This window comes from Thermobia domestica, chromosome 7 (genome assembly GCF_964235325.1).
Source record: "Thermobia domestica chromosome 7, izTheDome1.hap1.1, whole genome shotgun sequence".
NCBI classification, from domain to species: domain Eukaryota; kingdom Metazoa; phylum Arthropoda; class Insecta; order Zygentoma; family Lepismatidae; genus Thermobia; species Thermobia domestica.
Genome location: NC_137460.1, coordinates 210,719,783 through 210,863,961, shown reverse-complemented (window position 1 = coordinate 210,863,961; position 144,179 = coordinate 210,719,783). Strand labels below are relative to the sequence as shown.

Here is a 144,179-nt window from a genome sequence, read left to right as displayed (position 1 = left end):
TTATTTTGGAACTTGTAGTAGTTGATGACCAGTTACTAGATTTGGAAACAGCACCTCAATATGTGGATCCATTTAAGAGTTATTGGGTTTTAAGTATGTTGACCTTTGACCTCGATGACCACTAATTTTGGAACTTGTAGTACCCGATGACCTATTGCTAAATGTGGAAATACCATCTCAATACGTTGCTTCGTTTTAGGTGTCATAGAAAGGGCGTATGCCACATAAACTATAGAACCCAGGTTGAAAAAGGAACGAGTTCACCCTTGAAATGGAGGTTTTTGTGTGTTACGTACTCTCAGTGTAATTTCTGCTATGTTCAATTAGGGGTGGAGAAAATGAATACCCCCCCTGTGCTATGTCCGCCATGTTTCGTAGTCTCTGTCATGTTGAAATAGGGTTGGAAAATATGCTCATAAAAGAGAACGAATACACCCTTGCTATGTTATGTGTTATCTGCTCTTCTATGTGTTCGTAATTTCTGTTATCTTAAAATAGGGGTTGGAAAATACGCCATGCTCTTTTATTAGCTGTGCTATGTATTATCTGTTGTGCTGTGTGTTACGTAGTGTTATGTGTTATCTTCTCTTCTATGTGTTCGTAATCTTATGTGTTATCTCCTATGTTAAAATAGGGGTTGAAAAATATGCTCATAAAAGAGAACGAGTTCACCCCTTACAATGGAGGTCATAAAAGGGAACGAGTCTTATGTGTTATCTGCTCTGCTGTGTGTTACGTAGTGTTATGTGTTATCTGTTCTTCTATGTGTTCGTAATAAGGGTTGGAAAATATGCTCATAAAAGAGAATGAATACACCCCTAAAATGGAGGATGTTGTGTTTGTTATCTGCTCTGCTATGTGTTCGTAATCTCAGTGTAATTTCTGCTATGTTAAAATAGGGGTTGAAACGAATACACCTCTTCTATGTTTCATATTCTTATCTGTTATCTGATCTGCTGTGTGTTACGTAGTGTTATGTGTTATCTTCTCTTCTTTGTGTTCGTAATCTTATGTGTTATCTCCTATGTTAAAATAGGGGTTGAAAAATATGCTCATAAAAGGGAACGAGTACACCCCTTCTATGTTTCATATTCTTATCTGATATCTGTTCTGCTGTGTGTTACGTAGTGTTATGTGTTATCTGTTCTTCTATGTGTTCGTAATTAACATATGGGTTGGAAAAGTGCTCATAAAAGGAAATGAGTTCACCCCCTAAAATGGAGGTCGTAAAAGAGAACGAGGTCACCCCCTTAAAAGTGCTCATAAAAGGGAACGAATTCACCCCTAAAATGGAGGTCGTAAAAGGCCGTGGTCTCACGGTGCAAGGTGGTCATTTTCTCAGTGGCTTGTGAGTTGTTAAACGCTGAGCCAGGTCTGGCCCAGATCGATCCATTTTCTACTACTACTCAACGTATAAGCAGTGTATACGTATACATACTGGTGTGGATGCAGAATCTGAAATTCCTTTTATTTAGCATAAAAAATCTGTAATGTATTATAAACAAAAACGTATGTATACAGTTAATCTTCTCAATTATATTTAATACAATTGACGTTCTTCATTGTTAAAGCGAGTGATTATATCTATTCACTTATACTAAACCTGAATTATATGAGTATAGGGGACGCGGTGGCTAAGTGGTAGAGCGCTCACTCCGGTTTCGTTTGTGTTAATGTCCTCCACTACCTCTGGCTTTGCCGTGTTCCTACGGTCTTACTGGCACACCATCTGCCCCTAACTCTCTATAATCTCTCTCTAGCATTTTATCTCTACTCTCTTTTTGTTTTAATCTTTCCCAATAGCTGGGTGTGTGGCTCATAATTCTTTTTGCCTGATACCTTATTATTAAATCAGGCCTTGTATAGGTTTTTGGTCCAGTATGCCGCTGGCGTTCACCTCATCACTCAGATATCTATTTACTACGACATTAGTCTGTTTCATCATCTAGTAGATGTGCTGCGACTTCCAATGTTCTCGTGAGGCCTGTGATGGGGTCCTTGATGCTTATGATTTTCCGGAGACCGGCTTTCAGCTTGTTGAGAAATGTTCCGATGTTGACGCCCTTTAGGTCTATGATTTCCTTGAGGGTTGTGGCGAGGGAGGTGTCGCTGCCGTATCTTCTTTGGTTCTCCTTTGGCTGCGCTGGCGTGGGGGCGAGATGGGGTGTTGTCTGCTGGCTTGGGTGGGGCTGCGTCCACAGCTCGCCTGGTTTCTGGAGCGGAAGTTGATGGAGTGGCTAAGTTTTGTTGCTGGTCGTCGTTTGACTGTTGGGTCCCTGGGTTTTGATTGTCATTAGATGCTGGTGTGGTCTCCGTTGCGTCTTGGAAGTAAGTTCTCTTGCGGTTTGTGGATTTGTTTGCTGGTTGGAGCTGTCTGTCCGTTTGTCCGTTTGTTTGTTGGTAGTTCTTTTCGGCCTTGGCTTGCTTCAACTACGGACATCATTTATAGTTGTTGGGGTAAGCTCCGTTGCAGTTTATGTATTTTCCTGTTGCTTCTTTTGTCTGGGGCACTCCGGTGTTGCGTATGCCCCTGTGCATTTGACACAACGAGCCGCAGTTCTGCATATTCGTTAAGAATGGCCGACCCGTTGAAGCTGTAGCATTGAAGCAGGTCTGCACCTTTGTATATCTCCACTACGACTCTGTAACTGTGCACGTAGCAGACGTCATATATTGTGGTGGCGTTGGCTGTATTCTCCAGTTGGACAAGATAAAGTGGGAACAGTGGACGGTTGTCTTTGCCGTATTTGGTCGATGCTTGCACTGAGAAGCCTTGGTCTTCGAGGTCAGCTTTGATGTCTGCAGGATCTGCGATCTTTTTTCGTCGTTTATCTTACATGTTCTGAGAAAGTGAGCTTTTTGTCCACCAGCACTCCCAAATATTTGGCCTTGGTCTGGAGTGGTAGGTTGGCTGTATGCAGGGTATTCCTAGGATTAAAATACATAGTCATGCCATTTAGATAACTTGATATAAACATTGGTTTCATCACATGTACTTAGGGAGTCTTTATAAGGATATATATTGTTGATATGCGTTATATAGTTCAGAAACTTTTATAACTTTAATTGAAATGCATTACTAGTTTCTGGTAAATAACAAATTCACACTTACACATGCAATTTGGTGTTGCTATAGTTGAGTTTTTACATTCTGCTTACCTCAGTTAATTCCCTCTCCTGGAGTACCCCTTCTATTGCTTTGGGAATAACATCAACACACGTTTTGACGTCGCGAAATGCCCATTGCAACGTATAAGCAGTGTATACGTATACATACTGGTGTGGATGCAGAATCTTAAATTGCTTTTATTTAGCATAAAAAATATGTAATGTATTATAAAGAAAAACATATGTATACAGTTAATCTTCTCATTTATATTTAATACAATTGACGTTCTTCATTCTTAAAGCGAGTGATTATATCTATTCACTTATAATAACCTGAATTATATGAGTGTAGGGGACGCGGTGGCTCAGTGGTAGAGCGCTCACTCGGGTTTTATTTGTGTTAATGTCCTCCAATACCTCTGCCTTTGCCGTGTTCGTACGGTCTTACTGGCACACCATCTGTCCCTAACTCTCTATAATCTCTCTCTAGCATTTTATCTCTATTCTCTTCTTATTTTAATCTTTCCCAAAAGCTGGGTGTGTGGCTCATTATTCTTTTTGCCTGATACCTTATTATTAAATCAGGCCTTGTATAGGTTTTTGGTCCTGTATGCCGTTGGCGTTCCAGCTCATCACTCAGATATCTATTTACTACGTGATTAGTCTGTTTCATCATCTAGTAGATGTGCTGCGACTTCCAATGTTCTCGTGAGGCCTGTTTTGGGGTCCTTGGTGCTTATGATTCTCCGGAGACCGGCTTTCAGCTTGTTGAGAAATGTTCCGATGTTGACGCCCTTTAGGTCTATGATTTCCTTGAGGGTTGTGGCGAGGGAGGTGTCACTGCCGTATCTTGTGTGGTTCCTATTTGGCTGCGCTGTCGTGGAGGCGGGATGAGGAGTTGTCTGATGGCTTGGGTGGGACTGCGTTCACAGCTCGCCTAGTTTCTGGAGCGGAAGTTGGTGGAGTGGCTGGGTTTTGTATCTGGTCGTTCTTTGACTGTTGGGTCCCTGGGTTCGGATTGTCAGTAGCTGCTGGTGTGGTCTCCGTTGCGTCTTGGAAGTAAGTTCTCTTGCGGTTTGTGGATTTGTTTGCTGGTTGGAGCTGCCTATCCGTTTGTCCCACTGATTGTTGGTTGTTCTTTTCGGCCTTGGCTTGCATCAATTACGGACATTATTTATAGTTGTTGGGGTAAGCTCCGTTGCAGTTTATGTATTTTCCTGCTGCTTCTTTTGTCTGGGGCACTCCGGTGTTCCGTATGCCCCTGTGCATTTGACACAACGAGCCGCCGTTCTGCATATTCGTTGAGAATGGCCGACCCGTTGAAGCTGTAGCATTGGAGCAGGTCTGCAACTTTGTAGATCTCCACTACGACTCTGTAACTGAGCACGTAGCAGACGTCATATATTGTGGTGGCGTTGGCTGTATTCTCGAGATGGACAACATACAATGGGAACAGTGGACGGTTGTCTTTGCCGTATTTGGTGGATGCTTCCAGAGAAGCCCTGGTCTTCGAGGTCAGCTTTGATGTCTGCAGAATCTACGATTCTTTTTGGTCGTATGTCTTACATGTTCTGAGAAAGTGAGGTTTTTGTCACGCAGCACTCCCAAATATTTGGCCTTGGTCTGCAGTGGTAGGTTGGCTCCGTGCAGGGTATTCCTAGGGTTAAAATACAAAGTCATGCCATTTAGATAACTTGATATAAACATTGGTTGCATCTCATGTACCTACGTAGTCTTTATAAGGGGTTTATATCGTTAATAAACGTTATATAGTTCAGAAACTTTTATAACTTCAATTGAAATGCATAACTAGTTTCTGGTAAATAACAAATTCACACTTACACATGCAATTTGGTGTTGGTATAGTTGAGTGCAATTTGGTGTTGCTATAGTTGAGTTGTTACACTCTGCTTACCTCAGTTAATTCCCTCTCCTGGAGTACCCCTTCTATTGCTTTGGGAATAAGATCAACACACGTTTCCACGTAACGAAATTCCCATTGCAACGTATAAGCAGTGTATACGTATACATACTGGTGTGGATGCAGAATCTAAAATTCCTTTTATTTAGCATAAAAAATCTGTAATGTATTATAAACAAAAAACGTATGTATACAGTTAATCTTCTCAATTATATTTAATACAATTGACGTTCTTCATTGTTAAAGCGAGTGATTATATCTATTCACTTATACTAAACCTGAATTATATGAGTGTAGGGGACGCGGTGGCTAAGTGGTAGAGCGCTCACTCCGGTTTCATTTGTGTTAATGTCCTCCAATACCTCTGACTTTGCCGTGTTCCTACGGTGTTACTGGCACACCATCTGCCCCTAACTCTCTATAATCTCTCTTTAGCATTTTATCTCTACTCTCTTTTTGTTTTAATCTTTCCCAATAGCTGGGTGTGTGGCTCATAATTCTTTTTGCCTGATACCTTATTATTAAATAAGGCCTTGTATAGGTTTTTGGTCCAGTATGCCGCTGGCGTTCAACTCATCACTCATATATCTATTTACTACGACATTAGTTTGTTTCATCATCTAGTAGATGTGCTGCGACTTCCAATGTTCTCGTGAGGCCTGTGATGGGGTCCTTGATGCTTATGATTTTCCGGAGACCGGCTTTCAGCTTGTTGAGAAATGTTCCGATGTTGACGCCCTTTAGGTCTATGATTTCCTTGAGGGTTGTGGGGAGGGAGGTGTCGCTGCCGTATCTTCTTTGGTTCTCCTTTGGCTGCGCTGGCGTGGGGGCGAGATGGGGTGTTGTCTGCTGGCTTGGGTGGGGCTGCGTCCACAGCTCGCCTGGTTTCTGGAGCGGAAGTTGATGGAGTGGCTAAGTTTTGTTGCTGGTCGTCGTTTGACTGTTGGGTCCCTGGGTTTTGATTGTCATTAGATGCTGGTGTGGTCTCCGTTGCGTCTTGGAAGTAAGTTCTCTTGCGGTTTGTGGATTTGTTTGCTGGTTGGAGCTGTCTGTCCGTTTGTCCGTTTGTTTGTTGGTAGTTCTTTTCGGCCTTGGCTTGCTTCAACTACGGACATCATTTATAGTTGTTGGGGTAAGCTCCGTTGCAGTTTATGTATTTTCCTGCTGCTTCTTTTGTCTGGGGCACTCCGGTGTTGCGTATGCCCCTGTGCATTTGACACAACGAGCCGCCGTTCTGCATTTTCGTTAAGAATGGCCGACCCGTTGAAGCTGTAGCATTGAAGCAGGTCTGCACCTTTGTATATCTCCTCTACGACTCTGTAACTGTGCACGTAGCAGGCGTCATATATTGTGGTGGCGTTGGCTGTATTCTCCAGTTGGACAAGATTCAGTGGGAACAGTGGGCGGTTGTCTTTGCCGTATTTGGTCGATGCTTGCACTGAGAAGCCTTGGTCTTCGAGGTCAGCTTTGATGTCTGCAGGATCTACGATCTTTTTTGGTCGTTTGTCTTACATGTTCTGAGAAAGTGAGCTTTTTGTCCATCAGCACTCCCAAATATTTGGCCTTGGTCTGGAGTGGTAGGTTGGCTCCATGCAAGGTATTCCTAGGGTTAAAATACAAGGTCATGCCATTTAGATAACTTGATATAAACATTGGTTCCTTCACATGTACCTAGGTAGACTTTATAAGGATTTATATTGTTAATAAGCGTTATATAGTTCGGAAACTTTTATAACTTCAATTGAAATGAATTACTAGTTTCTGGTAAATAACAAATTCACACTTACACATGCTATTTGGTGTTGCTAAAGTTGAGTTGTTACATCCTGCTTACCTTAGTTAATTCCCTCTCCTGGAGTACCCCTTCTATTGCTTTGGGAATAAGATCAACACACGTTTTGACGTCGCGAAATGCCCATTGCAACGTATAAGCAGTGTATACGTATACAGACTTGTGTGGATGCAGAATGTGAAATTGCGTTTATTTAGCATAAAAAAACGGTAATGTATTATAAACAAAAACATATGTATACATTTAATCTTCTCAATTATATTTAATACAATTGACGTTCTTCATTGTGAAACCGAGTGATTATATCTATTCGCTTATACTAAACCTGAATGATATGAGTGTAGGAGGCGCGGTGGCTCAGTGGTAGAGCGCTCACCTTTGATTTTTTTGTGTTAATGTTCTCCACTACCCCTGCCTTTGCGCTGTTCGTACGGTCTTACTGGCAGACCATCTGTGCCTAACTCACTATAATCTCTCTCTAGCATTTTATCTCTACTCTCTTTTTGTTTTAATCTTTCTTAAACCTGGGTGTGTGGCTCATTATTCTTTTCGCCTGATACCTTATTATTAAAACAGGCCTTGTATAGGTTGTTGGTCCAGTATGCCGCTCGCGTTCCAGCTCATCACTCAGATGTTTATTTACCTAGGTGATTAGTCGGTGCCATCATCTAGTAGTTCTGCTGCGACTTCCAAGGTTGTCGTGAGGCGTGTGATGGTGTCCTTGGTGGCTGATATTCCGGAGACCTGCTTTAAGATTGTTGAGAAATGTTCTGGTGTTGACGCCCTTTAGGTCTATGATTTCCTTGAGCGTTGTGGGGAGGGAGGTGTCACAGGCGTATCTTATGTAGTTCTCCTTTCGTTGCGCTGGCGTGGGGGCGAGATGGGGAGTTGTCTGATGGCTTGGGTGGGACTGCGTTCACAGCTCGCCTAGTTTCTGGAGCGGAAGTTGATGGAGTTGCTGGGTTTTCTTGCTGGTCGTCGTTTGACTGTTGGGTCCCTGGGTTCGGATTGTCAGTAGCTGCTGGTGTGGTCTCCGTTGCGTCTTGGAAGTAAGTTCTCTTGCGGTTTGTGGATTTTTTGCTGGTTGGAGCTGCCTATCCGTTTGTCCCACTGATTGTTGGTTGTTCTTTTGGGCCTTGGCTTGCATCAATTACGGACATTATTTATAGTTGTTGGGGTAACCTCCGTTGCAGTTTATGTATTTTCCTGCTGCTTCTTTTGTCTGGGGCACTCCGGTGTTGCGTATGCCCCTGTGCATTTGACACAACGAACCGCCGCTCTGCATATTCGTTGAGAATGGCCGACCCGTTGAAGCTGTAGCATTGAAGCAGGTCTGCACCTTTGTAGATCTCCACTACGACTCTGTAACTGAGCACGTAGCAGACGTCATATATTGTGGTGGCGTTGGCTGTATTCTCGAAATGGACAACATACAGTGGGAACAGTGGACGGTTGTCTTTGCCGTATTTGGTGGATGCTTCCAGAGAACCTTGGTCTTCGAGGTCAGCTTTGATGTCTGCAGGATCTACGATTCTTTTTGGTCGTTTGTCTTACATGTTCTGAGAAAGTGAGGTTTTTGTCACGGAGCACTCCTAAATATTTGGCCTTGGTCTGCAGTGGTAGGTTGGCTCCATGCAGGGTATTCCTAGGGTTAAAATACAAAGTCATGCCATTTAGATAACTTGATATAAACATTGGTTGCATCTCATGTACCTATGTAGTCTTTATAAGGGGTTTATATCGTTAATAAGCGTTATATAGTTCAGAAACTGTTATAACTTCAATTGAAATACATAACTAGTTTCTGGTAAATAACAAATTCACACTTACACATGCAATTTGGTGTTGCTATAGTTGAGTTGTTACACTCTGCTTACCTCAGTTAATTCCCTCTCCTGGAGTACCCCTTCTATTGCTTTGGGAATAACATCAACACACGTTTCCACCTAACGAAATTCCCATTGCAACGTATAAGCAGTGTATACGTATACATACTGGTGTGTATGCAGAATGTGAAATTGCTTTTATTTAGCATAAAAAAGCGGTAATGTATTATAAACAAAAACGTATGTATACAATTAATCTTCTCATTTATATTTAATACAATTGACGTTCTTCATTGTTAAAGCGAGTGATTATATCTATTCACTTATACTAAACCTGAATTATATGAGTGTAGGGGACGCGGTGGCTAAGTGGTAGAGCGCTCGCTCCGGTTTTATTTGTGTTAATGTCCTCCAATACCTCTGCCTTTGCCGTGTTCGTACGGTCTTACTGGCACACCATCTGCCCCTAACTCTCTATAATCTCTCTCTAGCATTTTATCTCTACTCCCTTTTTATTTTATTCTTTCCCAAAAGCTGGGTGTGTGGCTCATTATTCTTTTTGCCTGATACCTTATTATTAAATCAGGCCTTGTATAGGTTTTTGGTCCAGTATGCCGTTGGCGTTCTAGCTCATTACTCAGATATCTATTTATTACGTGATTAGTCTGTTTCATCATCTAGTAGATGTGCTGCGACTTCCAATGTTCTCGTGAGACCTGTGATGGGGTCCTTGGTGCTTATGATTTTCCGGAGACCTGCTCTCAGCTTGTGTAGAAATGTTCCGATTTTGACGCCCTTTAGGTCTATGATTTCCTTGAGGGTTCTGGCGAGGGAGGTGTCACTGCCGTATATTGTTTGGTTCTCCTTTGGCTGCGCTGTCGTGGGGGCGTGATGTTGTGTTGTCTGATGGCTTGGGTGGGGCTGCGTTCACAGCTCGCCTGGTTTCTCGAGCGGAAGTTGATGGAGTTGCTGGGTTCTTTTGCTGGTCGTCGTTTGATTGTTGGGTCCCTGGGTTTGGATTGTCACTAGCTGCTGGTGTGGTCTCCGTTGCGTCTTGGAAGTAAGTTCTCTTGCGGTTTGTGGATTTGTTTGCTGGTTGGAGCTGTCTGTCCGTTTGTCCGTTTGTTTGTTGGTAGTTCTTTTCGGCCTTGGCTTGCTTCAACTACAGATCTCATTTATAGTTGGCGGGGTAGGCTCCGTTGCAGTTTATGTATTTTCCAGCTGCTTCTTTTTTCTGGGGCACTCCGGTGTTGTGTATGCCCCTGTGCATTTGACACAACAAACCGCCGCTCTGCATATTCGTTGAGAATGGCCGACCCGTTGAAGCTGTAGCATTGAAGCAGGTCTGCACCTTTGTATATCTCCACTACGACTCTGTAACTGTGCACGTAGCAGACGTCATATATTGTGGTGGCGTTGGCTGTGTTCCCGAGTTGGACAAGATACAGTGGGAACAGTGGTTGTCTTTGCCGTATTTGGTGGATGCTTGCACTGAGAAGCCTTGGCCTTCAAGTTCAGATTTTATGTCTGCAGGATCTACGATCTTTTTTGGTCGTTTGTTTTAGATGTTCTGAGAAACTGAGCTTTTTGTCCACCAGCACTCCCAAATATTTGGCCTTGGTCTGGAGTGGTAGGTTGGCTCTGTGCAGGGTATTCCTAGGATTAAAATACAAAGTCATGTCATTTAGATAACTTGATATAAACATTGGTTGCATCACATGTACCTCGGTAGTCTTTACAAGGATTTATATTGTTAATAAGCGTTATATAGTTCGGAAACGCTTATAATTCAATTGAAATGCATAACTAGTTACCGGTAAATAACAAATTCACACTTACCCATGCTATTTGGTGTTTCTATATTTGAGTCGTTACACTCTGCTTACCTCAGTTAATTCCCTCTCCTGGAGTACCCCTTCTATTGCTTTGGGAATAAGATCAACACACGTTTCGACGTCACGAAATGCCCATTGCAACGTATAAGCAGTGTATACGTATACACACTTGTGTGGATGCAGAATGTGAAATTTCTTTTATTTAGCATAAAAAATCTGTAATGTATTATAAACAAAAACATATGTAAACATTTAATCTTCTCAATTATATTTAATACAATTGACGTTCTTCATTGTTAAAGCGAGTTATTATATCTATTCACTTATACTAAACTTGAATAATGAGTGTAGGAGGCGCGGTGGCTCAGTGGTAGAGCGCTCACCTTTGATTTTTTTTGTGTTAATGTTCTTCACTACCTCTGCCTTTGCCGTGTTCGTACGGTCTTACTGGCAGACCATCTGCCCGTAACTCCCTATAATCTCTCTCTAGCATTTTATCTCTACTCTCTTTTTGTTTTAATCTTTCCCAAAAGCTGGGTGTGTGGCTCATTATTCTTTTTGCCTGATACCTTATTATTAAATCAGGCCTTGTATAGGTTTTTGGTCCAGTATGCCGCTGGCGTTCCAGCTCATCACTCACAATCAGATGTCTATTTACCTAAGTGATTAGTCGGTGCCATCATCTAGTAGTTCTGCTGCGACTTCCAAGGTTGTCGTGAGGCGTGTGATGGTGTCCTTGGTGGCTATGATTTTCCGGAGACCTGCTTTCAGCTTCTGGGGAAATGTTTCGATGTTGACGCCGTTTAGAAGGTCTAGGATTTGCTTGAGCGTTGGTGCGACGGAGGTGTCACTGGCGTATCTTCTGTGGTTCTCCTTTGATTGCTCTCGCGTGGGGGGCGGGATGGGTTGTTGTCGGATGGCTTTGGTGGGATTGCGTTCACAGCTCGCCTGGTTTCTGGAGCGGAAGTTGATGGAGTGGCTGGGTTTTGTTGCTGGTCTTCGTTTGACTGTCGGGTCCCTGGGTTTTGATTTTCAGTAGCTGCTGGTGTGGTCTCCGTTGCGTCTTGGAAGTAAGTTCTGTTGCGGTTTGTGGATTTGGTTGCTGGTTGGAGCTTTCTGTCCGTTTGTCCCACTGTTTGTTTGTAGTTCTTTTAGGCCTTGGCTTGCTTCAACAACGGACGTCATTTATAGTTTTCGGGGTGGGCTCCGTTGCAGTTTATGTATTTTCCTGCTGCTTCTTTTGTCTGGTGCACCCCGGTGTTGCGTATGCCCCTGTGCATTCGACACAACGAGCCGCCGTTCTGCATATTCGTTGAGAATGGCCGACCCGTTGAAGCTGTAGCATTGGAGCAGGTCTGCAACTTTGTAGATCTCCACTACGACTCTGTAACTGAGCACGTAGCAGACGTCATATATTGTGGTGGCGTTGGCTGTATTCTCGAGATGGACAACATACAGTGGGAACAGTGGACGGTTGTCTTTGCCGTATTTGGTGGATTATTCCAGAGAAGCCTTGGTCTTCGAGGTCAGCTTTGATGTCTGCAGGATCTACTATTCTTTTTGGTCGTTTGTCATACATGTTCTGAGAAAGTGAGATTTTTGTCCATCAGCACTCCCAGATATTTGGCCTTGGTCTGCAGTGGTAGGTTAGCTCCGTGCAGGGTATTCCTAGGGTTAAAATACAAAGTCATGCCATTTAGATAACTTGATATAAACATTGGTTACATCTCATGTACCTACGTAGTCTTTATAAGGGGTTTATATCGTTAGTAAGCGTTATATAGTTCAGAAACTGTTATAACTTCAATTGAAATGCATAACTAGTTTCTGGTAAATAACAAACTCACACTTACACATGCAATTTGGTGTTGCTATAGTTGAGTTGTTACACTCTGCTTACCTCAGTTAATTCCCTCTCCTGGAGTACCCCTTCTATTGCTTTAGGAATAACATCAACACACGTTTCCACGTAACGAAATTCCCATTGCAACGTATAAGCAGTGTATACGTATACATACTGGTGTGGATGCAGAATCTGAAATTCCTTTTATTTAGCATAAAAAATCTGTAATATAAACAAAAACGTATGTATACAGTTAATCTTCTCAATTATATTTAATACAATTGACGTTCTTCATTCTTAAAGCGAGTGATTATATCTATTCACTTATACTATACCTGAATTATATGAGTGTAGGGGACGCGGTGGCTAAGTGGTAGAGCGCTCACTCCGGTTTTATTTGTGTTAATGTCCTCCAATACCTCTGCCTTTGCCGTGTTCGTACGGTCTTACTGGCACACCATCTGCCCGTAACTCTCTATAATCTCTCTCTAGCATTTTATCTCTACTCTCTTTTTGTTTTAATCTTTCCCAAAAGCTTGGTGTGTGGCTCATTATTCTTTTTGCCTGATACCTTATTATTAAATCAGGCCTTGTATAGGTTTTTGGTCCAGTATGCCGCTGGCGTTCCAGCACATCACTCAGATATCTATTTACTACGAGATTAGTCTGTTTCATCATCTAGTAGATGTGCTGCGACTTCCAATGTTCTCGTGAGGCCTGTGATGGAGTCCTTGGTGCTTATGATTTTCCGGAGACCGGCTTTCAACTTGTTGAGAAATGTTCCGATGTTGACGCCCTTTAGGTCTATGATTTCCTTGAGCGTTGTGGCGAGGGAGGTGTCACTGGCGTATTTCCTGTGGTTCTCCTTTGGTTGCGCTGGCGTGGGGTCGGGATGGGGAGTTGTCTGATGGCTTGGGTGGGGCTGCGTTCACAGCTCGCCTGGTTTCTGGAGCGGAAGTTGACGGAGTGTCTGGGTTCTGTTGCTGGTCGTCGTTTGACTGTTGAGTCCCTGTGTTTGCATTGTCATTAGCTGCTGGTGTGGTCTCCGTTGCGTCTTGGAAGTAAGTTCTCTTGCGGTTTGTGGATTTGTTTCCTGGTTGGAGCTGTCTGTCCGTTTGTCCCTTTGTTTGTTGGTAGTTCTTTTCGGCCTTGGCTTGCTTCAACTACGGACATCATTTATAGTTGGCGGGGTTGGCTCCGTTGCAGTTTATGTATTTTCCTGCTGCTTCTTTTGTCTGGGGCACTCCGGTGTTGCGTATGCCCCTTTGCATTTGACACAACGAGCCGCCGCTCTTCATATTCGTTGAGAATGGCCGACCCGTTGAAGCTGTAGCATTGAAGCAGGTCTGCACCTTTGTATATCCCAGTATGCCGTTGGCGTTCCAGCTCATCACTCAGATGTCTATTTACCTAGGTGACTAGTCGGTGCCATCATCTAGTAGTTCTGGTGCGACTTCCAAGGTTGTCGTGAGGCGTGTGATGGTGTCCTTGGTGGCTGATTTCCCGGAGACCTGCTTTAAGATTGTTGAGAAATGTTCCGATGTTGACGCCCTTTAGGTCTATGATTTCCTTGAGCGTTGTGGGGAGGGAGGTGTCACTGGCGTATCTTCTGTAGTTCTCCTTTGGTTGCGCTGGCGTGGGGGCGGGATGGGGAGTTGTCTGATGGCTTGGGTGGGACTGAGTTCACAGCTCGCCTAGTTTCTGGAGCTGAAGTTGATGGAGTGGCTGGGTTTTGTTGCTGGTCGTCGTTTGACTGTTGGGTCCCTGGGTTCGGATTGTCATTAGCTGCTGGTGTGGTCTCCGTTGCGTCTTGGAAGTAAGTTCTCTTGCGGTTTGTGGATTTGTTTGCTGGTTGGAGCTGCCTATCCGTTTGTCCCACTGATTGTTGGTTGTTCTTTTCGGCCTTGGCTTGCATCAATTACGGACATTATTTATAGTGGTTGGGGTAAGCTCCGTTGCAGTATATGTATTTTCCTGCTGCTTTTTTGTCTGGGGCACCCCGGTGTTGCGTATGCCCCTGTGCATTTGACACAACGAGCCGCCGTTCTGCATATTCGTTGAGAATGGCCGACCCGTTGAAGCTGTAGCATTGAAGCAGGTCTGCACCTTTGTATATCTCCACTACGACTCTGTAACTGTGCACGTAGCAGACGTCATATATTGTGGTGGCGTTGGCTGTGTTCCCGAGTTGGACAAGATACAGTGGGAACAGTGGGCGGTTGTCTTTGCCGTATTTGGTGGATGCTTGCACTGAGAAGCCTTGGCCTTCAAGCTCAGATTTTATGTCTGCAGGATCTACGATCTTTTTTGGTCGTTTGTTTTAGATGTTCTGAGAAAGTGAGCTTTTTGTCCACCAGCACTCCCAAATATTTGGCCTTGGTCTGGAGTGGTAGGTTGGCTGTATGCAGGGTATTCCTAGGATTAAAATACATAGTCATGCCATTTAGATAACTTGATATAAACATTGGTTGCATCACATGTACCTCGGTAGTCTTTACAAGGATTTATATTGTTAATAAGCGTTATATAGTTCGGAAACGCTTATAATTCAATTGAAATGCATAACTGGTTTCTGGTAAATAACAAATTCACACTTACACATGCAATTTGGTGTTGCTATAGTTGAGTTTTTACACTCTGCTTACCTCAGTTAATTCCCTCTCCTGGAGTACCCCTTCTATTGCTTTGGGAATAAGATCAACACACGTTTTGACGTCGCGAAATGCCCATTGCAACGTATAAGCAGTGTATACGTATACAGACTTGTGTGGATGCCGAATGTGAAATTGCTTTTATTTAGCATAAAAAACGGTAATGTATTATAAGCAAAAACATATGTATACATTTAATCTTCTCAATTATATTTAATACAATTGACGTTCTTCATTGTGAAACCGAGTGATTATTTCTATTCACTTATACTAAACCTGAATAATATGAGTGGAGGAGGAGCGGGGGCTCAGTGGTAGAGCGCTCACCTTTGATTTTTTTTGTGTTAATGTTCTCCACTACCCCTGCCTTTGCGGTGTTCGTACGGTCTTACTGGCAGACCATCTGTCCCTAACTCACTATAATTTCTCTCTAGCATTTTATATCTACTCTCTTTTTGTTTTTATCTTTCTTAAACCTGGGTGTGTGGCTCATTATTCTTTTCGCCTGATACCTTATTATTAAATTAGGTCTTGTATAGGTTTTTGGTCCAGTATGCCGCTGGCGTTCCATCTCATCACTCAGATGTCTATTTACCTAGGTGATTAGTCGGTGCCATCATCTAGTAGTTCTGCTGCGACTTCCAAGGTTGTCGTGAGGCGTGTGATGGTGTCCTTGGTGGCTATGATTTTCCGGAGACCTGCTTTCAGCTTCTGGGGAAATGATCCGATGTTGACGCCCTTTAGAAACTCTAGGATTTCCTTGAGCGTTGTGGGGAGGGAGGTGTCACTGGCGTATCTTCTGTGGTTCTCCTTTGATTGCTCTGGCGTGGGGGGCGGGATGAGGTGTTGTCGGATGGCTTGGGTGGGGTTGCGTTCACAGCTCGCCTGGTTTCTGGAGCGGAAGTTGATGGAGTGGCTGGGTTTTGTTCCTGGTCTTCGTTTCACTGTCGGGTCCCTGGGTTTTGATTGTCAGTAGCTGCTGGTGTGGTCTCCGTTGCGTCTTGGAAGTAAGTTCTGTTGCGGTTTGTGGATTTGGTTGCTTGGTGGAGCTTTCTGTCCGTTTGTCCCACTGTTTGTTGGTTGTTCTTTTCGGCCTTGGCTTGCTTCAACAACGGACGTCATTTATAGTTGGCGGGGTGGTCTCCGTTGCAGTTTATGTATTTTCCTGCTGCTTCTTTTGTCTGGGGCACTCCGGTGTTCCGTATGCCCCTGTGCATTTGACACAACGAGCCGCCGGTCTGAATATTCGTTTAGAATGGCCGACCCGTTGAAGCTGTAGCATTGGAGCAGGTCTGCACCTTTGTATATCTCCACTACGACTCTGTAACTATGCACGTAGCAGACGTCATATATTGTGGTGGCGTTGACTGTATTCTCGAGATGGACAACATACAGTGGGAACAGTGGACGGTTGTCTTTGCCGTATTTGGTGGATGCTTCCAGAGAAGCCTTGGTCTTCGAGGTCAGCTTTGATGTCTGCAGGATCTACGATTCTTTTTGGTCGTTTGTCTTACATGTTCTGAGAAAGTGAGGTTTTTGTCAAGCAGCACTCCCAAATATTTGGCCTTGGTCTGCAGTGGTAGGTTAGCTCCGTGCAGGGTATTCCTAGAGTTAAAATACAAATTCATGCCATTTAGATAACTTGATATAAACATTGGTTGAATCACATGTACCTAGGTAGTCTTTATAAGGATTTATATTGTTAATAAGCGTTATATAGTTCAGAAACTGTTATAACTTCAATTGAAATGCATAACTAGTTTCTGGTAAATAACAAATTCACACTTACACATGCAATTTGGTGTTGCTATAGTTGAGTTGTTACACTCTGCCTACCTCAATTAATTCCCTCTCCTGGAGTACCCCTTCTATTGCTTTAGGAATAACATCAACACACGTTTCCACGTAACGAAATTCCCATTGCAACGTATAAGCAGTGTATACGTATACAGACTTGTGTGGATGCAGAATCTGAAATTGCTTTTATTTAGCATAAAAAATCTGTAATGTATTATAAACAAAAACGTATGTATACAGTTAATCTTCTCATTTATGTTTAATACAATTGACGTTCTTCATTGTTAAAGCGAGTGATTATATCTATTCACTTATACTAAACCTGAATTATATGAGTGTAGGGGACGCGGTGGCTCAGTGGTAGAGCGCTCACTCCGGTTTTATTTGTTGTTATGTCCTCCAATACCTCTGCCTTTGCCGTCTTCGTACGGTCTTACTGGCACACCATCTGCCCCTAACTCTCTATAATCTCTCTCTAGCATTTTATCTCTACTCTCTTTTTGTTTTAATCTTTCCCAATAGCTGGGTGTGTGGCTCATAATTCTTTTTGCCTGATACCTTATTATTAAATCAGGCCTTGTATATGTTTTTGGTCCAGTATGCCGTTGGCGTTCCAGCTCATCACTCAGATATCTATTTACTACGTGATTAGTCTGTTTCATCATCTAGTAGATCTGCTGCTACTTCCAATGTTCTCGTGAGGCCTGTGATGGGGTCCTTGGTGCTTATGATTTTCCGGAGACCTGCTTTCAGCTTGTTGAGAAATGTTCCGATGTTGACGCCCTTTAGGTCTATGATTTCCTTGAGGGTTGTGGCGAGGGAGGTGTCACTGCCGTATATTGTTTGGTTCTCCTTTGGCTGCGCTGTCGTGGGGGCGGGATGGGGTGTTGTCTGATGGCTTGGGTGGGGCTGCGTTCACAGCTCGCCTGGTTTCTCGAGCGGAAGTTGATGGAGTTGCTAGGTTCTGTTGCTGGTCGTCGTTTGATTGTTGGGTCCCTGGGTTTGGATTGTCATTACTTCTGGTGTGGTTTCCGTTGCGTCTTGGAAGTAAGTTCTCTTGCGGTTTGTGGATTTGTTTGCTGGTTGGAGCTGTCTGTTCGTTTGTCCCTTTGTTTGTTGGTAGTTGTTTTCGGCCTTGGCTTGCTTCAACTACAGACATCATTTATAGTTGGCGGGGTAGGCTCCGTTGCAGTTTATGTATTTTCCTGCTGCTTCTTTTGTCTGGGGCACTCCGGTGTTGTGTATGCCCCTGTGCATTTGACACAACGAACCGCCGCTCTGCATATTAGTTGAGAATGGCCGACCCGTTCAAGCTGTAGCATTGGAGCAGGTCTGCACTTTTGTAGATCTCCACTACGACTCTGTAACTGTGCACGTAGCAGACGTCATATATTGTGGTGGCGTTGGCTGTATTCTCGAAATGGACAAGATACAGTTGGAAGGGTGGGCGGTTGTGTTTGCCGTATTTTGTGGATGCTTGCACTGAGAAGCTTTGGCCTTCAAGTTCAGCTTTGATGTCTACAGGATCTACGATCTTTTTTGGTCGTTTGTCTTATATGTCCTGAGAAGGTGAGCTTTTTGTCCACCAGCACTCCCAAATATTTGGCGTTGGTCTGGGGTGGTAGGTTTGCTCCATGCAGGGTATTTCTAGGGTTAAATTACAAAGTCATGTCAGTTAGATAACTTGATATAAACATCGATTGCATCACATGTACCTCGGTATTCTTTATAAGGATTTATATTGTTAATAAGCGTTATATAGTTCGGAAACGCTTATAATTCAATTGAAATGCATAACTAGTTACCGGTAAATAACAAATTCACACTTACACATGCTATTTGGTGTTTCTATATTTGAGTCGTTACACTCTGCTTACCTCAGTTAATTCCCTCTCCTGGAGTACCCCTTCTATTGCTTTGGGAATAACATCAACACACGTTTCCACCTAACGAAATTCCCATTGCAACGTATAAGCAGTGTATACGTATACACACTTGTGTGGATGCAGAATGTGAAATTGTTTTTATTTAGCATTAAAAAAAGGTAATGTATCATAAACAAAAACATATGTATACATTTAATCTTCTCATTTATATTTAATACAATTGACGTTCTTCATTCTTAAAGCGAGTGATTATATCTATTCACTTATACTAAACCTAAAGAATATGAGTGTAGGAGGCGCGGTGGCTCAGTGGTAGAGCGCTCACCTTTGATTTTTTTGTGTTAATGTTCTCACCTACCCCTGCCTTTGCGGTGTTCGTACGGTCTTACTGGCAGACCATCTGTCCCTAACTCACTATAATCTCTCTCTAGCATTTTATCTCTACTCTCTTTTTGTTTTAATCTTTCTTAAACCTGGGTGTGTGGCTCATTATTCTTTTTGCCTGATACCTTATTATTAAATCAGGCCTTGTATAGGTTTTTGGTTCAGTATGCCGCTGGAGTTCCAGCTCATCACTCAAATGTCTATTTACCTAGGTGATTAGTCGGTGCCATCATCTAGTAGTTCTGCTGCGACTTCCAAGTTTGTCGTGAGGCGTGTGATGGTGTCCTTGGTGGCTCTGATTTTCCGGAGTTCTGCTTTCAGCTTGTGGAGAAATGTTCCGATATTGACGCCCTTTAGAAGGTCTAGGGTTTCCTTGAGCGTTGTGGCGACGGAGGTGTCACTGGCGTATGTTCTGTGGTTCTCCTTTGATTGCGCTGGCGGGGGGGAGCTTGATGGGGTGTTGTCGGATGGCTTGGGTGGGGCTGCGTTGACAGCTCGCCTGGTTTCTGGAGCGGAAGTTGATGGATTGGCTGGGTTTTGTTGCTGGTCGTCGTTTGACTGTTGGCTCCCTGGGTTTTGATTGTCAGTAGCTGCTGGTGTGGTCTCCGCTGCGTCTTGGAAGTAAGTTCTGTTGCGGTTTGTGGATTTGTTTGCTGGTTGGAGCTTTCTGTCCGTTGTCCCACTGTTTGTTGGTTGTTGTTTTCGGCCTTGGCTTGCTTCAACAACGGACATCATTTATAGTTGGCGGGGTGGGCTCCGTTGCAGTTTATGTATTTTGCTGCTGCTTCTTTTGTCTGGGGCACTCCGGTGTTGCGTATGCCCCTGTGCATTTGACACAACGAGCCGCCGCTCTTCATATTCGTTAAGAATGGCCGACCCTTTGAAGCTGTAGCATTGGAGCAGGTCTGCACTTTTGTAGATCTCCTGTACGACTCGGTAACTGAGCACGTAGCAGACGTCATATATTGTGGTGGCGTTGGCTGTATTCTCGAGATGGACAAGATACAGTGGGAACAGTGGACGGTTGTCTTTGCCGTATTTGGTGGATGCTTCCACTGAGAAGCCTTGGTCTTCGAGGTCAGCTTTGATATCTGCAGGATCTAGGTCGACAGGCAGTTTTCATTGGGCGGTTGGCTTTGCTGTATTCCGTGGTGTATTGGCGACCTGTGTGCATACAGAAGGCTTCTATCTGAGCAAAGTCCTGGACTGTGGCACAGTGGATCTTGATGGCGTCTGGCATGTTATATTATTTGAGGGGGCTAAGCAGCTTGCTGACGTTTTTGTGAAGTGCCCCTTATTGACAATTCCGTGGATGAATATTCCGTGAATGTATGTGGCGGGCTGTTACGTTCGTCAGGGCTTTTGAGTATTACTTCTGGTCTCCTTGTAGGCAGTCTGTGGGGGGATCGGTGGGACCGGTGGCGACCGGTGACGGTTCTTGGTGGGGAAGATTGTGTCTACCAGGGGGCCTCCTGGTGTCGGGTTGGCGACAGTGGGGGCGGCAGGGGGTTGGTCGTTTTCCATTTCCACTGGTTATTCTGATGTGGCGTCAGCTGATTGGTTGAGAAAGTGGGGGGCAGGGAATTCATCTGGCCATGTGTCAGATCCTGGGTTTCCACTGGTGATGTGGGGTTTGGCTCTCTAGGGTCCCCTGACTGGGGGCCGCGAGCTTAACCGGGGTCAGAACTTGTTGGCGGCCTTGAGGCGCTATCCCTAAGGATGTGAAACGGACTTCTTTGAGACGTTTCTTCTCTTATTCTTCGGGGGGTTGTGACGCTTTCTCAGTTGTGGTGCCTGGGAGGGCATTGTCGCATGAGGGTAGGTCCTTTCTCTGAAGGTAACAAGTGAACTTAGTTCAGCAATGGTTATTTCTCTCTTGGGTTGGCTACACAAATGAGCGAATGTCACTATTGGTTGTGCAGGTACTAAGTCTCAGTAAGAACTCTTCTTCAAAGTTGTGAGCACTGGCGTGGCTCTTAAAAGAGCAACAGTTCGTGGGATTACTGTTCACTAGGCGGAGTTCACTGTTTAGAACACTAACCAATATTTCACTATCTTCTGGTGTCGGGAGCTTTTTAGGCGGGCTCCTGACAGGGCAATTTTTCTTTTTGCCTTTACTCTTTTCTTATGGGGAAGAATGTTTATTGTTTCTGGCGGGTGCTAGTTTATATTTTGTGGCTATGAGCTCTGATGCGCTCCCGCCTGCTCCGAGGGGTAGACTGAGCCTTCTCGCTGCTTGTCTCTTCTTTTACGTGTGGCAGAGGAGACGTGGTTAGCTTGGCCAATGGTGAACGAGGTCTGCAGGCGATCCAGCCAATAACGGGGGATTTCTACCCCGTCCGCGCTCTGCTACGACTACAATTTGGTTGCTATTTGTGAAGTAGGCGCGTGGACTGCTTTGTTTCTGTTAGCATGCATCATACACTTACTATTCTACAAAATTGCACTCCACAGCACAGAACTTCACTGAACTTTCACGGTTTATAGAATGATTGTTAATGTTTATTATGATAATGTTTATAATACGGTATTTGTTATTTCAACCTCGAAAATAACGTAAATAGCGGGAGCGGATTTCACAAACGTCCCCGTTTGTTTACATCAACATCCGGGTATATATTGCCTTAGTCTCAGTCTCAGTCTGTTTCTTGGCAGGTATTTATACCTTGATGCGAAGTTCCGGGCCGAAGCCCTTGCCTTCAATCTTCTAATTGGATTGGCGGTTGGTGCGGTGCTCAAATGTTGGGTTGCGGAGTCGCAGCTGTCGCGTTCTCCGGTGTTCAGTTACATATCATGATCAATCGAGCGGGTGAGGTATTGTAGATGTGTCTTCTTGGCTGTGAGGTTCCAATGGTTTGCACATGGGGGTATGGTGAGGTTCTAATGCTTCTTCAGAATGTTGCTGATCTTTTTCTTTGGGTTTCCTCCAGGAAGGGAAGGTCCAAATCTTCATGGATTTGTTGCACTCTGGTATCCATTGAATGACCCGTTATGGCCCTGGCTGCCCTATTCTGCAGGACTTGCAATTGTCGAAGTTTTGCTCTGGCTGCATGTTGCCACGCAGGGTGTGCGTACAGGAGGATAGGTTGGATACTCATCTCGTAGACGTGCTTCCTTGTCTTGTGAGTGAGGAATGGCGACAGGAGGGTGGGTAGGAGTGCCATGAACCTTTTCGTAGCCTTCTTCGTGACTGTTGACAAATGAACTCCGAAGGTGAATTTGCAGTCGAGCTGGACCCCGAAGTACTTCGTTTGTTCGACTTCTGTTAGGGGATGGCCTGCTAGGTGGAGTTGCACAGGTGTCCGTTTGCAATTTTTCGTAAAGTTGACAGTTGCTGTCTTCCTTGCATTCACTTGTATCTTCTATTTTTGGGTCCAGCTGTCGAGCAGTTGCAAGTGGCGCCTGAGATATGTTGAGGCATATCTCTCATTCCCGTGGCTTGCAAAGATGGCGGTGTCGTCAGCAAAAGTTGCAATGGTGGTGTTCGGGGTGGTAGGAATGTCGTTGTGTACAGTGTGTACAGGATGGGTGAAATACATGAGCCTTGTGGGACTCCTGCATGGATCGTGCGGGGGAGGTTGTTGCCCTACGTGGGAGACGTAGAATGTTCTGTTGTACAGGTAGGAGGCGATGACTCGGATTATATAGTGTGGAAGGGCTTGGAGATGGCGCTTGTGAATGAGCCCTTCGTGCCACACCTTGTCGAAGGCCTTTTCTATATCTAGGAAGACACCCAGCGTGTGGCTTCCGTCGTTGAACCTGGACGTGATGATTTCCACTACTCGGATCAGTTGTTGTTCGGCACTGTCCAGCTCTGAATCCAAACTGATGATCTGGAAGTAGCTGATGATCCTGTATGTGCTGCTGCAGTCTCCTTTGGAATATTCGTTCGAGTACCTTGCTGGTATGCGAAAGGAGACTGATCGGGCGATAGTTGCTTGGCTTGGACCGAGTAGTACCTGGTTTGGGGATCATATCTATTCTCGCCTGTTTCCAAGCCTTGGGAAAGTATCCTGTGGTCATGATTTCGTTAAAGATTCTGCAGAGCAGAACCAGGACCTTGCGGGATAGTTTCGGAGTGCTTCTGGTGTTATTTTGTCCGATCCGAAGGCACGGTACGGGTTCAGTCTTTTGATGACATTCTGAATTTCTCTAGAGGTGGTGAGAACGGTTGGAGGCGTTGGGTCGTCAAGGTCTGTTTCTTCCAGGGTGCGCCTGACTGCTTCTGTTGCCTTTGGGATTGGGGTGTTGTTCGTCTGCAGGATGCCTTCTAGCGTGTCTGCAGGATCAGTTGCTTCAGCTATCTTTCTCAACCCCGTCTTGATCTCCAGGTACGTCCTTAGATTGAGCCCTTGGAACAGGTGTTTGATCTCCCTGATCATGTCTGTTATGAAGGTTGTGTCTGCTGGCGGATTGGTGGCGTTTTCCTGGACTGCGGTTTGGTCATATGTTGTCTTCTTGTCGGCTTTGTTTGCTTTGTTTTCCGTCTTTCCTCGATTAGGCGTGGGTTGCTTGAGATCTCTGTTGAGTGCGCCAGCGTAGTTCTGTCGTCTTGGTAATCTCTGAGTTGGTGTTTCCTTGTCTACGGTATCGTTGGCAGGGTTGGGCGGTGTTGGCCCAGTTTTTGATTGTAGTTGTGTTCTTCGTGCTCGGGCTTCCTTTAGGACCGGCACCCTTGGTAGTTCGCTGGGTGATCTCCACCGCAGTTTGTGCACTTTGGTTTCCCTATTGGTCTTCGGGCACATTGTGCTGAGATGTCCTTCGCACTTAACGCATCTGGGTGCGGCGCAGCCCGTTCGTTGCGAATGTCCTACGCGCTGGCAACGATATCACTGGAGAACACTTTGGTCCCTGTATGCTTCCACCACTACCCGGTAGCTGAGGAGGTGTTTCAAGTTGTATATTTGTGATACTCCTGGGGTTTTAATGAGAGACTAGGAACAGTGGAAAAAGAGGTTTCTCACCGTCGGGGCCACTCCTCCCCCTGAGTTGTGTCACTGATTTGAGGGGTATTCAATGTCTATTAGATCTTGCTGCATGTCCTTTGGATCGATGTCGATCGGTAATTTTCTTATCACAACCTTGAAAGGGCGATCCCCCTTTGGGGTCTCGGTTGCATAAGAGCGACCGGTTTGCTGACAGAATGTTTCTATCTCCTCAAAATCACTAAGTGTCACAGCGGAATGTGATGTAGTCTTTGCCGTGATTGTCCACTTTGGGGGGGGCGGCACAGATGGCTGACACTGTTCTGGTGAAGTTGTACACTTTTTCCACACCATAGATGTAGAGAGGGGGTATATGCTTCTTTGAGAATGTGCTCGCTTGTTCATTTATCTCGTCTGTGACGTCTGCTATCTGGGGGTCATCGGGGCTTTCGTCCGCTAGGGGGAAGTTTCGGGCCATGCCTTCCATTTGTGTTGTATTCTGGTGGTGTGTTTGTGCTTGTATTGGTGATTTTTGGGCTGCTACTGTCGCTAGCCCTTTGCTTCCTCTAGTTGAAGTGGTTTTCTCTCTTTACTGTCTTGGCATGCATAATGCTCTCCGGGTTGGTTCAGCCGTGGCGATGGTGTTGATTGCTTCGTTGTGGTTCTGGACGGTGGCTCAAAATCGTGTTGTGAGTTTTTGTCGGACTTGTTCAAGGAGTGGAAGGTCTAGGTTCTCGTGCAGCTGGTCAATTCTCGTGTCTATTAGGTGGCCAGTGATTGCGCGAGCTGCTCGGTTTTAGACTCTTTGTAGTTGGCGGAGATGTGTCAGGGCTGCATGCTGCCACGCCGGGTGTGTATACAGCAAGATGGGTCTGATGCATTGTGTGTAGACTTGTCGTCTTGCTTCATGTTAGAAGTTGTTGCTGAGTAGGAGAGGCAGCAGGGCTCCGAATGTTCTTGTTGCTTCTTTGCTGTTTGCTTGATGTGTTGGGCGAACGTTAGTTTCTTATCTAGGATAACCCCTAGATATACTGCTTGGTCCGTAGGCTACAGCTGTATCCCATGGAACCTTACTTCGTATTCCTTCCTCTTGTACTTTTGGGCAAAGTCCACCAGGGCTGTTTTTGTGGCGTTGACTTTGATTTTCCACCGCCTTGTCCAACTCTCCAGATGTATATGTCGGTTTAGGGCTGCTTCCGCGTAGCGATGGTTGGTGTTGCTAGCGAAAACAGCCGTATCGTCTGCGAATGTGGCAGGCAACGTGCGAGGTGTAGTTGGCGTGTCCGCTGTGTAGTTGGCATGTCCGCTCTGTGAAGCCGTTCTTTTCATGGTTTTTCGAGGCGCTAGAAATCTTCTTCTTCCTCCTCTTCTTGCGGATTAGCTCTTGTTGGAGGGTTGGGTTGGGGGAAGGGGAGGCTGGGGACTGTCCTGTTTCCATTACATCTTATTCTGGGGTCTTGCGTTCACTTTCTTCAGACAGCTCTTCCTGCTGGGGAACTGGTCCGGGTATAGTTCTTGGAGGGGCTTGGTGGAATCTGTCACTTGGGTTGGGTTGGCTGCTGCTGACGACGTTGGGCATTTTCTTCTTGAGATTGGGGGGGCGCGGCGTTGTCTGTTAGGGATACCCAGGGTAGTGAAGTTTAAGCCTTTGAATTGGGTCGTGACAGAGTTCAGCGATGTCACGGGGGCTTCCTTGATCGGGCACGTTCAGTCTTCATTTTTGTTACACTTTTCGTACTTTTGTGTTTGCTTTTCTTAAGAAAGTCAGAAATGGCTCTTGAAAGGGCCGGATTGTCTTCTCCTTGCACAAGCTTTTGTTCAGTTTTTGTTTCAGATCGGGCTGTTTCTGTGTGTGGCTCTTGAAAGGGCCGGATCGGGTGCAGTTCCGTTGGCTGACAGGGCATCGGACTGGTGGGGTTGTCGATCCGTGGGGTGTGGTAGGGAGTTTTTTTAACAGTTCCTGGGAGATTGGTTTTTGCCAGGAGCATATTTAGCGTGCTCCTGGCTGACCAATTTTTCTTTTTGCCGTGTTCTATCGTATCGACCGTATTGCACTGGGGATATTGTTTATTGATATGGTGGATTTTTAGTTTTTGTTTTTCCGGGTCCTATCTTTATACTGGAGCTGGTATGGAGAATCCCTTCAGCTAATCAGCTTCAAGATTTTCGGTATGAATTGGCTAATCACGGAAGGGTGCTTTCGTGGTCGTCCGCGCTCTGAGACGACTATCTGTAGCTCTTTAGTGCTGTAGCGTGTGCCTGTGTGTGCGTTGTTGTAGCATGCACATGCACACACTAGCTACAAAATGCGCACTTTTGAGCACTTTCACAGCACTGAATAACACTAAACGAGCACAGCGGAAAGCGGAATTGTTCCGATGTGTTTCGATAATGTTTCTGGGGCAAGAAAGTTTATTTTTCTCACAGAAAAAATACAAATATTAGGAGCAAACTCGCTCGTGTTGGCACTGTTTACATCTAACATTTGGGTCGTACTGCCTTTGTACCGTTTCACTTATTTGAGGAAAAGTTATTTGTTTTTATTTGTGAGTGTTTTCAAATAGAGCATAAGATTGAATCCAAAGTTCCTACAGAAACTACCTAGGAAGAAGTATTGTAAATAAGGAATTATTTTCCAATAGTTTTTCTTTAGAATGAGTAAGTACCGGTAGTCTATTTTGAAAGAAAAAACTAGAACTTCGTTCGTCAGTGCTCCCATCTACTGAAAACTTGCTTATCACGAATAAATGCTCAAATGACGCTGCGAGAATACAAAAAATATTACATGTCTTCGCCGTTAAGGAAGAGAGGTACAAAAGAAATATTGTGGTCATGAGCCTCAAAGGCTCACCTTGTCATTTTGAGGGGTAACGGAAAGTGAAAAGCGTGGCAGAGCTTGGGGTGGATTTTTAGAATTAAGTTTTTGCCATACTCGTATAGAAGCAAAACTAATGTTAGATTGGGAACTATCGCTTGAATTCTCACTGAAATCAGTTACTGTTGTTTCACTACCACTAGCACTTAGATTACAATCCGATGCACTCGTGTCTACACTTATATCACTCATTTTTCTAAAATAATAATGAAAATCTTGCAACACAATCACAACAAGTTCTTTTTACAAGTAGTCGTATTCTAGAATAAAAACAGAAAGCCGTTCTTTTGTTTACGTTTCTGCGCGCAAAAGCAGAAGCAACACTAACGGCATGTTCATGTCATCTATTGACCGGACCTCCAACTACCACCACGTACCTAATTTACGATGAAAACTCCATTCGAGTTAATTAGAACTGGTAAAGAAATGACGTACAACTTCCTCGAATTTCCGAGTTAACTTGGGAGAATAATATAAAACGAATTTCTGAAATCCGAGTTAACTCGGGCTAGTAAGGGAAGTGGTTAAATAAGCAAAATTCTTTTAAAAAAATATTATATGTATTTTTATGAAATCCCTGCTTAAATATTATTCTTTTGACAAAAAAAAATAAAATTTTGTGATTAAATTTTGCGGTGCAACAGTGAATTTCTACATATTTCAAAATTTCTACTACTGACAAATGTATACAGAATGTCCAAGATATCTCGGACCAGATACATTATACCAAGGTATAATGTAACATCCTCTGGGAGCTTCGGGAAATAAATTTTTGGGGAACTTATAAGTTCTTTGTAAGCTGAAAAAATTCTCAACATATAAATACAAAAGAATATTATATCAAAGAAATTTGAAACAAAAGGAAAAAAGAACATTTAGTTTAACCTTAATAGTAAACAAATATATGAACACCTTATATTATAAAATTCTGTTCTCTTCACCTATCCTTAATCTAACACAATGCTTTTATTTTTTTATATTAAAGAACTTACTTCTATTTATTCTTTTAATAGTTTTATGCATTTTCTGTTCTGAGCATTCACCCGTTAGGTTCAGGTAGTCTCACCGTTGATGGGGTAAATGGTATGTAGTACATTGGCTGTCCCATAGTTGTGACCATGTTCACTGCTGGACAAGGATTCGTAGTAGGAGTTATTCCAATGCTCGGAGAAGAATTCACTGGGTGAGTTTGCGCTCCCGCTTGATCCGTCAGATTAGGCGCACACGACTGAGATACGCCGCGATGATATCCGAAGTTCCTCGGTTCCTGTTGAAATGGCTGGTTTGAATTATAAGAGGCATATCGATTTCCTCGGTCTTTTCCCCAGTTATGTGTAACATGATTTGGCCAAGATCTTTTAGGTAAAAAAATTTTTTTACGGTGTCTGTTCCTGAAGAATCGATCATTCTTTCTCCCTTTCCAGTTGTATCTCCACTATTTCTTTTTCTTTTGTCTTCCTCTGTTTGCAACAAAGTCTCTGGTCGGTTGTTTGGCAGTTTTCTCCGATTTCTTCAGTACCTTCGCCTGGTGCACATGCAGAAGTTTAAACTTTTTCTCCGTCACAGGTTCTACTTGTTCGGGGTGTCCTTCGATTTCCTCTATCTTGGCGATCAAATGTTGTGTTTTTAGGCTCAACAGCCCTCAGTAATTTAGTATTACCCGCTGGTAGGCACTCTAAAACAATTTCGATTAGTTCAGTTTCATCTGGATGCTGCGCCATCGCATAATACTCAGCAATGATTTTCTATTTTAAAAAATCTGTGAGTACTGTATTTTGTACGATCATACCTCATGCCTTGAATAAATTTCTTCTGTAGCCTTTCCATTCTAACGAACTAATGTTCCTTAAACAACCGTACGAAATCTGAATAACTTCTGATATCCTTACTAGTTGTTTCGTACCACGTCTTTGCCCCAGATGTTAGGCAGCAAGGTATTAAAAGTAACTTTTTATTTTCTGAAGCCGAAATTAACTTGAAACTTTGATCTAAATTTTCCAAGAAGAATCTCGTAAAATCATATTCTCCTGTAAATGTAGGTAAGTAGTTTAATTCTGATAGTCTTAAATTTTAGGCTTGACTACCTGTACATACCTCGTATTTGTTGGCATTCAGGGGAGTGTTGCAGTCATCCACGGATCTCTTCGCACCCGGAAAATTTTGTCCTAAACTTGGAAAGGTTTTTCATCGAAACCACCGTATGACTGCACATTCCCTCTTGAACTCCAGCATTCGAAGGAATCATGTCTACCAGATTACCTAAGAACACCGCATGATTCTACCTACACACACCTGTTGATGAAGCCGAAACCGGAGGTAAAGCAGACAAAGAATTCAACACTAAATGCGTGGACTGACAACCCATTCTTTCAACACAAGATAAGTTTAGATTACTCATTTCTTTAGGTTATGGGAGGAATTCAAATGGAATTACATTCGAACCGTGAATACTAGTTGGCTGACAGAAACCGTCACAGTGGGAACAGTACAAGTCTCTCCCACCGAAGTGACTGGTACCTCCACTTGGATGTCGGAATCTTGCATCAGATTCAACTATATCACAAGCACCAATGTCACGTGACCGCTTACGCCAATGTCTGCTCCTTCTTTGCTTTTGACTTATATAATTCACTTGAGGCCAAAATTCAAATCCTTTCTCAGTTTCCTTAGTGCTCAATTCTTATTAGCTAATTCATCACATCGTCGATTATGTTTATCTACCAATAACCTGAGATTTTCCTCGACATCATCCATTCGAGCATTTACCCTACTCTAATATTCCCCAACTGTGGTTTGTAAATCACGAACTTCAGTTCTGATCTCGTCCACGTCTTTGTTTACATTAGCAACCTTGTCATTTATTATTTGTAACATCTCTACTTTAACATGTTCGAATTTTTTATTCATAGTCTGGATATTTTTAGTACACATGTCATTCATATTTTGAAACTTGTCCAGAGTTAAAGTTAATGCCTGACTAAAACGTTCTAAAATCGCACCTAAGTCAGCCGGAGGTACACTCGAACCTACGGATACATTTTCAATTGTTTCTTAATACCGCTTTTCTTTATTTGAGTCACGAAGTGATCCGTTACTGCCTTCCCTATCGGTTTCATTTCCCGGTGACTCCGGAAGTGGTAATTTGGTAATTCGTTTGACCACGCAGGGCCTACAGAACCACACTTCATCACTTTTGTTTAAGTCTTGCACTTGCTCATCAGATAAATCGTAACATTGAGCATGCACCCATAGCTATCACAATACACACTGTAACCCGACAATTCACTGTTACAGCACAAGTACTATTCTGGGTTACGTGACTCATTACTAGATCTGCTACTAGCAGACATTTTTAACTTTTCATACGCTTGTTTCCCCGAAATTATTCATATACATAACTACAAGCGACCATGCATTACTCAATGAGTTGATAGTCGTAATAATTCCCATTACATCCTATGGTGTCATTGATTTCTTTTCTTAGCACTCGCGTGAAACAGAAACAACAGAAATTCTGGCTGTGGAAAGCCAATTTTACAAACACACACACACACATTATATATATATATGTATGTATGTATGTGTGTGTGTGTATGTATGTATGTATGTATGTATGTATGTGTTCGTGTGTGTGATTATGTTTCGATGTTCACTTTCCTTAGGACTATGGACTCTGTATTACTGACTGGTGGTCGCGACACCTACTAGACCCCGTGCGGGTATTCTACCAAAAGTCACTAATCCATTCGTTAGGCAAGTTGTCCCCGGAAAGTGGAACTTAAATTTTTCCCAAAGAATTTTTTTTTCAGAGCATCTTCCATCACATCTCGCAGCTCAGCTCGTCATCCAGGCCTGCAGTCTGTCATCCACAACTCGTCGTAAGAATGGTTGCAAACCACAAAATACCGACAGAGGATGTCAACCTACCAGTTGAGTTGGCAATGCTGACTACTGAAACTGAACTTTGTGTAATGGCCCTATGAAAAAAAAAAAAAAAATCACAATAACTTCCAAAACAGAACGGAATATAAAATTTAAAAAAAAAAATCCAAACTGAGAATTTTGAAGAAAGAACTAGAATGAATTTTACTTTAGGATTCGGTTGTTTCTGTTTCCGGTTGTGTTAAGAAACCCCTCTGGATCTTTCACAGCTGTAATCTTTCATTATAGAACTGAGAACATTTAATGTACCGCTCTGTGTAACTTCAGTATACCAAACACTTTGTAAAACTTACGGTATTCCTGACTGCATAAAACTACAGGGTTGGATGTCTCATTTCTGCTTAAAAGAAAACATTCAGTTCACGGCTTGTACGTTTTATTTATGTAATAACTTATAACTTGATATAAACTTTGCTGAAGAAAGTATAAAGAAAAGTAAGATTGTGGAATGGATAGCTCTATTATTAAGGGAGTGGTGATGTTTGGGTATGGATATTTTCTTATAAGTTTGGCTGTTGTGGACAAATATTGCTGTGCCTCCACTGGAATTATGCCGATCATTTCGAATGCATTTGTAGCCTGTGACGTAGAATCGGATTTTGTTGTTGAATTTGGTTTCGTTGACAACGGCGACATCGATGTTGTTTTGTAGGTGGGTGCTTATATCAGTAGCTTTAGTCTCTTATCCCCTGAATATTGATAAATAAGAGCTTTAACTGGTTTGCTCAATTTTTTTGTTTTTCCTTCCTTGGTGATTATTATCCATGGTATCCAGTTTCTTCCTGGATGTTTCCGTGAGGTTTTACTTCTTGTAGGTGTTTTTATTCTGGATTATGTCTGCGTATGTAAATGCGTCCGTCTGTGGAGGTTATGGCATTGATGCGTTCTTGTAGTATTTCTTTACTGGTCTTAACTTTGGCTGTTCTTAGTTTTGATTGAATTTCTTGGTACAATGTCATTTTAAGAAGAATGTGGTTCATGATAGAATTTTGTGAGTAGCATCTTTAATAGCTGATTCTATGCAGCTGTTATATTTGGCTTGTTTGTGGTTGCAATTTCGATGTTGTTTTCTGTGACTGGTTCTTCTGTCACTTCTCCTTGTGGTTGGGGTGAGTTTTCTGTTCTGTAAATCCTCGTGATTGGTCTGGTTTCGTTTTTCTGATGCTGGGGCCGCGGTGGCTCAGTGGTAGAGCGTTCACTTCTGGTGCTAGGGGTCCCGGGTTCGATCCCAGCCCCCGCCAAGTGAACTTTGTGGTGGACAAACACCGTGTGCGTGGGTTTTCTCGGGGTTCTCCCGTTTCCTCCCACTTTCTTCATTCCACCATTTCATTCATTACTCATCATCACCGTCTCCTTTAGCCTAACCGGCATAACCGTGGGACGTAAAACTCAAAGATTTCATTTCATTTTTTTTTTTTTCTGATGCCGTTGTGTGCAAGTGACCCTTTTAACAAGTTGCGCAGTAATTTCTGACGTTTCTGTCTTGGCATATGTGTGCGCCTGTTTTGTTGTGGCCACATTCATAGCATTTTCTTTCTGAATTACGTTATGCCCAAGCGTGTCCGTATGCAAAACATTAGGTGCATGGAAAGAGGGCGTGCTTGATTTTGTGAGGCCTCAACACGGTAACGCTCCCACTGTGTAGTAATCCCCATTGATCTAGTGAAACAATTCCATATGTTCACGATATAGCGCATAGCCAGAAACATAATGTACATATTTGTTCTGTGATTTATGCCTCTGTAAAATTAAGTCATCAATGCCACTTGCGCTTTATTAATTAAAAAATTAGAACTTGCGTATATAACGTAAACTTTCATACATTAAAGAATACATAGAGGTAGTCCCCTAAACACAAGTAAAACAATTGCAACACTTTGAATAACAACGATATCCACATTTCCATGAACAATACGTTCATGTTTCGTCACTCGATGTTGAATCGAAACTGTCACGCAATTAAGAAGTTATTTAAAACGATGATGAACGCAAGAAATAATGGCATTGGAACTCAAGCATGCATCACCTAGTTTAATACGCACTCTTTTTGAGCACCGAATCCTATATAGCAACGTAGAGATTGCTCACAAGAAATGGCCTCCCAGTGGGAGCTCATGTGGCTTGGATCCCACGTTAAGTTGTAGGTCCACGTGTCGTATAGCCTTAATATTAAACGGGACGATAAACTCCAACAGGTCACCCATTGCTCTTTTAAAGAAAGCATTCTTTAAATATGTCAATTTACAAAAAAAAAATCCATTTATAGGTAAGAATGCTTATTCTAGAGGTCTCGATGAGCCAAAGATTTACATTCAACTGGTATTGCATGGTTGACTTCCAATTCCATTTATTTATTACTTTGCAGACCAGAGGTCGCTATCGTTTCTGTGTTTCTACATATTCTCCCGAGCTCCGTTCTTTTTTCTTCCTGTCTTTAAATGAGGTTTCATCCAATGAAAACACAATATCAGCACAGCACTTAAATGTTGTTTATGCTGTTCACTTTAACTAACTTACTGGTTTGTTTTATCATATAATAATTGCGGAAAAATGGAAACTCCCAATTTCTTCACAGGCTCTTTTCTAAAACATCTTCCAGTAATAAAAATATACACAAATAGCTGGATATTTTTAGCAACAATTCAAATTTTTCTTACTTGTTCTTTCATAAATAAATAAATAAATAAAAACGAAAACCACTATTATGAAAGTTTTTTTGATATTACAACGTTCCTCTTGTGAACAGCGTTAACGTGATATATTCAGTATATTTTGTACTGGTTATTGACTTGTTTAAAGTATCTACAAACGTAATAATACTCCATTCCTGAATTTTTCTTACGATACAACCTTTTGTCATACGTTCAGTGGTTATTTTACACAAAGCATAATTGGAGTTCCTTCCGTACTGCTACCTATGTTCTGTAAAATAAAACTGACATTTGCTGGTAGATGAACGTTAAAAAAATTAATAAACTAATTAATTATACCTCTTTAAATTGTAGATTAAATTTTTAGTAAGTTGTTTGAGGTTTAGTTTTGGTAAGCTATTGCACTAAATTATACATATGTCCGCCAGAAATAAAGTTGTGTAAAACTAAACCTGTGTTGACCTGAAGAAATAATCAAACACGACCCTTAAAAAAAAAAAAAAAAAAAAAAAAAAGGAATTTATTGAATAGTAAAGGAAAAAGAAAATGTAATATTTCTGTAATGCAACACAAAGATGATTCATTAAATTTACCTCAAGAAATTGCAAATGGGTTCGCTAAGTATTTTGGCAGTGTTTATGATCCTAGCCCACCTACATATACTTTGAATGAAAATTATGAATCAGTTATAACCTATAGCTTAGCAATAACACACATTTCTAAAAATGAAATTCAGCAATCAATAAAGCAATTAAAATCTAGCAGAACTAGTGGTCCAGATGAACTTCCCACATATTTGTTTAAAGTTTATGCTGAACCTTTATTAGTTTCATTATATTTGATATTCAATTTAATTTTGAAAACTCAAACTTTTCCGGATAAATGGAAGCTGAGTAAAATAACACCGATATTAAAAACAGGAAACTCTAAGAATATTGGAAATCATAGACCTATTGCCCTAATTTCAGTTCCTTCAAAAATTTTCGAACAAATTTTATTTAATAGAATTTTCTCGCATGTCAAATCCTGTATTTCACCTTTTCAGCATGGTTTTTATCCAGGACGCTCAACCTTGACCAACTTAACTTCTTTTTGTCAATTTATTGCAAGTTCTATAAATGATGGATATTACGTTGATGTAATTTATACGGATTTTCAAAAAGCATTTGATAAATCACACGCTTTTAATAAATAAACTTCTGGCTATGGGATTTTCAACCTCTTTGATAAATATTATGATCTCTTATTTTCGAGGTGGAACATGTTTTGTCAATTAACATATTTACGTAGTTAATTCAGGTATACCACAAGGTTCAAATTTGGGCCCATTGCTATTTTCATTATTCATTAATGATTTACCGTGTTGTAAAATATAGTAATTGTTTATTATATGCCGACGACATGAATATATTTAAAGCTATAAAAGTGAATAATGATCTGTATGAACTACAAAGAGATATTAATAGTTGTCTGCAATGGTGTATCAGAAACAAATTATATTTTAACATAAAAAAATGTAATGTTATAAGGTTTTTAAATAGAATTAATTGTCCATCTTTTGAGTATAAGATTAATAGTGAAAAGTTAAAAAGAGTATATTCTGTTAATGACTTAGTTGTATTACTAAATCATAAGTTTACACTTAAATGTCACATAAATAAAATTATTGCAGAGTCGTATAGGGCACTAGGGTTTTTAATAAGGAGTACAAGAGACCTACATAATATCCCAGCTTTAAAACACCTCTTTATAGCGATGATTAGAAGTAAGTTGGAATACTGTTGTTTCTTTGGGATCCTATTCACAAATTACAAGCAAATAACATAGAACGAGTCCAATTTAAATTTTTGAAACATCTTTATTTCAAATTGTATCGTATATCAGCAACTAAAAATAAGATCTCTTACTCTTCTCTTTTACCTAAATTTGATATGCATTCTCTTTACAGTAGACGTTTCCTTATTCAACAAACATATTTGTACAAGACAGTAAACTCAGTGACAGATAATTGTAATTTGCTCCAATATATTAATTTTAATATACCAAAGCGATCATTGCGTAAGAATTTAGCATTTAACATAACGAGATCTCATATTACAATTCACCAGGAGTCATTCATAATTAGAGCTTGTAAGAATTTCAATCAGCTGGTTTCATCAGATCTGGATCTTGACTTCTGTTATCCTATCTCTGTATATTTGCGTATACTCAAAAATAATATTTTGAAAAGACATTATGTATGGAATAATTAAATAATTAAGAAGTGTTATCTCTATGATTGTTGAACCTATGCTGGAGACTTGATTTTTCATATTTTTCATTTTCTTTTAAATTTATACTACTAATATTTTAATTTGTTTTTACTATTTAACATGTACTTTTTCTTGTTTACATGTATTTTTTATTACTTAAAATATATAGATATATATATGTATTTCATATGTAATTATGTGTGTATACATATGTTCCTCTGTAAATGGAGTTTGGCTCTGTAGAGGACTATTATAAATAAATAAAGAAACAATATAAATATATAAATAAAAGCAAAGTTAACAAGATTGATAAGGTATGTTGTTTAATGATCGAAGGTAATTGATGCACTTTCAGTACTATTTAAAAAATGCTAGTATGAATCTACCTTGTGTATTATTTGAACGATATCAGTCACTGAATGATTATAAAAACATCTTGCTCCTTGGACTAAAAGATTTCAAGAAGTCATTGTTAAATTGCAATTTTACAAGCTTTGCTTTTAAGGAACAAGACATTATCGCATAATAATTCCACATTCATGTGAGTGAGTTCAAATGTAAGCAAGATCACAGTATACATGACTAAAAATGCATTTGATACAGTGCAATATGTAGGTCAATAATAAAATATTGTGTATTATTTACAAGATCCTATGTGTTATTTTGATCTCAACTATGCAAGTTTCTAAACTGTTTTTAGTGTTTAAGATTTTTTTTAAAAAAAGATGGTTTTACGTATTGTTTTATTTAGTTGATTCAGAGGCGACGCTTAAGGGAACCAAGGCCGTAGCTAGGGAGTGGGCAGGGTCATGCTCAGCCCTCTGAAACTTACATTTATATATACATATTAACCAACAATTGAAATATGAAGTGAAGTTAGCCTCCTCCCTATCTTAGTGTTTTGGCTACGGGCTTAAAGGGAAGTCACATAGTTAAAAGTTATTTTATCGCTATAAAACTTAGCATATATTAATTACGGCAAAAATGTTTGTAACACTAAAGGAGACAGGCACATTCCGTAATGGTTTGCGTCAATTCAATGCAATATTTGTTTTATTTATACACATTTCTGGGCATTATCGACATATATGGCCTTAAGTCCGTCACGCATGGGACATGATGTCCCTTGGAGAACACACTATCCGAGGAAAGGAAGGAAGCGGTCTGGGACATGTATGTTAGATACCATCCCAGAATATGCCTGGTGTGAGTGAGAGAAAACCTCAGTCAGGATGAGTGGCCTGAGAAATCTGTTACACCTTTTCTACCGAGTGTCCCACCGGGAATCGAACTTGGGACTGCTAAAATTTTCATTTTAGTTCGTGATAATCGCCTTAACAAATTCCCTTTTGCATGTCTTGCGTTCCATTACATTTCGCAATGTTTTCGAAGGCTTGTACGAAATGTGACCCAAAATATCTACTAACTCCTTTTGCTTGTACCAATGGAATGTTAAAGTTTACCAATGAGACTTCCCTTAAGAGCCGCCACTGAGTTAATAAATATCGTTTCGGCCAGATTTTTATATCATGGAAAGCAAGGTGCGGGTACTCTCCTTTCAGTATTATTCTACGCGCTCTGATTGGCTGCGAAGGCATGCGTCAGAATTTATACTAGTGAAAGAAATTATCAAGTGCTGCGATTTATTTACCAACTTTTAAAATGTATATAATATACTTTTCTTCCAGTTTTTAAGTTGATTTAAATTGAAAAATACAAGCATAAAAGTGACTAGAGAAACCTCAATTTAGATAAATAGAAATAAAAATGGCGTACAATGTACTGTTCAGTACGTCCACTAAACGCACTGCCTTTCAAAAGAATCAGAAAAACATAGTAGATGTAATAAATTTATTCAAATAATGAATACATCAGTCGTAAATGAATGGTAAAGTAAATCTTTCCAATGTTAGGTATGTATTCGATCATTATATATTCAAAGTATTGTGTCTTTTCGTGCTATTATTTATTTGCATTTAACATTGTGTAATTAATATCTGTTTAAAGCAAAATTTTTAACCACTCAAGCGGTTGTGACGTGTTGACACATGTGGGACAAAGCACAGTAGCTTTGACGTGTGTGAACGTCACGATAGCTCAATTCTCACTTGACGTTTGTATATTGTCTGTCTGCAATTTTTACTGGCGTGATTTAGTACTTTTTATAAAATTGTAATGGACTGGTCAAGGCAACATAGAAATTTAAATGCCCACTGTTAGTTCGCGAGCAGGAACAAAGCATCACCTGAATGGTTAATGTATCACAATGAATGTAAATCTAGCAATAATACACAATTGTACTCTTGTGGAAGACAATATTTTGAAGACAAAATGCCATGTAATTTACTTTTGAAAATAAACAGATTTTTACATAAAACTTCGTATATAATTTCCATAAGTAACACAGTACCTGAGCGATACTTGCGAGGAATGTAAGCTGAAGTGAGCAGAGTTCTAGTTTAGAAGACTATGTGCAAGATACCTTTGGGTAGGCTAAGAAGAAAGAAAAATATATTGTAACAATAAATAAATAAATAAATTCACACCCTTCGTCACTGTGACAGCCTTAATGACGCAGGACGTGATGACAAAAGATACTCCTCAGTAAGTTCGTTTACTGTGAATAGTGTATGCCAAAAAATAAATGTGGAATAATAATACCCGCGAAAAATAATTTAGAAAATGGCCTTTTTGTAGGATAAAGTGAAGAAACTAGAACTTAGAAACTTACCCGGGATGTACTTGAACCTGAACCTACAAAGTGGGGGTATGTTTCCTGAAAGCTTAGGTTAAGGTAAGATAAAAACCAGTTACCAAAATTGGGGATGTTTGATGCGTTCCGGTTGGGGGCATCACTTTACTTATTGTTATTAAAATCTTTAAGCGTGTCCATCAAGTCCGTTGCAAACCCGAAAAATCTGAAACTGTGAGAACGATATGAACAGAAAAACATATCTTTCATCATTTCAAAAGTACAACGTATCAAAATCAAATAAATACTTTTTTACTTTGATATATTCTAGGTTTTATTGTTTGTTTTTACACCTGTCTCACCATTTCAGATTAATAGGAGTGGCCATAGACTTTTCAGTGTCGCTTGTGTTGATATTTTGACCCACCACTATTTTGCACAGGCTTATCATAGAGAGTCGAGACTTGATTTATCTTTCATTTAACACCAACTTTCATATGATATGCAAGTTGACTCCCCTTTTGCATTTAAAAATTTTGAGTTGGACCCCGTCTGGGACCCTGGGACAATTTATTTTACTTTGATATGTTGTATTTTTGAAATGATGAAAGATATGTTTTTCTGTTTTCATATCGTTCTCACCGTTTCAGATTTTTCGGCATTGCAACGGACTTTATGGACACGCTTAAAGATTTTAATAACAATGAGTAAAGTGCTGTCCTCAAGCGGAATGCATGAGACCTCCCCAATTTTGGTAACCAGTTTTTATTTTACCTTGACCCAAACTTTGAGGAAACATATATCACCTTCACTTTGTGGGTTCAGGTTCAAGTATATTCCTAGTTAGATAACTTTTAGTCTTTCTTCATTTTATCGCTACAATAAATCTTATAATGAATATTATAAAAGCATTGTTCTAAAAAAAATTACTTATTAATCCTTACATTTTACTTTTTATTTAATATCCTGCAATCAATTCTTTAATCCTAATTTCTTTAGCTGGAAAATGCTATGTGTGAGCCTACATATTTTATTTTTTAGGAACATTTTACAAGACTTTGTTGTTGTTGTTGCAAAAACAGGTAAAAGATGTGAATGCCTGCTGTATATAGTCTCAATACGATCCTAGTTGTCAGAAACCAATTGCACTTCTATGAGCCCTTCCTGCTGGTCTAATAGTTAGCGTGTTTGACTTTAATGCACGTAGTCCGGAGTTCGATTCCCGGTAGAAAAGAACAAAAATGTAATTTCACAACCATTCACCTTCATTAATCATCCGTCTTTTTTACCTTAATGGAAATAAGCATAGGACATTAAAGTAAATAATAATAATTGCATACTTCTGTTGGTGTTTGGGTTGTGTAAGTAACAGGCACTTGGTGGTAATTCAAGTAAAACGATGACACAGCGAAAATTATGTGAAAATATTCTCTTGTCATCGATTTACGCATTTAAAAGATTTCAGAGCTGCTGTTAGTAATGAAAGTGTGTGTAATTAAAGTTGTGAGATATCACCCTAAGGAACAAATAAAAAAAAAAAGTAACGTAATAATAGCATTATTTTAAAAAGATCTATTCGTGTATGTTTGCTTTACAATTTCGAATTGGGTACGAGTGTAGCCGTATTAACTCTAAACATATAATTCGTTAGAGAGATATGCAATAAAGTGTGAGAACAGCCCTGAAATGCGTCGAGAAATTTTCTTCAGAGAAGGAATCTCTGAAAGACAGATCCTTTGCAGATCGAATATTGATCTTTACAGGGGTCCACGCATTTTCAGTTTTACTGCCCAGTGAATCCTACGTGTCGTCATAACTGAACGATAAACTGCGTCAAAACTTGTCTACACTTGCAGTTCGTACAGTTATTTCGATTGAACAACAAGACTGTCTTTGCAACAATAAACTGTGCAGTTAACTGAGGTAAACTTGGAAAATGGAAACTGTTCAATAACCTGAATTTACGCTACTCAGTGCCAATACAGTTCATCGTTCAGTTTTTTTCGTTTCTTTTTAACTGTACTTTTAGCATAGCTAATCTACGCAGCAAAACTGAAAGTGTATGCATCCCTTAACATTGACTGATTCAAACAGACCTAACTAAAACTTGCAAGTATGTTTCAGGTAAGCTAGGAAACTAAACTATCAGGTTACATACTGAATTGGTGAAGTGAAAAGGCTACCTAAATGGATTTTCAATGAATCATTAGTCTCATACAACAAACTCTAACATTTAAACATATGCTTTTCGCTGTTTCCCATAATAAAGTGAAACCTTTTCTCTACGCAATTTTATGATAACTGGGTGCTATGCGTAAGCCCAGACAACTATATTAGTTTTTTCATACCAGGGAACCGGCACCACACGAACACATTAAAATCACTACTATACCTAATGATTTGGTAAGTAGCTGGTGGATATGGGTGTACAAGCTACTGCCTGATGGACAAACGATTAACGCGAATTTGTATTGTATCCAGATAGAACGGGTTGTTGAAACTCTCTGCCAGAAGTAGTTTGATTAATACAAAAAGGATACTCTGTATTCAGGATATGGCGAAGTCCTCACACAGATCAGATGTCTCACGAAGAGATTCATGATTGGCAACTTCTACTTCCTCCAATCCTCCATATTTTACCTTCCCTGGATATCCAGATGAAGAACACAAGATGTCGAGAGAGAAGTGAACTGCGAAGCTAGATATGTGACTTCTCTGCCTCCAAAGATTTCATCTTGTACGAAAAGTCTTACCATATTTGTGTTTCATTGACAAATGTTGTAATCCAGAAAGATTGTGGCCAGATTGAATTGACTAGACACTGGCAAATCAGTTTCTTTTATAGATAAAATTACTAACGAAAACGTGGTGCTCATTTCTACCTTCAAAGAGCGTATGAACTTCTTTTGCTTATTGGGTGCGATGCAAATTCTGAGATGAGTGGGTTCAATCCTCTGTTGGCTTTTCAATGGAATGTTTGTTTAGGCAGCCATAAACATTCGCAATTCGTAAGCCATAAGGGACGTTATGTATAAGAAAGTAAAAAAAAAAAAAAAAAAAAAAAGTTCCTCAAAAAATATTCAGAAATTAAACTACAAAAATGAACACTAAAATACTGTGGTATATCATGGTGCCGTTGCTCATCCTATTTGTTTTGATTTGACCATTGAGACTTTTTTCACATTTTTAAGATTGAAGACGAAAGACGATAAGTTCAGTTGATAACTAGAATGATGTGAGGATTGTGGTGAACACATTTTTTAAGTAAAACAAGATTTGGATTTTTTTCACACCATTGTTCAGAGAAGGTATAAATGTGTAACCATTTAATTCAGCTGGCATACCTGGTCCAGTTTTCAGGTAAGTATTCTAATTATAAAAGAAAACTGTGTCTGTCTATGCGTCAAGCTATCCTAGAACGTTATACAACCTTGATTAAGAGATTTGTAATGTGGTTATAGAAGGAAAAGTGACATTATGATAATTCCTTGTAATAAATGACAAACGTCTCAATGCATCGCGCTAATAGGTCTCGCTTCGTGCGCTATCACTTGCCATGCGACTCCAATAGATGTAGCTATCTGTGGAATCGTTGGAGTGTCATGTATAATGAAATCCTTGAATAATTGCATAAAAAGCATAGTATGATGGTATGATGAGTTTGAGATGGTTGGTAGGTAAACAATAAATAAGGTGGTTAAATGTGAATAATTAGTCTTTAATTATGCACAATTTTAACATATAGTGTACAATACGCCAAAAGCTTGGGCACAACAACTAGTTTGTGTAGCTTTTTAAAGAATTATTCTAAGTTTGTGATTTACTACAGATAGTGATGTGAGGTGGAAAATTTTCCGGAAAATTTTCCGCTATATTTTTCCGGAAAATTTTCCGTTCTAAAAAATATCAGTAATCAAGTAACAATTCATCAGTAATCATAAAATTAGTTGAATTCATGTACAGAAATGTAAAAAAATGAAAGATCGTTTAAAGATTCTGAAAATTTTCATGGCTCACACAATTTTCAATACTATGTAAGAACAAGCTAAACAATTTTTAATGAATCGAAATATTTTCTGTCTTATATGGAAAATTTGAACTTTTCATGAGTCGAAAAATTTTCATCATTTTGAAGCAAAGAGTAAAACAACTTTTTGTGAATCAGAAAGGTTTATTGCTCTGTAGAAACAAGTGAAAGGAATTGTCATAGATCGGAAAATTTTCATCACAATGTAGAAACAAGTGGAGAAAACTTTTCATAAGCTGGACAATTTTGTATATTATGTATAGTGATGTTAGGTGGAACATTTTCCACTATATTTAACTGCACATTCAGCTACAAAATTGATTTTTTGTAGAGGCAAGTTAGTCAGCAACAAATTATAATTTTCCAATTAGCTTTCGGGAACCGGAAAATTTTCTAATATTTCAAGTTGGGAAGTAAAATTTTACACAGTGTTTCTCTCTCTTTTTTCATCTGCGAGCTCCTTCGTTGCTAAGCTGTTAGCAGACGCGCATTTGGCATGGAAGACCTGGCTTCGATTCCCAGCGGGAGCACATGTAGTTCGGATTTCACGTTAATCAGTTGGTCCCGTCTTATATAGTCTCGCTGCTGAAAGGGACGTTGACTCAAAATCAACTCAATTCAACTCCTCTCTCTCTCTCTCTTTCTCTCTCTCTCTCTCTCTCTCTCTCTCTCTCTCTCTGTGTGTGTGTGTGTGTGTGTGTATGCCAAATGCAGAGAACATGAGTTCGTAGAGTACAAATATCCATTCTATTATTTAAAATTTCAATTTACTAAAAGTCATGAATGTTTTCCGATTCATAAAAACATACTCCACTTATTCCTATATCTTTGTTTAGCTATAAAATTTATTGGTAGTAAATATTGTCTTAAAAAGGTTCATGAAGTGAAAATCTAACGATTCTTCATTTCAAGTATGTTTCAAAAACTTCAATGCGTTCTTCCCTCAGAATCCACCTTTCATCTTACAATATTAGATTTCGTCAGTTTAATACGCATAAGACGGTTTTCTCATAGATTTTATAGATTTACATTCTGCAACATTTATAAATAAGTAGATATAATAGAGAGAGAGAGAGAAACACTATGTAAATTTTTACTTCCCAACTTGAAATATTAGAAATTTTTCTAGTTCCCGAAATCTAATTGGAAAATTATGATTTGTCGTTGTCTAATTTTCCTCTACAGAAATTGTATATCTCAATATGCAGTTAAATATAGTGGAAAATTTTCCACCTAACATCACTATACACAATATCCAAAACTGTCCGGAATATGAAAAGTGTTTTCACTTGTTTCTACATCGTGATGAAAATTTTCCGATCTATGAAAATTCCTTACATTTGTTTCTATAGAGCAATAAAACTTTCCGATTCACAAAAAGTTGTTTTACTTTTTGCTTCAAAATGATGAAAATTTTCTGACTCATAAAAGGTTCTTCAATTTTTCCATACAAGACACAAAATCTTTCGATTTATGAAACTTTGTTTCACTTGTTCCTACATAGTACTGAAAATTGTGTGAGCCATGAAAATTTTCAGATTCTGTAAACGATCTTTCACTTTTTAACATTTTTATACATGATTTCAATCAATTTTATGAATACTGAGAACTGTTACTTGATCATTGATATTTGTTAAGAACGGAAAGTTTTCCGGAAAAATATAGAAGAAAATTTTCCACCTCACATCACGGCTAAACAATGATGTAGGAATAAGTGATGTTTTTATGAATCGGAAAATTTTCCGTTTGAAAATTTTTCGGAAAATTTTCATCGCTGTACAAGACAAACAATTCTTCGATTCATGAAAAATTGTTTCACTTGTTCCTACATAGTACTGAAAATAATCTGAGCCATGAAAATTTTCAATTCTTTAAACAATTTTCCAATTTTTAACATTTCTATACATAAATTCAATCAATTTTATGAATACTGAGGAATTGTTACTTGATCACCGATATTTGTTAAGAACGGTAAATTTTCCGGAAAATATAGAAGAAAATTTTCCACCTCATATCACCGCTAAACAACGGTGTAGGAATAAGTGATGTTTTTATGAATCGGAAAATTTTCATCACTGACTACAGATATCTGTAGTAGAAGCCCGTGGCCTTTAAGCTTGCAATACTGCACTTGCTTCAGTCTGATAGGCAATTGTTCCAGTGTTCACAATACTGTGCCGGTGCTGTGCCATCAGTTGTAGCTCAGAATAATCTCTAAAAATACTCATAGAATAATGTAACAATAGGGGATGGAACTGATGCACAACACAGTACTTAACAACGAAATTATGATTGAGTTTAAATGAAATTCAAATGATTCAATTTTGAAGGTGACTAGTAGGGAAAAGATGAGAGAGAGAAATAGGTTATGATTGAAAGATAAAGGATGAGCACTAGCCTGATAGATCCATCGAGACTGGCGTCGTCCTGGTCATCTGGAACGATGAAAGGTTTGCCGTGAAGGAACCTGGATGTTCTGGTAACAGCCAACAACTGAAACTCAATCCTGCTGGACTGCTAGGGGCGTCGAACTCTCTCCGTGATGCGTCTCTACAATAATGCGTCTTTAGGATGTCCTTTTACATTTTCATTCCACTAGTCTTAACTGACAAAAATATCTCCGGCGATGAACCGGCAGAATGGTATTCTTTAAACTTGGAGTCGGTGGTCCTCCAATGGTGGGATCTGCTTGTCTCTGATGATCCTGCACCTTCCTCAACTTCGTGACGAATACCCCTTGTTGCTGTGTTCCTCGTGGTTTTGTTTGGCTGCAGAATGATGAGTTAAGCGTCCAAAGAATCGGGAAGTATCAGGCTATGCTTGAAGGTATGCGGAAGGGCAAGAAGGAAGCTAGTCGAGTTTATTGACAAAAATGTGTTTACAACAGATGTCTAAAAATGTACAGTTCTAATCAAAGTTTTCTTTCAATGAGTTTTCAAAAGTTCATGTTTCTTTCGTTAATAATGTAATTTAATAAAATAATCGAATTTAGTGAATTAAATTAGAGTTTATACAATTATCTCATCGTCACTTCATATCCAATACACAGTTACTTCAAAATACTGCATTATAAGTTTACATCTTGTGTTTTTTAAGTTCAATTAAACAACCCACTATCTCGGTCTGTAATGCAATCAATGCTCTATATACTAATATAAATTCACTTACTTATATCTGTTGTATAGGGTGTCCGATAAGGAACGCAACTTTTGAAATGCCCGCCATTTCTTTTCTAGTTAGTTGGCCGCGATGTACGTTGCACGATTTTCATGTGTTGTCTTTGTGGTTACTAGTCACGGAGCACCGAATAACGCATGATAATTATATGTTTTCTATACGAGTAGGGATGGAATGCTTCACGAAGAAACAGCGTGTTGTCATAATCACCAACATAGTTGTCCGTCGTGAAGCATTTCATTCCTATCCGCACAGAAACGAATGACGATCATGCGCTATTCGGTACTTTGCAACTAGTAACCACAAAGACAACAGATGAAAATCTTGTAACGTTCAAGGTTGCCAATTACTAGAACAGAAATGGCGAGCATTTCAGAAGTTGCATTCTGTATGGGACACGTTTTTATAATACCGTGCATATATACCGGCTAAAATTACTTATTCATCAATACTTAGCCAAAATTGTATTTAAAAACTCGGAAACTTGAAATAGCACAGTATACTTCTTTTAGGACACACAGAAAGAATAACAAAGGGGTTTGGAAATGGGAACCCCAAGCAAGTTTAATACGAGGTCCTCGAAACATCAAAAAACTTTGGGAAATTAATCCTCACACAAAACTACAGTCTAATATGGATGAACAAATGGATGATTTTGGAGCTATAGCCCACCAAAAATTGGTCGGAATGGTGTATACTGTAAAGGGTCATGCTGTAACTCAAGAACGGAATGTGAGATGAATGTCGAGTAAAAGAACATAGTGCTTATTTTGTGTCTAGATTTCATTACTATACCAGTGAACATGGGATGTGCCACTGTACGGCTTCCGATCTATCGTTATTCGTTTCTACAAGAACTTATAAATTTTTTCCTATGCTTCAAGGCTCACTCTGTCGCCGGCCCTATTCACATCCATTGGTACTTTAATGGAATCTAGACTCGAAATAAGCATATGTTCCTTTACCCGATCTTGATCGGTCACTTTGTTCTCGAGTTATGACCATTAATTTTATCCTTCCGACGAATTTTTGCCGCGATATAGCTCCAAAATGACGCATTTGTGCACCAATATTGGACTATATATATATATATATATATATATATATATATTCATGATTTTTTGTGAGGATCCATTTCCCGAAGTTTTTGTGATGTTTCAGGCACTTTGTATGTAAGTTCCTTCATTGTATTTCCAAAAAAACCTTTATTATTCTTGTTTGGATACTGACGTTGGTTACTAATTTTCGTTTTTGTCTTAGAATTCATTTCCCAATGTTTTCTGTTGTTGTTTCCGAGCACTCTGCATATAAATCATATCAATTTTATAAGACACTGAAGTTGGAAATGTGAAATTCAGCCGATAAAATTTTCACTAAACATGAACAAGCACGTTCCTGACTGTTTAGCGAAATTCAACTTTCAAGGAGTGAACTTGAAATTGAATTCGCTGAAGTTGGAGAAGTGAGATTCAAATCCTGAGTTTTTTCTTTCTTTCTTTACGTTAGACAGTCGGTGTATTTAAGCACTCAAGATTATACTTTCCTTTCTCATTATTGTTGTTCATTTTTGATTCCAGTGTAACTCGTAGGCGTGTCTGAAAGTTTGATAAATAAATAAATGGGTTTTACTACATAGATAGAATTTCCGCTTACCGTCAACAAGTCAGAAACATGAAAATGTTTTATCCATATGACTGGCCTGCTATTTGGTTTTCAGCTCTCTCACTGAAAAGCTTGAACATATGGACTTCGTCGAGTAACTGCAAGTTAAATCAGATCACATATTCTGATTTTAGTGATGAACGCAATAACTTTTGCATTCAGGCATTACGCAAGCATTAGGCATGCTGACACCGAATATATCGCTACCTAACTGTCATTTGTTTTAGGTATAAAGGTTTCAAATGTTCACTTGGACTAATCTTGGTATACATCTATTATTAAGTAACTGTCGAAATTTTAGTGAAAACTGCCATCTTCCTCAGTGGTTGGTTCTTAAAGCATCTACAGCAAACTTGAGCAAAGTAGGAACTGAAGCTTAGCTGATGAATGAATGTAGGTGTTCTCGGGCAATCAGACAGGTGAATTCGTATGGCAGGAAGGGAGCGGAGTTTGATTGGTCAATGGCGACGTCAAATCAATGTCAGTGTGTGGCCTCAATTGTGATTGGCTGGTTGACTAGATTGGTTAGTAAGCCCTGGCTGATTGCCCGAGAACATCAATACTCATTGAGCAAAATAGGTAGTAAGAGTATGTCAACAAATTATAACATGTGAGAAAAAATGATTATAATATCGTCGTATGAGAACCAAACGAACATAATTCCATTTTGGTAGGTTTACACATGAGAGGGGGAAAAAAGTTTTTTTTTTTTTTTTATTTTATATAACATGGTAAACACATTATTGCATAGCAGACAAGTCAATGACAAAGGCAACTTGAATAACACTCAAATAACACTAAATGGGGCTTTCAGAATTATGTTTATAATCCAAGCGAACAAAAATTCCATTCTCGGAGTTACGTTCCTTTGGTTCTGATACGACGATATGTGGTAAATATGTTAACTATAGTATATTCACAAACAGTGTGATCGTAGTCTTAACAACGTAGCCTGGCTAAATGCTGAAGGTACTTCCCCGAGTGATGCAAATAAAATACAACGAAAACATCATAAGATTTACGAAAGGTAAGTTGACTGTGGCTATAATGAACAAAAGATGTAATCAACAACTGGAGTACAAATTAACGAAGTAATTTCCGAAAGCTTTCAATATTATAAGATGATATTCGTGAATATACATGAAAAATGCCTGGTATTCTAGTTAAATCAATGAAGCTTAGCAAATTGATAAATTTAGACAAAAAGGGAAAGAAAACGAACACGAAAAGAATAACATCGCGATCAAAATCGAACCGACGATTCTTAAAGTTAGCATCCTGTTTATTTACAGACGCCAAACATGGCAACACAACGTGTTAACGTAATCATTTTTTTTAAGCATTTGCATATTATTGTATAACAATAAAGCAAAATAAAATTCTCTGTACGTCTTATTTAATTTTTTTTTTCAATACGTCGGTAACTATTGATGATTACCTTTGACGAGAAACGAAAATTAAACCAAAAAAACAGCACTTGATTACATTCCTGTTATTTCCCGAAATTCCTAGTTCATTATGTTGTTTACATTCATTTGTTTGGTACACCACTGAGTCCCTTTTCAATTTTGTATAAGTTGCTAATATAATTCGTCTTATAAATAAGTTTTGTATGCTTTAAGATAATTCGGATAAGAAGAAATTATATATTTAAGCAAAAAGGAAGAAAAAATAAAAAAAAAAACATTTCCTATACACAGCTGCAATGGTAAATTTTTAAGCATTTGCTAACAAGAAAGCTCAAAAAGATGAAGAGTACTACAGCATATAATTACTTCGCTGAAATCTAATGTAGTATTAAATATATAGAACTTCTGGGAAGTAAATTCTTTGCATGACTAAGCAATACTTTTCTTTTTCTTTTTCTTTTTTTTTTTTAAACATGCTAACACTGGAATCATAAATTCGATATTCTGTATGTAGGCAGAATAATTGTCGGTATCACTGTACTAAAAAAAAGTTTGAGCCAAGGGCGCCGATCCTGGGGGCTCAAGGGGGCTCGGGCCCCCCTAAAACTCATGTGAGCCCCCTCATTGTATTTACAGATTTACAATATTTGGCATAATTTTAATGTAATTTGCCCTAAAATCCTCATATATGCTTTCTGCATTTGAATGCCCCCCCCCCCAAATTTACAGAGAAATGGCGCCCTTGGTTTGAGCTAGGTACATCCCCTTTGGATACGCCACTGACTTGTCTTATTTCAGGTCAAAGCCTATTTTGCCTTCACAGGCACTTAAGAGACATCAACTAACATCAATATTTCATTAGCAAATGTAACTGACAAGTTTTGTAGTGCCTAAAATCACTTCTAATAAAAATGTAATTTAGTGACAATTTATTTTCTTCCATAATGATTCACCTTGTGCAAAACAGTGAACAAGATGGACATATTTTTATACTGCTTTCTCTTCCAAATATACATTAGAGATGAGATGATATGGTTTATTCTACTGTATTACATAGCTGTAATGTACAGTTATTTATAATTTTCTTAGATATATATTCTTTACGATAGAAAGCAGTTTCTAGCTAAAAAGGATTTTCCGTAGACAGGTTTCGAACCCATGCTAAAATGAACGCTTATTTACAGATCCCTGACGCTAACCACAAAAGCACGAAGAGTAAACTTCCATGTATGTATCTTAGTATACTGAAATCCCATGTCCACTACTGGCCCCAATATGCCAGCTTTTTGAATTATTTCATCTTTTATTGTCATCATGTATTAGATATTTTCTGGCTGGCCATGTCCAGATGGTTTATGCCTATTTCTCTGCAGCAGAATGAAGAGAAAATAGATTCCTCTGTAATTAACAGGAGAATAGCGTAGTCTAATAGTTAGAGCGTTGGGCTCACGTCCACGTCTTCTTGGGTTCGACTCCTGGCCGGTGCTTCCCAATTACCGGCGTCTACCCAGCGTCGTGAGCCAAACTGGGGAGTCATGTGAATAAAAGACGTGACAGTCTCTAGGTCTAGAAAGCTCCTGATACGCTTGTTAGAGACAGGGTGACGCAGCACACTGATCACGTATTAGTCGCTAGGCTGAACGTAGTTTAGCCCGTCGCTAACAGATGGCATTGGAGCGGCTCAGGCCCACAAAAAGGGCTGTCACCAAGGATCTTATAAAATAGAGGATATGCCCTTACAACAAAATCTTGAAGCCATACGTCACAGTTTCGCCACCCCTACTCTACCCACTCCGTCCAATAGGATCGCAATGTTTTGAGCCAACAATCATGGCGGAAACGAAAGTAGCCAATCAGACGTGCCGATGCTCGGTTGTTTTTTGGCTTCATCGATTTAATCGGATGAAGATACATATGGGCAGATCCTCTATTTATAACATCCTTGGCTGCCACGCTCTGTAAGTTACAGATGTGAAGGACGTATGGATGGATTTAGGTTCAAAGATCAGTCTCTGGAATGCAGTCTAGGCTTTTGTGACCAGAAATGTAGAAACGTAGGTCTACTGATATTAAATTATTGGTTTTGGAAACTATTTACTAACAAAAAGACGAATGACTTGCACAAACTATGGAATAGATCCCAGAACTGGTTGCCACAGAACAGTTTGATATTACTACCCGATCTCCTCAAATATAATTCCCAAGTGTTCAGATTATACGTATTTTTTGGGTGAGTACCCTGAACGCCTCCTTTCTACCCAGAACACCTCAATTATAGATATGTAATTTAGAACGCTCATTGGAATAATTAAAAAAGCTTTATTAAATTGTATTACATAACATTACAATTCACATGTACTATATCACCATATTTATCTACCTCAAAAACTGCAACAACAAGTCACAATCCTCATAACAACAAAATGACAGCACTGTTACGATAATCACAGCATATAATTTGTAACATTTCCCTTACAAAATATATTACCTAACACATTGTTTGATATTATTGTCCTATACCAAGTTCTAAAGCCGAATAATATCACAGAACCTTACCATAATCATCACTGACATACGCATCAAATAAAATCACTTCCTTAAATGCTTCGATAAATATACTAGAAAATATAGTATAGATACTGTTTTCCACGTGTTATAGTTATAATTAAAAAAAAAAAAAAACTAGTTATTCATTTTATGTATCTATGTTCAATGTACAGGTAAACAAAAGAAATTAAAAAAAAAAAAAAACTCCCAGCAAACAATACATACAAAACATGTTTAAGCTGCCCAAAAAGCACTTGTATTTCTAAATGCATGGTTTACAATTTTTTTTTTTAACATTTATGATTATATTTAACATGCTTATAAATACGTTTTATTACTTTAACATGTTAATTAATGCGTTCTATTATTATTTTAATATATTAATAAATACATTATATTATTACAAGGTTTTTTACTGAAAAGAAATGCTGAAACTGCTGGGAGGAAATATGAGAGAAAAGTAGCGAGCATTTGCTGGAGTAACAACTTTGAAAGACTTTTAAAAGAACAGTAAAAATAATTCTGTCTTGTCAATAATAATAAACTGTGGCGCTGAAATACCTTTAGCTTTGGATATTCACGTAGCGTTCGTTTCAATGAGTAATACTTTGTTCACACGTCGATAGATATCCCATACCTTGCTTAGATAATTTAAGAATAGTAATGTTTATAACTTTTAAAATTTAAGTCGATTTTTCTCCCATTAAGCACTCATTATTTGTCCTCATCACACTGTGCACATGACCATGCACCTCAAATGTTAGCCAATATACTAGAAAAAAGCTCATATTATAATTTAAAAGATTTTTTTTTAATAGATCTCAAGGACGAAGAGAGAAATTTTACTTGAAAATATTTTTCAGCTTGAATTGTTTACAATACATTGAAGTAAAATGAATCTATACTTTATCTTTAAGAAGTATATTAATAATTTTTGTTGCTTTTCAATATTTATTGATTTTCAAATCCGTATATCGCCCCCCCCCCCCCTTATCTCCGGACTGGTAGTTTACACATAATGGCTATAAATTTCATTCTTATTAAAATTTATAGATCTTTAAGTTTTCTTCTTAACTATACTTTCCCAGTTTCTTAATAAACCTAACGTGGAACAAACAATAAAAGATTTCTATTGAATGACTTGGAATATATTACCCATCAAAATGACATCGGCACACTATCGACATATATACCTTTAGTACTCTTAAATTTTGGTATACCTAAAGCTATAATTACTAAGGGCCGTATTCATAGATGATGCTCACTCAAGATCGCGCCTTGAGTAAAAATCTAAAATTTTTAATGAATAAGAGTTGTCTCAGAAGACATTGTTCTATTGTTTGAATAATTAACAATTTTATCAAGGTTTGAGAATTTCTTAGTGAAAATGCATCTTGGTCAAGAATGCTTTTCCTGTTTTGTACGTATTAGCGAGATGGAAAGTTCGTTTTTTGGTCAAAATGTAATTTTCAACAAGACCTTCTTACTGCAAGCCTATATCTCAAACATCTTACCTGAATGGGATTATGAAGCAGCAATTCACTTCTCAAGATAGATCTTGAGAAAAGTTTCATTAAGATCCATTTATGAATACGACCCTTAATGCACTTTGTTTGAAATCTGCTGACAAATATCTACTATATCATTACATTCATTACATTACATTACATACGATTACATATAAGATGAGGCAATTAATTTGTCATGGTTCATTAACTTGTCTTGTATTGTATGGAATCTTCAAACAAAAAAACATTGCATTATCAATTGCACGCACTGAATTTAACGGTGGTAATTTTAATTTCCAAAGCAGATTGTAAATAGTCTATCTTTTTTTTTTTTTTTTTTTTTTGTTTGTTTGTTTGTTTGTTTTGTTTTTTAATGGAAAGTGGTGATTTAGTTTCGAAATGTCCAAGAAAGTAAGAAATTTGTTTAAAACTTTTTCTTTCTTTCTTTTTTTTTTTTTTCTTTAAACCGAAGTTGAAAATGCAATGCAAAAATACGATTCATAAAAAGGATTTTCCACTCCTTTTAAAGAAAATTTTATCAAGATCTTTAAATTGGCAAATTTTTAATTTCCGCAACAGATCGGAACTGGCAGTAAGTCAAGTATTAATACAAATGGTAATTTTGAATCATATTTTGGATTAAGTGCAAAAAACTTACGACCTTTTGTTTCAAACACGTTTTCCAGAAAAGCTCATTTGGCCTTAAAATAGCACTGAAAATGTGATTAGAACAGCTTTACTTAGTCATTGCATTAAAAAATAAATAAAGACTTCTTGTGTGTTTCGAAAATTTTAAATAATATTACATGAAGAACTGTAATCTGGTGTTTGAGTTTCAAGACTCTATATACAGTACGATTCACTTTATAAAGGCCTAGTACTAATTAACTGTCTCAATCTATATACATTTAACGTACGAAAATCACGAATTCAGCCAACCATTACAGTACTATCTACAAAAACAAAAACAACCCCTTTTACAACATTAACATTTAAATATTATGATATAAATGTATTTCAAAATAAACTTATTGCCTTTTTTCCATACGAATTTCGTTAGTATGTTATTAGCGATTATTCATTAAAAATGCTTCACAAAGATCACTTACAACAATAATAATAACATTTAATATCTTACAAAAATAAGTAAGTACTTGCACTACAGCATATACTACTTATTTTCCTACTATATTTATTTGCAAAATTAAATGTCTTACTTATTAAATGCCTTTTGGACCACTACTTTTACTTCGAAATGGTTTGCTCTTTTGTACACAAATTGAGCAATTACAACAAACAGAAATTTTAAAAATCCTAAACATGCTTTTATTTTAAAACAATTGAAGGGCTGGTAATCACACTAACATCTTTATGTATTAGGTATGACACCCTACTTTACAAAGCACTCATTTCAAACTTTTGCTGTGTGGTGTCTGCTTTTCCCAGACGCAATTACTTGTAGCTGACTTAGTATAAGAATGCCTCTTAACCGCTATCTTTTATCCAACTATACTGATTTTTATATGGTACGTAAACCCTATATTACAAAAGATGGACTCATTAAAAGTAGAGCTTTATCACCCTTTTCTTCCCTCTAGGCACTCTTGATATGTTAAATATACGTAGTAGCTAATACAAATTTAATTTTGCTTGTTAATCACACGATTTCCTTCGTATTTGAGACAGCACCTATTTTATTACATGTACGTAGTTGATCTACTTAATCTTTACTATAAAAATTTAGCTGAAGCTTTAGAACCGTTTACTATGAATGTACTTTTTAAAAACACCTTTACTATTGTAAAATTTTCTTTAGTGGCTCTATTTCTGTTTGCTGTAGATTTTATAACGAACTTTTATATCTACATGCTAACACATTAAAAAAAAAAAAAAAAGACAACAGAAATAAGTGCAAATTATCGAAGCCCTTCGCATTTGAGTGCAATTTAAAACCATCAACTGTTTTTAACAACAAATACTGTCTTACGATATTTGTAACCTCCTCTGCATATTTGTTTCAGTACCATCATAATTTTTGTATTTTCTCACTTATTACAATTATTTCAAATTTTGTACTATTCATATTTACACATTAGTGTATTAGTTAACTTTTTCTTCTTTTTTACATTTTGTTTGTACTACTACTTATCTTCAACCATATAATACTGATTTAATATTACATAATATCTACCACCACCTGTCAGAACTGTAAACAAAAATACAAAAGCTAAATTGTCAATTTACATAGCAGAACAAAAGATACGTATATTTGCTGATATGCAACTGAAAGTTATAGCAAAGTACAATTTTTACTTGACCTCTTACTGTACGAGGGACAGTCAAAAACTATTTAGTATCATTCATTTAATCGCTTTCAAAATAGGCTCCTTGAGAACACACACACACACACTTGTTCTACTGCTCCTGCCATTGCTGGAAACAACGCTGAAAAGTCCTGTTTTGGTATATTTCGAAGTTCAGCCGTTGCGTTGGTTTGGATGTCTTCTACGGTGGCAAAACGGTGGCAGCGGAATCACTGGACTTCTGGCTCTTCCCTAAGGGCCTCAAAGGTAACCATTTTGCCACAGTAGAAGACATCCAAACCAACGCGACGGCTGAACTTCGGAACATACCAAAACAGCACTTTCAGCGTTGTTTCCAGCAATGGCAGGAGCAACGAAACAAGTATATATTCTCAAAGAGCCTATTTTGAAGGCGATTACGTGAATGTATACCTATATTGTGGTTTAAAAGTTATAACGCAACTCCGGGAACATTTTGACCACCCCTCGCATATATGCCACTCTCTTAAACCCATTCTAACGGTACGGTACATGCCTTTTCTTCACTTGAGCTACTTTTTATAATTATTGCAGTATGTGCACCAACATCAATATATTTTTTTCTTCTATTCATTACCTACGAACTAGAATGTAACATATTCTTAACCCTTTCACTGTGGAAGGCGACGGAAAGAAAATTTCCCTAACCTGCGAATGTCGATTATAGTCGAAGTGTTAAAATTTGTCTGTATCTTGGTTTTGTTTTAGTTAACTATAGTCGCCAAAGGTTTTCTGTGTGATTTCTATTGTTTATCGAAAACAATAGAACACAAAAAATTGAACGGTACAACTTCTGCGACTATTCTCGACAAAGCCAAGATACGGACAAACAAATTTTAACCTGTCGACTATAGTCGACATTCGCATGTTAAGGAAATTTTCTTTCTGTCGACAAAAGTCGACTTCCTCTGTGAAAGGGTTAATACCGTAGAATGTAGTAGAATCCATTTATATATATTACGATTTGAGGTGATTTCTTAAGATATAATTAGAAGGTGTTAATATCGCAATATACACTTGAAATAGCATACGATTGCTTGTACCCTAGATTTTTTTTAATACAAGTAAATCATCTATATTCTCTCCCGCATTAAAATTAAAGTGCTAGAAAGAAAGGAAAAAACTAATTATCGTAGATATTTAATTAAAGCTGACATATTAAATATTTCATCACTATATCGCATGACTTTTTCATATAATTAGGAACTAAAAATACGCTCTACTAGTTTACACAACTAATTTCAACAGCGAAATCTTCCAGGTTTTCCTTTAAAAAATCAATATACAATTTGAACCCCGTTATTATAATTGTTTTACATGTTTTCCATTTCGATAATTCAGTCTTAATATAATTTATCAACACATCCTCTAGTAAATAGGATTTATCACAGAAGAGCAAGCAACAGTTTCATCTAAAAGTTCAAGAATCATTATGATTCCCAATAATTTTTTGCCAATACTCTATTACAGACTTCTTTTAAAGTGAGCAGAATTATAAATCAGTTTGATTAAGATTATTACTTTCCTTATATTTGTATGCGTATAATTACATAAAAATACACTGACGGAAAATGAAATTTTAACACCAACGCTACACGAGTGAAACATTTGGCATATTCTTCTACGACACTGAAACAAGATTGATTACAACACACAGGAATACAAGCTTCTTGTAAACACACATGAAGCTGCTTATTAATGTTCGTATTTCTGGGAAAGCATGGGCTTAAAGTGCTGGGAGATGCCTGCAAGGGGATAACAACGTGAATAGAACATTTAATCCAATTTGAGCAAGCTACGGTAGCTCTTTGAGAGGCTGAATATTCGTATCGAAAAATTGTGATAGGACGTCACTATACTGTACAAGTCGGCACCAATGCCCTGGCGGAAAATTTAGACTAAAATCGGAGGAAAATTATTCTACTGCTTGCATTCCGAGGACGACTGGCAAATCGGAGGAAGCCTGCAGCCAAGATTCGAGTGCCTATCAGATCCGCGGTACTGCAGTGAGTTATCTACTGAAGACAGTGGCGTGCAGTGACTTTTTTCACAGGGGACTAGGTTCGAAGAGAATGTGCGCTGTACAACGCTTCTTCTACCAAGCATCTTTCTTTCAAGAAATGGATAATTTCAGTCACAGTTTTATTTGAAAAATCTAAGAGTCTGTAAACCGATATTAATTCACTCTGCAAATTGTTAAAATTTTAAAAAAAAAGACCTTCTGTAACTCGATTTAAGGGTCAAAAACAAGTAATCAGGAAATCGAGATTTGAGGCACTGAAAATTCTTTGAATCTAACAGCTCAAGAAATTGTAACTCAATGACATCTTGAAATCTCACCTCCATTTGTCCAATCATAGTATCAAAAATGTCATTGTAAACATCAACATTTAATTTTTGTATCTGTTGAGTCATCTATTTTACGTCTTTTATTACAAGGTTCCCGTTGTCATCTAATTCTACTTTTCTATAAGTCTCTTCAAAATCGTTTCTTGCATTTCTAAGTTGAGATACCATCTCTTGTACTTTTTCGATGCAATATTTCAATCCAAGGTTTTACTTTAAAGAATGTTGAATAGTATATCCGTGCGGGGGAAAAAAAAATGGAAACTTTTAGTAGAAATCCAAAATCGAACTCCTTCAATGATAAAACACACATTTTTGTGTAGTCATGAACGCTTCGGTGTCCCAACTATCTGAATCTTCTACAATGTTCTCAGAACACCGTAAGAGCTATATTTGATTTTCATTTACTGCATCCACAATTCTGGAATTGTAATTCCATCTTATATTGGCAACTGTTGGAAATCGCTTACTTACTTCTGATTCAACAAGCGCGTTACAGCGTTTCGATGAATATGAAAAGAAATTTGGAATGCCACTTATTGTCCTAAGAATTTTTTTTACATTCCTTGATGTGATTAACAGACTGTGGAACAACGAGATTGAGTCTGTGAGCATAGCCGTGTATGGTGAGTGCACTCGAACACCTTTTCACAAAAGATTGTACACCACTCAAATGTCCAGAAAACGTGGCAGCTCCATCATAGCCTAGTGTTACAACCTTTTGCTTACCATTAAAGTGAGAGAGAACTTGGAAAGCATGCTCACTTAGAGCAGTAGCAGTGCAATCACTAGTAACATCTGCAAAACAAATAAATCATTTATGAATATTGCCGTCTTTTACTTACCGAAGACGATTGAAAGTTGAGAGAGCTTTGCAATGTCCGTAGTTTTGTCCAACATTATTGCTGTAAAAGTGTATTGTTTATTTCTGACTTAATTTTACCCAGAATTACGTCACCAACACATCTGAATCCTGTTTGATGTTCCTTTAAACACTCCCGTGTTGTGAAGATGACAAGTCAACACGGGCGCCCGAAGGATAGGGCAGCGTGGGGCCTGGGCCCTTCTCTGGCTCACGAAAATGTATACGTAATATAGCAAACCACGTATTAAATACCAGACGCAATATAGCAGCCATGGAGATGGGCCCCTCCTTAGAGAATTTTTTCGCGCCCCTGCAAGTCCATTTAGTGTCTACTTAGAAAGTAACTGAATTACTTCAATATAGTTTCTCTAATTGACAGAATCTTCCTGTTCGTTATGTCCTCTAAATGATAGCTCTTGTTTAGCTATAAAACAAGAGGCATAAATCAATCGGTTCATTAGTTCTCGCTTTAAATCAACTTCTACATTGCTCGCTCAATTGAAAATGTATTCTGTTCCACATAGAAAAGGACGTGTGGAATAATGATGGTTTTTGTGACATGAACAATTTTCACAAACCCAAGTTGCGCCACGAAAAGTGTTAATCATACCTGTCCACAATAACTAAATTAAAGACTTTCGGGAGAACCAGAATTGAAGGCCAGCAATACAGTTTTTTCTTGACTTACATGCAGTTAACTATTTTGAAGAAGCGAAATAATCCGTTTTGATATTATGTATATAATATTTCATTTTTGTCTGAATGGAAATGCTTGGAGTTGTTCTACCACTGGTTATTATTGGTTGCTTTTCTTGAAAATTAACGAATCCAAATGATACTATGAATAATTGGTCTAGAATACAACAATGAAACGGCCGATCCCCACCCCTACTGTTCTCTGTATCAATTGAAGTAATATCACTGCTTGCCCCATCGCTTTGCTGCAAGAATTCGATTTCTCAGACGAGTCCCCTTCCATACTTTACTCTTTGAGTCACTTTCAAAATATATTGATTATCTAAAAAGTTCACACTTCACTAGATCTCTTAAAGTGTCAAGATTAATACTGTAACTTTAATTGCGTTAAAACTATTAACTGTAAAAAGCAAACGAGCATTAAATTCGCTTACGTCAGAACGCCCGAGCTTAGAGCTTAGACAACATGATATACGGACTAATTGGCTGGATCCTGTTCCTTTCCCCGAGGAAAGCCGATTAAAACCCGAGCGTTTCCGATGTACACTTCGCTGTCGCACCCAGCGCACGGGCGCTGACTCTGTGTCAGAACTGTTGAAACAGTATTATTTTATAAAAATAGAGAAATACAATATTTTCGATTTCTTTGGTATATATTTATCACAAAATACTTTAACTAAAATGCCATGGGACTAGCCTAGTCCCCTAGTCCCCTTGACGGCACATCACTGACTGAAGAGGAGCATAACATCCAAGCATCCTGTGACATATTTTCTCACTATCAAATGATCTTCAGTAATATCGTGCTAAAGCTCATTGGAGGGCAGAACGGAACTCTGCAGTACTCGCAAACGAGGCCTTGTGAACGTTTGTTGGTTAGCTTCATCTCCTATCAAACGTACCTGTTCTATTGCGTAGAGATTTGGTGTGGTAGTAAGACCTCAGTTGGAACCATAGAATCATAATAGAATTCACTGTTCTGTTATTTAAAAAATGATGTTCAGATATGTTTTTGTCAACAACGTAGCGCTTATTTCCTTGTCGAAACTGCAACCTAACGTATTCTTCTCAGTGTACTCAGTGGGCACAATGGGTCAACTTTTCATCCATCTAACACACATTGAATATTACTAGATGTCATCTCCAGATTCACCCGCTATCGTATGAACAGATGCAATACGCATAAAACACCATCACACAAGATGTCATCCGATAACTTTACGATCACATACATGCCTGCATTTAACGTGGAAGTGAGTGCAATACTTACTGAGGTATAAGACATTAAAATTTAACTTGGCGTTGCAAGCGCATAATACGACTTGTAACGTTGTACGAATGTAATAAACAATATTAACCCTTTGACTACCAACGGGAAACATGTGTTCCATGCGAATAATTCAAACATCGTTGGGATTTTTTTTTTTTAGAAAATTCTAAAAAATACATGTTGTTCTCCCATCGGTTCAGATGTGACCAGGAAATTGTGTTTAGTTTCCAAATCTGTGAACAGATGTCAGGAATATCCGACATACAAAAGAATATTCACATTTTAAAAAACTGGTAGTCAAAGGGTTTAAAAAAATGCTGCGTTTCGATGTTCAGATTCCATTTTCGTTCATTGTGTAAATAAAATTAGCTCTCGTATTTCCTAGCTCTAAATTAAGTCCAAGTAATGCTAGCAACTTATTAGTAAATATAACAATAAAAAGTTTACAATTTTGCTTTTAAGTATAGGTTTGTTCAATATAGATGGTGCAAAAACAAAGGCTTGCAGCAAAATTAGTAGGAAGCAATCAGATGTACGTAAAAGAAAGAAACTTGTTTTCCGTAGCTGCTTATCAACAGAAAAAAGAGCTTCCAAGACGGCAATATCAAAATTAAAGAACAAGATGGAATTGGCTACAAGAGCAGATGTAAAGCCTTTTCCCTCGAGTAAATACCATTGGATGTGCCTTGGTATTGTCTCTTGGAAACTCCCTAAGAACTTCGTTTCTATCTCTGACCGTTCGAGAAACTTCTGACCATATACTCTAATGTTAAATTCAACATGCAATAATTTTCGAAAGGGTTGACTCAGCTTGATGATTACGATGTATCTTTTTCTTCAGTACGAAAAACTACATTGATTAGTCGATGTCAATTTTCTGTACAGCTGTGGAAGGTTTTCAGTGGAAAATGGAAACGGCTCTTTCTAACACGCAAGCACAATCTTACTGTATTTACCCCACCCCACTCTCCTCACTGACTTGCGTCGACGCTGTCATAGATTAAAGCAAACTGGAATGCAAACTGGGCAGTCATTCCCTTCCTAGCATAGGTGCCACAATCATTAGGGAAGAGATGTACTGTACAAACCTGCGAAATAATCCAACTGTTGAAAAAACTAAGTACAATCCTGAACGCCCGAATTTTAATTCATTAAAATAAATATTTACTTCGCAAAACAATCTTTCAATTTGCAGTTCGAAACAAACAAAAAAAAAAATCGCACTACACCCACACGCATTTGTTTCAAGGGAATGCTTACAAATATGCATTCTACTCGCAACACCACGGTACGGCAAGACAATTGAGCCGGCTCGTTCCGAGTAGATCCCGCCGCGCAAAATCCATCAAGAAAGCTGCGCGGTGGAATGACGGTATCTATGTTAGCTTCTGGCGTATTTAAACTTACAAATAAGTAAAATAAAAAGGTTTTAAAATAAATAATTTGCAGTTTGAATAAACCATTTCAATACTTCGTAATATTATTTTCTTCCTATATTACAGGGGAATGACTCATTCCTTCATTCCATTGAGTGACCGCCCATGTTGTCGCCTGTTGGAAACTTCAACTCTATTTGCTGGACGTTACGTGTCCGTTAAAAACGTCACGACGCAGGTAGAGACAGAAAATATAACTTGACTACTATTTTGACATCAGTCGTATCATCAAAAGAATCTATATACAAAACACGAAACCTCAAACCGGTAGTCAGGAAGGAAGGAATATTATTCTCTACTTCTACGATTTGGTGCTGGCTATGAACTTGCGTCACATGAATGAAGAATCTCAAAACTGCATCTGGCGCTTCAAGTCTGGACGGTTGCAGACGTAACTTCAGATATGAGTAATTTATCTTTATTTTACACCATCTTTTGAAACAACCCTATACTTGAGAAGGAGTCAGTGGCGGGTCTTGAGGAAAGTCACATCGGTAAAGACAAATTTTATCGCTACAAGCTAAGGAAAGATTTCCGAAACAATTAATTTAAAAAATGGCGCAACAGCTCTCAAAGCGGCAGACCTATGAACCGCATTGTGGCATTTATACATTTAATTTACGTAATGTCTAGACCAGAGTTCGTTTTTTCTTTCTTTCAAGTAGTTTCCCATTTGTTTTCATGACGCTTTGATAATACCGCAATGCCACATCATTTGTTGAGAAGAATGATCACCTATCTTTCCTTTGATCCAGATCTAGCACTGCTTGAGTTCGCTGATCTCACGGTAAGCGACGCTCCAGTGCGGTTACGGCGCTGATACAAAGCTTGTACACCTAAGTACTCATCCTTGTATACAATTCTCTAAAGCTGTATAAAGTTCTCTTCCCTTAGCTTGTAGCGATCCCTCAAGAGCCGCCACTGAAAAGAACCCTGATCACATAAGAAATTATATTTCCACTAGATTTTACAACAACATGATCATTCTTTTTAACACATATAAGGCACTTGCTTCTAATCCTCTTCCTGCACTCTGCACATTTACACTAAACTGTACTCGTTCAGTGAATAAGCTCTACGGAATTTGTTTGCGTATTCAGATTCCAATAGCGTGAACGCTTGTTGAACAGGATCTCTATAAGATACGAGCTCCTTAAGAGAAGTCGTTATACACCTGATCACAAGAAGAAAATCGTAGAGTAAATCATAATCGTCTCCTTTTCTCAAGCAATTCTCATTTCTTATTCGCTCCTTCAAACCATGACAAAGAAAGTTGAAAGCATATGCATTCAATTTGACATTTGTATTCATTATAGGTATGACCTTTGCATCAGTAAAAACCTTCAAGAACAAAAGAAGAAAACTTTGTTAGTAATAATCCTACGTAAAAGATACTATTATGATAGTACCAAAAAAAGTGTTGTCCTCAACAAATATCTTTTGATTTCATTGTGAACAGCCACAGTTTCAACTTCATTTACCGTAACTCTAAACCTACTATTGTACAGAATTAGAAGAAAATCTACAAGAGAAAATTAAGTGAATGTGTTTGTTAAGTGAATAAAACTAATTGTGAAGGCCAGGGCTATGAAAATAGGATGAAATATGAGCAGCAGTATTAGAAAGGAAAGCATTTGAAAATGTCGTAGGAAAGAAGCAAATTTGATTCCAGACATGACATTACAGGATTCCCACTTATTTCGCAAACACGAATTCCCTCCCTTTTATAGGATTTCAAGATCACGAGTTACAAATTTTCAGATCCATATATAAAATTTTTTAAAAAAAAAATCCTTTTTCCCGATCACCTCTACTGACGTCTATTGTGCATGCACATGTATATATAGTGTGTATTTAGGTACAGAAATTTAGCAAAACAAATTATTTATTTTATAAAATATCTCCTATCAACTGTAGCAAAACAAAGTTTTAAAATAATGGATTTTGAGAAGTAAAAATCGTACTTAGATTTTCCTGACTTTTCCAGGACTTTTCACAAGTAAACTGATTTTTCTGGCTCTTCCAGAGTGCTGCCTGAAATATCGTAGGACCGCTGGGATATTTCCAAAAGGTCTACTTTGAATGAGATTACAGTTATGTATGTTATCTGAATAAATGTATTTTTGCCGTCCAAAGGGTTTGATATTTTTTGAACACATCTCATTTTTCTCTCTCCAGTAATGGCCAACCTTTTCATTACTTTCATTTTTCTTTCACTAAACACACTACTTTCATCCTGGGAGCTATTTACTTCCATATTCTTTACTTCCTACTTCTTCCTCTCCTTATCTGATTAAGTGTAAGGAAAAATCTTTACACAGTGTATGTTTTTAGTGTTGTATGAAAAACTTTTCATTGTTTTCTGGTAGAGATTCTTTACCTTATATATATATATATATATATATATATCGTGGAATTTGGTACAGAACGTCGCGTAAGAAAAAAACGAAAGACAGACAGGCCTACCTACCTACCAGAAAAACATATTTGCATTCTTTCTCTTAAACGCTTAGTAGTTTGAGCATTTTGCATAGGAAATATCTGTGTGTCACTCTTTTTATATACAATGAACATTGACCTTAATGCTAGTCTAATGGAGTAGTTTGTAGTTTACTCTATTTTTCTGAAAATAAACTGCTCCCAACATAATTACGTAATAGAAAATTCATTATATGGCTTAAATACGAGGTAGTTTTTTAAATTGTGTTATATTCAAAGATGATTATATGAAGACTGCTCCATTTGATTCATTTTCTCTTGCGGCTACTTACAGTAAATGACTGTGATGAAAGATGTACACAAACAAGTCTCTTCCTACTGATTAGGTCACAAGTCTGGACAGTCATGTCATTCAAATCATTTATCAACCGGTTACTTGTATATCACTCAGTACAGGAAGTTGACTAAAATAAACTGTATTGACACATCGGTAGAATCACGTTTTCATAGGAGGATGAGGTGTTATAGAAAATAAGAATAGAATGATATATATATATATATATATATATATATATATATATATATACAAGTATATATTACCAGAGAATTATTATTATTTTCGTAAATACTGCATCTAGAGATAAAGAGGAAACTTTAGCAACCGGCTCTGGGGACTTGAGAAATATTAACAATCGGTTCGGGCGAACCGGCGGAAAACCATCACTGACTCTCGGTAACATTCAACAAAAAATCTTTAAATGATATTGCAGCATTAAAAAAAAGAAAGAAAAAGAAAAAAACAAACGCATACAATATAACGGATTTGGTTGCATGGGAAGCACAGGGATGATCCTTTTTGTATACATGTTTTTCCTACTCATGGATTGCATGACTTATGATTAATTTCATTAACCCATACCAAAGATTAATTTAGCCATGTTTGAAATATACAGAATTGTACTTTACAAGAGGATTTCTGTATTAAAATATTATGTAATAAATTCACCTGACTCCTTATCTTAGAAGAGAAATCATCATCATCATTTAGTCTGTTATCTTGATGACCAGAGAGAGCGGCGAATGCAGAATATACTTCGTTTGGTGTGTCCTTTCTCACAAGATGAGCTTCTATTGTTTTGCCTGGAAAAGAATATACTTTAGAATATGATAATCGCAACATAAAAATTCAGATTTCTGACTTTTGCAATCTAATAGTCAAATTAAAATCCTCTGTACCTTTACTACTAAGAAACCCAAGAAGTGCTCGGTCATCAGTAACTACCTCTCTCTATGAAGTTATCTGTCATATTGCAAACAGAAGCGACCTAGACACATGGATGGATCTTTTATTAATCCCGTATACAGTACTAAATGTTCCGTCACAATCAGATTGAGTAAAAAACTTAACGACCTGGGTCAAGTGAAGAGTTCGCCAATGGGATGATTCTCACCGAGAAGCGTTACCCGATTATTTTACTGTATAAAAAACACAAGCACAAACACCAACATTCTTCTGCTGTAACATCCTTTAACACCAAAAGAGTCGAAAATAAAATCAACGATGGAAACATAAGAGGTGCAGCCAGATTATTAATTTCTGAAGATATCATCGCCACATTTAATGCCTCCGTTTTCGAAGCACTTAAAGGGAAACATCCTTCACATTCAGACACTTTTGCTTTACCAGATCCTCCTGAAGATAATCTTCTCCTATCTATTAACTGTGTTTGTTCTGCGGCGATATACGTTGAAACCAGAAACTACTAATTTGAACCACTTCCGGTTTGAATAGAGGGTTAATGGAGGAGACTAAACCTATTCTTGGGATACTGAACCAATCGCAAAATACCTTATTTCGATAGCACTTACCGTTTTTGCTCTGCAGAAATCAGTATTAAAACCGGAAGTAATAGTAAATTTCAACCACTTTCGCTATTGATAGAATATTGTGGATGGTCATGATATGTTGTCTTGAGATTTGAATCCTAAGAAAGAAAAAAAAAAACGTTTTCGCTATCTATTACCGATTTCGTTACCGGTGGGTTTTCTTGTGGTATTCCTGTTTCCTCCAACATCCTTACTTCGCCAATTCTTCTATTATGATTCACTTGCCTTAATCATAGTCTCCCTTAGCCTAAAAGACATAATCGTGGAATACTAAACTAAATTTCATTATCAATTTCTTTCCGTGTGAATAAACGCTGAAACCAAAAATGACTAATTTGAACCACTTCTAGTATGAACAAAGGGTTAACGGAGGAGACAGAACCTATTCTTGAGATGCCAAATCAATTGCAAAGAGGAGCCACATCTCGATAGCATTTACCATTTTGTCTCTACGACAATCAGTATTGAAACCAGAAGTAATAGTAAATTTTAACCACTTCCAATTTTGGTAGAGTTCTGGATAGTCATGATATGTTGTTTTGAAACACTGAATCGTTAAAAAAAAAATCTCGCTGTCTGTTATTATTTTTGTTTTATTGTTATAAAAGTTGGAACCGGCACTGAAACCAGAAGCACTAGTAAATCTGAACCTCTTCCACTTTTGATAGTGTGCTGTGGATGGTCACGATATGTTGCACGATAGGCGCTAAATCGTTTGCTAACAACCACTTCTCGCTATTTGTTATCGTTTTCGTTCTATGACGATAAACGTTGAAACCGGAAAAGGGTTATTTGAACTACTTCCGGTTTGAATAGAAGGTTGACAGAGATTAAACCTATTCTTGGGACACTAAATCGATTGCAAAAATCCGCATCTCTTACCGTTTTTGCTCTGTCGACAGACGGACGGACAAAGACGTTCTAATTTGAACCTCGGATTCTGAAACTGATCCCTGAAACAAATTGAAGACAGTGACGGGAATTTTCGGTGAGATTCAGGAAATTTAATAAACGATGATTTGGTAAGACAACTCCGCAAATGTATTGCTCACACTACTCCAAGCAAGGAGACAATCACCACATAAGAGGCTTCTTACTTTGTAGTAAGGTTTTCTTCCGAACTTCAGATGTTAAAATACTTAATAATCGAGTTTACGGTTTGCATTCATACGTGTTCCTAATATTCGCATCCAAATAATTTCTCTCTTGCGAAACGGACAATTGTTAATTCTTCTATGTGTTGAACATGTCCATGAAAATATCTGTAAGTTCTATAAAATCTTAAAAAAAAAAAAAAAAAAAAAAACCTTTCTTACGTGAAAGGTTTCCGATATGTTAAGCAAACAGATTTATTTTTCCATATACTGTCACAAACCAGGTGCACAATCACAGTGTGTACGGATTTGCTCTCATTTAAAAAATATAAAAAAATAAAATGATATACACAAATATCGTATATATATATATATATATATATATATATATATCCTTGTTTATGAATTAGCGGTAGACAAAGATATAAGGATGGATGTCAAACTCAAATTAGCGTAAAAGACATAATACCTAATGAAAAGAAATACTGGGCCGAAGATTGTATACGGGTGCACCATTTATGTCCAACCGTAATAACGGAGAAACCAAAAGGAGCGGAGCGAAACTTTGCACGAAGCAACTATAGGAAGGGGAGAACTTACCCACGTATTGGCTAACATTACCAAATGAACAATGTTGCCAATCCAATATAAAGTTTATTATTATTATTATTATTATTATTATTATTATTATTATTATTATTATTATTATTATTATTATTATTATTATTATTTTAAATGGAACAACCAAATTGGATTTGAAAATTGGAACCATTAATAAATACAAAAACAAAAAAAGTTACACTCGCAGATCAGTCTTGCAAACTTTTCGTCTTGAAATAACGTTAAACATGTGTCAAAAGAAACGCCTTTTGCGCATACAGGAAGTGAAATACTGACTACTTGTGCACATTTAATTAAATACTGGCAAGAACTGTTTAAGTTGACTCCAAGTTTAATAGAGACATTAAACCGTGTTACCACAACAGAAGAGAAAAAGGTTGAACTTGGAAATGATGCAATAACTCGGAAAAGGTTACAAATACATTACAATCTAAAATTTATAGAGCAAATCGTATGTCGTAAGAAGCATTGCCACGTTTATGTGAGATCGATAAGTCACGTATGACTCATATGGCTTTCGGAGGGATGAGCGTCCTCGACGAGCATAGGGTCCATACAAAACGACAGGTAAGACAATGATTGTTATTTAACTCTAGAACTGCAGCATGACAATGTTCCTAGTAATTCGGAGCTCCTCATTACGGAGATTGTGATAAAGAAAAATACAATTATTGTATCCTAATCAACCTACTGCCTGATTTTACAACTGCAAATTTCGTTGTATTCGTCAAGTTGAAATCCACTCTGAAAGGTCGCAGTTTCCGATCCATAGAAGAGATAACAAAAATTCGCTACAAGACACCAAGTACATCCCTGTTGAAAGCTCTATCACTAAGCCACCGCGGCCCCGTAAAATGTTTCGTTTGAAGTATTGTTCTCTATAGGGCAAAAACATGAGCAGTATGCACGAGCCATGAAAGCTCATGAAAGTTTGTGTTAAACTATAGTAGGTCCATGCCTACTTCGGTTATGAAATGGGATAAATTCAACCAATCAATCATATGAAATTGTCATTAAAAACACATTTGTTTTTATTAACATTTCAAGAAGCCATGGACGGGGAGGGGAAGGCACACTGGCTCAGTGTGTGATGCTCCAGCTTTCGCTTTTACATCACAATTTTCAGGTAACTGATATTTAATGGAGCTTATATATATTTGACCTGCACAGTTATGTTTATTATTTGTGTTTCAATGGTATTTGTTGGTTTAAATATGTTTTGTATTAGTTGAGGTAATCTGAACCTGCACCGAAGATTACAGAATAGTGATTGACAATACGAAATAATTTTGGTGCCAATGTATTTTTGTTAAAAGAAGAAATTGTAATTATTACTATACTATATGTGAAATCTCCTATAAGAAAATGAAATTTAACAACTTAATTTTCAATCAAATTTCCTGGATTTTGAGAAGTTCCTTGCAGCCAGAAAACGAACAAAACTCTGAATAAGTATTTAGGATAATTAAAGTAAAAGTACTTTAGTATTTGATGGTATAAATAGATGTAATAATGATGCATGAGTAACTAAGCATCTCCGGCAGGATTATCCTGCCCCAGCTAAATTCTCCCAAATGTTCTGCATAATGTATTAAATTATCTTGAAGCCAAATCCAAATTCTTGTGTAAAATCAGTTATGAAATCTGGAACTTTTAATTGTGTTTTAGTAAGACAAATATTAAAATTTCGATAACCACTTCATTAAATGTGTAGATGTTTGTGTACGGCGTTACTCATAGTTTATGTGTAATGATCATTCAGGTAATTGGTAAGTGGAGAATCAACACCCAATCTTGTGGATCGATGGCACGACCTGAATGTGGATTTTAATGAATTTTTGAAAGAAAAGAGGATGAGTTTAATTGCTTGGTGCGATTTTATAGCCATAAATGACGTATGAAAGGCAACGTTTTTGAATAAGTAAAAAAATAAGATAATAAATATTTGATATGAAATAAATAAATAAATAAATAAATAATGGAGCCACGTATGAAGAAATGAATACATAAATAAGAGAATCATAGAAGTGAGTAAATAAATAATCTAAATAATATATATTAGGCTACAATCTACCCAGCGCAATTATAATTCATAATTAATTACAAGGACTGGCTGAATGATGTGCATATATATATAATCTACTGTTTCTATTATTTGATTCCTACAATATATATTATGGTCTTAAAGCTATCCACTGCTTAATACAGCCGGATTCTCCTGGAGTATGTTACTACCTAAACAGTTGTAATTAACGAGAGAAGTCCAATAAAATAAAATCAACTATTGTCACGACCAGCATCTTAGCAAATTGAAGATCGGTTATGATAATGCAATTATACCATCATATATAAAATCTTCGTTAACGCAAAGAATAATTTGTTTGTTGTTGTTGATTGTTTGACACTTCTATTTTGAACAAAATATAAACCATAATAAATTAGAATCCAGTTGTTGTTTACATGTTTAAGTAGTGTTTGTGCAGAAATTGTTGTTTTCTTACACTACAATTTTAAATCTATTACCTTCATATGCAAAGATCTGGAAAATCTTAGGTTACGTCGACTCTCTCGGGTAAGGTCAACTCGTTCAACGAATCTGGATGCGTTGAAGTATATCTTTCTAGAACAATGTTTCTAGTGGCGACTGAAGGGCTTTAGTAAGTGTCACCTATCGCCTGTCATAATGATCACTATCGACAGCGTGGCATTACAAATTCAATCAAACCGTTGCGTGAACAAAAGGGAGCAATACAAGTGGTACAGCGTTCATTTTTGGTACTAAAGGTCTGTTTCGATCCCAATACAAGTGAGTTTGTAGCTAACAACATCATGTCCGTTAACTTTTCTCAGGGTTCTCCAGTTTCCTCCCAGATTTTCATTAACCATCCGTCTCCTTTCGACTAAAGGACATAATCGTAGGACGTCAAATTAAAACAAGAAAAGCCAAGGAACACATACTCACCAGTTGTTGAGTAGTTTATGGCAGGTGTAAACTTCACTCCAGACAAAGGCAGAACGTTGTCTTCTCCCATTGTTTTCGCACAATATTCTGCAACACATCGGTGGTAGCTATCAAAAACTACTCTCACTTGCTTGTTATATTTCTCTATTTCCTAAAGTTAAAAAGAAAGGGTAAAATGTCAACTATGTGGTTTTTCGATCAGTAGTAATATTAAACTCTGTGACAAATATCTTGGCATTTCAGCTAAACGAATAAAACGCAAGCTCTGGCGCGTCGTTGCCGAATGGTAAAGCGGTGTGGCCATGGCTAAGCAGACAAACTACAGTGCAATCAGGTGGCAGGGGATAGACGTGGATGTGTACAAAATAAACGTGGCAATACCGCTGGCCTCTCATTTGCTAGCAGCATTTAAAGGGAACTTGCAGCGCCGCCTTCAAATGCCAAGATGTTTGTCACGCCGATTAGGTACGACACTACTTGGTTAAAAAAAAAATAATATTAAAAAAAATACAGCTTCATTTCAGAGAACAATGAACCAACAATGTCCTCTGATAATATTTGAATTTTAACACTTAAGGTAGTGTTCTTTAAATTAAAATCATAATGCATGACCAGGTGGGCCGTAAAGAGGTAACATTAAACATATGTACGCTAATTGTCTCGAACATACAGTTGCTAAAAATTAATATATATATATATATATATATATATATATATATATATATATATACATATCGTCCCTTTGTTTACAAAGTGTCGTATGTAAAAAAAAAATCAATTTTTGAGTTAAGACCAGTCCCGAATTTTCCTTTAGGAACTCTATAATTCTCTTTAATAGCTATATATAAATTCCTAAATATAACTGTGGAATAAGCAGTTTGATGTTCGTTGTATCTCAATTGTAGAGAATTAAATTTCTCTCGAACTGCCGTAATTCAAGATACGCCAGTTTGCAAGAAAAATTAAGGCAAGTTTCTGTTATTCGCACAGAGTCGCCCCTTTGCTGAGTGCCATACATCAGTTTATCCGACATTTCCAACTATTGGTAATAGAATAATTATTTAACATTGAGCTCCCTTTTGGCTAAGCGGTTAGCGTATGCGCCTTTGGTGTGAGAGACCCGGGTTCGATTCCCGGCGGAAGCTCGCGCGGTTCGGATTTCACGTTAATCAGTAGTTCCACGTCTCATACAGCCTTACTGCTGAAACGGACGCTAAACTCAAAATCAAATCAAATTAAATTATTTGACTTTATCAAAAACCTTTTGTGACAGAAAACCCCTATGCTTACAATTAAAACTATAAGAGATGCTATTAAATCCTTAAAGATCAAATCTGCATCTGGTATAGATGGAATACCTGTTTTCGTTATAAAAGGAGTGGCAGAAGTAATTTCATCACTGTTAGCATCCTTGTTTATTGGAGCTTAAATGAAAATATTTATGCTAAAGCTTGGAAGGTAGTAGCCATAACACCCATATCCAAGACTAATGATGGTAATATCAATGATTATAAGCCTATTTCTATAATTCATGTTATTCCTAAAATTTTTGAAAAAATAACGTACAACTACTTGTCCAGCACTGTCTGTGATCAGTTGGATACTAATTAAAATAGTTTTATAAATGGGAAGTCAGTTATTAAGCACTTGGTAAGCTTTATGCAAAGTCTATTTTCTGTTATTCGATCTGGTGGTCAAACTGGTGTTATTTACTTTGATTTTGCAAAAGCATTTGATAAACTGCCTTATCAATTATTAATAAGTAAGCTCTACGGGTACAAATGTCAAATCATATAATAAAATGACTAGATACGTATTTCAGAACAGGAAATTTAGACTTAGATATAATAGCTATACTACTTTTATTTTTTAACATAACATCTGGAGTACTTCGGGGTTCTAACGTAGGTGTCTTACTGATTTTACTTTATATAAATGATTTACCTGATGAGTTAACCTGTAAATATTTGATGTATGCTGATGACATTAAAATCCTTAATGAAATTAATACTTTGCAAGATCAAGTTATGTTACAACGAAACATTAATATATTAGCTAAATGGTCAAAGAATAATTTGCTACTTTTGAATATTGCTAAAACTCAAGATATAATTTTTTCCAGGAAAACTTATCTTTTCTCTGATAAACATATAATACGTAATCAGGAAATTGAATTTGGAACTTACGTTAAAGATCTCGGAATAATGATAGATAACAAATGAAGGGTAAGGGGAAAAAACAAGGAATGTCCATGTATGTGCTTTTTCGGGTTCTTTGTCCTATCTGTTGGTGACTCTTGGTACTATTTGACTGTATATGCCATGCATACGTAGATGTAAAAATGTCCATGTAAAAAGGGGCAAAAGATGTAACTAACCCTATTCTTTTTACGTGGTTTTCAATATTAAAACGCCGTTTTCTCGAAAATGCAGTTTTGTGACATTCCTTATTTTTTCCCTTACCCTTCAAATTATTATTTAAATAACATTTACAGGTAAAGGCCAGAAAACAATAACAATGTTAAAATGGGTTTGCCATAATTTTTCAAATATTAATATCTGCAAAATTCTCTGTTCTCATTTGGAATATGGTACGGTGATTTGGAACAATGTAGTCAAAGATTTTGGCAAATACTATTGAGTCTATTCCCAATAACTTCCTAGCCTCGTTAAGATGAAGTTCAAAGATTTCAAAGATATGAGTGTCTACTAAATATAAAGAACTGCATCCGTACTGCAAGAACTGCGTAAGATAAAATCTAACAATATATCAGTGACAGAGACAATTATCATTGCAGTATTTTCCAAAGATGATTTTTACCATTCTTTTAAATTAGGTTGCCATCACCATCTAAAATATGAGGTTATGAAATTAAAAAAAAAAAAAAAAAAAAAATAACAGCAATTTAAGTATGTCGATTTGATTTCAAGTATCACGGAAACTGATGTAATTCAACAATTAAAAATTAAAGAGGGTACTGATGATCTCTGGACCTGATAATATTCCGTACTACATAATTAAAGCCTGTAATAATGATGTCTCAACAATTTTATCGAATGTTTTTAGTAAATTATTAAAAAACTGGAGTATTCCCTTCGAAATGGAAACAAGTATATGTTGTACCAATTTACAAATAAGATGGTCGCGAAAATATTAAAAACTATAGACTATAAGCTGAATAATTCTTAAATTTTCTTCATTCAATTGCATTTTTTTCTTACATTTGAAAGCCCTAACAGCGACAAAATAATCATAGCTTTTCTAGAGATTAAATTAAATAAGACAAAATTTTGAAAATATGGAATTAGCGACTTTCAAAACACGTTTCGGTGACAGAAATAAGGATTATTGCATTAATAATTCAGGAATTTAGCGATTTTTAAATTGATACTCGGCTATGTTAATAAAAAAAAAAAACGGAGTCAACAACAATTCTGACAACCTTTGGGGGGATGGGTTCACAAAAAATATTCGGGAGCCCGTCAAATCTATGGGGGGCCCTGAATAAGCTAGTTTGAAAATCATTAGACAACATAAGTGTAGCTACGTGTGCGAATGGATCTGAATCTGTGTCTGCAATTTCTGATAACGCCAGTGAACGTCTATTGTACAAATTAATGACTTCGCGGAAGTTATTGAGAGATTCTGTGTAAACAAATAAGAAAAGACAACGTGGTCACGTATTATTGAATAACGATGCACAAAGTGCGAAAAAGTGCATGACTGTACCGGTACTAGAACCCGGGATATTCGGCATACTGTGCCGAAGCGTCCATCTGAGTTGTTCTGAATCCGGACAGTGGATTGTCCAAGCACAGCAAGAAGTCGTGGTACAAACCATGTGGTCTGAATGAAAGAACACAGATTCTAAAGTGAGTGTATGGGTTTTCAAAGAGCGGACTGGTAGCGTAGTGGTTAAAGCATCAATGAGTGCTGTAAACTGTTGATTATTATTATTATTATTATGACTGTGGATCCGTAAGTGCTATTATTATCTTTGTTGTGAATTAAGACTATTCTCTGGCTTGAACGGCGCGTTGAAAGCACACTTTTTTAACATTTTGTAAGAAGACTATATCTGGCAAGTTGGAAGCCACAACAAATTTCCTTATACTTCTTAAAGTAAGTCGTACAAAGTAACGCATTCATTTTAATCATATCTACGTAAATTAAAAACTATAATAACATAACTTTCTTTATATAAATATTACGATTAGAAACAAAAAGAAAATCAATGTCTTCAGTTACAATACAACTTTACTGAAATTATCGATACAGGCGGTACCCAACACAACTATGCAAGATGTACTGTTGAGAAACCATAACTAAATGTTCCACAAAAATGCACGCGTAAACTACTGATCTAAGTTGTACATTTAACCGCCCTGTACAGGGATCTAACAAAGTTATTATTATAGTGTGTCAGCTATCTAGTTGAGGCTAGTTTCTGCTCATTCGGTAGTTTATGGAAGTTCATACTCCCATAAATGCTATTTCTATTCAGTGTTTTTTTTTATTTATTTATTTATTTATTTATTATTATTATTATTATTTTTTTTTTTTGTTTTATTTTATTTTCAGATAAATGCTAATTTCATGAGACAATCAACAGCACTTATATGCACTCGATTTAAAGGAAAGCGTTCACATGACAGGATAGCCACATTATTTTTGGACATCTTGCACGAATACGACATTCAGCTGACCAAGGTAACAAAATTGTAACGGATAATGTATCCAATATGGTGACGGCTTTTAGTAATGGATCTACACTGTCAAGAAGTGGACCGTCTGAAGTGGAAGAAAATGATAGTGAGGAATCTGATGATGAGATGGAATCTTCGAACTCTGATATTGAGAATGTTCAGAACGTAGTATTTCATTTACAGTGTCAGCCCCATCAGCGTTGTTGTACTCATGGTGTTAACCTTGTTGCATTCGTTGGTAGAGGGAACTACAACAGACATCAACATTTTCTTCGCAACGTGTGATGCTCTCTGAAACTTGCTGTAGAAATCCCCGAAATCATGCTAAGTTTTCAAAGATATTGTTGGTGTGTCTATCAGAATACCTTGTCGTACAAGGTGGAATTCTTATTTTGATAGCTTAATGGAACTTCAAAACATAAAAAGTAAGTTAAATGATTCATACCTTGCACTGGGAATTCCCAGTTTTAAAGATAACGAATTGGAATTTCTCGATGAATACTTAAATTGTATGGAGTCCATCACACAAGATTTGATCGACTCCAATCGTCTGACTTTTTCTTTTATGGCGAGCTCATCCCAGAACTTAGTTCTGGAAAAACTGGAACTCCGTTCTTTAAAGTACTGGAATCCGCTAGTGAAGGTATTGTTAAAGAGCGTGGACAAAAGATTCCATGAATATTTAATCTTGGAGTCATCAGTAAATGATGCTATCCTTGCTTCTGTCACTCATCCGTTTTTTAAACTTAGATGGGTTCCCAAAGAAAACATCATCTGCGAAAGATGCATTTATGGAAGAGATTCGCCTGAACACTCAACTGACAATACTGTACCATCAAGTGAGAAAGCAGATGATCTTAATGATGAACAATATCATTTGTTCGAATCAGACACGAGCGATCACGAGGAGAATATCTGTATGTCCACCAATGTTTCTCAGTTACAGTGTGTCCAGTAACTTAAGGATGCAGATTCTTCGATGTGTGTACTGGAGAAGTACCCGCTTGTTCTCAAATTATTTAAAAAGTTCAATACGTGTATGCCAAGTTCAGCAGCTGTTGAGCGACTTTTCTTAATTGGGGACCTCATTATGAGACCCCACAGAATGAGTATGAATGACAAAATGTTCGAGAAACAATTGTTGCTGAAAGCAAATAAACATTTCCTTAAAAGAATCGTGTTTGATGTAGGCCTAATGGAAGTATTTGATGTTGGTTAGTGCAAACAAAATGGATGTGTTTGATGTCTAAACTATTATATGAACAATAGTCAATACAAATATTTTGTAGACTATGTATAAAATTAGTGATACCTATTTTGTATTTTGCAAATGTACTTGAAATACGTATTTTGTATTTTATATTTTAAATACATTCCTGAAAACTATTTTGTATTTTAAATACCTTTTGTGATACTATTTTGTATTTCAAATAGGTTTGCTTACATATTTTCTCCATCACTGGTATTTAAGCCTATGCTCTGCAGTTTTAATACATTTTCTACTGATTTTTTCTTTTTTTCTTTTTCTTTCTTTCTTTTTTTTACTTATTTTATTTAATCTGGTCAATTTATCTCCCAATTAGTCCGAATTAACTAAATAAACAATTAAAAAAATAATCGGACTTAAATCTACTCACTGCTCCACAGATCCTAATTATTGTTTTCATAAATTCAAAAATTTAGTGATTGGCACATCGTTGAACTGGGGAGCGTTATTCTAGAAGCTTTAGTGAATTCAAACAACGCAACTATGTAACTCCAGTAAGAATTTAAATATCTGTGATAATTCTCTGCAGCTCAAATTGTGTAAGTCGATCACAACTTACCTTTATGACATGTTCAGGCATTGGTTTCAGAACAATTCTTCGACGGGCTCTTTTGTTGGTAAATACACGGCACTTTGTTCGATGAGCTCTTTGGTGCGTAAATAAATGGCACAAAAGAATAACCAATGAATGCATTGCTTCTTTCGAAAATCTACCATTTTTCTTTTTACAAATTTCATGGAGAACTCCAGCTTTCAACAGGTATACGAACACAAGATTTCCTGGTTCATGGTACTGAAGATGAGTAGCTATTCCTGCCAAACACTGAGGATTTGTATGGTCATCTAACAATTTCTGAGAAGAGAAAAAAGAGAGAGTGAGAGAAAAATAAATTGTATTTCATGGCAGGAACATAATGAAAGTTATTATCTTCGACAATGAAACATTCGTAACCTTAAAAAGGCACTCATCAGCTTTCTCTCCCACTTTTCTCACTTGCTCCGAGATACTGCAAAAATCAAAGAGTAATACAATTATGTTTCCGCATACTTTTCTAATGCAATTTTCCTCGATCTTGATCAGTTTGTCATCGATGCCTATGACGTAACTGATATGAAGGCATATTCTTTGAATACGGAGAACATATCAACAGCAGCTATTTCCCTAATTAATAAAGGGTGTCCCAAAATTCACGCAAGATTTGAATTTTGCGCCATTTGTGCGGTAAGGTGTTGCCAACGGAAAAAAAAGACAGTGTGACAGCTGACAGTTCACGTTTATTAAAAATTGAGCGTTACACGAAAGAACAGCGAGTTTTCATACATAATTGTCCGCCTAGATCATGCAATTTTAACGCCACTGGATTTTTTTTTTTTTTTTTTAAGTCTAAGTTTATGCCAACAAGCCCACGACCATCTATGCCATGAAGAAGGAAATTGAGCGCTGTATCAACGAAATTCAGCAACATTTTTGCAAAATGGTGATGAAAAATTTCAACAAAAGAGTGCGTATGTACCAGCAAAGCCGATGGAGGCCATTTACCCGATATGCTATTCCATACATAACCATGGATGCTTTCAACAAAAGGGTGCGTACGTGCCAGGAAAGCCGTGGAGGCCATTTACCCGATATGCTATTCCATACATAACCATGGATGCTTTCAACAAAAGAGTGCGTATGTACCAGCAAAGCCGATGGAGGCCATTTACCCGATATGCTATTCCATACATAACCATGGATGCTTTCAACAAAAGGGTGCGTACGTGCCAGCAAAGCCGATGGAGGCCATTTACCCGATATGCTATTCCATACATAACCATGGATGCTTTCAACAAAAGGGTGCGTACGTGCCAGCAAAGCCGATGGAGGCCATTTACCCGATATGCTATTCCATACATAACCATGGATGCTTTCAACAAAAGGGTGCGTACGTGCCAGCAAAGCCGATGGAGGCCATTTACCCGATATGCTATTCCATACATAACCATGGATGCTTTCAACAAAAGGGTGCGTACGTGCCAGCAAAGCCGATGGAGGCCATTTACCCGATATGCTATTCCATACATAACCATGGATGCTTTCAACAAAAGGGTGCGTACGTGCCAGGAAAGCCGTGGAGGCCATTTACCCGATATGGTATTCCATAACATAAACATAGAAATATTCAACAGAGTGCGTATGTGCCAGCAAAATCATTGGTCATTTAGTAACCCGATGTGGTATTCTGTAACATAACCATGGAAAATTTCAACAAAAGAGTGCGTATGTACCAACAAAGCCGTGGAGGCTATTTATCAATATCCTATTCTATACATAACCATGGAAAATTTCAACAAAAAAGTGTGTACGTGCCAGGAAAACCGTGGAGGTCATTTGCCCGATATGCTATTCCATATACAGTATGGCGCTAAATTCGTTGTACAAAAGCAGAGCAGTGATTCCTGAGAGTAAAACAAACAAAAAAGTTCCCATAAACATAGGGCGAAAACCCCATCGTTTACGTGTTACAGGCTGCCGAAATCATGAAAAAATGAATTTTAAAGGTTCATAGCTCCAAAACTATGGGACCTACCTTGGTTGGGTCAAGACTTCACTTAGGAACTAGCATGTGCCCTATCCAAAAATGCGTGTTTCAGAATCCTGAGGTGCTTCCACAACAATTTTTATAGAGGGAGTTTGACTACGGGCCTATGATATAAAGTACTCTCCAATTACCTCCATAAAAATTGCGTGAGTACCTTAGGATTCTAAAACATGTATTTTTGGATAGAGCACATACTAGTTCCTAAGTGAAGACTTGACTCGATTGCAGTAAGTCCCGTAGTTTTGGAGCTATGGACCTTTAGAATTCATTTTTTCATGTTTTCGGCAGCCTACAACACGTAAACGATGGGGTTTTCGCCCTATGTTTATAGGAACTTTTTTGTGTGTTTACTCTCAGGAATCACTCTGCTTTTGTACAACGAATTTAGCGCCATACTGTATAACCATGATTTTTTTAAAGTGCGTATGTGCCAGGAAAGCCGTGAAGGCTACTTATCCGATATGCTATTCCATGCATAACCTTATACTCTTTACTTCATGAATCAATATATATATAAACCTGTGTTTTCTATCACAATTACTTCTTGCGTGAATATTGGGACACCCCTTTATTACATAAATAAATACCAAACTGTACAATATTATTAGAGTTAAAAAAAAAATCCACACATGATAATCTACCAATCGATAGGCGTTGCTGAGCTCCCCTCCTCATTGGCAGTTTTAGAAAAAAAGAAAATTATCAAGTTAAAACTTAATGCCGTACGCTAACCATGTCATCAGTTAAAATAAAACTGATACTCTCATTAAACTTTTCATTGTGATACTACCAACAGAACAGTACACAGTATAGTTTAATGAGAAAAGGGAGACACCCCCAAAATTATCATTAACTTCAATTTTTGTGTGACTATAACACACTGTCCCAATAGTTAACATTGCATAACATTGTTGATACAATTGAATCGGTAAGTGCACAAATTAGAATATTCCAAAAAAAAATAAAAGAAAATATACCACAAAAGCAATCTCTGTATACTAAATAAATATATACACTCTACGTTTTTCGGTATTTTGTGGAATTAAAGGTAGGGGTACAAGTTTTTCGCACTAAGAATTTGAAAATTTTGCGTTTTGTCGCATTTTTCAAATAAAGTTTCGCATTTTGTAGCTCTTGTGGAAAAGATATTCATAGATTTCGTTCATAGATTACAAAAATAAACTATTAATTACCTAAGAACAAAATACACTGAATATTTCCTTAACTGTAAATTTCACTTTTAGAAAATTATATTTTTATAATCAAATTGAAGGAAAATCAGTAACTAAATTTATTATGAGTAGAAAAGTTTTGCTGTCTTCTGAAAATACATACGTGCAAATTACATTTAAGCATTAAACATAAGCATGTTACATGTTTCCACATTTTCCTTCTTCATTGTTGTATGTGTGTCACTTATCACCAGTCCATGCCATTGGCTAGCTAATTAAAACGCTTCCTTCCCAACCAGCTGCGACGGTGATGGCTAACACGCAACATGTTCTCTATAGCCGTGTCCGAATCACCCAAAATGCACCGTTCATGCCACGTTCTACCGTTTCGTCAGCACAAAACTGGCGTTTTTAAATTAATGGAAACATATTTTCAAAATTTCGCGTTATTTCGCGTATTGTTAAAATTTTCGCGCAAAACTGCCAATTTCGCGTTTTATCGCGCAACGGAAACCAATGAAAACACAAACAGAATATCATAAAACGTCAAGAAACTGAAAATTACTTAATTGTGACGCATTTCGTTTCATCGCGCATTACGAAAAACTCGTGCCTCTAATTAAACGTCTTTAGCACACGTTACAAATGTCCATGAAAAATATTTTTGTAGAAACGGCATCATTTAATATCTAGACAGGAGGAGAATGTGCAAATTGTGCGAAAAAATTAAATGAAATCTTTTAGTTTAACGACCAATGATTATGTCCTTTAGTCTAAGAGTACGGATGACTTATGCAAGTGAATGAGGATGGAAGATCTGGTGGAATGAGACTATGGGAAGAAATGCCGAGTACCTCGAGAAAATATACTTTATGCAAACGTTTTACACTGTAGTAGAGTTGCGTCATTCTAGTATGTAATATAAAACTTTAACAGTCTTAAAACTATCAGATATTTCTAATAGGCCCCACCACCACCCAGTCTGTCAAACATGAACGTGCAAACTTGAAGTTAACGTATAGTATGTAGCTCGACGATCTACAGAAGTATAGTTTTTTTCTTTCTTTTTAAACACACAGTGACAGCGAATAGCTATGTTACAATGACACCTAGTGTCTCAAATAAGAAACGCTCCTGTAATTCTCCAGTTACATACGGCCCTTCTGTATTTGCTACAGTCGTGTGTGATCTTAAACCAAACATCCCTCATTGATGAATCGAACAAGGACAGGTCCGCTCTGCTCCCCAAAACTTAACTCTCATGGAATTTTGTTACACGAAGCAACAAGTGTTCTCTGTTCATACCATAAATTGGGAAATTTGAAAGAAAGAATCCCAGACTGCTGGTTTATGCAACAACTTCACTCTTATGGATTTTTATTACACGAAGCAATAGATGTTTTCTGTCCATTTCAGAAAGAGTGAAATTTGAAAGAATTACACACTTATTGTTTATGCAAGAACTTCAACATAGTCTTGATGTCTGTAGGGTAACTTAAAGGAGCGTTCATTGCAATCTACTGACAAGGTACACAGAAAAGGTTCTACTGTTGTGATTAATGCTATGAAAATTATGCAAATATATTTTATTCGGTTAATTTTTGAACTCTTACTGAATATCCGAATATTCGTTCCCAGTAGTCGACCAATTATCCGTCATCCGAATAATTATTCACTATCCAGATAATTATTTAAATTACTAATTTTATTCTTTATTCAAATAAACCAAGTTCGAAAAGTTAATTACTGAATTTTAAGAGCATTGTTACTAACTGCATGTATCTATCATGCTTTGTTTCAGAATTTTGACTATTTTATAATATTACCAATATTTTACACATAGCCATTTATATATAATCTTACATTTTATATCCTGTAATTCTGATACATGGCAACTGATGGATTCTATGTACCAGGTCACTGTCATAAATGAAAAATGAATGTAAATAGCAAAAGCAACAGGAATTAATACTCCGAATTCTAGATTAGTCAAATAATAGATAAAGTATTTATCTACGAACTATGCAAATTATAAAAAAGCAGGTACCTGAATTGTGAGAAACTGAGCTGCAAAGCAAAAGAAGTACTGCATTTGTGGCTTCAATTCAGGAGAAGTTTTGTACAGAAGACAATGATTTAACATTGTTAATGCTCTGCAGAAAAAAAAGAAAAGCCATCTATCAATAGAAAACAATTTACATATAGTGTCATGTACTTTCCTACTAATAAATAAGGGACAATGATGTTAATAACATAACCTTAGCGTGACAGCTCTTTGCGAGCTTGAATTGAAGTGATGGGTTCAACACCATCTGTTAGCGACCAGCGGAACTATGTCCACCATAGGAATGAACACATGGTTAGCACGCTGCATCACTCTGTCTTTAACAGGCATATCACAAGCTTTCTGGACTCACTGACGGTCACGTCTTTTAATCACATAACTCCCAAGTTTGCCTCACGACGGTGAGTGGACACCGAAAATTGGGGTACACCGGCCAGGAATTGAACCCAGGACCACGCAGAGGTGAGTCCAACCCTCTAACTACTAGTCTACGGATCCCCCATCAACCGGTATCATAGAAGGAAAAACAATAAAGGCATTAAAATTTATTTTAACATATTTAAGTAACTAATCGTATCTATTTATTATTATTATTATTATTATTATTATTATTATTATTATTATTATTATTATTATTATTATTAAACACAATTTGCCGGTGTTTTTCAGGTAAGAAACTTTGATATGATTGCAGCTTCACAAAATTTTAGGATAAAATATCTACTGTTTTTCTACCTTACGCCTCATATTCTCAAATTTACTTATAGTCGATTTTATGTTCAGATATTGACTATATTTATCCATAAAATGTGGTTATGAATAAACCGTTGATATATCTCATTTATGTACCCGCTTCGCGACCAGTCACTCATGTTAACTTGGAATGTTTCAATTCCCGTCAGTTCTCCATGCAAGGTGCACATATATGTAGTGGTTTGGAACATAACCGTTAGGAAAGCTATCTAACAGCTTCGGAAAGCACCACATCGACTGTAACATATATACTTTAGACATACTGACATTCTTACTTATTTCGCAATTCGAGCTGAATATGCACTCTACACCAAGGTACATTCAAATCTGTTAGGCCACCTGAGAACTTTGGCCTGATTCTTATAGAACCTTCGTTCTCTCAAAAGATATATATTACTTTTTAAGTGGCCACTTGTCTAACTTGAAGCTGTCCAGTGAAAGTAACGCTATTATGTGCTTCTAACGTTAAATTTACCTCTGCATGTTGGATACCTACGTGATCTTCATTTCTTACAAACTCTTTCAGAGTACTTTATACTCTTGTAGTTAAGGGAGATCAATAAGCCCAAAGGAAATCTGAAATTAAATCTTTTAGTTTTACGTCCCATGTTTATGCTATGTAGACTACAGGAGACAGTGATGATGAGAATGAATGAAATGGTGGAATGAAGAAAGTGGAAGAAAACACACATACACGGTGTTTATCCACAACGCCCACTTGGCGCGAGCTAGGATCCAACCAGGGACCCCACACACCAGACGTGAACGTGCTACCATTGAGCCACCGCGGCCCCATAAAGCTATGAGACAAAGGGGAGAAACTGTATTACTGGAAAAGTTATTATCAATGGACAAAAGTGGCTATACTCTTTATTATAGTTGAGACGTTCTATTGGTCCCCAACCGGCTTCCTTTGTACTCAAGCAGAAAATTTATCTTAACCGCTCTCATAAATAACACTTCAAATAAGCCATAAACGGCACGTGTTCGGTGTCGAAGTAGTACATTGTTGCCATCGCTAAACTTTTATTATCGATGGATACATTATATAATAATAATAATAATAATAATAATAATAATAATAATAATAATAATAATAATAATAATAATAATAATAATAATAATATAAAACACAACAATCATTAAAGGAATTCAGTATAATAGTATGGACTGGGGCGGTCAAGGACGGATTTCTGGGAGTGGCAAAGAAAGATTGTATTTTTTTCTCATCGGGCTTTTGCGGCACTACCTTCCGGGAGGGGGGAGGAGGAAGGACAGGGGGCGAACATGTTTGGTTCGTGCAAGCGTTATCGTTATGGAAGTTACATAATATTAACAATATGCTATATTTAAGAGTAATATAAGCACATATCATGAAACTAATGATTGAGTTCTTTTTTCTCTTCATTACAACATATCCAAATTGAATTCAAATTAAATGAATTATTTCAGTTTAACGTCCCAGAACTATGCCCTTCAAGCTAAAGAAGACGGAAGGAGGAGGATGCAATGAAAACAAAAGTAACGAAAAAAATAGACAAATCTGTGGTGTTCCGCTTCCTTTGTAGCCGCCTGGGGACGCTTTGAGCGATTTTACTATACTTTTATGTCTATTGCCAGTGAAAATGAAAAGATTGGTGCCAATAATGCTTTCCATTCATATTTACATTGCAACATATTCAGATGCATTTATTGGATACTGCATTGGGTGTTCTACATTTTCATCACGTGTTGCAATACTCTTCCTGTTAGGGACGAAGGGGCAAGAAAGTAACCATCAAACTTACGTTACAGTTGAAAAGAAAGAAAAATACAACAAGCCAAGTCCATTTCTTTCTTTTTCGTTTCTTTATTTGCTGGTCAAAGATTAGTAGCTGTTTGCAAATGCACAACCGAGTCACTTTAGATTTCTTTACTAAAAGAGGTAAATACATGTTAAGTATTTCTTGAACTGATAATCTTATCTGAGTGATCTATCACATACGTGCAAGGGACAAAAGAATAAAGAATGTGCAGTAGTGTTTTGCAGGTAATTGTGCGAATGATAGCCTAATATTCAATGTATTGCATATGGTGTTTATCAGTTTTCAATGGAACTGATCGTGGCTAATATAGTCAACTGTATTGCGCACAAAAACATGTGGTTATGGTAAGTACTTTGTGAACTCTTTACTTTAATCGCACGTGCAAAAATAAATAAATAAAATGTGTGTCTTTGACTGGAAATTATATGCGAAAAATTATATCGAATCAGATAACGTGTACACATAAAGACTCCAGAGATACTTTGTCCACGGCAGGTCGAACGTAACCAGCAGGTAGTTCTCTTGACAGACGTTATTACATACATAGTTTCTCTTTGGGTAAGTTTTCGTTCCAGTGTTTAGGACGAAGATTTAATTTTGAATGTTATCGCACTTGAGTTGAGTTTGAGTTTAACGTCCCGTTCAGCAGCGGGGTTATATGAGACGTGGACATACTGATTAACGTGGAATCTGAACCACATGAGCTCTTTTTTTCTGAAAGGAAGTTAACTACTCGTGCTCGGGACTAAAAGAAAAATGAGACATTAACATTAGCTATTGATAACAAAATGTCCATTTGAGCAATCATTTTTCTTTCTTTAATCTTTGACAATTTTTATTTTGGATTTCAGTAGGGTATTTTTCAGTCTTGAAAATGTTGAAACAGTAGGCTACATTCAGTGGTTAATTTAATTAATCTTCTTAAATGTACAATCCTTAAAAGTCATATCTGCAAATCAAAATTATTCATATCTGCAGTTTCAAAATCACAAAATAAGTTAAAACCTTAAAATTTTATATTATACATCTTAGTGAAATTCTTTTTCATAATCCACACTTCATCCATCTCAAAACTCTATTTAGTGAAAAATTCTACATAAAGAAAAAGGTCACCAAGCAATTCGTGAAATATGGTTATATTGTACTTGTCAGAAAACAGTGAAAATATTATCACGTAACATTAATAAACGCTTCCGCTAAATGTTTCATCAGAATGGAAGGAAAATATGAAATGAAATCTTTACGTTTTACGTCACACGGTTATACCGACTGGGCTAAAGGAGACAGTGATGATGAGAAATGAAGGAAACGGTGGACTGAAGAAAGTGGGAGGAAACGGGAGAACCCCGAGAAAACCCACGCACACGGTGTTTATCCACCACAAAGCTCACTGGCGCGAGCTGGGATCGAAGCAAGGATGCCATGCACCAGAGGTGAACGCTCTAACACTGAGAAATGCGTTTTAGCTCACAATACATTTAATTAAAGAAAGAAAAAAAAGAATGTTCCTTTTATCACTTAATACTAGCTAATGTTATCACACATAAGTAAACTCTAATATGTAATCTGGTACGTAGTAGCTTGAGTCTAATAGTAATAATTTGCACACTACTTTTTATCCACCGTATGATATGCACAGCGCAGTTTATTTATTCGTACTGAAATTATTCGCACGACATATTTACTAATCCATTAATTACCGGTACGATTCACCAAAGATAGCAGTAGCAAGTAAAGAACAAATCTATGACCGTTAAGTAAAAAATTATCCGCAATGTAGCTACAACTTTTCTTACTTTGTTCAGGCTGACCTCTGTTCTCGTTTATTTTATTGTTATGCTGTTGTGGTCATGCTACAGAAGTTTGATCCTAATTTCTCCATTTGTCTTCCTTTTATTGCAGATAGATCAAGGCCGTTCCATAACAAGTTTGCACCACAGAGAAACAACGAGCAGTGATCCGGTTTTTGTGGCCGGAAGGTATATCCGGAACCATAACAAATTTCCAGACGATGTGCCACTTCATCATAGTTACTCGTCTGTCTAAAAGAACCATGTCATGTATACGCTTAATGTTGTCATCATTTGTGGCCGTAGATGGTCGTCCGGCTCCTTCCTCGTGCGTAACACTTGTGCGCCCATTTTTTAAAAAAATTTTCAATCCATTCGTAGTCACTCCGTTGCGGCAAGATATTTTTTTTTTAATGGATTGCTGACCATGTTACATCTCCCGACCACAAAAACCGGATCACTGCTCGTTGTTCCTCTTTGGTGCAAACTTGTAATGGAGCAGCCATGATCTATCTGCAACAAAAGGAAGACAGATGGAGGACTTAGAATCAAACTTTCATAACATGACCACAACAGCATAACAATAAAATACAAGAGGACAGAGTAGAGACCTGCACGGGCCAAATTTTTCGGCTCGAGCCCAATCCAACCCGAATGTGCCTAGGCCCGGCCCCGAAAAGTTTTGAAGATTTTCGGCCCGAGCCCGGCCAGGCCCGATAATTCTTGGCCCAAGCCTGGCCCGGGCCCGATAAAATTTAAAAGTTTCATTTTGTAACATTTTTCATGGGTACACTTCTTCAACGTTTGGCTTTATTCCAATTATCGTGTAACGAAAGTCAATAATTATTGCAATTAATCGGCCCCAGCCCGGCCCGACCTGAAGAGAAATCAGTGTCGGCCTGCCCAAGCCCGGTCCGGCCGAAAGAAATAACAGAGTCGGCCCGTGCAGGTGTCTAGGACAGAGGTCTGTATGAACAATGTAAGAGAAGTTATAGATAATCTTTGACTTATCCATTACTTCTAAATTCAGCTGTCTTTATGAAGGGTTTCTAGAAATCAGTTAGTGACATCGAGAGAGGTCACATTTTGGGCTTCGGAGAAGCATGCCAATTGTCGACGTTAGACGCTGACAAAATGTTAGGCGTTAAAAACTTGAAGTCACACATTGAAAAACTGATATGCATTGAGAGATATTAATTAAACATTATGATAAATATTAGTTTTGATACAACTGAGTATAACAAAACTTCTCCTTACCTTGATACCGCATCCTGTTTAGCTTCCTGTGATTTTTTGCCTCTGAAGGACGCTTTGTTTTCCAGAACCATCACTCGCAATACAAGTGACACCGTCAAGGGGAAATTACCCATCAGTTTGGGCAGCCGAGCTGTTATCAGCCTTTCCATCTTTGTGTGTGGTACTCCAAAGAAGATCACATTTCCAACTAAATCAAAGCCTCTTCTCCCAGCTCTTCCAGACATCTGGTGGTACTCGAGACAATTTAGGAATGGACTGTCTCCAGCAACAACGACTGTTTTACAAGGCATGTGGATGCCTAAAGCAAGAGTACCTGTGGCAAACACAACACCAAGGAATTTCATTCTGAAAAGCATCTCAACACAACCTCTCTTCTTAGCAGTTAAACCACCATGATGATATGAGACACCTCGTTTCAGATCATTGATAAATGCCTTCGTACCTTCATTTAATACTACTTCAACCCTTATTTGACCGTTTACTTCTTTGCGTTTAAAAACTGTAAGTCTCTCCTCTACGAACTGCAAATCGTCCTTGTCAAAAACACCGACAGCTCTCAAAGTACAAGAATCTAAAATGTCATCATCCATAAGTTTTATAGTCTGTAATGGGCGAGATCTATTTTGAGGTCCTCTTCTACCCATTCCAGGATTTTTCAGGTTTTGTTTTCGAGTCTTAAACATTCTATCTTCTTCAGATTCTTCATATTTCTTGCTCACTGCCTCTGCTTTTCTACACTTCTTCTTATTTTCTTGCATATCTTGAATATCTCTTTCCTTTTGAACATAAAAGGCAGCAACCTTAGTACTAAGTTCCTCACAAAGTAATCGATCGTATGAAAAAATTAATGCTGGAAGCATATTTTCTGTGCGTAACTTTTCAACTAGCTTCTCAACCTCTCCTCGAATACTATATATGTCCCCATAAGGATTTGTTTCGATATTGACTTCACCTCGAAGAATTGTTAGAAGTTTCTGGAATTTCTTTTTGTGTTCCGTGCTCCACAATAAAACTATTTGTGCCAGTCGCCTTTCATATTCTCTAACATCTGACCGTAAAAGAAAAGGAGTTTTCGACGTCCCTGAGAAGAACATATCTGGATCCAACTTCTCAATGTCATTGTCTTTCGGACATGCAGACTTCATTGCATCATACAATTGAAGTACTTCATTAGGTGACAAAGTTATATGGTCTGGTATTCCTTTGTGTTCCTCCAAAATAGTTTCATTTAACAACGAATACGGATGTAAAGGTTTGTTCTTCCCATTTTCTTCGTCATCGCTGTCACGATGTACACAATACACAAATTTATTAAAGTCAGCATGTCGCTCTCTATGTATCACTAGTTTCACCACATATGAGGAGCTTGGTCTGCTACAGTTATCTACAGCGTCTCTCTTCTTCTTGAATAATTCTGCTTCTTGCAACCAGCAACGGAGATCTTCTGGATTGCCAATAGTTGCAGATAACGCTAGAAAAGGACATCTGATTAGCATCATTATATGCTCCCATGCAGCACCTCCCGTCTGACCACCCAAGCAATGAACTTCATCAAATATAACATAACGTAATCGTGTCACCCATTCGTAGTGATTAGGCGAGAGTAGAAGTATTTCTAAACATTGTGGTACCGTCACAAGTATTTGACAATTCAGGGTATTCATTTTGAAGTCCCTTGTAAACATTCCACATACATGTGAGCCTGGAGGCAATCTTTTGTTACCGAAACGTGCACAAACTGTTGCAGTCACTTGATTCACCAACGCTTTTGTAGGTGATACATACACAACTACACCATCGTCGCTTTCTCTTAGCACCTTTTCCATACAGTAATAAGAAGCGAAAGTTTTTCCCGAAGACGTGGGAGCAACTATAATGGCAGATTGATGTTTATCAATAACATCAAATAACTCTCTCTGCCACGTATCTGGTATGAATTCCTTCACTCGTGGATCAGGATCTAGTCTCAAATCTCGATCCAACGCATATCCCAAATACTTGAGCTGAAAACGGATTGATGACATGTGCAAAGAGTAATTGCTCACTCTATGAATTTTAGTTTTCAAATTGAATGGTTTTAACATATCAGTGAAACCCAATTCACATAGGTAATTAGCAATAGCATTTCTGTCTTCTGAGCTCAAAGATGAATAATGATCCTTCAGCAGGTCTTTCAAGACAAGGAAAAGTTTCTCTGCCATAGTTGTATCCCTTTCTGAAATGCTGGAATGGACACTGCACTCCTCGCGCCATAAAGAGTAACAAACATTAGCCTTCTTTAAGAGAGCAATTCTAATACAAGTTTTTGTTTCAAGACCTCTCAGAATATTATCTATTTGCAAAAGAGCATCTACCATTTGGGAAGATTTTATCAGATATTCAACACTTTTGTTTAAGTTATTGATCTTCTCGATCTCCTTCTTTTCGAAGATTTCTCTCTTCTTCTGTTCGTTGTTCCAAATTATTTCCAAGGCTTTCTTACTCTGTTTCTGTTTCTTGTCTTTCACTTTCGGCTTTTCGTCACGCGCTACAAGGGCTTCTTGTTGCATTGGTTTAGCACCTAGACTTACACCATACTGATACATAAATCTGGAAAATCTCTCCCGTCGTTTCTCGATTATCTTTCTCTCTCTCACGCTACTATAGCCACTCACGCTGAAAGATGTATCTCTTATTCTTGCGAATGCATCACTTACCTCTGTAGAATACCAGTTATAGCGCCTACGAAAACTTGCGTCAGAAACAACATATTCTAGAATTTTAGGATTGATATCTTCTAGGTTCAGGTACTCGGATTTAAAAAAGTCTTTACCAAATTCTGTGTAGATAGAACTCTTACCAGGTAACAAAAAATTACGTTTTGCACCAGTTTCTTCTTTTACATTTTTCTGAGTTATTTTCTCTGTTTCATCATCCCAGTTATCAGGTACATTTGGTGTATTTGATTTCTCCGGCAAACATGCTGTATCTTTGTTTGACATCAAATTGTTTTTCATTCGGTCGAACATGAGAAATGATTGTCCGTTCCCTTTTGTCTCTCGTCGCGTGTCCTGTGAATGTTCTTGTAAAGTATTTTCAACAAATACTTTGAACGACGTTGATCGAAGACTCTCTGCATCTTCTGTTGCTTCAACAAGGAAATGGAATTGGGAATCACACAGAAGTCTGCGTGACAAAACAGGGAATTTATCTATCTGTTTCCCATGTAACCTTGAAATTTCTTCTATAAGGTTTTCGTATTCGATTTTATTTGCTTCTCCCATCGCGTTGCTTTGTTCGTCAAAGAAACAATGTTCTAACACACACAGAAAATAAACAAAGAACAATCCATGCCATAAATCACCAACCACATTCATCTCGGTTTTATGGAACGGCGTGGTTTCATCGAGGCACAGCAAAATTTCACTTATATACGACTGTATTTGATTTATAAAGTGATCAATAGTTGGTGGTAATACAATCTGGAAGAGACTAATTCTACGATATTTCAATGGTAAAGTTTCAATTACACTTACACAGGCAATGAACAAACGCACTAAATCCAAATGTTCTTCACTACAGTTCTCGAGATATAGAACTGAACTTAAAACAACAACAATTCTTCTCAGTCCTTGCACTTTAAGTAAACGATGTAACTGTAAAATTTTGTGTTCATTGCGATTACCCCTTCTAAGCCCTTTCAAGAGACATTTGTGTTGTCTGACAACATTGTTCAAAATATTTCTAACCTTTTTACTATGGCTCTTCATAAATGAATTATATTCTATAGATACATGATGTCCTTTCAAACCAGACTCACCCGGAAACAAATCATCTACGTCAACACAATTTAAACGACACACTATTGAAGCACACAGCAAATTCTCAAGAAGCACACATTCTACATCACTGTTCTCATATTCACTGGAGAATTTCATTAGCATAAATGTGGACTTAAAATTAGAAATGTGTGACTTGAATTTACTATCCCATATGCCGTCAAACATATACACTCCAAACGATGTGTTGTATTTGAAATGAAGCATTAAAGCCTCTCTGGCAAGCATTACAGATGGTTCATTTTTCCAAAGTTTCTCCCAAGTTCTGAAGAAAATTAAATGAAACACGCCACCTTTTCTCACAAATAACTGTAACTTCCTTTCACAGAGGTACAATAGATGCAATAATTGACCACCGAAATCACGATTATAATTTTCATCCGTGAAAGCATACCACAGAAGAGAATCTCCATCTACCAAAAATATCTCTCGATCTGAAAATTCATTTGTTATGTCCAGGAAATGCACTTCTATACAATTCTTATATAAATATACTAATTCTGCCCAACTCAGAATAGTTCCCCCATTTGATGGACACTCTGTCTTTGTTTCTTCTTCATCCTCTTCCTGCAACAATATTGAACATGATAAATAATTCGTAAATTTATTTTCCTTTCTTTTATTTTTAACCACAATTTTACTAAAGTTTGAAATTCAGGCATAGTTCATGCTATATTTTATGCGCCAAACTAACTTACTTTGCCTTTCTGTATTATGTTATGAATTCATTTAAAAAAATTTTTTAAAAATCATCTAATTCTCGCTGACCTGTCAATACTGTCAAGGCAAGAAAAGAAAGAATAAAAGCGTTTAGTGGAAACAGCATGGAAGAAAGAGGTAAGAAGAACGAGGATACGCAACCCCTATGCTATGCTGTACGTGCGTATCTCGCATGCTAGTGACATCTAGCATGAGTTGTTTAAACCACTTAGACTTGATACTTGTTTCTTCCATCAGTAGATGGCACCACAGGAAACATGCTTGATCTCATCTCAGAATTACAACTGATTTCTACGAAGAAAGAAAAAATGGAAAAAGAGTAGCTAGTCCTTGCCACGTATAACATTAAGATACAATATTTTTAGCCTGCACAGAGCCAGAAATTTATTTATTTTTTAAATTTAAAAAATGAGGCTTGCTGGGGTACGAAATAAATACTTAGAGTATGGGTTTCTGTTTTATATAGCTCGCGACGCGTGAAAAACGTGTTTTTGCAACTCTGTGGGTAAACAAGTTATACAGTGCAAACTGTGATTTCATTAATTTTAATGGGCACTAGCACTTGCTGACTACTGTTCATTCGACTTACACTATAATTCAGTTGTTAGTAATTGAAAAATAAGCATCCTTTTGCTTCGTCTTATGCCAATAGACGGGGAAACTATTTTCAACACCACGCAACGCCTTCACAAGTAATTTATACCGTAGTAACGTTTGTATCGTTTGCATTTTAAACCTAAAGCAACGAACACACGGACAAATTTAATTGGTTCAACGAAAGAACTAGAACTATCTAGCATCTCTTATGTGAAAATAAAGTATATTTTCTTTAGTGCAATTCACACTAGATGGAAGCAGGAGCAAGTCAATACTGCTGCTCCTTAAGTTGAAAAGTTGCAACAAGCTATCTTGAAACTTCTAGTATCCTTCCTTCATGGGGGGGGGGATAGGATGGATGGAAATTAATTACGCAGGTAATACCCACTAACATATTACCACGTACAAAGAATGAACATGTTGAGACTTCCAGCGCGGGTTTTCGAAGTATACAAATTTTAAGTATTTGTGAGTCTTCTTTTGTGGTTATGATGATGTTATTCCTACTTTTGTCCAGAAATAGTAAAGGGTATCTCAAAAAGAAGGGAAATTTTAAAAAGTGTTCTGGCAACACTGTGAAATAGGTAGCACTATACTCATATACTAAACCGTGCAAGATATCTTGACATTAGTTATCATGGAGCAATGTAGTGTTGCAAAACGCGTGTTGCGGTGAAAACGTTTTGTACAAACAATAAAAAATGTGGCAACTGCTCATCGAGAATTTCAACATTTTAACTTAGCACAACATGTACTAGTTCCTTCCAGCCATGTAACAATCACATGAACACGTTTAGTTTGAGGAAACTGGTTCGACTAAGAAAAAGGTTATCTACAGAACGATTGTGTAGTGCCTATACACAAAAGAACATAGAAAGCCCAACATTCTCTTGAACACTAGTCGCCATCTATATTGATGAATTGATAAAGTGTGCATCTAATGATTACGCAGAACTCAAGAAGAAATCGTCCAGATTCCTGTGGACGTCTTACAGTGGGTTATGCAAAAAGTTCTCTGAATGAGGGAGTGTGTGCAGAAACTGCGGTCACTTCCCAATCACCTTCAAGACATGAACGTGACCATCTTCTGGATAAACATTGTACGGGATAGTGTAATCTCTACTATTCATTGCCATTAATAAACCTTGATTCACTGTTCATTCTCTTCTCTACATTTCAGTTTCAAAATTTCTCATCTTTTGAAAACACTTTTTATATTCGTAGTTCAATTCTGATTCTCTCGTTTGAATCAAAGTCTCGTGTGTTTGTCTCCATGTCACCGATGAAGCTTCTTCGATACTTCCCACTTTATCAACCCCGTGTTTTCTATCTTTTAGGTGTTTTGAATGATCTGGTTCGAACATCGTTATACTGTGTTTGTCATCACAAATCCTTCAATCTGATGTATGTTCCTCTTCATAATACCTATGGAAGTGTATTGGCACGTGCAAGGGACTTCATAGACACATGCGTAATTAAAGGGATTGGTAAGAAACTTCTAAATCCTATTAAGTTTTTCTGTATGTTCTTTGGGAGTATTAATGCTGCAGGGTTGGCAAAAACCATGTTTTTTATTGAAAAAACCAAAAAAACCGTTTTTTTGGTTTAAATCTTTTTTTGTTTAAACCAGGTTTTTTGTGGTTGTTTAAATAATTTGCTCTATGTATTTATATCACATACGGACTGAAATAAGTTTGTTTTGCCTTGGTGTTATTATGCAACAACCAGGGTATGATGAAAAGGGTTCACATAAGCTTAAAGCAGAATCCAAGTAGGGTTGCAAACTCTGCAAAATAAAAAATCCGGCACCACTCAGAATTTCCTATGATATAGGTCTAAGTGTAAAGGACGTCTGTTAGGACCCATTCATGGGAATTAAATGTACTATCGTATGAACAAAAGTGCATTAGCACCTGTATTCTGCGTATCTTCAGTACATTCACTAATACACTTAATAGATACATTGTGCTGTAAATGAGAAACTGAAATCGGCATTAATCATTTTATTGTACTTATCAGTAACCGCCACTTTTTTAAAACTATCGAAAGAGATGAACAAAAGTATATTAATCTTTACGTGAAAATTTTGGATATGGAAAATGAAATTTATTCTTTAAACGTACACTTCAAATACAGGAAATTGCTTTAAGTCCTCCTTCTTCACTCTCAATAAATGTATAAATTTCTTAGGAGTAAATTTCAAATTTTCCTTGATACAGTCCCTGTCATTTCTTTAAAATTATCTAAACAGATGAACAAAATATATTAATTGTTGACAGACGATAAAAGGTGACAGTTTTGGATTTACAGAATGGAAGTTACCTTTTAAATCTACACATCAAACTAGATGAAATTCCTTCGAACTAGAGACAAATTTGAAAAAACCGGTCATAAAGGGGCTGGTAAGAAGTTTGTACCGGTCACCGGCCTCGATCAAAATAACAGCAAGTTTTCCGGCCAGGCCGGTGAAAAACCGGCCAGTTGGCAACCTTAAATCCAAACCGCTTCTCGGCTTACATCCAAAAGAAATTGTCCTCCATTTAAACTCGAAACCAGGACTAATTGACCACAAATGCCGAGTCACTCACGAAGGACTCCTCATAAAAATACGTTGTACTGATCTTTACATACTTGTTAATATAATTGTCAAGAGTTATTTCAGAGGGACAAAAAGATGAACAGTTGCACAAGTGAAATTATTATACAGAATTACATATGGACAATTTCAAAATACTGAAGAGTACAGAAGAACTAATTTAGTGCAAGTTAGTTCACTATGACTTTTATTAGTCCAAGTTAAAGAAATACGACTTAATTTGCATACATATCAGTAAGAAATGTGAATAAAGATACGAATTATTTGAGTCCACTTTGGCTCTGTCCCATTCATACATAAATAGATACCAAAGATACTTCTGATTTCAATAAATGCCTCTCGTGAGGTTTGTATACCCCCTCCCCAAAAGGTATGGCATTTCGATATATTTTACCGATAGTAAACATTATTAAAACGAAACAATATTTAGAATTTTACTTTGATTGCAATTACATAACAATAATAATAAAGTATAAAAAATCACTCAAGAAACATTCATAAACTTATTTAAAAAAGAAAAAAGTTCCTTTTCTAGTATAATCTCTTTGAGTAATGAATGGGGAATTTAGGTCTGAATATAAAACGAATAATATACGGGAGTGAAACGTGATAACCCATAAATGTGTGGTCATCAAGAGTTTACGAACACTTACACTTTTACGAACATTTTTCGTACAATAAAAAGGGCAATGTAGCTGATCGTTCTTTATATTATAATAAATTTTATACGCTGTATACAATGTCAGTAGCGGCTCGTGACACTTTCAAACAATACCTGAATTACAGTACTGTAACATTAGAAATTTATACATAGAGAGTATGTGCTGTCTTTGTTAGAACTTACATTTGAATTTCTTTTATTCCATGATTCAGTAGCAGTTTGTCCTTTCTCGTTTGTATATTTCACTATTGCACTTGTAATATCTTCGCAAATAAACAAAGAAAATGCTTCTTCTTCTGTGCAAACATTTTTGCTTAGATCTGTTGGACCATATGACTACTTGACAATATTATGTGAAGAAACTTCCGAAGAATGATGTACATACCTTCACTTGCATCCAGCGATCTCCACATTTCTGTTATTTGTTTCTTCATTTTCACTGGCGTCTGAAGATTCAACACTCTCACGCAAACATTCAGGTTCGTTGTCACTATACGACACTTCACTTCCTTCAGCGTCTGAACTCAGATCATTGCCAAATCATAAATCCAATATATCTCCCGACATCACTTCCCTCCGACGATTCATATTATCAGGGACATAGAACACTCGAACTGAACTACAATGAAGCAGTTACTCAGAAATAAACTTACAGCGATAAGTGGAGAGAAGGGAAGCAGTGAAGAATCAGTGGAGAGAAGGGAAGCAATGTAGGTAGCTTGCTAAAAATAAAACTAGATATTGTATGGTACTGAACAACAATGTAGCAATTGCTGAGAAAGAAATATACAGCGATAACTGTAGAGGGGAAAAGGGTGGGGAAAAAACAATTTGCTAAAATAAAACTTTCTATTGCTCTCACTCCAATCAAAGCTCTGTACAACGGGGAAGTAATTGTTGCAGGTAAAAGAAAATAATTACCGTTTCACTCAGCAAAATAATAATAATAATAATAATAATAATAATAATAATAATAATAATAATAATAATAATAATAATAATAATAATATATAATGAAATACGTTATTTTTGTGTGCCGTGCCATGAAGTACCAAGGCTGGGTGAAATTTACCCAGCTACAATTTCTGCTATATTTTTGGGTATTCTGTGTTTACTTTTTTATATGAATTCTACTGAAATGGTTTCCAAAATTAAAAATGGTTGTTAATGGAGGAATATCTAAAATATTAGCCCATTACGGCTCTTTGGAATTATACAATTTCCTTATAAAAGATCATCTGGGTCAAATTGACCCAGTCTTGGTACTGGAAGGGTTAAGAAATGACCCAGTTTTGGTACTGTGAAAACCTGCACTGCTAGCATTAATATGTGTGTTTACATGTGATAATGTTAATGCATAATATACTTATTACATGTGCAATTAATTTCTGTTCATCTTATCCTCACTAAACCTTCATTATCATCTTCTCCACGTCTTGGCAATTCTGACAGCAATCACTGAGAATTTGAGGATTAAATGAAATTTCGGTAACAGGATACAGAAGAGCAAATTTAGTACCTTTAACATTCATTTTAACTAACGAGCAATTTGCTTGTAGAATGTTTTATTGTTTATTTGTTATTGATTTTTTAGGACCTTGTTTTACCAAAACTCTTTTATATATTCACCCTATCCATCCGTCTGGGAGGCAGAAAACCTCTACAACTATTGGATGGATCACCACCAGACTTAGTAGTTAGATGTAGAGGGTCAGAAGTTAGAAATCGAGTTCGTTAATGGAGGCGATATGAAACCGGAAGTGGTAGAAATAAACCATTTCCGGTTTTTTGTGTTGATCACTATACAATAATAACGGTAACAGATAACAAGAAGCAGCTTCCTGCAATTAGTTAAACGTCCCACGAATATATTCCATGTCCTCTCTCACTTTTCCATTAAATCCGAAAGTGGCAGAAAATCAACCACTTCTGGTTTTAATTTATCGCTATACAGTGACATTGGTTAATAGATGGCAGGAAGTGCTTTTCTCGCCTTTACTCTCTAGTAAAAACGAAAGTGGTAGAAATTGTACCACATTGATTTTAATATTAATTGAGAAAATATCACACCATACAAACCAAACTACTGTATGTAGTGTACACGTGACACTGCTAGTTTTACTATTTATTTTTGTATTGTTTATTGTTGCTAAAACGTCATAAAATCTCGTACAACGTATCAGTTCTTGTCAATAAATTAATTAATAAGTATAAGAACAGGTTTCCCACTTATTTCGCGAAAACCAATTCCCTAACTTCTCCAGCTTTTTCAGGTGACGATAAAAAAAAAAAAAAAAAACTATCTGGTCTATATACAATCTAAAAAAAAAAAAGGCATATACAGTGTGTTCGTAAAGTTGGCAGGGGCCGCGTTTCTGTCATGAAAAAAAAAAAAAAAAACACTCACTTTACAGACTTGCATTAAATAGCCTTTTTACATGGCAACACTGCATCAACTTTATCACATTTTCGCATCATTGGATAAATGTTGATGCATATCGCTCATATACACGGAGATTCACCCGCAGGAAATCAGTTCTCTGCAACTGAATATTGATTTTCTTCATTTTGTACTTTTTTTATTTATATATTTATTTATTTATTTTACACTTTCGGTACTTTCGTTACTACAAAAACGTTACAAATTCCAACATTGGTCATGATCTCGAAAATATCTACATAGAACACACTTAAATTTATTTCGTCTCAGGTCTTTATTGTTCTTGGTTCAAAAGATATAAGCAATGAAACTTTGGGTTGCGCAACTTTAAGGACACACTGAATATATTTCTCCCCTAGAAAGCTCCTTACCAACTATGCATGTATATGTAATATGCTGTATGTGTAGATACAGAAATTTTTCAAAAAAAACAACCTCCACCATACAACCGGGTAAGACAAGAAAGAGAAATGGGTTCTGAGAAGTATTGGAAAAATTTGTACATAAAACTCCCTGACTATTTTAGTTTTCTTTTTTCTTTATTTTTTTTCTCAGTTTGATGAAATTCCCAGACTTTACCAGAACTTTTCACGAGCAGTGGCGAAGCGTACTATGAGGCTCTGAGACCACGCCTACCCTGTTTTCTACTGTATATTTTCTTTATCTTTGGTTTCTTATAAAATAAAGTCAATACTTCAACATTTTTTTTTCGGTAACAAAATAGTAGGTTGGAAACACTCGGAGTCTCTTCCGTCTGAACCTCACCAGCTCGCTAGACAAGTTTACGGGCTATGTTGCTCAGGGAGCGAAGCTATTGTCGCTGGAGATTGCACGCATTGTTGAGAAGGTGCGAAGGCTCGCCTCTGGGAGTTTAGTTTTAGCGTTGAAGGCATATTTCAATGCCAATATGTTATAAAAAGATTTCCTTAACCCAGAGTAAAAAGTTTCTATGTACAATTATGGTTTCTATTAGTGATAATTTGTTTAATTTAGGTATATACTCTCAGGAGTTATTCAGAATAGTTGTTTCTTCCCCTCCATGGGGCTTGGACCATAATAGCAAGTGTGACACATTAAACATAGACTATACATAAATTTACCAAATGCTACCGTACGGGATAAAATAATAATATTTCTGTGTAATTTTATTTGAGTTTTTCGGGGGACTTTGCTTGTTTCGGGAGCGGTTTTGCTAACTTTATTTCTGGAAATGTGAAAATTCTGCAACATATATAAAACAATAAAAAGTTGCGATAAAATGTCGGTGAGTGCTTAAGCCCGGAAGCCATTTCCTTAAATACGTCACTGCATAGAATACAATATTAAATATCTTGCGTTGTTAAATTAAACAACAACAAAACAACTACTACTTATACATGCACATAAATTTAACTGTAAACAATGTTAGAAATACAGCTAAGAAAGTTATTTAAAATAAATAGATTTGGTAGTTCCTTTTGTTTAACTCAATAAGGAAAATAGAATTCTGACTATAATTTTAAACATTTTATGAAATATTAAATGTTATTTGTGTTATTAGTTTATCAGGCCTACCCTACTTGTGGGATTACGCTTCGCCACTGTTCAGGAGTAAGCTGTATTCTCCATGATTCTTCCAGGTTCTCCGGGTTTTTCAGTTGGTGGGAATCCTGAAGAATAAGCTAGAATACAGTAACAGGATAACTTTTACAGGGCATTTCTTTCTATTTTTTTTTTTTTTTTTTTTTTTTTTAAAGCTTGTGAGATAAATAGATCTTCAATAAGATTTATGAAAAGGAATCTTTCGTATGATACAGAACTACTAGAGCAGATCAATAAATAACGCATAACAAATTGTGTAGAAGAAAATGTAGTCTATAGGGTGGCCCAAAAGTAGGTATACAGTCCCGTCCCGTATTTTATATAATTTCTTATTGTTATCCATGGTTTCTTTATTATTTGTTTTTAATGTCTTTTTACTTATAACTTAAGCCCGGAACACTCGAAGCAAATAAATCCATAAACTAGAATGTTATACTTGATCAATGCAGGAGTGTATACCTATTTTTGGGCCACTCTGTATAACACATCAAGAATATATAAAAAGTAAAGAGTATCATTAAAGCTACTTTTCAACATGGCTTCAAGTCTCTCAACACATTTCTCCCGTCGTGATAAGTTTCAAAATATCTATAGAAGTCAGTCTTTTGGAGTATAAGAACCTATAGGAATCCTGCTATTTAAAAAAAAAAAAAAAAAAAAAAAAAAAAATTGACTTCCCAGATCTTATATGATTTTACATAAGAATTCCATGACTACATGACGACCTCCCCTCACCAATCTGATAATTGCTCTTAGCAGTTTTTTACTGGCTTTGCTTTTATTTTCATATATATATATATTGTCACTATATATGCAAACCCAGTTCTAGAGCAGTGATAAACAAAGAGCAATGCAGTGGACAGTATGTACCTTTAGGTTTTGCAGTAATCTCCATCATTACCGAACACCTTTAACCAATGTTCCTGTGGCTGCACAATACCTTGGTGATAAAACTCGGCGATTGTGGATGCAAAGAAGTCCGTGAGTGCATTCCACAGTTCTTCACTTGCGAAGAATGTCCCACAGAGGTGGTTGTTACAAAATGAAACAAGTGATAATCTATTGGCGCAAGGTCCGGTGAATGTGATGCATGGAAGTTTCTCCCAGCCAAGTTACTGAAGAGTCTCCCGGGTCCTCTTTGCCATATGTGGCTTGGCATTGTCGTGCAAGAAGTGCACACTTTTGCGATTCACCAATGCCGGCTTGCCACTTTTGCGATTCACCCTTTGCAACCACTGAGAGCAGAGGTCAGTAGTGATGGTGTCATCAGGTGGAAAGAGCTCATAATGCATCACTTGCCGACGATTCCACCATATAAAGAGCCCAACCTTTCAGAGGTACAGAGGTGATCTTGAGGTGTGAGAAACAGGGTCACGTGGCGGCAACCAATGTCTGGTACGTTTGGGAGTGTCATAGAGGACCCAGTTTTCGTTACTAGCCAATAAGTGATCAAAGATGGGTGTGTTTAAGTGCCGAGTGGGCAAGGACACACAAACTGTTTCGCTGTTCCTTGTTGGCTGCCGACAATGTGTATGTGGTGCGCTCTTGCTTAATTTGTATGACTTTCCTATTCCATGCAGGTGTGCAGTCTGACAGTTTCAGCGGAAATATGGAACCTTTTTGCTTGTTCACCAAATGTTAGACCACTATCCTGCTCGATGGTTGCTTTCAGGGCTTCGTCATCCAACACATGTGGTCATCTACTGCGAGATTCGTCCGGAAGTATTACATCTCCCGAATGGAACTTCTGGAACCAATGCTTGGCGGTATGTTCGTTCATGGCATTCTCCTCAAATGCCTGGCATATGCGGCAGCTGACTGGGCCACTTTATTGCCGTATAACAAACACAAGCGAACAAGATGCTTTGATACCTCAATTTCTTTTCGATTGGACGAGATATAACTGCTGTCTGTGCAACGTGCCTGTATTAGTGAAGGTCGATGAGCAGATTAATTCCCGATCGCTTGGCAGCCACATATATTATTTCGTTTCTTCTTTGTGAGCGTATGATTCACGGGTTGTCGAAAACGGCATGAACTTTTTTGGCTTCCTTGTAGCAGAGATAAAGATATGTATACCAAGAGCTCCATGTCTCAAAACTTTTCTAGTGACCCTTGTATAAGGTTACAAAACAATTTTCGACCATTAAGATTCGTAAAATTTAAGAGGCTTCATCCCGGCGAAATTAAAATACCGCTAATTTTACAGTAATTATGTGATATCTTCAAATAGATAATCGAAATATGAAACAAGAGCGCCCTAGACAATATCATTTTACATGAGATACCGTTATCATGACAAACTTATCTGCTTTCGATTTCGAGCCATTTTGAAAATCGGCATTTATTTTCGCGTTTCTAAACGGTTGAAAACGGAAAGCCACTAGGTGACTTGTGATATGAATGGTTCCTCATAACAGAATTAATAATACAATTGCTTACCTCACTACATGCCTTTCCTCTTTCTACATTTATCTCGGCATTTGAGGCAGTTTCAGCACCTAACCTGGCGTCACTCGGAGTGGTATTGCGAGGCGGGATAACAGACTGTACGCTTCTTAATATCTGATCAACGTCAAGAGAAATTTCGTCTGAAAAAACAAAAATCTGCAGTTAATCTTAAAACAATCTTCGACAGTTCTCATTAAAATTACATGAGAAAAACTTGGAACATTACATTACATTTTTGATGAAAGGTGAACTATAAAAGATAGTTTTCAATTGCACCAATACACAATCGCATAATACAATCACCACCTTGTTCCCTACTTTTTTCCATATTTCAGACTATTTTACAAAGCCACTTTCCCAAAACTTTAGATTTTTTGTTTAGCACCGAACTGTTCATCGTACCGTTTATAGTCTTGCAGGTTACTGAATATTTTCCCATTAAGATAATTTTGAAAATAATAATAATAATAATAATAATAATAATAATAATAATAATAATAATAATAATAATAATAATAATAATAATAATAATAATAATAATAATTAATAATAATAATAATAATAATAATAATAATAATAATAAATAGAAATCCGATGGTGCAGTATCTGGTGAATGAGTCGGATGAGCCGGAACTTCCCAGTCAAGCTGTGACACCTTTTTGCCTGATCTTCAACGAAACACACAATCTTGGGTTATCCTGATGGAAGGTTACGCATTTTCCGTAAACTCAGTTGGGCTAATCATGAACAGTTCTTCTTAGAATTAGAAGTTCGTTTCCCGGAAGTAGTTCATAATAGAAGACGTAATTCCACTTTTATGAAGGGTATACACACCACTATTTCGTGAAGTTGATAGTGATTTATTTCGTTTTCCCACAATCCCTTGCGATGAACATTATTGTAAAATATCCAGTCACTATAAAAACGGAACATTTTTTTTATTACGTTGAAATATAGAATCGCATTCTAAAAACGGTATTAGTGACATAATCAAGCTTATGCGTGCAAACCATTTTCAACGCTTGATTTGGATATGATGAGTATACAACTGTCTCCCGCGTGATATAATAATGATTATCAATTAATCTTGAATTAGTCATCTAATTTCTTCGATTCTGTTATGGTAAGTCACTCAAATAAAAAAATATTTATGGTATTATTATTATTATTATTATTATTATTATGTAAAACAAATTCATTATGTTGGTTGAAGATATACTTGCAGTCGTGGTTAGTGTTCCTTGTAGTAATAATAATACAATAACACGGTAATAATAACACAATGAAAATTGTAAAGTTGTGTACTTAAAAAAGTGGGGTGACAATACTGCCGTTCTAAGCGAAAAGACCTTAATTCCACATTTTTCGAAAATCGAGATATTGATATGGGAATGTTCGTCGTACAATTCTGCGTCTATCTAAAGTGAAACTGACGTGGTTTGACCAATAGGTAGGGGGTAATGACGTCATGAGTGTTTGCCTTATGTTCAAAACTGTAACTGAAAGTAAGCAAAAAGACCTTAAGTGGCAATTCATACGCAAAAACATTTAACTGTATTACCACACAAATTTTAGATCGTGAAAATATATTTAATAAAGTTTTACTGAAATACAACACATTTGAACGTACAGCCTAAGCCAAAAAGCGTTTTGCTTATTTTCTCGAAAGTATGTGAAATGGAGTTCAGGCCTTTTCGCTTAGCACGGCAGAATATACCTCCATATAATTTAACGGGGGGTTAATACTTTGATTTGCCTATTAACAATTTAACCTGGCCTATCCAACTTTAAATCACTATCCAGTGAGAAATCTTTAGCCAGAAATTTCGCAAATCATTTTCGAAATGTTCGATTACTCACAGTTTATTTCTTACACAATACATTTTTTCTTAAATCGTTCCTGAACCTGAGCCTTAGCATATGCTGAAAATGTTACTTTGTTTCCTCCACTTTTAACAGTGAACTCATTTCACAAAACCGCACTATATCAAAGTTTGACATGACAACTGTCACAACACAATCAAACTAGCTGTTTCGAATGATGTTAAAAGTAACTAAGCGCTACCAGACCCATCTTATGGAAACTAAACCTTTGACCAATTCAGTATATATTTTTATTTATTCATCGTATATTTTTATTTATTTACTAAAGTTTCTTTCATGCAGTCTCTTTACGAACACGTACGTATATTTTTCTTGTTCACGCGAAACTGAACCTTAAGTAAAATCTTATCGCCACCACAGTGGGAGTTGTGCAAAATAAAGTAAAACTCATCCGGTTCGCGGACGAGAAGGTTCACATTGACATTTGACTTTTTCAGTTTAACATCACACGATTATGGCTGTTAGGCTAAGGGAGACAAGGACAAAGCAAATGAATGACGATGGAAGAAAATGAAAAGAAATCTTTAAGTTTTACGTCCCACGCGAAGAATTTGACAGAAAGGATGGAAAAATTTAAGCGTCAGGTGAGTAACATTATAAAATATTTCAGTTGTTTGTAGTATTTGGTACCTTAACCATTGCTTCCTTCATTCCATAAGTCACCAACCACCACTGACTAGTATACTGTTTTATATCAGGAAGTTTTTATATAGAACTAGTAGTGGGAGAAAACGATTCCCGTGTGTAATTGTACTACCTTCTACCTGCTTTAGTAGAATTTTACAATATATATGATTAGAAATTTAAAATAGTTTTCGCTTTGATGGTATTCCTTCGCACTTAGCAGTTGATGCATGCAGTAGTGGCAGTATTAGTAGTAGTAGTGTACCTATATAGTATAGTGTTGATATTAGTTTAGATGATTAGCAAACCTTAGATTACGTATATTAAGTTAGTTTGGGCATTTAGCAAGTTTTAGATTAATTAATTTATATACTCTTGTACTCTGTTAATTGGAATGTTCTTGTTTAACACTCTTATTCTTCTTTTCAGGAATTTCAGGTTCCAGACAGTAGTACTGTATTAGCATTAATACATGAGCATTTCTTATCATTTACTATTTATTATTATCAATACAAGCCTTTGGCTAGCTGGCGGATCTGCCCCCAGACCCCCGTGTTTAATCGGCCTACGGCCTCGCATCTCTTATAGATATCAGCCTTTGCATCAAGAGAGAATTTCGTGCATTTGCTCTTAATATTTTCTGAATTTGGCCGGTTGGGCGCTTTGCCCCCAGATACCCCACGAGTGGCAGACTCGACCCACGGCCTCGCACCTCTTAATCCAACAATTCTACCGTGTTTCTTTTCCTATTTTAACTATCTAAAAGATAAGATTTTGTATTCCAAGAAAACGTCCATTTAAATAACATGGGAATTTCTCTGAGATCCCTTAAAAACTAAAAATATTCACGTTTGGCAATTTTCCTGTGGGTTAGTTCTGGAAGGCGACAATCATGCCAAGTTTCATCACTCTAATTCTGCCGTAAGTGCCTAAACATTTTGGGATGTAGAAGATGTCCCATATAAATAATACAGGAAAGTTTTCCAATTCCCCATAAAACCACTCTAAAGTTGGAAATTTTTATTTTAACAGAAAATACGTGTTACATTAGAGTTATTCTACGCCTGCAAAACTCAAGTTTACTTTCCGTTTTCGTAATCTTGATTTATAATTAAAGCAAATTCTTCTTTTGACCGTCTTTCTTTATTACGACAATCATTTTTTTTTCTTCTTTTCAATTTAAAGGCTTTATCGACCATAAAACTTCGTACTGATATTCTTTTTAACTCGTCGTTACACGCACCCGCGGCAAATTGCCGCAGTTTTGCAAAAACACCTGCACTTTCCTTATTCTAAGACAATAGGGGCGGAGGGGCCGAGTTATTCCCTACCCACCCCACCTCCACCTGACCCTGACCGGTCTTGCCAGTCACGCGCATGGTTCGGGAGTTGAAGGGTGTTTATTGGTCACCGTGAGCAAATTGCTAATGGCGCGTGTGACCACGTAAAGATTGTTGTGAGCAGGCTGCTAACTGGCGTGTTCTAGTGTTAAGTGTTGTATTTTAAGGGCCGTTTGCTTATTCTTTAAACGTATTGTTTGAAGAGTAGAACAACAAGTGGCACTAGTATCGTACAAAGCTGCAAAGAACACGTATATTGTATTACTTTCCACATGGCACTAGGACGATGAGTTTGGTGAAAGTACAGGTGATGCAAGCAAACCATCAATTACCTTCTACAACAAAAACAAATGTGGTGTAGATGTCAGTGACGCAATGCAAAAAGAGTATAGCGTATCGAGTATATCACATAGCTGGCCACTAACCATGTTTTTCTTTGAATTGAATGTTGGTGGAATAAATTCGTTTGTTATTTGGAAAGCCAAAAACATGGGAGATAATGAATTCAATAAGCCTGCAAGAAAATACTTCTTGAAATCACTTGGCCGACAGCTTATTTTGGATCATGCGCAAAGAAGAATAGCTGCAAACTATCCAATCGCAAGGTCAATAAAGGACCGGCTAGTTGAAATATTCCAACTTCAGCCAACTAGACAAGAACCTCAAGCAGCACCTGATCAGCGAGGTCACAATAGAGTTTGCGGTATCTGCTCTCGCAGAAAGAACAGGAAAATTACTGTCTTATGCATCAACTGCAACACTCCGAAATGCAAGAAACATAAGACAATCATGTACAAACTGCACCGAGGGTGGCCAAGGACTAGCTGCAAACGATAAGGACGGAGAAGGTGACATGTAAATATACATTCTAAATTTCACTGGACTAGTTTCATAACATCACTGTTCTAGTACATCAATGATGTTTTTGTACATTTTTTTTGTATTTGTAATAATAAAACATGTGTTAATATGACGGAGAAAATTTCCAATAGTCCAAATAGCTAATGCGGCAATTTGCTCACAGCGCGTGTTCTGGCGTTACTTTGTAAATCAAAGAGTGCAGCAATATGCTAACGTGGCGTGTTCTCGTGTAGTAATAGAAAATCAAAAACTGTGAAAACATAACAAAAATTTTCTCAAAATCTTTAGGTTAATCTTTTTTAGGTACTGAAAGTGTCTATAATAAGCTAAGAAGCCAAAATTTCATAGAATAAATTTTTCACTCTCAATAAAAATGTACAAATACTGAAATTAACTATCAAAACTTGCGTGGGCAAATTGCCGTCATGGCGTGTCCTCATGTTACAATTGGGGGGCGTGTATTGACGTGTTAAAACATAAATCATGTCTGTATGAATCTTCACTTTGTTTGTATAATTTTTAATTAGTGAAATTATTATATTCTTTTTGAGGCACAGCACATTTCCCATTTCGCCAATATTATTAATGATTAAGTAAACATATGATTAAATGAACTGATTGAATACGCTAGTAAATGAACTGACCTAAACAATCGAATACATAAACGTATTAGAAGATTAAAAATTCAATCACGGTATAACTTCAAATATACGTGTTAACATAGAAGAATAATGTTCGTCTATTTATTCCGCATTTTCCATTCACCTTTGCACTACCCTTAAAAGTGGTTATCATTGCAATGGAATTTTCGCTTTCCCGTTTTCATTCAAACATCCGTAAATATAAATAAAACTTCCTCCCTTCCCTTACGGGCGGTTCTAGTGAGTAGTACGCGGTGAAGCGATGCAGGGACTCGTATGGACAATAGAGCAGAATGAAAAATCTCTAATAGGCACATTGTGGATGCATAGTTAATTGGTACAAGTGAATCCAAGGGTGCCATGGTTTATGCGCATCGAGAGCAATATTGTACAAAGTTGTGAAGTATACGGAACACGTGGCGAAACCATCATTAAAGAAGAGGAATAATGAGCAGATACCAACCCTAGGAGAGAGGGATCGCTGACTATTCAAGAGAATTGTCTCCAAGAATTGTACAGTTAACTGGCTGCAAAATTCAATCAGCATTTGCAGCGACCTATTTCTACAATCGCACCTATGTCTCCGGTGAAAGATGCATAATCTTAACATCTGAAGTCAGGTTCCGTTTTCAAAACTGGCCACTAACGTCAGTGAAGCAGCATGAAAAAGACGATGACGAGAACATAAAACATGGACTACCGATGATCGGAAGAGAGTAATGTGGCCTAATGATTTAAACTTTTTCCCAGCAACAGGGTTGGTTTATGTTTGGAGGATTATATTGTGAATTTTCTCCTTCCCACTGTTCAAAACGATGGTGACTCTATGCTGGTGTCTGTGTTTCTATTTTACGGTATTCCGTCGATTCTATTATTATTTTTAAAAGGCGAATTATTGTCAGAGGTTATATGGAAATTTTAGATATTGAGATGGATCTTATGATTCAGATGTTGCTCCCTTCCGATGTAATTAGTCTTCTAAGGAGGTAACGCATCTATACACACCCAGGTATGTTCAGGCACGGTTTGAAGAACATTAAGATTAACTTTCAACACATTCCTTGTTCCGTTCAATTCCTTGACTTATAACAATATTCAAAACTACAGTCTATTTGAGAGCAGTTAGTCCGGTGCAATTTCCTTCTCCATCACCCCTGACGAAATTCCAGGCATAAAAGTGCCTAATGGTATTGAAAAAAAAAGTTACATTGTAGATTAAATCACGTAAAAAACAAGGCTTTGAAGACTGGCCAGTCACTGATAAGAAATTTCACAAATTAACTCTGTCGCTCATAGGTTTCTATTTTTTTTAGTGATTTATCAAGATGTCGGTTACGACCAGAAACATTCTACAAAGAAAGCTGAGTGAGAACTCAGCTGCACGGTCTTCAGCTGAACAAAACTTTTATTTCTGGCCCTGGATGGATTTTATTTATTTATTTATTTTTTTGTCGTCTTTTAAAGATACATTTGTCATTGAAATTTGACACACATATCAGAAGCGTTAAAAAAAAAATAAAACAGACAAAACATTTTCACTTAGGCAAATTCACTTTTTCTTTGACAGTGCATTAAACAATGATGTCGTAAGAGCATCTTTCTTATTCTCAACACTTGGTTGAAGAGTCTGAATATCCTTGTTTTTCTCTTCTTTCAAAGACATGACACCTTTAAAACACGCCTTATGTAATTTGTATCTCCTTCCGATCCCTCTTTTTAAGAGCCTTTCGAAATTGATTTGTGGCTTCACTAAGCACAGTATTTGCAGGTTCTTTGCTGTCACTGTACTTTCTTTCATTAAATTTGCCTTCAATTTCTTCTATGTTCTTAGCATTTTTCAAACTTCTTTCTACTTTTTTCAACTTCAATTTCTCTTCATAAGTGTGGCAATTTCTTTCTCTCAATTTCTTTCCTGGGCTAGTTGCAGATCCTCCAGAAACTGTTGATAATGCTTAATGCTCATAAGCATTTTGACCCAAGATAATCATGTTCTTAAAAATTGGAACGAGATAAGGCATTTTATTATAAAAAGTCGAAGAATCTTTTAACACCAAAATACTGTTTAAAGTTCTACACGACATAATTTAATACGGATAATTTTCTTAATGTCTGAATTACCATGAGACAAGTAGAATGCTCCTTATCCCCTTTTTTCAGTCCCATAAAAGAAGGGGCCCAATAACTGCCAATACGTGAAGAGGTGATTTCATTTATAGCAGGTTCATGCTCAAGTTGCAATTTCCACTCGTCAACAAGCTAAATATCTGGAATGGCCACAGATAGTGCTTTTGCTATATTTCTGATGTATCTGCAGCTGCTTTGTGGTTTTCTTGCCTGAGGATTGAGAAATGCAAATGCTCGCTTAATGTGAACAAAATGAGTCATTTTATTTTGCACTAAATGTTAACCACTAGAAATATAATGTGCTTGTACACTCTTCGAGAATTGTAGATATATATTGGACAACTATAAGTTCCATCTGTGGTAACTTATAGTTCATTTATTGTTTCCTCTGAAATGAAAATTTGTCAAAGCAGTAAAATGTCAAATTCACACAACATCCAGTCATATGAATATGACTTCATCACATAAATACCAACACTTTTGGACATTCTGCCTGCGATAGTTCCAATGACTTTTAATAACTCTGCATATAAAACAAAATTCAGTGGAATTTCACTCTGGAAACGATGTGTGAATTTCTCACATAATTCAGTGGAATTTCACTCTGGAAACGATGTGTGAATTTCTCACATAATTCAGTGGAATTTCACTCTGGAAACGATGTGTGAATTTCTCACATAATTTGGCAGAAGAGAATATGAAGTGCAACTCAGCTAACATCTCAGGCTTCTTCAGAAGATTTACAATTTTTCTCAGAGATTGCTTGTCCAAAACATCTGTTTTCTTAGTAGATAGAATGTACTTCAAGAAGTACCGTAGTACACTAGTCTACTGTTCAAGTAATCTATCACATGCAGTTATATATGATAACCACCTGGTTGTGGTGTGTTTCAGATACCTGTGTGATGGTAGATCTAGTTCCTGTTGAATAGTCTCGTATTCTTCCCAACAAGAAGGTCATCTATGGAAGTAATGCTAAACATTAATAACCAATGTCATTCCATCTTCCTTAAATGTCTGGATAGATTTTAGTGGACTATGAAAATAGGACATGTCCCAATATCTACCAAATCTTTTTGACAAAGTTCTGCCAGTTCCTTATTAAACAACTTGGAAACCTTGTTAACAGTGGGGTTATCAGAGACGATCACTGTATATTAGTAAAGGACAAACACGCATTGCTGATAGACATGCTCATCAAATTATGTAGAGTGTTGTAACGTATGATCTCCATCTTTACGTTATTATTCTTACCTAAGTCTGTTTTTCTATTTAATGTTTTCATTGTAATTTTTATTTAAAACGTTGGTAAACAAATCATGATGGAATGTATGAACTTTTGCTCCTTGGTGTACTTGGAGTATGTATCTATCTACGTAAACTTCTATTGTATTGCCCTCTGGTGGGAATTTTCATGGTTTCTGGCCCTTGTCATCTATGACCAGGTTAGAAGCCATGAAATCTACTTGACCTACGGGAGCAATTTTTTTTCTTCTTCATGTACAGTGCATAGTAAAGGGCTTGTTAGTTAGTACTATATTTTGAGTGAAAGTGATAAGTAATTCTTTATTTAATATGGTGCTCCACTGAAAATATTTAGTCGAAGGCATTAATAATAAGAGTGTGGTTTGATAATTGTAACTTTGTGTTGGCATTAGACGGATTTATCAACCATATGCCCCACGTGATCCAACAGGAAACGTAAGTATTGCATTTTTTCCCGTTTTCTATAATTTAATTATAGTTCCTTTCATTTGTTTTTTTTGCTTGCTTAATTGATTTTTTTTTAAATCTAATATTGTTATACGGTGCTTACTTTCTTTGGTCTGTTGTATCACGAGGCATTTCTGGTTTATAATCCGTGCTGGTGACCTATCGAAGTACGAGAGTATTTGACCAATGAAGAGTATGTAAACTTAATATGATGCTATTCTGACAGGGTATCTTCCATTTAGAGCATTTTGCTGTACTTAAAATTATAGTTGGATTGTTATTTTTTTTGTATCGTTAATTTTGTTGGAGTTTGTTTCAAATATATGCCTCACACATATTCGTAGTAAGTTATAAATTATCATTTCAGTCTAAATTATATTCAAACCTCATATAACGTATTGGAGTAATAACCTATATATTGCTAAATTTATTAATATATTTTCATTGGACAGACTTTATTTATATTGGTGTGGGGGAGACCTTTATTTCATATTGCGTATCCCTCTCCCGGATGTAGGCCTATTAGTGTTATTTCATTTAACACTCAGCCTTACATTACACACATTTCATGGCTTCACTCCTCTTTGCTTGTCTGTCTATTTATCGCCCTAACTTTCAAGCGTACCGTTGTGAAATATCGAGTAGCATGCAAGAGTAAGCTATTTAATGTCATACGCTTATGTAAATGTATTAATTATCGCGTTTCATACAGGATTTTCCTATGCAATATTGTTACTGAATGCACCAAAGGAATTTTGTGCCTTGTCTCTGTATTTATCCTGGTTTATGATTCTGTCAAAATCTGAATTTATACCATTGTTAACTATTCAAGCTATGGAGCGAACGGGTAGCTTTGAAAATACGAGTGTTGGTGACCCTAATATTGTCATAGATGATGAGGTTAGCTTACGAAATGTTCAAGTTCCTGTTAATACTGGACGGACTGTACATTTTACTGATGGTCCGACGGATGTGAATACTTTGATAAATCAGTTGCGAAATGTCACCTTGGATGTACCAATAGATTTAACCACGAGTGTACAAAGAGACGATATTGAAAGTGCCTCACAAACGAAAAAGAAAAAGTTGATATTAAATCCTGTTCTTGCTGTTAGCCGAGGTACACCTTCTGTTTTGCTATCACAGCCGTTACATACACCCACAAAGTCTCAGTTTATGGAGTCGCGTGACCTGCCAACAGCTGATCATCCCTCTTCCTCGTTGCACGTGAGGGAAGAAAAAGAAAGAGCTTCGTTGCCTTGTTATAGGAATGTTTGGTTGGGACATGGTTTTGACCAGCAAAGCAATGTTTATCCTTTAAAATCTGATAAGTTTTATCATTCTGTGGCATTTTTGCCCTTCGAACAAATGATAGCTAAATTACCATTATGTAATGGTAATAATGAAAAAGTCTTGTTTGAATGGTTATTGGGCATTCACAGAATTATAAAAACTGGTCTTTATTCATCTGATGTTGTATTTATGGCAGCTCTTGCTCGAACGGAGGGTTCTTTGCGTCAAGTGTTGTTACATAATATTGCCGTAAATGCTGAGTGGGGAAGTGTCTTGACTCGTATACGTGAACAGTTCATTAGTAGCACGGGGCTACGTGTGATAAAAAGAGATTATTTAGAACGTTTCCAAAATAAACATGAGAATATTATGGATTACTATTATCATTTGTGTGATACCCATTACTTACTGCTTGGAGATCACGACCCAGACTCGCTTTTACATTATATTATGAATGGCATGCACCCAAAGTTAAGATATGAAATTTTTCGGTATCGTTACCCAGATAGTTTAGATGAACTAAAAGAGCAGTTGTTACATTATGTTAATTATCAACGGGCTGTATTAACGTATGAACAGTCATATCAAGATTCGCCGCCGAAAATTAAATGTCATTTTTGTTCTGGTGCGCATAAGATAATAAACTGTCCAAATAAAAGGTATGCCGAAACGGTTAATAAAAAACTTTGTCAGTATAAACATCAAATTAATGATTCTTCTAATGAACAGTGGTGTAACGGTATGAGTGGTGATAGAAAAAAGATGCATGACCAAAGGCCTCTTGCTATTTTTATGAAAGCTCGTATCTTCGGAAGGGTGTTTGAAGGCGCAATCGATACGTGTTCGACAGTATCGTTAATAGATGATGGATTAGTGACACAATTTGAACGATTTCATAGTGTAAAGCGTAAGAAAGAAACATTTTCAGGCATGGGAATAGATGGCGTAACCATTACTATGACAGAATATGTTGAATTACCGTTAGTGTTGGAGACGAGAGAAGTGAGTGTTAAATTCTTTGTTCGCCCTGGATTGAACCCTAAATTTATTTTGGGTGTAGATACTATATCAAAATATCGCATGATCATTGACACACATAATGATCGTATAACGTTCAATAATAATCGTGATTATAACAATATTTACTATAAACAATATATTTGTGGTGCAGTGAAATCTAATTCCTTTTCGAAGTCTCTTCCTAGTAAACGAGGTGCGTCATCAAAACCAGGGCAGGGAAAGGTGAAGTTATTTATCCCTGCTGCTTCCAACCCTAATCGAATACCTTCATGTCTTCCTGGTGTAAGTGGTATGGTGAGGATACATCATGCATCTGGTGGTGTGCAAGGTTCAAACCACACGAGCAGTTTGGAGTCATCGGGTGAACATGGGACCACGTCTGCATTTCCGTGTAGTAATGGGGCGTCACATCAAGTATGTTGTGGGAAAGACGATGATTCTTGCCAGCAGTTTAAAGTGGATTCCAAGCTCAACGATCCCCAAGACCAACTTCAAAAATATATGGACCAACTAGCATTGTCATATGACGATGTCATTACTAAAAAGGTAGGCACTATTAAGAATTATGAATTAAATATACATGTAACAGATGACACCCCAATAAGATTAAAACCATATCCGATATCGAGGCAGGATCAAAAAATTCTTGATGGCATCTTAGATGACTTGTTAGAAAATAATATAATTCAGAAATCTAATAGCCCTTGGGCATTTCCAGCCTTTTTAGTCAACAAAAAATCAGGAGAGAAAAGATTAGTAATTGACTACTCGAAATTGAACCAAAAACTTAGTATTGTTAGTCAGCCTTCTCCTATTATAGAGGATGTTTTGTCTTCATTGAGTAGTGGTAAAGTTTTTTCTTTGTTAGATTTATCTGCAGCGTATCAACAAATTTCTTTGACTGAAAATGCTAGGAAATATACTTCCTTTGTCACCCATAGAGGTAGTTTTATGTATAATAAATTACCTTTTGGTTTAGCTATGGGGAGCTTTGCTCTGATGGAAGTAATGAATAAACTTTTGTATCATTTACGGGACAAAGGTGTTGAATTTTATTGTGATGATGTCATTTTGTATAGTGATAATGTGGAAGAACACAAAAAGTTATTAACAACAGTTCTTGATATTTTCAGAAATAGTGGTATAACCATTTCACCTACCAAGAGTACATTTTTTCAGACAAGTGTAAGTTATTTGGGTTTCATAATATCAAATGGAAATTTGGAAATGGATCCTCAGCGATTGGACATTATTCGAAATTTACCCGCTCCCAAAAACAAAAAGTCATTAATTTCATTGGCAGCATTTGTCCAGTTTTACGCTCGTTTCATTCCAAATTTTAATGGTATTATGTACCCAATACATAAGTTGCGTTCGGCAAAAGTAAAATTTGTTTGGGGAGAAGAACAACAAGCTGCATTGGATAAAGTAAAGGAATTATTTGAGAGTCATGTGATTTTGAAATTACCTGATCTAAATCGGAAGTTTACTGTCAGATCAGATTCATCAATGCGCGCCCTCGGGGGGGGTCCTCGAGCAAATTGATGACGATGGAAATATTAGGCCTGTGTCGTTTTTCTCCCGCAAACTTAAACCTTCAGATTTTCATAAGAGTATTTATAATTTAGAATTATTAGCGGTGGTTGAGAGTATAGAACGTTTCAAGTTGTATTTACATAATAGGTTTGATTTATTGATTGATAATCAAGCTTTAACTTTTGCATTAAGTAATGTAAGACGAATGAAAAAGTATGGAAGTCTTATTTATAGACTGTCTTGTTTTAATTTTGATGTAAAACACCAATCATCTGTCCAGAATATAGGTGCAGATTTTGTTTCACGTGTTCATGATCCCTTCGATTTTGATATTTATCAAACATCGTTAGGAAAAGAGGATGTAGATCGAAATCTAGTTAATATTAATTTATGGGATAATCCTAGTTCCTCAGTTTCTATAAAACAGCATCAATTAAAAGATCCAGAATGTTCTTCAATCATAGAGCGTCTACAGAAAGGGGAAGAAATCAAAACGTATAAGCTCGTTAATGGCATCTTATGCAAGAGAACAAAAGCTAACGTTCGACCATATAAAATATGTATTCCTGTTTCTCTTCGGCCAATGATTATAGATTTATATCATAATGATCCTCTGCTCGGAACTCATTTAGGAGTAAGGAAATGTATAGCTAGGATATCGAGACGTTATACCTGGGAGAAAATGTGGGAGGAAATTAACGCCTATATAACCTCATGCGAGTTGTGCCAAAAGGCAAAGGCTTCAAATACTCGTCCGAGAGGTGTTTTATCCTCTGAAATAAATAGTATTATTAACTCTGAATGGCACGTGGACGTCATTGGTCCATTGGTTCGAAGTAAATCAGGACGTTATATTTTAATTATTGTGGATCGTTGTAGCAAATTCTTGATGCTCGAGCCATTGAGGGAGTTAAAAAGTTTTTTGATTATTAAAATTCTCCGGAAATTAATGAATAGACACGGATATATTCATTGTTTGGTTCATGACAATGCTTCAGTGTTTACTTCTCAAGTTTTCGTGGATTTTTTGCATAGCTTGGGAATCCGGGATTGTAGATTGTCGCCATATTTTGCTGCGTCTAACTCGTCGGAACGTTACATTCGTGGTGTTAAGGACGCGCTCAAAATATACCTGCATAATAAGCAAGATCAATGGGATAGGATGTTGGGGGAGATTGAATTTTCCTTTAATAATTCTGTTCACGAAGAAACGAAAGTCTCTCCTATGGAATTAAAATACAATTATAACGTTAATGATCCATTAGATGTTAAATGGAGGCTCGATAAAGTATTTACATCAAAACCTAATAGGAATGTATTGGAAATAGCAATGCAGAATATGGAAAGGGCTTGGCACCGTCGAAAGCTCTTATATGATAGACATCGAACGCCTTCAGATTTTGAAGTGGGGTCTAAAGTTTTAATAAAATCTCAGATCAAGTCATCTCTGCTGGATAAAATTAATAAAAGCTTATCATTAAGATGGCTTGGCCCGTATCAGGTGTTAAAATACTTAACACCCAATACCTTATTGCTTCGGAATGTTAGCGATGATCGTGATGTTCGTAAGAGTCATGTATCTTTAGTAAAGAAATTTCGTGAAGCTCGATCAGCAACGTAAATTTGTGGGTTATTGAGATGGATTAAGTTAACATGACGTATGACTTTTTCCAATAAAATTATATATATTGCTGCTCTCAATATTCTAGTCATTTTGTATATGTATGTATTTATTTGTTGCACCATACTGTTTTTTCTTTTCTTGTTTTCTTCAGGAGGCCTCCTCTCTTTCTTCTGCTTTTCTACTTCTTTTTCTTCGTCGACGTACCTGATTTTGGAGCTCCTTTTTCTGCAAGTAATTCAGAATATAGAACAGAAATTGACTTCAGCTCTATTTGTTAATACTGCTATTGTTGTCTAATGTTTGGAAAATATTTGATCACCAAACTAAATTTTTGTTATTGTTTGTTGTAAGAGAAGGTGATATTAAGGTATGTAAGAAATTGATTCTAGAGTATTTTTGTGAGGATTGTTCCATTTATAGGGTAAATTAGTGTTTCTTATATTTATTATTTATATGTTTATTATATTCAGTATTTATGTATTATCTTCGGTGCGTGCAACAATGTTCGATAAGAAATTTGGATATCTAGTACTTATCCGACACTAATATCCTTTCCTGGTATGACTGTTTTTGTATGAATGAAGTGGGTTTTTTTTTAGGGGTTGGATTTTTTTTTTTTTTTTTTTTTTAGGGGGAATTGTATGTATGGAGTGTGAGTCGATGTAGTTTAGTTTTTACTAACAAGATATTTAGATTCTCTTAATCGAACAGTTGCTATTATCGTCTTGGGTTAAAAAAAAAAAAACTTTTTTTTTGTATGCTGGGTGAGGGTGTAACGTATGATCTCCATCTTTACGTTATTATTCTTACCTAAGTCTGTTTTTCTATTTAATGTTTTCATTGTAATTTTTATTTAAAACGTTGGTAAACAAATCATGATGGAATGTATGAACTTTTGCTCCTTGGTGTACTTGGAGTATGTATCTATCTACGTAAACTTCTATTGTATTGCCCTCTGGTGGGAATTTTCATGGTTTCTGGCCCTTGTCATCTATGACCAGGTTAGAAGCCATGAAATCTACTTGACCTACGGGAGCAATTTTTTTTCTTCTTCATGTACAGTGCATAGTAAAGGGCTTGTTAGTTAGTACTATATTTTGAGTGAAAGTGATAAGTAATTCTTTATTTAATATGGTGCTCCACTGAAAATATTTAGTCGAAGGCATTAATAATAAGAGTGTGGTTTGATAATTGTAACTTTGTGTTGGCATTAGACGGATTTATCAACCATATGCCCCACGTGATCCAACAGGAAACGTAAGTATTGCATTTTTTCCCGTTTTCTATAATTTAATTATAGTTCCTTTCATTTGTTTTTTTTGCTTGCTTAATTGATTTTTTTTTAAATCTAATATTGTTATACGGTGCTTACTTTCTTTGGTCTGTTGTATCACGAGGCATTTCTGGTTTATAATCCGTGCTGGTGACCTATCGAAGTACGAGAGTATTTGACCAATGAAGAGTATGTAAACTTAATATGATGCTATTCTGACAGGGTATCTTCCATTTAGAGCATTTTGCTGTACTTAAAATTATAGTTGGATTGTTATTTTTTTTGTATCGTTAATTTTGTTGGAGTTTGTTTCAAATATATGCCTCACACATATTCGTAGTAAGTTATAAATTATCATTTCAGTCTAAATTATATTCAAACCTCATATAACGTATTGGAGTAATAACCTATATATTGCTAAATTTATTAATATATTTTCATTGGACAGACTTTATTTATATTGGTGTGGGGGAGACCTTTATTTCATATTGCGTATCCCTCTCCCGGATGTAGGCCTATTAGTGTTATTTCATTTAACACTCAGCCTTACATTACAGTGTTCATCAATCAACCCATCAGCTTTTCCAGCGAAGAAAGTCTTAAGATGTCTTCTGAAATCTGGTTCCTGAGATCTGACCAATATGTAATGGTAACTTCTACCTCCTTCTTGTCTTCAACAGTTATGGTTTCATTATAAGAAATGGTGTATGTCAATGATCCAACATCTTTCAATATTTCTTCACAGAAATACATACTGAGAGCATCAGTGGTCAAAAAGTGCATTTGGTAAGGGCTTATGGAAAAGCCATCAGGTAATCCTTCTGGAAACATTCTTTCAAATGTAGCTTTGACTTCTGTACATAAGTTCGTTAAGTAATTGCTACAAATGCTTTTCACTGTCCATATCAATTCTGCCACCACAGCACTATCTCTAGCGCTGTAAATTCGCACAGTTAATGCACATTTGCTGTAGTTTGTTGCAGACATTGGACGCTTACTGAAAGTTTGAGGTAACTGAAAACTATAGGACCTGATGGAACAGATGTGTATATAACAGGTTTCCACCAAGAATATCACTACAACATTTTTTGTTTTGTGCCTTCACAATGCTGTAAAACTACATGAAATCGTTTGTTTGAAACATTCACAACATACGCACAAAGTTTACGGTCACGACTCACCTGCAAATACGTAACACATTAATTATTCTAGAATCTTTTGACATTCGTTGCTTGAACTTTCTCTAATGTACAAAACTGCAAAATTAATTTCAAAAATATGGTTTTAGTTTAGAAGACACTAAAATTTAAAATTTGAACTATGCTTCAGACTAATATCATATTTCAAGTCCACTTCACAACATTCAACTTAACAGAGGTTAAATCCTATAAAGCAGATTTGAAAGAAAGAGTAGGTGCTAGTTATACCAAAGTGCAGTTTAAATTTTATATTTTAGTACTTTTTAAAATGAATTGTGTGGTTTTATACAGTGAAGAAAGTTTAAGTAACAGATATCAAAAGATGCTAACAAAACACACAAAACATCCCAATAGTTTCATAAGTGTTACTACCTTTTCAATTCTACTTAAATAATTGGTAATGGCCATACGACTCAGATATTTATTTCGGAACGGATTACTGAGAAGTATCCTACGACACAGTATTTTTAGCTACCTGATATTCCTGGACATGGTACACTGAATTTTTTTTTTTTAATCTTTGCAGTCTCACTTTTTATGTAACGAAAGTGCAACATTAAAATCTGGATCACCGAGAAGTGATACTCTGTTTCAAATTCACTTATAGTAAACAAAAAAGATAAGACAGTCCCTGGCAACTTCCCTCTTAGAAGACAGAAGTCCCTCTTACACAGAATAATTGTATCTACCTTGTATTATGTGGTTTCCTACCGATTATAATATATTAGTTATACTTCAATGCGCTACGAGATTATTATCTGATCACTAACATTGGCCACGTCTATCTAAACAATTTGGCTAAACAGGGATAAGAAAATCCAAAAAAGATACTTCTAGATTAAAAAGAGACTCGCTCCTATTCTTGCAACTGAGAGTTGACCTAACGAAAAGTTCTTTCTTATTTCTTCCCACTATGTAATACCATTTGTGCTGCACATAAAATGGGCGCTGTTATATAGTTCCCTCCACTCTAGACGTTTTCCTTATTACCTATTCCACTATTAGTACAAATAGAAGCGAGACCCCTTGCTTTAATCCTTTCTCTACTTGAAAGTCCTCCGTTACCCTGTTTCCTATACTCACATGCGCTGTTGTCTTTTTACACTTTATAACTCGTTAGCGTAACTTATTTTTATGTGATATCGAATGTAACCATTACGTTCTGGTGTACGAAATTAGATGTGAATGTGATCAAACATATATCAGCATGACTAACAGAAATATACAAACAGGATAAAGGGAACACATGACGGATACTAAAGATAATAATTGATCAAATATCATAATTATTTAAATACTTGAGTCAAAGCATTCCATTAAAGCTGTACATACAGGTGGAAATCTACCAGCACGGTGTCCGAAAGATTATCTGAAAAATCAATTTAAGCGTATTTAAAAACGTAATTTATGATCTTTATTCAGTGCCTGAGTTTAGAACCATCTCTTCTGAAAGAATCCTCCAGGGAAAATTCCTAGTGAAAGTAGAGGAAATACCAGTCAAGCCAATGACCTAATCTTTCGCAGCTACTAAGCGACTAGTTGTATTTCAACGTGCTACAATAAAATTAATCTTACCATCGCTTGTATCTTCACCTAAGTCTTCCACTCCGAAGAAAGTTTCATCTACCGACTGTTTGACATTGGAACTATCATCATCACTATCTTCATCAACGGAGTCCAAATCCTCTGTCTGCTGCGCTTCATTATCGCTACTAGTAAAGTCTCCTTCAACTTTAACACCAGTTTTCCAACGTTCGCTCATCTTGTATCCTAGAATAAATAAATAAATAAATAAGATTTTTATTCATTCACAAAAAGATAATCTTTCGTGTTATTTCAAAAGAGAAAAAAATTATCAGACTTCGAAACGAGATTTTTTTATGTCAAATAAAAGGAAAACAAACTAATTATTAGCATTTTTTTAAAAAAAAAAGTGTCTTTTCTTAAAGTTTGAGTTACTGGAAGTTTGAAAATTCAGTTTTTGACACGAATTAATATCTATTCTATCTAGCATCAATGTTCACGACCAATGTCGTATTTACACAACGAATTTTAGAAGCTATAACAGGTTATCAGAAGAATGTCAAAGACACACTCAGCTCACACTTCTAAAATACACCCTGTAGATGTGATAAGCTTTGTAAACGAGCGTATTTAGGTAGAAAATGCATTACTCACTGGATGACTTCAATCTAGAAATGAGCAAAACCGATTTTTACAAAAACCGAAACCGGTTTGTAGGAAACCCGACATTTCCGTTTTCTCCAAAAACCCATTCGGTTTTTCACCGAAACCAGTTTGAAAAACGAACCGGTTTTGAAAAATCGAACTTGGTTTAAAACCGAAACTGGTTTTGACAGACAACAGAACAGGGTTTGAAAAAATTGGTTCTTGTACCCACCACATTTCTATCATGCTAGAGCGGAAGATTAATCAGAAAATAACCAAAATAAAGTTTCAAATATTTGCATGTAACATGGTATTTTCACTTAAGATAGTGATAAAAGTTTCCAGCAAAACTATAAATTTACGTTTCTTACAAAACTTTAGACTTTTTTTTTTTTTTTTTTGCCCTACCACGATAGATTTTGCTCATCAGTTTTAAAACTGCAACAGTTTTCGAGTTGGAGCGATTTAAAAACTGATTTTTTCGCACTTTCGAACTTTTAACCCTGAATGAATGTGCAATTAGGTAGTTCTAAAGTGTACTTGGATTATGCTGTAATAAATCAAAACTTGTAACCCAACCAGCATAAGGTTTTACTAAACAGTAGTCTTTTGAAGGCTTAGTTGAAGTGGGAGGTTAATGATAAATTGTACTTCCTTGCATGATGTAGATGTATGGGCTCCATAAATAAATAAATAAATAAAATTAAATTATTTATGCATACCACAAATTTTATGTATCACTCCTCCTGATCTAATTGACGTAAAAAGTTGATTCAAGTTTTTGCTTGAAAGGTAATAAGATAAGCTTTAAAGATTATGCCACGCCACTAAATTCGGACAAATGTTTGTTCAAGGTTAAATCTGGACATTTAATCTTGAACTTTTCAAGACTTGTATTGGGGGATTATCTGGCCCTCCTCGCTGGTCTACTGACTAGCGCGTGCGCCTTTCGTAAACGGTCCCAGGTTATATCCCTGGTAGCAAAACAGAACATATTTTAATAGCAAACAAGATTTATGTGCAGGATAAGTGTACTGTGGCCAATTTATTTCATTTCTCAGTTAATTCACCAAGTCTACACAAAGATTAGGATTTAGATTTGTGGACTTTAGGCATTTATGACTATGCTTGCACGTTATATATGAAGGGTGACGTTCCTCAGCGATCACACTCCGCGGGGGATCGAAGTACAAGGGAATGGGGAAGGAAGGGAGCGGACTGGAACAATTATGTGTGATACCATCCCAGCATTTGCCTAATTGGAATGAGGAAAACCTCACTCGGATGACCTGAAAAACTTTTTGCACTTTCTCGACCTAATCGAACCCGGAATCGCTCGCACCAAAGGCAAGAGTGTTAAGGACTACGCTACGCCGGACCACTAAGAGCGTGGAAACTTATGTGCATGTTACTAAAACATCCAAATTTGAAGGCTAAACTTTAAAGCTGCCTTTAGTGGAATGAATAGAACCTCGTAAAATAAAATAGCCATTCCTTATCTTAAATTATTTACATGATATGGTTCTGATGTAGTTTTGGCGCACCACATTTTGGAAGATTTACAGTAAAATTCAATACTTTTAATGAAAAGACATGATTATAAGGAACACATTTCTGGAGGCGACAGAATTAAATAAAGTAATACAGATGTATTTTAGGTTCACAAGTATAGTGTTACTAGTGTAAAATAATTGCAAGTTCTTTACGACGGACAAAATGAATATGAAAGATGACAGGTTTACTCGAACAGACGGTTCTATAAAATAAAATAAAAAAATAAATAAATAAATAAATATATGTGTACAATACGATGTGAAACATCTTTTTTGTGAAGGAATGAGAGTGATAATATAAGTAATTACTGTCAGTGCACAGTATATTGAAATTAATCTTGAGTGACAGTGAAAGTATTGTATGTATAAGTGCATCCACTATCTTCACTTATGCGTATATTCCCCATTGCTGACGCGCCTGCTCCCTAGGGATGCAACCGCTCGATACAGCTCGGATTCCCTTGCTGCGCTTCTGTCCTGACTCGGTTAAATAGCATTAGTGCTTCTTAGTGGCCATCTAGTACAAATTGGTTCGTGTTTTATGAACTGTAGTTTTTATGCCATACGTCCATACTGTCCCTCCTGAAGTCAATCTGCTAGTAGTAATGGGGCTCCTCATTTAGTACATGATCTACGAAAAAAAATACAATGCCCTAACCTAAATTGAAAATGTAAACGTCAAAATTTGGTAGAACCGTCTGCGCGGGTAATACCAACATGGACTCTACTAGATGATATTTTCTACCGATAGGATATCTGTGCAGTGTACAGAACCTCTATTTTATGTTTACAAATGAAGCGTTACTAGTATGAAACATGTGCTATTGAAGCTTGTATTATTGCCAAAATTCTAATGTATTCACAACGCTCGCTTCATACCCACCATCGCTGACGCGCCTTCTCTCTTCGGACCCCCGCGTGTGTACACCAACTTCCCCCAGCCTTAACTCGGTTAGATAGCATTCGTACTTTTAGTGCCTTCCTTGCACGGGTTGGTTTGTGTCTTTTGCACTATAATTTTTATTTATCCCAAATCGTAAAACAATTGCGTGCAGTTTTAGTATACGGATCCATGGTAGTAGTAGTAGGAACGGATTAGAAGCACCGCAGGATCTGTTCTCGACATAAAAGGGGCAAATTAAAGACGCCCAAATTTGTCTGTATATTTTAGAATCTGTGGATCCGTATAGTAAAACTGCACCAATAATTGTAAATTTCCAACAATTACTTCTGGTGGCCTCCATGAATGTTATCTATTCCAAGTGAGATATTTTTATCTCGTTCAGCAGAAACCTTTCAGGCGACAAGAAGGAACTTATTGAAAGAATTATAATTTTTCATAGTAGTTGTGTGCCAAAGTAAACCAGTACGCGTGGTGAAACGTTACAGAATATATATATATATATATATATATATATATATATATATATATATATATATATATATATATATATATATATAACTAATACAACTTCTTACGTGGTGGGTCAGCAGTTAGTTTCACTACTGAAACGTTAAAAAATATTTAAAACACCACACCGACGCCATACAAGGTCGAAAACTTTGGATGACAAGTATCGTTATTGTCAGTGTTGCCAACGAGCTTGCACAAAATCCCTCTAAATTGAAAACCAAAACCACCAGAATTCCACCAAAAAATAACGCGATCTACAAATATAGCTAAAAATCCCGCTACACCTGAAAAAGCTGCATGTTTTAATTAATTCCAATCGATGCACTAAAAAAATTAAAGCACAGAAGTACTTACCACTAATTCATTAACTCATCCTCCGATTCGTCGTCTTCAACTTGTACATTGGAGTACGTTGCTCTTGTCATAGTATGAATATTTTGTAATATGGAAATAGGTAAATCGAAATCATGGCAGCACTTCGCGAGTCGTCTCAACCCTGCACGAGTAGTAAGAATAGTAACAACCATCTCTCTTCCCATTTGCACAGAATGACAAACACAACGAACTAACACGAAATGATTGATTTCTTTTTTTAAAATTTGGTACACACCATTGTTAACTCCCATCATGACATTAGGGTTATCAGTCCCTAAACCGCCTAGTTTCTTCAAATCAAGCCCGAAATCTTTCAAAGCTACTTTTAGTACCTTCACAATTGAATCAGCATGAGCCGATTGTAACTCGTACATTCCTAAGTAAGTAGACACGACAGTAGAACGTGCATCAGAATAGTAAATGATACATAAACCTAGCTGTTTGACTACACCAATATCTGTTGATTCATCAAGAAGAATGCTATAGTCACTGTCACCAGTGTCTTTCCGAAGGCTCTCCTTAAAGTATGGAGATAAAATATTCTTAATCATAGCACTACACTTACTACGATGTAAGTGTACCTCTTTCAGTTGGAAATAGCGTTTGCACAATTCACTAAGCTGGTCAATGCTTCTAATAGAACAATGACACGCGGTAAATAAAGCCAACCCTGCCTCGACTCGAGCTGTGTTAAAAGAAACGTTTGGCACCGAGAATTTATTTTCTTTTGTCTATTTGAACTAAAAGGTTCAGCTGCACTTACGTGTTTTTTTAGTTTTGCTATGTGCTATAAGATCACAATATTTTGCTTTCAAATTGCACTTGCAGTATTTGCACCGAGCTACCGTACGATCTTCCTCAACTTCCAACACCTAGTCTTTCAAATTTGTGTCATTTAGCCAGTCTTTTCTAAATTTTTGAGAATAACTTGCTGTTGTTCGCCCCGTTGTTATACCACACAGTGACAATTGTAGTCAAGAAACACTAAAAGTAGCACAAATCCGCATAAACCGGAAATAGAAACGATCGACCACAGAACTGTCAACTAACAACTATTAATTGACGGGAAATGGTATCGGGAACAGAGTCCTCATTCGAACAAAATTAGGCCGTCTCAGATGCTAAATTCGGAACGATCATATCCAGTGAAGGAACGAAAGGGACGAACATACGTCTCGATTAAACGGGATTGTCCCGTTGATTTTGAAAAAAGAGAACGTTGCTACATACCACGTCCCGAGATCAACATTGCCACATACCACTTCTATAGTACACAGGTAATTCGCAAGCATCTGTAATACACTGGTCCAATATCTAGATAAGAAAAAAATACAACAGTAACACATTTTATCAAAAAAGTAACATGTTTTGAAATACGTTACAAATATTTTTTTTTAAAAAAAGCTAGATTTCCCGCTACCCCGCTGCCAGCCAATTTTCACCGCTAGTCACGATCGTAAAACCACCAGATTTAGCGGGAAACCGCTGCCGTTGGCAACACTGGTTATTGTACTGATGCTGGTAATTTCCCACTTAACAAATTACGAGCCTTATTCCATATTGGTTCCTGTCGACGCAATGCAGACTTCATTTTGTTCCAGTCTGCAGTATGCAGAATTCAATATTATATCTTCAGGGATGTAATGGAGGGTATACGTGGGTATACGGCGTATACCCACCTCTGAGTTTTGGAAACTATCGTATGGCCACCTAAAATTCAGGAAGTACGTGGGTATACGTTATATTCGATTCATAGTACACTGACTTAATTGAAAAAAAAAAAAAAACTACTACTTTTCATGTATTGTATTTCAAAACAAAAACAAAAAAAATCACTAAATCGCTGGTCGTCAGGTTGTGATTTCGAATGATGCCTATTTAAAAAAAAAAAAAATGTTTGCGTTTTCGGAGTGTGGGAATCGAGTTTTCTGAGAATCCCTTCTGTAATGGAAAACATCACTCTGAATTTGTAGTGGTTTTTCCTCAAGATGTCACATACGCCGTCCTTACCTTCTGAGAGCTGACCTCTGTTATTATAATGAAATAAAGACAACGTGTTTCTAAATGTTTTTATTGGAAACTCCTAGAAACTCTTTTGTTTCTACAATTCAGTGGGAGATAGAGTTGAGTGGTGAGGAGGGTAAGGAGTAGGGCGTATATCCAGGTGATGACATTAAAGTTGTTCTGTTTTGACATAGCAATGACCACAGCTTTCACACCTTCTTTGATCCAAAGTTAAAGTCTGGTGGATACTTTGAGCAAGGCAATACGGGATGGAACCAGTTCCTTTCCAATCGTGTAAGGAGGTTCTGAAAAAATGAGTCTTTACTTTAGTTCAAGGGTTACGAGAAAATTAATGAATATATTAATGCGAAGAAATCGTTGGCCCTCACAAAAATAAAACAACGTGACCTATCGTCGGTCTAGTCACTGGCGTCTCTGGCATGTAAAATTTGGGGGGACATCAAAGAAACTGATTTAAATGGTACTATCTAGCCCAACCTGTTTGATTATATTTCTGCTTACCTTCACGGATCCCCTGAGGTATACCAAGAACTATGTTATAATCGTTTCACAGCCTGAATATTGTATTCCAAATTAGTAAATAAATTAAATTAGAATAAAATATTGAATATTTTGTACTTCAAAATATTGGGGGGACGCGTCCCCCTCATCCCCCCGCTAGAGACGCCCGTGGGTCTAGTTGAAGCTTTCACCGTCATTCCCAATACCATCAAATACGACAGCGAACTTCGGATTAGTACTGCTCATTTATAGCCGCAATTGACATCGAAGAAAGTGGCGACTGATTTTCATAAATACTCAGCAGCTAGTGCTAGCAGTAGTTTTTCCGCAACTCACTGGGCAAAACAACAATAAAAGACGAGGTAAAACTAACATTTTTCTTTGTTGTTTCGTTTTCGTTCAGATGAAAAATATTTGAAGAAAATGTTAACCGGAGGAGGTGGAAAACAAAAGTCAGGAAAGACCTAGCGTATGAGCATGCCATAGCAATTTTTGAATATTTCATTAGAGCCGTTGTACACTTGTAATAGCCTAGCTTCATTGCTTAGTAGTGTTTAAACTTTCTTTTTGGCTTGACGAATTAAGAGTTGCTTCGCAATTTGCAAGATGTCCAAGGAGGTGTTATACTGCTCGTAGACGATCCAAGAAAGCTTGAACAAGAGGCTTGTTCAAGACAATTCAAGACTATTTGATGAAAAAGACGTTAGCACTGACGCCATTTTTGTCTTGAATTCAATAGTTTCGTTCAAGAAATTTCGTTTCGGTCCATGTTCTAAACAATCCAATTCAAGAACGTTCAATAACCAATCAGCCCTCGAATTGAGTGCAGGAAAATACGAAAGAACTATAATGGCGTTGTGATAGAACGACAGTTGTTGAATAAATATATTTTCATTAATAATAATAATAATAATAATAATAATAATAAAGAATTTTATTGTCGTTAAGCTATACATAGCAATAGACAACGTCAAAATTTGATACAATATTGATACGTAAGTATAAATAAATAATGATCTATAACTAAATTAATGATGAAATGACATTACAAAATAAATTACAATAACAATATACATTTTAAATACAAGCTCAACACGAGATTACAAAATACGTTACACTTCTATTGAACAATTAAAATACTCCTGTAAAGAATAAAAGGGCGTTGCAACTAACCAATTGTATAACTTACTTTTAAATCTATCTATATGTTCATCTTTTAGTGATGCAGGCAACTTGTTATACAATTTTATTCCAATTGTCTCATAACTATTTAATGATTTGGACAGTCGTTGATATGGGACATTTATGAATTTACTACATGGACATTTATGAATAACTACATTACTCTCTTCCATAATTATCTGATGTTAAAAGTGTGCTTATAATAATAAACGAGGTATAATATCTACACTGGAAGATATTGTTAGTATTTTTGTTGATAGTATACACGATTTATGTAGTTACAGTGCTTGCATGCCTACAACAATTGTTAAATTTTGTGGTAATGATATAAGTATTAGAGAATTTAATATACAAGAATATCGGGTGTAGATTAAGAAAGAAGAGTCCATCAAATAAAAACATATATCTGACTTTTCTTGCTTTAATGAGACGTTTTGTACTGTTATTAGCATTTAATAATTTTAAAAAATAATTGCTTACAGATTGATTATATTTTCGCAAACTGAAGTACCGTGGAAATGATTACATGTTATCCTATTATAAGATTACAATTATTTTATTACGGAATTCACACGTAGCATTTCAGAAGTTATTTCTTAAGATATGATTTTCTTTCATGTGTGCAGGTTAATTTTACGAGGACTTTCCCGTAATTTATAAATGCGCATTCAGACATATGCCACATATACGAAAGTGAAAAAAAAAAAAAACACTAAAATCGAGAATGCTATTTAACAGAACCACGGCAGGAATATAGAAAGAGTCCCACGCGAGAGTACGACCGTAGGGAGCAGGCGCGTCATGAATGGAGGTTATACTGCAAGAAACATAAGAATAAGAATAGTGCAACAAACTCTTCACATCGTAATCACTCATTTGAACTTAACTATAGCCCTTGTAATGATTTGATACTGGTAACATTAAACTTCTAAACATAAAATACTTGTTTCCAACATTATACAGACATGTTCCGATAGTGGAAATTATTATCCCAAACAGTCCTCTTTCATACGCACTCACACATTTTAACAGTAAAATTATTATTTGTTTGACCGGTTATTCTTAACCACTACCAAATATGGGATAGGTTTGTGAACAAAGTGTGATGCAGGTATGGGCGGCAAGTCCAGTGGCTGAAAAAATATGTTATCTTTGCTCCGTTTGGTTTTTGTGCGTTTTCAGCCTTTTCTCTAAACAGTCTTCCATGCAATAGCATAAATAACATCTAAAGGTAGTCATTGCCTCGTGATACAATTTTGGGAAACAGTTCGATTTTTTCTTTTTGAGTGTGATTCTGCCATCAGTACGCCATTTCAAGAATCAGATTTTTTAAAAAGCTTAGTACAGGGATGTTATATTTAAGCAGCACTTTACTCTTTTGACTTAAGCTAACCTAACCCGCATGTAATGCAAAAGGAGCAAAATACTTAGTGAAACTTCGAAGGGGGTTGTTACAAAATTAATTTGACCTGTTTTCTAAATGATATAATATACCGGTAATCTATTAAATTCCAAATGCTTGCAGAAAGTTAGGAAAGATATGCTAATATTATAGCTATTCATGCGTAGGTCTGAACTGCATCAGTACGCAGTTTCGCTTTCATTTGTTTTCATAGTTTCAGTCACTTGTTTTGGACTGATACCTATCAACAAGTATATAAAACATGATTCAATATCTCTATGATCGTGTAAAAGTTGTTTCAAGACCATTCGGGACTCTCCTTCAAGTATCTTGAACAATACTCGTTTGAACGTGTAATTTTGAGGTATTGAATGGTCTTGTTCAAGCTTTCTTGGATCGTCTACAAGCAGCATTAGAAAATTGGTTAAAAAGGAAAAGAGACAATAGGTGTGTAAATTCTGGTGACAAAAATGTAAAAGCAAAGATATCGAGAAATAAGGAAGAAAAATCCAAAGAACAAGTTAATTTTCCAGCTACTACTTGAGAAAAAGACGTAAGTATATTTATTTATTTATTAATTTATTGATTTTAAATTATAAAGGTTGTTATGGCACCTCCGGCTTGATGACGAAGATGTCAGAGGAATAAGGTCCTTAGTCAAAGACATTGCAAAGGAGACAAATTGGGGCCTATAAGTTAGGCACTATTCCGATATTTGAGTGGTGCGAATGAAGAAAAATCTGTGAATATAGCTGATTTGCAAAGAGGTTTGCACACCTTCTTCACTGATTTACTATTATTATTATGACTATAAGAATTTACACCTGTGTGAATGGTCCAGGTTTAAATTTAGCTGGAAACAGCTGTGCGTGTGTCTATTTTGAAAAATTGATAGGCGGCCATCCTCACTGTTCTTTCCAAGCTTTTCTTTGACAGATTAAGTGAATGCTGGAATAGTACATCAGCTTATAAGTTCGGACAACGTCCTTTTCAAATCCTTTTGTCTAACAGTGTGCTCAAGGTTTAACAATTTAATAAGTAGTGATGGAACACCTTTCAATATCTGAGAAAATGTCTGATCACGGAAATTGTAATCTACCTAGAAAAGCTAGACTTGTGGGTTTTCTTATTTGCTTCCTCGGTTTTAATTTCTAAACCATCTTAACAATTCAAATTCAAAATTAAAAAGTGGAAAAGCTCCCATTTTTTAGTTTACAACTTTATTTTTTTTACGAAAGACTTTTAAAAGGAGAGTACTTTTTGTCTTTATCTATTTTTCGTATTTTTAGGGTGTGTATTTATTTTATTTTATTTATTAAATAAGCACCAGATACAGCTAAGAGTCCATTTTACACTGGATACCTTACAACAATACGAATAACAATGGAAAAGATTTGGGAAGGCATCGGCCATGGCCTGTTTAGTAGGTACTATCCTGGGATTTTCCTGGTAGGACTGAGGAAAACCGCAGTCAGGATGGTCGGCAGTGGGAATCGAACCCACAACCTCCCGAATGCGAGGCAAACGTTCCAGCAATTGAGCTACTTCGCTCGGTAAGATTATCGTTTGTGATTTTTTTCTTTTTGAATTGCTTCCGCGGGAAACTTGAGTCTCGATCCGAAAGAAATTATTGGACTAAAGTTTTAGATGGGTATATCCACCAATCATATCTATTAAAAATAAATTTATAGATAACGTTAAAGCAACGAAATTTCTAGGACTCTGGGTAAGTGATACACTAACGTGGGATAGGCACGTATCTGTACTCCAAAAGAAACTTTGTAAAGTGCACTATGCCTTAAAAAGTGTGAAGACATCATTCAACATATCAGCATTAAAAGTAATTTATCATAGTCAGTTTGAGAGTCTACTTACGTATGGAATAGTACACTGGGGAAACGCAGCAGGAAGTAAGACAATTTTTAAGATTCAAAAAAGAGTACTGAGAACAATGAAAGGTACAAAATCAAGAGTATCATGCAAAAGAATATTCCGTGAGCTTAAAATTCTCCCATTGCCTTGCCTTTACATATTACGAACGGCAATCTTTATAAGAAAATACCTGAAACCGTCTCTTAAATGCAACAGTGACATTCATACATACAATACCAGAAACAAAAGCGAGTTTGCAATTCCCATTCATAATACAACGCTTTACCAAAAAGGTCCGAAATATACAGGAATACAAATTTATAACAGCTTACCCATCAACATAAAAAACTCACAATCTGATCACCTCTTTAAGCAAAGACTAACAAAGTACCTACAAGAGCACTGCTTTTATACTGTCTCGGAATTTTATGAACATGCTCAAGCTAGAAACTTGTAGTTGTATGAATCAATAGTAAGGTATTTTATTTTATTATTACATGAGTAGTCATATTTACTTATTATAATCAAATATCTTGAATACGTGTTTCCTAAATACTAAATGAAGATAGCATAATATAAAGAAAAAAACTATAGATTCTCGCACTATGAATAAAATCAGGTAGATGAATAGATAAGGTATGGTATTTCTATGTACATATATGTATCATGTTGTAAGACTAATGTGATGTATAAGGTAGTGTAGTAGTAGTTTATTATATAGACAATAATAGAATCTGACATGTTCTATACCGCATGTACAAATGTACAATACTGTGGTCTCTTGAACGCAAAATAAATAAATAAATAAATACTACCCGACTCTAAATTCGGAGCTGGCATCAGGGTTCAATTCAGCCATAAATTGGCGTCGAATTGGTAGTACAACCATTTCTACAACCTGACCTACACCGAAACAAAAATTGTATGTGGCGTACGTAAAATCGTATGTTACATTTGTAAATCATGTAGTTTTTGGACAACGTACAGCAAACGTATAACTGAAAACGCATGTTTTATAGTACTTTATGTATAAGTATTCCATCTATACGTACTTCCCATATGAAACAATATAGGTGGTGAGGATCTCACATATAAATGGACGTATATAACATATGGCTGAAGAAGGTAATATACATATATGTATGTAATATATGGAAGACTGTTAGATATTAGACATCCTGCAACGGCATGATGTAACAACTAAGGGCACTGTCTATGTAGCATACGGATAATATATGCTCCGTGCTGATTTCTGTAATAAACAATAGGATTCCGTATATTTGTACAATATACCACTGTCCGGAGAACGGACTTTCCTCAGTGTACTTAGCGCAGAGAGTTAAATAAGATCTTAACCTATGATACTGTAAGTAATCAGTTTCTTAGTCTCTGGTTGATAGATTACATGATTCGATAATTATTCTCCAAAATGTAGCTCTCCATCCATATTTTTATTTTTGTTATGGAGTGCGAGATGGTGCATAGTGGCAAGAAGAAGAGGATGATGTTGAGTATAACGTGTGGTGATAAATCTTTGACGGAGTGTCTCCAGTTGAAATTTGAGAATAGGAAATTTGATGAGTGAATACAGGTCACGAGTAGGACTAGGTAGAAATATGCGAAAGGCAAGAGGGAAGGCATGCCGTTCGAAAATATGAAGTTGCTTATAATAGGATAGGGTAGCGGAGATCCAAGCGGGAAAACCATATGTGATAACTGGTCGGAGAAAAAATTTGTAAGACAGTAGAAATTAAGGACTATAATGGGAGATAGGCCCCAGGTGGTGCCGGTGAGACATTTCAATAAATTAAGTCTATTGCGTACTTTGGTTGTCATTGATTTGAGATGCGGGGTCCAAGTCAGACGATGGTCAAAAACTAACCCAAGATACGTTACTGTTTTGGAAGGCCAGAGGGGAACCTGGTTAACTGTAAGGGAGAGTAAAGAAGGATTTCGATGGAGTCTGGTGCGTTTGCGTGGCGGGATAAAAACTATAGTTTGGGTTTTGGCAGCATTGATTGTCAAATTCCATTTGCGACACCAGGCTATGAAGCGATTAATAGCTTCCTGAAGACAGACATTGAGTTGTTGGATAGTTCGGCAAAGTGGCAGAAAACCTGTGTCGTCGGCATATTGTAACAGGTGAACATTGGGAGGTAATTCGGGAAAGTCTGCGACAAAGAGAAGATACAATAAAGGTGATAAGGCAGACCCTTGTGGCACACCGCAAAGTAGAAAGATAGGATGAGATGGTGCATCATTAATAGCAACATAAGACAAACGACAGACGAGAAAATGATAGATGAGGCAGATGATTGTGATAGGAAGCTTGAGTTTAAGTAGTTTGTAGATAAGAGGCAAATGCCAAACTTCATCAAAGGCTTTTTCTAGATCAAAGAGAACCAGACATAACGATTGAACGGAGCTATAATGATTGGTAATAAGTGTTGAAAGGCGAAGCAATTGGTCATTTATGGAATACGAAGGTCGAAATCCAGCCTGATGAGAGGGAATAATGTTTCGATCTGTTAGGTATGAATGTAAGCGTTTGACGAGAATGCGTTCGAAAATCTTGCTGAATGTGGAGGTTAACTGAATCGGCCTGTAATGAAATTTCGGAGGGTGGTTTATTCGGCTTTGGAAACATAAGGGTCTTTGATACCTTCCAATATATCGGAAAAAACCAGTGCTAAGTATGAAGGTGTGTATCAGTGATAGAAGCATGAGTAGTGTGAGGGGGCTTTCTTTAATATGTCGATAGGTGATACGATCGAATCATGGAGCTGTGTTGCGTTTTCGCCAGACAACAGAAGTAATTTCTTCGACTGTAATCGGAGTAGTGAGGACATGTTCAGGAAGTCTATGAGTCACAGCAGGTTGAAGGGATTTAGATTGAATATTTACTGCTTCAGCTGGAAATTATGATCAGATGGAGATGGTGTAAAAATAGCTTGAAAATGATTGGCGAAAGCGTTCGCTTTATCCTGGTTGGAATGAATGGCTTTATTATCTAGTAGAAGGGGGTAAGGAGTCTTAGTGATTTTTCCACAGAGTGCATTAAAGCGTTTCCAGTATAGCGTGGGATGTGATGTTTCAGCAAGATGATTACAAGTTTTGATCTATTGGCGTTGCTTCTAAGCTGTAATCTAGTTGCGAACGGTTCTCTGTAGTTGATGATGAAAACGTAAGGTATCAGGGTTTCGAATGTGCAGGTATTCACGATAACACTGACGAGAACGACGTATCATAGCGAGGTAGTGAAGCGGTAGTTTGGACCGATAAGGTATTGATTCAGTTTGTGGAATGTATAGAGCAGAAGCTTGGTGAATAGCATCGGTTATGGCGGTGACTTGTGTCGAAAGCTCATCAGGAGTGATAGGTGAACGATAATGATCGATGCTAGAGGATATGTAAGTGCGACAATTAGCCCAATGTGTTTTATCATAGCGTGGTGTGAGATGAGGCGATGGGGCTGTTTGTGAAGGGACGAGACCAGTATGAGATGTGATTTTAATGGGAGCGTGATCACTACCTAGTAAGTCTAAGACTGTCACAGTACAACGTGTAACTATTGTATTGGAGGTAATTGCAATATCTGGTGTGGTATTGAAAACTGGACGTGTGGGCGAAGGAAGGTTGAGAAGAATTCCGGAAGTATGAGATGCTATATGATCTTGAAATTGGGTACGTTCATGAGGAGAGCGACTATGAAAATTTATGTCGGCGAGGATAATAAAATGTTTAAAGTTATTGGAGATATGAGAGAGAAAATTTAATGGTATGGGAGAGCCGGGTCTGACGTAGACGGTAGCGAAAGTAATAGCAATGAATTTAAAATACAAAGTAGCTATGAGGTATTCTGGTAAGGCTATTGCAGGGCAGGTATGTTGTCTGAATGGTAGATTATGGCGAAAGCCTATGGGAACTCCGCCGTTTGCTCTTAACGTTGGTGACAGGTTATCATGGCGAAGCAGAGTGTATTTGGGAAATCTGCATTGTATGGACTTAGAAAAGATTCGTTAAGAAGAAAAGCAGTGATGTGTTCTTCTTATAGGAGTGCTTGGAAAAGAGTTTTATTCTTGGTGATTGAACGAATATTTAGAAACAGAAAGCTAAAATCCATGACGTCCAAGATACTAAACAGATGTTTCGAGTGGAGTAGTATGGAAATGAACGTAATTGTTTGAGTAAGTTGCATACAGAGCTACATGAAAAGTGGCTTTAGCGGCAAGAGTCATTTGCTTAAGATGTGTGGACGATGGAAAGGATGAATATTCTACAGTGTTTATGTGAGAAATTCTAACAGTTTACCAACGGTGACTGGATCATTAACGGAAGTTTCTGTGTTGGTGGAGGTAGACTGAGTACGTAATGGAACTACTAATTCTGAGTGTGTTTGGTCTGGTGATTGCTGGTGCCTTTACATTTATAACTATAAGTAGGGTGGCACTCCGCGCAGGTGGAATATAGAGGGGGAAGTTCATATTGGGACAAACTCGAGTTAAATGGGGGCCAGAGCAATACCCACAAACAGTGGTGTTTGTGCAATGCGCTGCTGCATGATTGTTGTATGCTTGACATTTTTTGCATCGCAATGGCAATGGCGCAGATGATCGAGAGGGTTCAACGCGTTGTTTGCGTTTGTAGATGAACGCACCATGAGTGAGCAGATAGTCGCTCGTCTCTTGGGATGTGATTAGGACTCGCACCATGTAAGTAGGCCCAGTGCTATTATGAATGCGAAGAATTTTATCAATGGTCTGCCCCTCGTTTCGAAATTCCTCCTGTATTTCATCATCAGAATATGAGGGGTCGACTCCCCTGATAACTACAAATAACATCGGACAACGTTTTGGAGGAGGTGATGTCTTACAGCGAGTAGCGTTCAAGGAGGCAAGTGTAGAATTTTTCCCGAAGATCTCGAAAGAGGCCTTATTACGGACTGTAGGTAAGAAGTTAGCATAAGGTGATTTGAAGGTAAATCCACTGCGGGTTTTTACCTGAGTGAGTGGAATGCTTGGCAGGTATTTTCGAAGTTGAAGAATGATGAATTTTTCATTGGCGAACTTAGCGTCAAAGTTTTAAAGCAAAAAGCAGTGAGGTGAAGAAGAAACAGGATGAACAGATGTTGATGAGCGGCGTACTGACGGTGAAAGGTCGGCTTCCCTGTCAGAGGATTCTGAAACATCAACATGGTGTTTCTTAGCAGGAGGCGAGTTTTTGACCTTATCAGAATAACTTGGTTGGCTCGGTGGAAATCGAGATTGAGATCTAGAAGCAGCTGACGTAATAGAGGCGGTCGAGCGTTCAGAAACTCGTCTTTGTCTCTCAGCATAGTCTTTCCGCTTCTCCACCTTCGTGGAGATACCAGATGGGCTAACGAAGACAGGTGGTCCACTGACTGAGCCTGAGTCTGTCATCGTGAAGAACGATCTATTGTCACAAGGCGTGAACTACAATCGAGAAAGTGGATGATGATGATATGTTTTAATGTATAGGTGGGTCAACCCTTCGGATAGTTGTCCATGGGGAGCAGGACCCCTGCCTCGATCTGTTGAACTGGCTGCCCTTGGCTTGATCAGTCTGACAGACGGTTCGCGCAAAAGATAAGGAAAAAAAGCTCAGGATCAGTAAAAGGAAGGATTTTTTTAAAACTCGTCACTGTTCACCCACTGGCGCTTCAGAGCAAAGCTCTGGGAATAAAAATGCCGGAGCTCCAACCTCTAACGTTTGATTTCAAAACATTGATTTGTGATTTCTCGTTTAAAAAAACAAATATTGTAAAATATGTGTAGTTTAAATAAATAATTTAAATAGATCTTTTTCGTAAAGTTTACGTTTTTAAAATTATTCTTCAAAGCGTTTGTATGTTAATAAGCCTACAAAATCAATGCAAATGAATTGTTCTCCCATGTTTGGAGTTCTTTTAAACTATACTAGCTGAACCTGTGCTCTCTACACAGCGTATCATTCGCATATGATCATAAATATCCTTCTCATTTCTCACAGCATCTGTACATGTCCCTTTATAGACACAAGTGAAAGACGTCTTGATTTAAAAAAAAAATCGGTAAGGCGTATCATAAAGGGGAGATTTTATCGATTATTTTTTCTCAATATCTCGCACCGTTTTCAAGATTTAAGCCTACTTCCGGTTGGAGTTTCTAAGTCATTCATGACCAGTGTTTTCTTTATTTTTGCATGCAGTATGTAATAAGCAAATAAATTACATACAAAATTAATTATAATGGTAGTTATACATGGTGTTCATTGGGCACAACACTACAAAAATATTCTTCTTACACTGGAGAAATGGTTATCCTTTCTTTTTCATTGTTATTTGGCCATGAAACAAACGCCTGAGACACATGCAACCGCTATATACAACAATGTGGTGTTGGAATGTATAACTCATAGGATATGATGCTTTAGATTTTTTTAAATTTCAACGCTTCCAGTGTACCCTTAAAATATAATAAAGAAATAATGGACATATTTTTTTAACATTCAATTAGAACTGGACAATCTACGCAAAATTTCCAATCGATCAGTGAAAACGTCATCTTTCTAGAGCCTGTAGTTTCCGAGATCACATTGTCGAAAGGATTAGCCAGAAACATATAAACGTCCACAACATCTATTCTATCTATATATTAAAATGCTACAATACCAATTAAGAGCTTAGCTTAGCTTAGCTTAGCTTAGCTTAGCTTGAAAGTGTGGTTTTGTGTCGAGTATCGGACAAAAGTCCCTGACTCGATGACAGCTATAGAAAAGAAAATGATTAGACCTGTGGGGGGTGAGTTAGAATATGAGATACGACGACGTCATGTGACCTTCAGCTGCAACTGTCGCAGTGAGGGGGAGAGTGTGGGTAAAGAGTTATGCTACAACCGTGGCGTCCTGTAAGTTCGTCGGTGTGTATGCGCTGTGCCAATGGCTGCTATAGCGGGGTTGACGTGGCGGGGGAGGTTGGTCCAAAAACGAGTATGGTGTTGATGTAACACATCCCGGATAGAATATATGTTTAAGTCCTCTAAAAGTTGACGATTACGCGTGTATCGGTCATAGCCTGTTATGATACGAGCTGCCCTGGTTTGCACACTCTCGACCGTGCGCAAGTGACTGAGTGCCGCATGTTGCCATGCTGGACATGCGTAGGTGATTGTGGACAAAATTACCATTTTAAAGACGTGGAGTCTTGTTTCATGACTTAAGGCACTGCAACGCAGAATAGTATAGAGGGCAGACAATTTTCGAAAGGCTCAGTGTTTAATGTCCCTGATATGAAGACCAAAAGTAAGGCCTCGATCTAATATAACTCCCAATTATTTAGCATGCAGACGGTGCGGAACCTCAATGTTGTCATAGTATAAACGACGGATGGCTCTGCTGCGTCTTTTGCTATAGCAGACTGCAACGCTCTGATCCGCGTTGATTTTTAGGCGCCAGATGGTAGCCCAACGTTGAAAGACATTGAGTTGGCGCTGCATGTAGTGGTAGGAAAGACGAAGATTGCTGCTGTTCGTAAAGAAAGCAGTGTCATCGGCGTATGTTGCAGGAAAACAGTGGGGCACAATGGGTAAGTCTGCGGTGTATAAGGTGTAAAGCAGAGGCAAAAGAACTGCGCCTTGAGGCACACCAGCTTGAATTGGTTTGGGAGCAGACTTGGTCTGTCCCACAGAGGCATGGAAAAAGCGATGAAAGAGGTATGAAGTGAGGAGTTTGAGATAAGGTAAAGAGAAGCCTTGTAAGCGAAGTTTATAAATGAGGCCTGGTAACCACACTTTATCAAACGCCTTCGAGATATCAAGGTATACACCCACAACATATTGTCGTCGATTAAAAGAGGTAGTTAGGTGATCGACTACCCTCACCAATTGGCTTGTTGTGCTGTGGTTCTCACGCAAACCAAATTGATGGTGGGGGAGTATATCTAGAGTGGTGACGTGCTCGTGAAGTCGGGCGAGAAGCACTCGTTCGAAGAGTTTGCTCACATGAGATAATAGGCTAATTGGTCTATAGTTTTCTGGGAGAGTCGGATTTTTACCTGGTTTAGGGAGAAGAATGACTTTCGCTCCTTTCCAAGCACGGGGAAAGTAGCAAACCTGTAGGATGCCTGTAAATAAAGCAGCAAGATAGAGGAGTAGCTTCCGTGTCCCATGTTTCAGTAGTTCAGGGCGGATCTGATCAACTCCAGGCGCTTTTTTGTTGGGCAAGTGACAAATTTGACGCTCAACTTCCCTTGGTGTTACGACCTCAGGCAGGGGAAGTATTGGTTGAAAATGAAGCATGCGCATAGTGTCCCGAACGTCCTGCCGAATGTGAGGAACGATAGGAGTCGCATTAGGTGTAAACTGGCGCTCTAGAGATGCAGCAAATAGGTCTGCTTGCCCTTGGTCGTCATGTATGACCCCATGCGGACCTTGCAGTATTTGAGTTTGACGAGAAGTCTCTCGGCGCTGGAAAAGGCGGGAATACTGCCAGATTTTAGTGTCATTAAGTGTGACCCCACGAAAAAGTGTCTCCCAGTACTGCTCGGTTTGTCGCCTAGTGGTGGTTTTGATTTTGCGGCTTAAGGTGTTCCATAGTGTTTTGTAGAGTGGATGTCTGGTGCGCTGCCAAGTACTTCGAGCCCAGCGTTTGAGATGGATATAAAGACGAAGTAATGGAGGGTCACAGTGTGGATCGGACTGCGAGTCAGGAATTATTGATGTGCTGAGGGAGTCAGCCGTACGTAGAGCAAGTGTGAGATGGGCGACCGCCTGATCAATTTCCGCAGGAGAATTTGGACGAGTGGCTATGTCGAGCAAAGAGTTTAATTCCTGCTTATAGACATCCCAGTTCGTAGTTCGGGAGATATGAGCGGGTGCAGGACGGGAGATATGACGATGCGAAATTTTGAAAAGGACCGGATCATGATCTGAGTCCAGTGCTGAGATCACGTAAGGACGTGTAGCTAAGATGGTATCTTTGCTTAGAACTATGTCCAACACATCCGGTTCTCCGCCTGCTTTAGGATGGTGAGTTGGATTAGGTGGCCCATAGGCAATGAATGGAGATGTGTGCAGATACCGGTGTAATATTCGTCCGTTTTCGTTGGAACGTCTGGAGTGCCATTCCCCATGTTTTGCATTGAAGTCCCCTGCCAATATGATTTTGGGGCCCAAAGTCGAGATGACGTCGAAATCATTGGGATCTAAGTCATGTGCTGGAGAACGGTAGCCCGTGACCAATATGAGAGGAATCCCGGGGAGGAAGACTTCTATAGCAAGAGCTTCTAGTGTGTGTAACGGGGGTAAAAGGAGTTGTCTAGCCTTGAAACTTCGTTTCAGGGCAATCAGTAATCCTCCTTTCCGTCGTTGAACTCGATCGAGGCGAAATAATTGGTAGTTGGGCAGTCTCCAGTGTGTAACCTGAGCAGTGAAGTGAGTTTCCTGTATAAGTATGATATCTACCTGATGTTCTGCTAGAAAACGAATTAGGAGACGCTTCTGGTCGGTAAGACCATCTGCATTCCAGGTTACAACAGTTATAGTGTGATGAATGAGTGGTTGGTTAGAAGCAGCCATCAGCAATCATGTCAGCAAATGTCTCTATGACGACAGCAGCCTTGGACGCAAGATCCGTGGCTTCCCGAAGTCTAGTAAATCCTTTCTTGAGATGAGAGATAATGCGGCTAAAGTTGAAGGTTTTGATGTAAGTGAGGAGTGAATGGAGATTAAAGTCATTAACGGATGGTGTAGACGCACTATCTGGTGTGCTGGACGTAGAGGGAGCATCCTGATTTGGTGGTAGAGGTCGGTCGCTGCGAGGTGCCTTATTGTCCAGTGAAGTTGATACAGTAGGACCGGAGCTGCGGCCAGAAGGAGTTGATTTATTGAGAGCATCTGAGTAGGAGCGAAAGACGGGACAACCGCGATAATTGGCTGGATGATCCCCTCCGCAGTTTGAACAGGTTGCTGGCGTAGATGCATCTGGTTTGGCACAGGCTTTCGTAAAATGACTTCGCCCACACTTGACACACTTAAGTTGAGCTTTGCAAGTGTCTTGTGAATTACCAAGACGTTGGCAGCGGTAACACTGCAGAACACTCGGCGGCCGATAGGGCTCAAATGAAACTTTATAATGAAGCAAACCTGATAAGTTGTAGATCTCCTGTATATTTGGAGTTTTCTCGAGGGAGATGAGAAAAAGTGGCATGAGGACTCTATCTCCACCAGTGGGGCCCCGACGAGACATTTGATGAATCGAGAGCGGCTTAAAGCCTAAAGTGAATAGTGCAGACTGAAGATCAGCGACGTCGGTATCGATGGGTAATTTGCGAACGACAACCTTTACGGGTCGGTCACTTTTGGCGATGCCAGTAGCGTATTCAGTTTTCGTCTGTTCGCAGTAGTTTTTTATAGTTGTGAAATCGTCCCTAGAAGATACCTGAATCACGATACGTTCTTTGTTATGCCGAACCTGAGGCGATTCTATGAGGGTCTTGCAAAGGCTTTTGGTAAAGTTGTAAGTATTTTGGATGCCGTAAATGTAAATAGGTGGTGGTTTAACCTCTTTGGTAGGTTTGGGTCTTGGCTCTATCACAGGAGACCCGTCAGCTGTAAGAGTAGAGAGAGGCTCAAATCTGTTGCTCATTGGTAAAGCAGGGAAGTCTGATTATTGCTGTTGGCTCAGTGTGGACTCCAAGGACGAGCGACGTCGCTTGGGTGTAGTAACCAGGGTAAAGTCCATGGCATTGTCGTCCTGCGGTGGAGCAAGGAATGGAACGTCAGTCGTCGACCGGTTAGTCGAGGATGATCTTGACTTGGCAGTAACGCCGGAGGTGGAGGGCCGCCCCAGCGGAACAAGGAAGTCCTCAGGCCGGTATTGAGATCGGCTGACTATCTTCGTTGGGATTTTGGTCTTCTTTTTCGAGATGACTGGCTTGGACGTAGCCATCATAGGAGCTCAGATGATGAGTGAAGCTGAGATGTCAAAAGTATAAGTTACCCTCCGAAGAGGAGAGTAACTTAATAAATCGTTTAGCCAAGAGAAATAGCAAGGTCGTCAACAGATATCAATTTGGTGTGTTAACCTCCGTGGAGGTATTAAATATAATTCGACGGTTGTTTCCTCAGCCTCAAAGAGGCAAGTAATCCAACCGTATATACGAAGATCGCGACTAAAATAAACCAATGGGGATGGAATGCCTAAGTGACTTGGTTATTTTTCTGCGCTAGCTACGGATACCCTATTTTTTTACCTGGTTAGAGATTCCAGGTGGCTAGTTCAATTAAGAGCACGGTCACGGTCACTGTAATTTTGAAGTTTTGAGTAGAGTATCGGGCCGAAGTCCCTGACTCCATGAGTTAGATGGTATAAAAGATATATGCAACATGTGCAGGTGGTTTGTTGGGTAGTACTATTGTTTTGTTAGGCGTGGTAGACTACATCGGCAACTGTCGCAGAGTAGCTGATGATGATACCAGTGCGATCGCTGGAAAAATATTAAATGCGTGGCGTGCGATAGACATTTCGTAGAGCGAATTCGGTGCCGATGTTAGCTATTGCTGGATTAATGTGTCGGGGTAATGTACGCCAGAACTTACTGTGAAGATGTCGCAGTAGTTCTCTATCAGT

The 144,179-nt window shown here is 37.4% G+C and overlaps 2 protein-coding genes across 2 annotated transcripts; one reads left to right on the top strand and one right to left on the bottom strand.

The window, feature by feature from the left end:
- Positions 1 to 50,954: 50,954 nt before the first annotated feature.
- On the bottom strand, positions 50,955 to 125,369 carry LOC145690708 (putative ATP-dependent RNA helicase DDX60). The gene is made up of 9 exons (XM_081765872.1): positions 125,263 to 125,369; positions 121,637 to 121,831; positions 102,921 to 103,069; positions 88,066 to 92,450; positions 82,443 to 82,548; positions 77,201 to 77,494; positions 70,669 to 70,819; positions 65,111 to 65,244; positions 50,955 to 63,006 (listed from the first exon to the last, which is right to left on the bottom strand). The coding sequence occupies exons 2-9, from the start codon at positions 121,821 to 121,823 to the stop codon at positions 62,707 to 62,709; spliced, it is 5,706 nt and encodes a 1,901-aa protein (XP_081621998.1). The 5' UTR covers positions 121,824 to 121,831; positions 125,263 to 125,369; the 3' UTR covers positions 50,955 to 62,706.
- Positions 111,649 to 117,832, top strand: LOC145690707 (uncharacterized). The gene is made up of 2 exons (XM_081765871.1): positions 111,649 to 114,975; positions 117,741 to 117,832. The coding sequence occupies exons 1-2, from the start codon at positions 112,783 to 112,785 to the stop codon at positions 117,795 to 117,797; spliced, it is 2,250 nt and encodes a 749-aa protein (XP_081621997.1). The 5' UTR covers positions 111,649 to 112,782; the 3' UTR covers positions 117,798 to 117,832.
- Positions 125,370 to 144,179: the final 18,810 nt, after the last annotated feature.

Coding starts and splice junctions, on each gene's coding strand:
- LOC145690707 (XM_081765871.1), top strand. CDS start 112,783: ATGTCATACGCTTATGTAAATGTATTAATTATCGCGTTTCATACAGGA. Junction 114,976..117,740: donor ACGATGTCATTACTAAAAAG/GTAGGCACTATT, acceptor TGTTTTCTTCAG/GAGGCCTCCTCTCTTTCTTC.
- LOC145690708 (XM_081765872.1), bottom strand. CDS start 121,823: ATGAGCGAACGTTGGAAAACTGGTGTTAAAGTTGAAGGAGACTTTACT. Junction 92,451..102,920: donor GAGGAAAGGCATGTAGTGAG/GTAAGCAATTGT, acceptor ATATTGTTGCAG/GAAGAGGATGAAGAAGAAAC. Junction 77,495..82,442: donor CTCAGTTTCTCACAATTCAG/GTACCTGCTTTT, acceptor TTCTCTTCTCAG/AAATTGTTAGATGACCATAC.